This window comes from Harpegnathos saltator, unplaced genomic scaffold (assembly GCF_003227715.2).
Source record: "Harpegnathos saltator strain DR-91 unplaced genomic scaffold, Hsal_v8.6 scaffold84, whole genome shotgun sequence".
NCBI lineage: Eukaryota > Metazoa > Arthropoda > Insecta > Hymenoptera > Formicidae > Harpegnathos > Harpegnathos saltator.
In genome coordinates, this window is record NW_020230693.1 from 195,943 (window position 1) to 321,877 (window position 125,935).

Here is a 125,935-nt window from a genome sequence, read left to right on the forward strand (position 1 = left end):
TCGATGAGACTAAAACAGCCCGGGGATCTGTACGAGAGAGGGAGAGAGAAAGAGAGAGAGAGAGAGAGAAAGAGAGAGCGCGGCCAGAGAGCGATACCTCGTCGCGCGCACGTCGCACGCGGATCTGTACTGTATTTTACGATATTACACGACTATATGTATATGTACCTACGTGGATAACAAGCAGAAAAAGGCAAGAAAAAACATAGACGTCTAATGAGGTATATGAATGACCGCGATGAAAAAAGAAGAAGAAGAAGAAGAAGAAGAAGAAGAAGAAGAAGAAGAAGAAGAAGAAGAAGGGTCATCGGTGACGCACGCGACCGCTCGTATATAATTCGATGATAAAATAGGTGGTGTGTATAGATAACGTAGACTCTAGTCAACATAATATTTGTAAGATGACGCGCACACACACACACACTCTGACACTCTCGTACACACGTAAACACGCGCGTACGCACACGGAACACACGTGCACACGCATGCTAGTTTCATTCGTTCACACACGAACACATACATGTACACACATACACACTCGCGCGCACGCACACACACACACACACACACACACACACGTGTACACACACATATACACATTGCGTTAGTCGCATCTCTAGCATTCTCCCGGTTCTCCTTTTATTTCTACCTTTTTCTACTTTTCTCTCGTCGTAAAAAAGGAATGGAAGAAAGATGTTGATGTGTGACTGCATTTTTTCCGTCGTTCGTCCACCAAATGGCTGTACAAACAGCTGAGTGTTGCTGAAGGGCGGGAGGGGGGCGATTTTTCATTCCTCTTTTCTCACTTCCCATTAATCGTATTTCGGGGCGAGTCCCGGCGAGAGGGAGGGAGGAAGGGAGGGAGGGAGGGAGGGAGGGAGAAAGAGGGGGAGGGGACGAACGGGGCTCGCCGATATTAAATCGCGAATAATGCCGAACCGTCGCTCGATAAGATAAACGGGAGCGAGGAATAATCAGGCTCCCGTCGTCCCTCGGATTTCCTCATTCATTTTTCTTCTTTCCTCTCCTTCCTTTTACCTTCTGCGCTCTCGGCATAACGAAAACTGCGATTGTAACCGGCATTCGCGTGGAAAACGCGCGCACGGGGAAAAGCGGACGGTCATTCCGAGTTGGTTTTTTATGTGATAATATATACGTACGTATGCGCATATGTGTATTTTATTAAGCGAACGTAAACGAGAGAACGAATCGCGCGACGAACGCCGATCGTTGGCGCAGCCGCCGATCCATCGAAGTCTATTACTTCGATCCGGCAAGAAGATCCGGCGACATACACACAATAAGCGCATGTGTTGTAAGAAGGAAGAAAGGTAAAGGAGAAAGACAAAAGTTGTATACGTCGAATCGAAAGTTCTCAATAGAGACGGAAGTAGCCGGACGAAAAACGAAAAAAAAAAAGAAAGGGCAGGGGGGAAAGAATTATACTCAAGCACACGTTCGATTGTCTCGTATCACACAAGACGCCGCCGCGGTTCACTTCACGACTTTGTCGCCGCACGCGAGCATAAAAGGGAGAGACCTCCATTCGAGCGTACACGCACTTACGGCCTATGGTTAACTGTAAAAAAGAAACAAAAAAAAAATGCGAAAGAAACGAAGGGAGGAGGAAGCTATCTTATACATGTATACTCACACATACACACCCACGCCCACACGCAAGATGTTTCACGTGTATTGACTAACGATCCACGATCGACAGACACACCGCTGGTCGCCGTCGGAGGCCAGCCGGGGCGAGACGAGAGAGCGACTCGCAGCGATTCGCAGGGGCGAGGGGGAGGGAGCGGGGGATGTTGGTAGAAAAATTTACGACCCCGGGCTGGCTAGGGGAGGGGAGGGGAGGGGGGAGAGGAGTCCTGCGAGACGACGGGTATCACACACGAATCCGCGCCATACCCTTTACCCTAATCGACGAACACGGTGAGAGGAATTACGCAATTACATACGTAAAACAGTCGAGACTGCCAGACAAGTACCTACGAGAATATTCCTTCCTTTCTCTGATCTTTTTCCTCGTTAACTCTTTCGCTACGGCTACGCGCGCGAGCGAGGCGGGGGCTGGTTATCGGGCTGGTGCGCGCTCGATGTTTTCATAACTTTCCTCTCATTGTTCCCCCCCCTACTCCTCCCCTCCCCCTTTTTGTTGTCTTTCTCCTTCCTCACACATCTCCTGCAGGTCGTTTCCGATACGTCTCGGGGTCTGAAAGCGAAAGGATGTCTCAAAGTCGTCGGCGTTCAGAAAGGGTCTGGATTCTTACGGAGCATCCGAGTTCGATCCGTGCATGCACAATGCGAAACGATGCGGTCGGAAACGAAGCTAACGAGATCGAGAGCATATGTCATACGACGAGGTGGATCCGAGTATTCGCGAAATTCGATTCGAGTCTCTTCGCGCGAGCGTGTCCGAGAGGGAAACTTTGAAAGTGTAGGTGTAGCGTTAACGGCGAGACACGAAGACAACAACACGCGGACACGTCGGTCGTCTTGGACAGCCGGCCGGACGTTATCGATAAGAGCCCGGCGATCACATCAGTAGCGAAAGAGTTAATCTTCGAGCGTATAGCAACCGCACTGCCTTCGATAGAGTTTTTAACAGATCAATTTTAACCATCGATCGCGAGGATGAGAAGGAAAAAAGAAAAGAAAAAGAGCTGGCGACTCGCGTCGAAAGGACGAGCCGCGTGATGCACCGAAGCGAGGCACTGATGATTAAAAAGAACGAAGAGAAGGAGGGAGGGGGAGGGGGGGGGGAATGTGGGGGCAGGAGGAATGGGAAAGAAGGCAAATCAAAAGAAATCCGATTATCTGTTCCTATCGCGCCACGCGGCTCGTCCTCCGCACGTCTCGGCGCGACTCGTTATTAATTATTGTAAGAAATCATTAAGCGGTTAACAAACACGACACGCGTGTCATCGGCGAGTCGTGGACTCGCGGTGCGCCGGTCTAAAATGCGCGGTTCTCGTCGATTTCCACTGCTCGAAATACAGTACGCGTCTCAACGAAAGCACAGAGAGATTTTAGAGAGATTTAAAAAAAAGTGCAGAGAGATATATAATGATTGCGGTACCAGTCATTATGTGCGATAGTATTACACTCGTTTTTTTAACTGTACGCTTTATTCGAGAAACTCTGTCCGTGCTTAAGAACATATACGTCTAATAAATAGTTTGCGAGAAATTTGCAACTGGTCGAAATCAGTCGAGTTTTACTCACCCGCAGGCTTCCACAGGGAGAGCGTCTACCATCCGCTTGTTGCGTGCACGCCGAGAGAAAGAGAGAGAGAGAGAGAGAGAGAGAGAGAGTGTGCAACGACGACTCGATGACCAATTAATGTTAAGCCGGCGCATACGCGTGCTCGATCTCTACTGCACGGTACTCGTCAAGCGTCCCATTGTCTCACCGTCTCACCGCCGCGAGCTTCTCGATAATTATCCGAGTCCGTAGTTATCGCTTTTCTTTTCCGTTAAGGTCCGCAGTGAATGAGCGGATATCGAGGGTCGCTGGAGTCTCTTTACGCGAAAGACTTCGCTCTGGTACACTCGCTCGTACACGATGATCCATCGCGCGCGCGCTCGCACATCAAAGTACTCACGTTCGAAAGTATTTTTCACGCCTCTGCACAAGGAAACGATTCTCCGACCCCTTTGATGATACGATTAGTAGCGACCCAGCTGTACCGCACCACGAAGCAATCTTTTTCTACGTACGCGCCAAGAGACTGTTGTCACGACGAGAAGTGTGTCTTTTTTTATTGTCAACGTAGGCGTGTCACGTAGCTAGAGGTAGTTGGTCCCCCCTCTCCCGAAGCAATGATCGGTTGCGCGACGATGACCATGACTATATGCAGTAATACACTTCTTACTTGAAGCTGCGTGCGGTTCTTTCTTTTCGTTTCGCTATATTTCATCGAGTTATTATCAAGATCCGGTCTCAACTCCAACGCCATCACGCGGGTTGAAGGCAAATGAAACTAACTGCCTGAAACGTGCTCGTCGTTAATGCGAAGGTAAGTGAACGTGTCATGCATTATCACGGATCGTTCGCGAGAGAATCGATGGAACGGAATCGTGGGAACGGACGAGGGTGCGGCGGCTATTCGTTTTCATTCATTCGTTCTCATTTGTTTCTTTCCTTCTTTCTTTCCATTTTTTTCTCTTTTCTTTTTTTTTTACAAAAATAAGTCTTTATTTGTAAACGAACTCTTTGACAGTAGTCGCTTCGACAGATAGACAAACACCCGATGGGATCTTATCCGCAGAGCGACGTTGGCGATCGCGAGAATCTCTCGATGGCGAAAAATCGTAACTTACTCGACCTAATAACACTCATGCTTTGGCTTGTTTTGCTTACTGGAATCTCGTTTTCCCTTCATATTTTTTTGTCCTTTTTTGCTTTTTTTCTTTTTCGATTTCGCTTTCTTGTTTCTTCTTTTCTGTTTTCTGTTTCGATATTTGATTAACACTTAGACGGTGATAGTGAAGTCTTTGGGCGATTTGGAGAGCGAGTTGTTCGAGTGGAGGCCGGCCCGCTTCTTCTGCAGCTTGAGCTTCATGTCGATGTCGCACTCGGCCTCACTGGTCTCGTGGACGTCTGTGAAGCCGCTCGGTGGCTTCAATTCCAACGTAGACAGTTCGCTGCCCCAATCGTCGTCCCTCCTCATCATCCTGAATGTGCCCGCCGGCTCCTCTAGGAGGCACAGCGACTCGACGGACTTCCTGCTGCTCGCCGGCTCCTTCTCCAGCCTGTCGTAGGACCCAGGACGCACCGGGTGATTCGGCGAGGCTCCTCGCGAGTACGAATGCATCCCGGACTCCGATAGCTTGAGCACCGGTCGCAGTATGCCGGGAATGCGACCGTCGATCGCGGCGTCTGTTATCGCGCTGCGACTCCTGCCGAGATCGAGTCGCTGGTGAATCAAGAGGAAAGCTCATTTCGCGAGGACGGCGGAGCTCGCTCGGACGAATTGATTAACCCTTTACGCTCGCGTGCGCGCGCGTGTGTGTGTATGTGTGTGTATTTCGAGATGTTCCCAATAAAATATTTCTACCGTTTCAGAAAGTCTTGCAATGTCACTGGTCGGTTAAAAGTCTCGCTCGAATAAAAATCGGCGCACCAATAATCACAGTTAATCAATGTACGTAATTACGAATAGTGTAGTCACAATCGATGAAATTAATTATTAACCAATTCTTAGTCAACCAGATCCAAGTTATCGGAATTGAAACAGCCGTTACATCGTCAATCGTCATTCATTCGGTGTTAATTTCGATCATTTCAATGAACCAAAATTTCAATCGATCAATACTCGACACCGATTTTGAAGAAATTCCAGCACGATGCTTTTTCTCCGAGGTAAAATTGAAACTTATATCTGATAATGTTATCTTCTCTCTACGTCTCGAAACGTCGCAAAGAATCTGATACAGCGTTGCAATCGCGTGTATTCGCGTTCGTTGATGATTGCATGGGATGGCTAATTTTAAATGTCCTCCCGCGCGTCTGTATGTCTCGAAACAAATATTTTATTATTCAGAAAAATACCTCAGGCAAAAATGCTAACGAGGTCAGACTTTCCAAGAGAGAGGTCTCGCTGTTTTATTATCCCCTAAAATTATCAAACAACTTTATCGGAAACATTCCCGCGAATGATGCATCTCTCGCGAGATATTTTCTCGGCGGGTATTTAAAGTGAGTCATCAGCCAGCTTCCCCGTAAGAAGACAACGAACGAGGAGCTTCGCACCCGCCCTGGGTCGTAATGCAACCTGGTCTCACCTTTGCTTTTCGAGCCTCGGGAAGGTCTTCCTCTCAGAAATTGGTGACGGCTCGGTTGATGTACTTGATTCGTGCGTGTGGTACAGCACATCTGGAAAGTGTGAACGCGCGGATGTTTTGACGTGGGAAGTAGTTAGTGGCACTTGGTTACGGTAGAGGCCTGGACACATAAAACCGAATACTAACTTACTATGATGAACCGGTCGCTGCACCAAGGCGAGCCGCTGCTCCCTCTGATTGACGGAGTTCGGTCCTGGCGAGCGAGCCATTATCGACGTCGGCCCGGAGTCGTCCAGATGATTCGACGACTCGGTGCGGCTGCTGGTGCCGACCTCCGTGTCGCTGTCCGAGCCCAGCGTGTCGTACTCCTCCGATTCCGATTTGAACGACTTCGATTTGCGTCGCGCCCGACCTCGCACCTTCGTGTACTGGTCCATGTCGCACTGCAATCGATTTGACGCTTGGCATTTTTGGCTGGCCGGAGACACATTTGGGCTACTTTGGGACGCGCGGCTCTCGCAAACGTTTTGCTGAATGAGCTTTTTTAAGACGCGAAAGTACGGCTCAAGCATCTTGATCGGGTAATCAATAAAGAAATGTTTCCAAAACAAAACTGTCGCTGTCTGAGTATTGTTTCTCAAATATTCTCTGGTAGTATCGGGTTTTCCTTTTGAAATGAGAGTGATTTTCGGAAGCATTTTTAGCAAGGAACGTAGGAAAAATAGTAAAAAAATTCTCTGATCAATATTTGTCATTGTTAATAAGGATATTAGATGTACACCATATTTTAATGTATATTGTGTCAAAAAATTACGTTCTGCTTACGAAAGTAAAATAAAATAATCTACATCTGCCAAGAATGCATTTTTACCGATTTCTAAAAAGAAGATTTTTAATATTTCCATTTGCGACTTTTAACACATATTGCTTTGCGTAGGGGCCCTGTTAATCTATTCAGTATCGATTACTTTTAGTATATTGTAGATTCATGTATCTAGTAAGATGAATATTTTAAAGGTATACTCGTAATATTTGTTTACGGGGGCTGAAATATTCTTTTCCCTTTTTTCGTTTATAGTTGTTACTTACTTTGATATCTGTTATTCGCAGAATTTTTTTACTATTTTTTCATGTCTCTCGTGAAAAATTTCTCGGTAAATCATTTTCATTTCGAGGGGCCAAAGTTATCGTAACCATGCCGTTTTTCCTAATTTCGATGATCTTTTCTCGCGGCTAATCTAGCAGCAGGAAATCCGGTGTTATCCGATGTCATTTATTACACAAGTCAAGAATTTGGAAAACACATGTCGCGGATTTCATCGCGTTATACTCGTAGCATGCCCGATTTTAACCAGATAATCGATATAATCCGACGATTCTCTAATTCGGAATACACAAATATGTACAGTACAAATAATTTATGGATTCTTCGCGAGAAATGCGTAAATATTAACGCACACGAAAAGCGGAGGGGAGAGATAAAGCTAGAGAGAGAGAGAGAGAGAGAGAGAGAGAGAGAGAGAGAGAGGGAGAGAGAGAGAGAGGGAGAGAAAAAGAGGGAGAGAGAGAGAGAGAGGGAGAGGGAGAGGGAGAGGGAGAGGGAGAGGGAGAGAGAGAGAGAGAGAGAGAGAGAGAGAGAGAGAGAGATTCCCGTCGCGTCGCGTCGCAACTTTGTTAATGAGATTATTCGGTCATCCGTCGTCTCCATTTCCGCAACAGAGCTGTACCAAAGACAACGTATCTCGACAGAGAATTTCTGCCGGCTCGTACGTCGCGCGACGTTTGCGAGAGCGCGGACGTCAAAAGGACGTCGCAAGACGGATCGCACGGCCGCGTAAGCCGCGAACCGTGCGCGAGAAATAAACATACTTGAGCACCCTGCAGCATCGTCTCGCTGCGTTCGTAGAAGAACGCCTGTCTCATGGGGTTCGCCGAAAGATTTTCCTGCTCGGGCAGATTGAAGGTGGCATACGGATAAATATCTTCCGAATACTCGGGTATTCGTTCCAGGGCGCTCACCTCGCGGCAAGGTGACTGCTGTCCCGGTTTCCTCACGGTGGCGTAGTACTGCTCCCTCTGTTCCATATTGTGTTTGTTGTCTAAGGCCGCCTGTGTTTGCGAGCTCGGATCGTTCGTGCCTCTGGATCCCTCCGGATCTGGAAACATCGCGTGCGTGCGTCGATAGACGCTCGGGATGAGTATAACGATCGCCGAGCTGCCGATGAATCCTCGCGTCTAACGCAATATAATCGCGCGCTGTTGTACACAAAACTAATTTACGTCATTATATACAGCGCGCACCGTGTACTTCCGTTCGACGCTCGAACGCGAGAACTTCAAGGGTGAGAGCCGCCGGAGCAAACGGAGGAGCGCAAGTTTCTATCCGCACGTTACATGTCCGCGCGAGCTCGCAACTTGTGCTCCGTTCGTTTAAATGTTGTACAGCTGCGGAAAGTCGACGGCAAAAAAGACCGGGACGCGATTTATTGATCTCAGCATGTCCTACATGCGCGACCGTCTCGATTTTATGATTTTATGATTTTATGACTTGTTTACTCTCCCTACGAAAAATGTCGAAATCGCGACATTTAATGAAGTATTACGTCGATACGTCATCGTTAATGTAAAGTGAAATTTGGTTCGCACGCGCAGAAATGTGTAAATGACACGCCAAAATAACGTGTGCTCAAGCTTGTCCTCTGATATTCAGAGGACATCAGCCGTTTTCTGGCGAAAAATTCAAGAAAGTTAAGGAGCGTATGTCTGGCGAAAATATCTCCCCGTCGCTTCTAGATGTCTATATCTTCGCAGCTAAAAAGGGGCAGATTTCTACGCTGGTAAAAAAAAATAGAAATAACACGCACGAGGAGACAAGGGATGTAAGTCGCTGAGCGATTCTTATGCACTGCGAGTGCCTCGCGAAAAATTATGCGCTGCGAGAAATCCCCGTTTCATCGGCGGTTATCTGAAAGTAACGGGCCGGCTCTACGTGATTCATTTACCAAGTTTTTAATTAAACCAAACGCTCGCGGCGAATATCGCGAATATACCGTGCTGTTGACATTGTACCTGATATCGAGAGTAGTTGACGAAAAATAAAACATCGAGAGACTGTCCCATCCCCGTCGTTCCAATCCGCCGCGAAATCGTTACAGTGTGTACCAAGTGAAATACGCGAAAATAAACGGCACTCGACAGACTTTTTTTTGTCAGTCTGGAAAACCGAGCTACACGCCGCGCCGGCGTGTCCGTCGAGCGAGCGCGCCCGACGATAAAAATGATAGAGCGAGACTCCCCCTTGTCCGGCTGCTGGACTTACGCGTCTTGAGGCAGAAGCACACGCCGGCGACCGCCAGGATGACAGCCAGCACGGAGATGACGCTGGGCGCCAACACATGCGCGTCGAGATAGAGAGGTGTGGTCTCGCTCTCCTGCGGATGATCCTCGTGCAAGCGGTTGTTTCCATTCGTCGACAGCGTGTTGAACAGGTACTCAGCCTGGGTGGAACCGGCGTTGTTGTAAGCCGTCACACGGAGCTCATAGCTAGTACCGCTCTCTAGATCCACAATAGGGAATTTCGACTGCGGCGGCACATTATTGGACACTGAAACATACGTTGGTCAAACCTATGTAAATATTAATTCCGCAATGTGGCACGACAAACACATAAAGGAAGAGAAAGCGGGGGGAGAGAGAGAGAGAGAAAGAGAGAGAGAGAGAGAGAGGCAGACTGGGAGGAAGGGAAGGAAGGAGAGAAGGGACGAGGGTCAACAAACGATCGCGTGCGTCGCTCTAATATTTCACACCGTCGCGCTTAATAATTACGCGCGACTGCGACAGGAATGATCGCCAAGAGAAAGCAAGTACTCGGGCTTAACATGGAAGACTAAAGCGGCCGGCGATCGATGACAATCGCGTTACGAGACACTTTCGAGTGTCCGTCTGTAAATTCGATGGCGATCAACGTCGCATCGGACGCGATTGATGATCATCGAGGTCCGTGTGCAATGGGCCGACCGACGCAATGTTTCGCAAAACGCTCTCGGCCGCGCGTGAAGAGAGAGAGAGAGAGAGAGAGAGAGAGAGAGAGAAAGAGAGAGGAAGCGGGCTGATTATATTTGCAAATTACTCGGAGCCGATCAACGTCATACTTGCCGCGGAGATGATTTTATCGATCGTTATTATTCCTTCGCGCAACTTTCGACTTGCCGAAGAGTTGTAGCTTCTTACCTAGCAGCCAGTCCCCGGGCAGCCTCCTATATTCGACGACGAAGTAGGTCAGCGAGCAGCCACCGTCCTGCCAGGCTGCCAACTCCAGGATAACGAACGTCTGGTTCGCCCGGACGAAGTGATGCTTCGGCGGCGGCACCGGCTTCGAGCCGTTGGTCTTCGCCGTCTGTATGTCGCTCGCGCTGCCGCTGCCGATCCGATTGAACGCCGCCAGGGTGAACTGATACCGCGTGCCGCATTGCAAACCTTCCAAGAGATGCGTGCTCGCCCGGCGATCCAGCATGACTTCCTCCCATTCGGCGAATTCCCGACGATAAGCCAGGAGGAATCCTTTAATAGGCGCGCCACCGTTGTCGCCCTGCTTCCATTGTAGCTGTATGGCGTCGGTCGTCGTGCCGGTTGCCAGCAGAGTCGGCGACGTCGGCGGTACTATGCGTAAAGTTTACCAATTAGAACTTGGCACCCTCTCTCTCTCTCTCTCTCTCTTCCTCCCTCTCACTCACTCTCCCCCATGTGCTCGACGCTGTGAAACAGCGCCCGACCGCGCTCGCTCTCAACGATACGTTGTTTCCCGCTCTCGCGGGAGGAGAGACGGCTAAGAATTCATGGGATAACGAGCGAGTTATCTCGCAAGACTCGCCGTCGTCCTCACATGATGCGAGTCTCGAGCGACTCGGCGGGGAGGAGGAAACGCCGATATTTTTCGACGGGACGACGTCCCCGACGAATCGACGTGTTAAATTATGGAGTCACGGAGATTAGCGCTCGGGACGATCGTGAGAGTCGAGTCGTGTGTTCCATGAGGCAAATATCTCGACTCTATTCTCGCGAGCGATAGATGGATTGAATTATCGGAATTAGGTCGTCGAGTTATATCGAAATAATCATCGAAATAATCTCGCGTGGCATTAAGAAAGCTGACACGCGCGCGCGCGCGTTCGCGTTAACGAAAATGCGACTCAGCCCCGAGCCATTAGCCGTCATCGGCGAGAGCCTGCGCTTCGCGCGAGGCACCTACCCTGGATGTGCAGGGTGTACGTGATCTCGTCGGTGCCGAGCGAGTTCTTCGCGTGGCACGAGTAGTTGTCCTCGTGACTGCGCTGCACGTTCCTCAGGGTCAGCGTGTTGTCCGGGCCCACGTCGGATCTGCAAAACTCACCCCCGTGAAATCGCTACCTGCTCCAGCTGTTTGCGCCGCGCCAGCTCGCTCGTTCACTTACTTCTGCTGCAACTTCATGTCGGCGCGTCGCCACTCGACGTTCGGTCTGGGATCGCCGACCACCAGGCAAGCCATATTAACGTCCACCCGCCACGGCACCACGATGGACACGCCGAACGATATTATAGCGGCTGGAACTAATTAAAAGGCCACCGTTTACGAGTTTTTCCGAGTAGCGCCGGCGTAGCGCGTTCGCTCGCACGTACGTTTGCGCGCTTACGGCTTCTCGCTCGCCAGCGTTATCGAAAAGTCATAAATACATCCCTGCCCCGCTTCCTCTCCCCCCTCCCCCCCCCCGCGCTTCTGCTGCGCGCGGAGATCGCGGAATATTTCATCTCTCGGGCTTTGCGTTCGCTCGACAACGGCAAAAACTTTCTCCGGCCGCTCACTCGCCCGGAAAACGTAAACCCCGCGCATCCCGAGATGCTCTCTCGACGCTTAATATCGAACTCGTCGCTCGTGTAATTCTCTCCCCCTCTCTCCCTCGTCTTCTCTCTAACACAACTTGGCGCGTGCACGCGAGAGACGGGGAGAGGAGAGAGGGCGAGAGCGAGCTCTCGCCAAAAAGTTTGATCGAAACATTCGCGCGAGACGCGCCCGGCACGATGAAGTTTCATCGCGGCAAGACCGGGAGAATTTTCCGCGCCTCCTAACGGCCAGCCAGCCCCGTGGCGACTCACCGTTGGTGCTGGGCTGGAGTTTGATGACCGGCGTGCTGGAACCCTGGCCGACCTTGGTCGAGGCGGTGACCCACGCCTCGTAGGACTCGTGCGGCTTCAAGCCGGTCGCCTCGTGGTGCAGGCTCTGCGCCGGCAAGGTGCTCTTGCTGATCTTCACCTCCTGGCCTTGGTCCAACACGCGGATGTAGACGGTGTACTTGGTGAGGAGGCCGTTCGGCCGGCGCGGCGGCAGCCAGGATATCACGACGGCGTTCTCGCCGCTGACCACCGCCTTCACGCGCTCCGGCGCATCGGGGACTGCAACGGTGCAAACGGCGATTTGCTCTTACGGTATGTACGCTCCTCGTCGTTTACGCAATTACAGGCGCGAAGGATACAGTCTCGAGGAGGTAACGAAATCGTTTCAGGGCTCATGAATGTTTCAGGGCTCCGTGTGTCTGGGCGGAAAAGTGGCCGAGCGAGGTGGACGCTGAAAATTACGTAGGCAGTCTGAAAAGTTCTCGGCCTAACAATGAAAGAAATTTTCTTTTGCCGTGAAATACGTTTTATTTTTCGATATAATCTCCTGAAACTTCGATACATTCATTCCAACGTTTTTCCAATAATTCAATACCATTATTAAAGTGTGATTCCGGAAGGTCTGCAAAATATCCATCCACGGCTGCAATAGCTTCGTCATTTGATGTAAAACGCTTCCCAGCCAGGAATTTTCTCAGGTTTGGAAACAGATAATAGCCAGAGGGAGCCAAATCTGGTGAATACGCTGGATGTTCAAGCAATTCGTACTTTAATTCGTTGAATTTTGCCATTGTCAAAACAGGTTGTGTGAACACGTGCATTGTCTTGATGGAAAACGATTCTTTTCTTCTTTAAAGCAGGTCTTTTCTCACGAATTTTTGCATCCAATAGATCCAAAAGGTTACAATAATATTCAGAGTTAATTGTTTTATCTTTCTGAAGATAATCGATCAACGAAACACCTTTGTAATCCCAAAAAACTGTTGCCATAACCTTTCCCGCTGATGGAACCGTCTTTGCCTTCTTTGGTGCACGGCCACCGGCTTCGATCCATTGTTTCGACTGTTGTTTTCGCTCTGGTGTATAGTGGTGGATCCAAGTTTCATCAACGACGTTATGAAACGACGCTTGAAATCCATTTTATTTTGTTTAAAACGATCCAAACACGCTTGAGAAATACGCATTCGAATGCGTTTTTGATCAATTGTTAGCAAATGCGGCACCCATCTTGCACAAAGCTTTTTCATATGTAATTCTTCATGCAAAATATTTCCGATTCCTTCCTTTGAGATGCCTCAGCTATTTCACTCAGCAATTTCACTCGCCGATCATCTAACACCATATCATGGACTTGTTGAATGTTTTGTGGCGTTGTAGCAGTTTTTGGACAACCTTCGCGTGGATCATCTTCGAGGTTTGTACGATCAGATTTAAAAAGAGCAGCCCATTTTTTCACAGTGGAAAGTGAAGGTGATGCATCCTTACGCACTTTTAACAATTTCGGATGAATTTCTGTTGGTGTTAAACCATCCAAAACAAAGAATTTAATCACTGCACGATATTCAATTTTTTCCATTTTAAAAAAGACAATGACACGTCAATATTAAATTGGTGCTACTACTCGAGTGACTTGACAGATCGAAATAAAATTTTACATGGGTTTATATCAGGGATGCCACTTTCCAATACAATTATACTTTGACAGTTTCTAATGCCATCTATGTGTCAGGCCGAGAACTTTTCAGACTGCCCTCGTAGATACGTTCAAAGCGGAGACCTCGCGAGTTAACTACGATCGCGTGTCTAACGTGAAGCTCGTGAATGGTGTATTTCATTCGCTCTCTTTGCGGCTCTTTGAGCCGCTGAGATCGGTCCGGGTAGCGTCTTTTGTTACATTCCTGAATACATCGGAAATAGATCGCCGGCTAATTCGATTATTATATTCTTGAAAATTCTTGAAGGGGTGAAATCTCACTCGGAACGAGCGGACATTCCCTCACAGGCAATAGCGGCGAGTAAGAATCATAAAGATGAATGCTTCATTCAAACTCAGAGCGGACCCATGTAAACCAATGCATCCACGGAACAATTTGTAGAAATTAATTAGGCGCTCTAGGTGCGCAATCAGCAAAGATTACGACGAAAGTAAGAGCTAAGAGTCATTGTACAAACGAGCTTCCTAATATAAGTAACAAATACAATCAACTCAGAAATTTCATCAGTTCAGAGTCTCGATCCAACTTCAGACCCTCTTCGGTGAACATTACACAATATAAAATAACAATTAAAATTCAACTGATCATAGAGGGTGCTAAATTTCAAACGTAACAGCTGGAAATTTCAAAATCATGAAACACGTGTTTTAGCTTTCTTTAATATCTTTCATAGTTCTCGAGACTTTTTATCTGTCGTCACGAGTTTGAAATTTAGCACCCTGTATATATATATTTCCGAGTTGTGCAACGACGTTGGCTCTTACTTCCCTCTAATCGTCGTTTCTGCCGGCAAAACAGATGTATTTCCGTTTGGCGGCAAAACGCACGAAACTCTTCGGCGACTCCGAGAATGGAGGATTCGCTCTACATGCCGGGATCGTTCGAATTCGCGAGCGTCTCGAGTGGCTTCTCCGCTTTTCTGCGCCGAGAAACTCAGCTCCGAGAGATGTACCGAGAATAGAAACAGCGAGAATAGAATCCAGCGCGGCGTTCTTACCGGTCTCCTCGGTGGTGCAGGACACGGCGCTGCTGCTGACACCCTCGCCCGCCTTGGTGTAAGCCAACACCTGCACCGTGTAGTTGGTGTACGGGCTGAGCGCGTGCAGCACCGTGCTGAGTGCATGACTGATTTTCGTCTCCCTGCCGCTCTGCGAGTCCGAGGCGGCGCCGCTCGCTGCCTCGTACAGCAGCTTGTACCCCAGCACGACCCCGTGAACTTTGTCGGAAGGCGGCGGTTTCCAGGTCACCTGGATGTTCTGACCAGTCAGTGCGGCGCAGGCTACATTCTGCGGTGGCGCACTTGGAACTATGTCAAATCGTACCGTAAATCGTTGTAACGCCGCTCTGCACCCCTCGCGCTCGCGTCGAGATACTCGCGCTCTTCGCGGATTTATACGTCTCTGATAACACACGGCCCGCCGCCGGAGGGCTCTCTTCGCGAATTTATACGTCAGACACGTGCCTGGCGCCGTTGCCCGCGCGAATCTCGGGGCGGAAAACGCACGGGAACGGGAAGAGCGCGACCGGTCGTCTCCCCGTGCGGAGCCGCCATGCCGCGCCGCGCCGCGCCGAGCCGAGCCCGGCAAATTTGCCACTCGCGAGCCGTACTACGAGGCGGAAAACCCACACCGGGATGTTGTTAAGCCCGCCGAAATAGTCGTCGCACAAACGGCCGGCGGTAATGCAAGACGCGCGAGAGCGCGCTACGTCGACCCCGCAAACCGATACCGTTACGCAAATTATAATATTGCCGTTGTATCGGCGTGTGCATTATAGATATCCCGGCGCCGCGCCGCGCCGGTCAGGCCAGGCGTTTGTGCGAGCGATACGCTTCATGACAATAAACTTTAAATTATCACATTAATTTGTAATTTGGAACTTGATCTCCCTCATCATTTGCGATTCTCGATTGCATTCGGCCGGTGATCAAAATGCAAAGAGGCCGGCTCAAAGCGCCGGTGCGCGCGCGCGCGCGATTGCTTTATTTAACGCGATAAACATTTTCATTAACTCGAAATCCCGCGGAGCCGACGCGCGCGCACGCGCCGGAGCACGCAGGCGGGAGGAACTTTTCACTCACCGTCCTCGAGCGTGTGCGCCATCACGGGGTCGGATCCCGGGCCGTCTCCTTTGCTATTGAACGCTTTCACTACTACGCTATATTGAGTATATTTTCGCAGACCGGTTAGCCTGTAATCGTGCGAGCCGTCCCTGTTTCCTGTGATTCCTACCCGCGTCGTGTTCGTCGATTGATCATCTCCTCTGAAATAAAGCCGCGCATCGCGCGGTTCGTTGAAGCGAGGAGATAACGCGAGACGCGAGGAGACATTCGACCACCGCGTTGAAACCTACGTCACGTATCAAGCCCCGGGAACGGGACGAAGGAGACGTGTCGGGGAGGAGGAAGATTATTTTCAAGCGATTTTTCTCCCGTAACGACGACGTCGTCATTGTCGACATTGTCGAAAGATAGCGCCGCTGAATTTCGAAATGGCATTATCGTGAGAGGGGGACACTCTTGTTTCCCTCAGCGACGTGATGGGAGAGAAGAAAGAAAGAAAACGTCAAGTGGGCAGCACGTATTAAAATGTACAACAGACATTAAAATGTTCCCCCTCCCCTCCTGCTCCTGCTCCTCCTCCTTCTCTTCTTCGTTATATATCCTATTTCGCTGAAAAGTTGCTGCTGCCACGAAGGGACGGGAAATCCTCGGCGCGAGAAAGTCGCGTCGTGAAAGTTTACCGGAAATCGTCTTTACCGTTCGCATTTATTACGTTCCGCCGTCCGACTCCGGCATAATGAAGGAGGTAACAGCCTCGAAATTCAATGGAATATAACTGCGGAGCTCCGACAAGAGAGACGTTTGAAGAATTCATGATACTCGTATACCAAATTTGTTCGCCGAAACACGGTTAAGAGGCGGATCAATTATTCCGGCTCGAAATAAAAGAATCTCACTGTATCTCGAAGTTGCAGAACTGTAGCAGCCATTCCATCTCCTGCACGTAATTAATAAATATCACCGTCTTATATCTTTGTCGTGACTTTTGCATTAGCCGATCGATAAACCGATTTATCGATTTACGCAAGTCGTATCCCTCGTGTCACCGCCTATAAATTCTGCTGATCTTTCATCAACGGAACAGAGACTCCTGACTGATCAATAGTCAGATTAGATTAGATTAGATTAATTAGTCAAAACGAAACGTTCCTTCGTTCCCTGGCACGTTCCCGCTATGGCGATGATTTTAAGAAATTCAATTTCGAGAAGACAAAATAGTCTTTGATTAAATTTGACATGTCTCGCTGCGGAACAAGGTATATCGACCTTGTCGCGGAGCGAGAAGCGTTCGACGTTTGACGAATCAATACCCCGGGCGGACGTGAGGAAGAAATACATTATCCAACTGGCTTTAACCCTTTTCAGATTGCATCAGGGCAAATCGAATTATCCGTGTTATTATCGAATTATCCCAGTCGCAAGAAAATCCCGTCGCCGTGTTTCGTGACAAGGCCGACGAGGCAGCGACTGCGAGCTCGGATTGTATGTACTTTACACAACCGTTACTTCCCTCGTCGGCCCGCATCACTCGTCCGAAATCGACATTAATTCGTCACGCGCCTCTCGAGCAGCCGCGCTCGCGCGCTATTTAGCGCGAGCCGATCGCGCGATCATCATCGTGCGGCAAGTTCGGCTCCGATGATGGACGCTAAATGCTGCAAACTGCACGGCTCATGAGCGGATAAGCAGATAACGATACCCGAGATTGGTGTAGCCGATGGTGTATCCGAGTAGTTCGCCGTTCCACAGGGATCGATCCGGCGGTTGCCACGTGATCTTGAGCTGCTGCGGGCCCAGGGGTTCCACGGAGACGTGCCTAGGCGGCCCTCCGGGCACTTCCCCGTCCGTTTGCACCTGTTTCGAAAATTCCGAGACGCCCCGGTACACGTGAAAGGAGAACAATCTGCCTGGCGATTGTTACGCTCGAATGGCTCGTGTGATCGAATGAAAGTCTGTTTCTTTTCTCTCTCTTTTTCAATCTCATGCTCTGTGTGCGTGTGCGTGTGCGTGTGCGTGTGCGTGCTTACACGTGTACGGCTATGTGTACGTGCGCGTGTACGTGTGCGTGTCGGTGTGGATGCGAGTGTGTACATTTTTCTGTCGTTGATTTTTCGACAATGTTTGATACTGACATGAAGGATGTCGCTTGGCGCTGATGTTCCAAGATGATTTTCCGCAAGCACTCGAAAGTGGTAGGTAGTCGCGGGTTTTAGGGGCGATACCAGAGCGACCGTGTTGTCTCCGGCTACCAGCTTCTGCGTGTTGTGCTCATGCCACACGTCTTTCCAGCAAAAGGCAACAACGCTTAGAAGGATGCAGTACGGTTCTCTTACAAGCGAGTTATTCGCGAGTCTCGCGAGTCTGCACCCCGGCCTCGGCCCCGGCCCCAGCCAGCCGGTCGTCCATCGCGAGTTCCCGCGAGTAACGCGCGCGCGCGTTTCAACACGCTCGCGCGCGGACCCCGCAATATCGGATCGGACACGCTTGGCTATAAACGTATCTCGCTCCCGGCCGTCGCTTGTCCGCGCGCTGTGTGCGTGTGTATGCACGGTGCGGTGTGATAATACGTAGTCGGCGGCAAACACAACGTCCTCGGATTCATCAAGGAACGCCGGCGACCCGGGGATCGATGCGTTCCCTCCTTCTCGTACGTGACGAGCGAGCGAATCGATCAACGTGAACGGACACACTTTAACGGGGAATGATACCCACACGGCCCTTTTCGCGACAGAGTCAAATCCTCTCTTCTCCCCTCCGACGCGCGCGCGCGCGCGCGCGCGCGCGCGTTAGGCACTAAATGGCATTAAATATCAAACGTAGACGGTAGAATATTGCCGCGCGCGTCAACCGCTCGCAGTCGGAAAATTAAATCGAAACACTATCGGTTGCGACGCGAACGCGGTCTCACGCGCGAATTACCTCTCTGCTTTTAACCTTTAGAGGAGCGGGCTGGCTGGCTCCTGTGGGAGCCACGTATAAATCGGCATTCAGTGTTTTCTTGAAGGTTATGTTATAGTTATTTGTGGATTTATGTCGATGTTTATGTGCTCTAAAAATATATTTGCGCATGTGTTCGTGTGATTTTTACCTTACTTGTAAATAAACATTCATTAACAAGTACACATTTTAACCGCATAGTAATTTGCATCTCACGTACGTTTTTATTTATAATAGAGCCACTTTCTCTCAGAATTATATAAAATCAGCACACAGCACTATTAGAGTTTCGATCGCGCACAGTGCGTGATAACAATCACTCTAAAAGTAACAAATAAGTATAAAAAATACAGAAAAATTGTTTTGGAAATTAAATAATTTTCATTACTTTTTGAAAGCAAAATTTACAAAAATTATAAAAAAATAAAGAAATTAAAAAACTTTAAAATAACAAAAAATAAAAAGAAACAAAGGAGCTACATAACTTTCTACGTCCACGTCGTTAGCTCTGGATTATGCTAAAGGAAAGTTTTATTACCGTGAGAGATGAGATTACTTATAGTAATATAGACTTATTTTAGATGAACAATTGCCTCTCTTTGTAAAATTTCGATAATCTGATATCAAAATGATGATCAGCGATATAAAAAAATGCCCCTAAAAATGCCAAGATCCGAATTTTGAAAATTTTTTATTTTGGCCGTTCCATTCCAGACAGGGATGGTTCCTACAGGAGCCACTAACAAACTCGAAAACTCTACGCGACATAACGGCTACATATATATCTATAAATTCTCCGCGAAAAAAATTGCAAATTTTAAAGGAAAAATGCCGGTCCTCTAAAGGTTAATCCGCCTTTCGTGCAGAACGCACAGGAAGAGAGGGGGAGGAGGGAGAAGAAGGACGGAAAGGAAGGAGAGAATGCTGAGAACTTTGAGAAGGGCTGACACGAGAGTTTATAGACACGAAAATCATTCGCGCTCGCGGAGGGCGGGGGCGCGCGATACTCTCGCGCGGCCGGAGATGACGCGCACTCGTTGACTAATTGCACGGATAAGCGCGATTAACGAGAGAACGCGCGATGATGCTACCCCCACTGCCAACCCCCGGCTACTACCCACGAGGATCTCGATCCTCGCGAGACTCGATTTCGGTTAAGAGCGATAATAATTCTCGACGGTGCTTGCTTCAAGAACATGTTTTATGCGCGTTAACACCACGACGCTTCCATGCCTCTTCGTGCGTTAAGTTCGATAATTTAACACCGGTGGGGAGACTCGAGTCGATTAGGCGTAAATGAGGACATCCAAAGTTAACGAGCGGCCAGGCCAAGGGGCGGTTTCAAAGAGAAGTTTGTGGCATGAAAATAGAGTGAACGGGGATGGTCGCGCGGTAGTCGGGGGTGTAACACAAAGACGAAATAGCGAGAGAGTGAGGCGGGGCGGGAGGAGGGTAGGACAGGGGGAAGGAGCTTAGAAGATTCGTAAACGACTTTACCGAAAACTTGGAGTTGGCTGTCGTAATGAAAACCGCCAGCCCGCCAAGACGCCGCGTATATATATCGACGCTTTCGGGTTAATAGAGTTTCCCTTGCGACGTCGAGCGACGAGGCGTAGTCTCGACGCGATGGTTTTAGCCACAGACCGGCAATTATAATTTACGTGAGCGCGTTTGACGGGGGGGGGGGGGCGTGTCGACCGGACGCGAGCGCGGCGGAGAGCGCGGAAGAAGGAAGAAAACACGCACGTATCGGACGCGGCATTACGGCGAAACGCCGAGTATAAATCCGCAAAATACCGGCGAGAGGGGAACGTGGGCGCGGGGGGAGGGGAGGCGGGAGGTGGGGGGAGAACACGCGTATAAACGCAATCAAAACATTAAGGGGATCTTTACGCGGCGCGTAAAAATATTATCACGTGGCGCGTAAGATTTCCGCCGTGGAAAATCGAGCGCGTGTCCGCGCTCGGCGCAAAAGTGACGTCCCCGGCTTCTTCTCCCCTTCCCCTCCCCCCCCCCTGAACAAGATTAATCAACGAGAAACGTAAATCGCCGGTTCGCCTCAGTCCCCGCCGTCCGCCGCTCCCCCCGGCGCGTGAGCAGGCATGTGGAAGAACATCAAAGAGCGAAATTGCTCCTGCGGCGGCGCGCCCGCGTTCTGCGCGAGTACGAATCGCGAATAAATTCGCGACATTGTTATGTACGAAATCAACTCTGCGCGCGCGAGCGGCTAGGAGAGTTTACGACGGACGCGGCGATGTAATTACCGTTGCTCTTGACAGCCGCGCGGCTCATGCGACAGACTGCGCGCCGCGCGAGTTACGCCGCACACGCGCGCATCTTCGCGCGACGTTGCGGAACGGCGCATTACGAAGGAAAATATTCAGCCTGCATTTGCCACAGTTATTCGTCTTTCTCTCTTTCTCTCTCTCTCTCTCTCTCGTCTCTCCTCGCCCCCGCTCGCCCGCCCGCCCCTCCTGTCTCTCTATTTCACTCTCTGTCCGCGAACGATGAAACATTTTAGTAAAATGCGAAACATTTTTCATCCACCGAACGATACCGCGCATGTAACGCGCGCGCTCGGCGCGTCTTCTGACGTGTAACGGTTGTATAAATTAATCCGATTTATTCTCCCCGGCAAATTATCCCCTTGTTGCCGCGCCGCGCCGGCCCGTGTTTTTAGTTTGCCTTTGCGCGTGTATTATATATCGGAATTTGATACGTTGCACGTTACACGCATCGATTTACCGGAATCTCTCGGTTAATTAGTTCCTGGAGAACACACACACACACACACACACACGCGCACACATGGGCGGACGACGACGTGTATCGGCAATTTATCGATATCCGCGGACCGCGCGCCATCGACTCTTGCAGTTTTTCCGCAGCGCGAAAGCGCGAGAGCGCGCAAGCTCTTGCTTCTCCTTCTACCCTCTTTTCTTTCTTTTCTCTCCGCACACGTTCTCCTCTCGGAGGCGCGGCTCTTTCCGAAATTGTCGTCCACTTGTCCAGACCGCGCGGGGCCGGCCGAGATATCGAATATCCTGTCAAACGGGGACCGTCAATCGTAGTGAGACGCGCACGCGGACGTGTTCTACGATAAAATGATTACCCGTTAATGGGATACATTATATATTATGTTATTTGCGCTAATTGGATTTGGAGCGTTTCGACATTCGTTCGTTTGAACGCCGGCTGACGCCAGGTGAGCTCGCCCGATGGGAAGGCGAAACGACGAGGCGCGGTAGAGATGCCACGCGAAATAAATCCAAAACAAACTCTAAACGAACAGCGGGACAGCCGGGTGGTCGGGAGCCGGGGGTGGGAGGGCGGCAGGAGGGCAACGTCGAAGGATAAATGATTAATGATCCCCCGATAAAAGCCGCGGCGGCGGCCGCGGCGGCGGCGAGCGCGTTATACCCGGATGATACTCGCGGGGGAAGACATCGTAGTGTTAACTCCAACGTACGATATGATATCGCGCAGATGATAGAAAATGCCACAAAGCGCGCTATGAATTCCGCATACGTATACGCATAATGACGATGGATCGCAAATGCAGAAATGGAGGCGCAGTATGCAACCGTACAGACTGTAACCACTACGTCTACTTTTTGTCTTTTTCTCTTCCTCTCCCCCTCTCTCTCTCTCTCTCTCTCTCTCTCTCTCTCTCTCTCTCTCTTTCTCTCACTCTCGATTATCGCTCGAGCAGGCACGAAGAAAAGAAGAAGAGAGAAACCAGAGAGCGAAAGAAAAAAATAAAAATCACCCGGCATTACTTCACCGCCGATACGCGGGGCGCAGGGCGGGCAAGTGGAAAGAGCAGGTGGAGTTATGACGCGATATTTACATCGGCCGTTGGGATTTACGCGTGCGTCAACGATAAATAGAATATTATCGCACACGCGCGTTTTTCTTTATAATTCCTCTCGTATTTACGTCTATCCTCTCATTTCGAGCGTCGATCGAAATAACTCGAAACACGGGGAAACACGGGGAAATTTTGAATTTGGAAAGAGCCGAAAGAGAGATCAAACGTCTCTCTCCCTCTCTCTCTCTCTCTCTCTCTCTCTCTCCCCCTCTCTCTCTCTCTCTCTCTTTCTTTGCGGGGATTATAACGCATTCACTGTCACATCATCCGTACGAGGATGGATCTTCCGCGTTTCCTCGAAAATATGGAACTCGCGCGGCGGTGATTTCATATTTTCTATTTATCTCTCTCTCTCATACATGTGCGTGTGCATATATATACACACATATATATACATACATATATGTGTGTATATATGTATATACGTATATATATACATATATATATATATACACACGCACACGTACATCAGCTGCACCAATGCGGACAACGAAAATTAAAGTAAGTTAGTTTTTACGATTTCCGGCGTGACTCCCGGGGAAATGCAGATATCGTGTCTCTCGGCCGCGGAAGAATATCGTCACAGTCGCTACGTCAGCGATTCGAGAGAATCGATAACTGGAATTTCAGGCGCTCTTAAAAATGCAGAACTTGGAGCTATCTCCGCTATTTTTGTTCCGATTATTCATGCTTTAGCGTCGTCGCGTTGATCCCGCCGCGCGGCGCGGCGCGGCGCGGCCAGTAGCGCGGCCAGCAGCAGAACGGGAATATTTCAGCGCGGACGTTACGCGGAAATGAATTTTACTCCGAGATGACGACTCGCGCAGGGTACACGGGCGACGTGACAGTGAGCGCGTGTGTCGGCACGTTTACCTACATGTAACACACGCCCGAAAACGGCCTCGGACAAACGCGAACGCGGGATTCTCCATTTTTTTCTTTCTCTTTCTCTCTCTTTCTCTCTCTCTCTTCCTCCCTTCCTCGAGAGTTCGAACATTTCCGGATGGACGAGCCACTTCCTCCCGCTCCCACGTAGCGCACCACCGAAGCAGGAAGCGGGAAGGAGGGAGGAGAAGTGTGTACCTTGCGCCTCCTTGTACTGGACGATGTAGTTGGTGATGGGCGAGCTGGCGTGGCTCGCATCCCGATCGCTCGCCGGCGACGTCCAGGCCAGCAGGATCGAGCGGCTGCCCTGCTCGGCTACGTGCAGATTGCGAGGGAAATCGGGCGGCTCCTGTACGAGCAAGTGGATCGTCGCCTTGGCATGACCATAGGCATTCGCGGCGACGCACACGTAGTCGCCGCGGTCCATGTGGCTCGCCTGCACGACCCGCAGCTCGGTGGTGACGCGTCCCGATGTGTCCACCGTATTGTCCACCACGTACCTGGACAAAGCCAGCCAGGAGAGCGGTCAGTGCTGATCGATAGTCGGGATTCGAAAGCGCCGGTGAACTTTGCGTAAAATACGACAGATAATATCTAAACTGCAACGGATATCATTAGTGCTCACGGCGGAGGTGTGCGAATCGGGAATACATTACGTCTGCTGCTGTTTGAACACGAGCAGACGCGTGTGATTAAGTGGATCGAGCGCACGGGAAGGTGCACCGGGCAAATATCCCGAACTAAAATCTTGCCGATAAACAACAAGAGATTAGAGCCGTGAATTTCGACCCACATTGCATGCGAAATCGTTTAGGAGCAGAATTACGTAAATATCCGCGCGCGAGCTAAGTCCGCTAAGTCAGGAATTTATAAAATCCACTCGCGAGAGACACGTAATAGCATTATATATATATATATATATATGTGTGTGTGTGTGTGTGTGTGTGTGTGTGTGTGTGTGTGAAGCACACCAGACACATAATTTATAATGGCCACTTTAAATACGAAATCACGTCTCTAATGGGCCGAGTTAACAATTCGTAAGGTCATTAAATACGATTTCGCAGTTAAAGCGGATCTCGCTCGAGCGGCTCAGGCGGAAGTCCCTGATTCGTTCTCGTTACGAATTCTTCGCGGATTAACGCAGTCGCGGAAATAACGTCGCCGTCGGAACGGCGCGCCCACCTCGTACGTCCACCCGCATGCCGTGCTTGCGAGCATGTGCTTGTCGTTCGAGCCGATGTGCGTCTTCCCGAGCGCGAGACACGCATAATTAATTTCAATACGAACCTAACGTCGTAATTAGGATCGATCTTGCTGTCACGAGCACGCCAGCTAAGATCAAGCGGCGCGTCTCCCTCGGCCTCGCAGCGCAATATCACGCTCTCCCCTCTTCGCACTGATTCCTGTCTTGTCCGTACTGTCACCTGGGGGCCTGCTGTAGTGAGAATTTTTCATCAAAACGTTACTACGACAATTTTGCCATGCGCCACGAGCGCGAAATAAGGAAACGAAACGAATTCTCGCCCCGACGGGGATCCTCTTCGTCGGCGACGGCGACGACGACGACAATGACGACGACGACGACGACGACGACGACGACGACGACGACAGCGAACGAAAGAACGATTTAACTTTCTTCGCGCGAAATTGTCCGCTCCCTCCGCGCGGCTATTCTTAAAGCGGGATTACGCGCTTTGTTGGACGCGTCGGGTTGATTTTCTCGGCCGAAAAAAGAAATCAATTAGTGGCATATGATGATATCTGGAATAATCGCGCACGCGCGTATGTGTGAGTGTGTGCAGATCACGCGTACAATCACACATCGTAAAGAGAACGGAAGAGAGAAAAGGGGCGGGAGGAAGAGAAAAAGAGAGAGAGAGAGAGAGAGAGAGCCTTTTATCCAGTGATGCGGAGCAATTATTCAGTGACGAATATTGTAGTAATGCTATTGAATTTCTGGCGGACATTCCGCGCAAATTCAAATTAACAAATTTATTAAATTCATGACTGTCGCATTACCGTTTCGCCGGCAGTATCTATATACCGTGCAATAACGATAATAAATTCCTGCCGTGCGCACGCGAACGCGCGCGTTCTCTCTCACTCGCTCGCCTTCCTGTTAATGCACCAAAGATAATGGCCCGGATATCGTCGGCCAAAGGCGCGTCCGAGCCGCGTCGCGGAACGTTTCTCCCCCTCCCCTCCCTCCCCCTCCCTCCCCCTTACGTCTGCCGACGTTTTCGTTTTTCACGTCCGCGACGCGACGTCAGAGAGGCTTTCTTCGATCAGCCGGGTATAAATTCCGATCCGCCGGCGCAACCCCCAAATCCCGGATACCACCAGGATAGCGGCTCAGATCCAGACGCCGGTAACTCGAGGTTACGTGAATATTTTACCATGAACCGTTAGCCGAATGAGCTTGCTGAGGCCGGGCCCGATGCCGTTGCTCGCCTGGCATAGATAGAATCCGGCATGATCTCGCGATACCCGCGGGATCACCAAGGATCCGTTCCTGGCCACCCCGGCGCCCTCCGTGCCGCCGTAGCCGAGCTCTCTATAGTCGCCCGGAGTCTCACCTAAACGCACAGGGATACATCTTTATGTCTTTATATAATGGCCACGTCCTGGAACATTATTGTCTACGCTTTACGAGCGGTCTGGCGAGGATTCGCGCGCTCAAAATTCAAATTTCTAGCGGCGCACACGACGCCGCTCTCTCTCTCTCTCTCTCTCTCTCTCTCTCTCTCTCTCTCTCTCTCTCTCTCTCTCGCAGTGTGCGTGTGCGTCTCTCACGTCACGGAAAGAAGGTTTGCCATAATCGAAACGTCGCGTGTCGGGACGTACGGATAGATTAAAAAGGCGCGGACGTTCGCGTTCACACCACCTTCGTAGCGAGCGCTGCGAAGGAATAACGGAGTTACGACGGGACCTTATTCTTCGACTAATGTCAGAGCTGCGCCTCTCCTTGTAACGTCGTAAGTCTACCGGGGTATCCTAGTTTGGGAACTTTAAAGAGAGACCGCGGAGGAGAAGCACGGAAAAATGTCGTCTTGCTCTGGCGGCGAGACGCGCGAACGCCTATTACCGGAACCGGGAACTCATGTAGGCAAACTTAAATTGCGCGAGGAGGCGCGCGGAAACGAAAATTTCGTAAATGCGAGAATGCCTGAATGTCGCGACGGCCGATTCTGCGACGTAACGCGCTGAAAGCTAAATACGAGCACACGACGAGCGGCGCGCATATTTGCGAGCGTCTTTTCCCGCGCGTGGACTTTATTCGCTTATTCTATCTTTTCATAAATAAACGGCGGAAAAGATGGAAAATGCAGCACAAAGTACATAACATCCATGTACCTGCAAACGGCAAAGATTTACTTCGCGAGAGCCAGCCCCTTCCCCGCCTTCCCCGCCGCCGCCCTCCTCTCTAGCATCTTCACCTCATCCTCCGTCGCGCTCACAGCGCAAGGTAAACCGAACACTTTGAAAGCGTTGCTTTTGAGTAATCAGTCTTTTCGCGCAACTCCCGCGAGAAATTATATTTTGTCAAAACTTACGGTAGCTGCGATGCTTAAGAACATTCCCGGCCGAGCGAAAATTGCATTTATTCAATCCAACGGGCCGAATGAAAACGTTACAGCGAGTTTAATGCAGACGCGTTACATCTCGTTCTGCACTTGTTCGTCCTTGTGACACACAAAGTCATGGCGTAGGACATCCTCCCGCGACGCTACGTGTCCTGCGCACACTTCTTTTTTCGCGCTCGGCGTTGCTATCTGCAGCATGCGCACCGTTCGACAGCGGATCGATGCCCCCGACGTTCTTTCCGATACGGTGAAAGATGAAAAACATAAATATCCGCGCGCGCGCGCGAAATCTGCTGTTTTCCGCGGTAACTTCGGCATACGTTTGAGCAATGGGCGGAAGTTCAAGGATTAAAAGCTGAACGAGATAAAGCAACCCCCGAAAGGGAGGACGCGTCAAAGAGAGAGAGAGAGAGAGAGAGAGAGAGAGAGAGAGAGAAATATGCGGGAACACTCTTCCTTGGATACTCTTTGTTCTCCGTCTGTAAAAATGCGCTCTTCGCGCATTTTTACAGACGAAACGCGAGATTTGTCGTAAACAGCCCGCGAGGACACGTGTCATCGATAACCGGAATCGAAAGCGACGTTCATCGATATTATAACGCGCATTGTGTGGGAACGTCCCTCGCATCATACAGATCGCGCGCGTAAGCAAGCAACTCGTGCACGAGAATAGCATTTTGCGGATAAGCGCAGTTGCCTGTTTGCTGCAGCAGTTAATTAAAATCAACAAAAGTATTCCGGAACATGATAACAATCTCATCACTTTGATGTAACTGCATCGCGCCGAGACATACGAGGCCGCTGTTTTGTAATCCGACGCAGCCGCGAGCGGGGGGATGATTGGCGGCGAAAATAAAATCGGGATAAACGGCGAAAAATGCAGTTCGCGATAAAACGAAGTCGGAATTGCAAGGGAAATGGCGAGAGGAGGAGCGAGGGAGAGAGCGAGCAAAGGGTGAGAGGGTGAGTGGCAGGGAGAGGGAGAGGGAGGGAGAGAGAGAGAGAGAGAGAGAGAGAGAGAAGAAAGAATAAAACTCCCCTCGCCAAGTGCGCTGTGTCGGGTACGCGATCAGCGAATTGATGAAACTAATTATACGTCTCTATCCGGCGAAGGTAAGAGCTTATTTCTGACTACGCGCGATCCATGGAGATTGGCGATTCAGCGAAATTCGTGATTGATTACCGTTCCCTAGCGCGTCCTTCATTCTGCCGTCCGTCGATGTGCTCCGGTCGCGCGTCGTAACTTAATGAAAATTACGCAGCGCCCGCGAACAAAGTTCTCGCACAATCAGCGTAAAAGCGCGCGAGGAGACGCGTCGTTATTAGGTAACGTAACAACAGATTCGCGTCCGGAAACTGATGACGCTGAATTCGCCGGCTCAGGACGAGGTGAAGTGCAGTTACGCGGCGAGTTCTCGCGACACTTTTAACCGTTGACAGTTGTACTCCGCCATTCTCCCGGCACGAAACACAACCACACACACGGTCGCGGATGACAATCGCCGGGAAAACGAATACGCACACGTTCACCGGTTTATCTGCTATTTCCGCGACACGCTGGAAGGAGCAAAGAGAGAATTAGCTACTTTGATATGTTATTTGGAGAGATCAGGTGCGATTGAACGTTCCCGTTTCTCGTATATCGGGGAATGTAATACATCCATGGCAATGCCGATGGAAAGAGAGAGAGAGAGAGAGAGAGGGAGGGAGAGGGAGAGATAGAGAGAGAGAGAGAGAGAGAGAGAGAGAGAGAGAGAGAGAGAGAGAGAGAGAGAGGGAGGAGAGTCTTCTCGCACGCCAAGATCCCACCCTTAAGGAGTCGTGACTTACCGATAGATTGCTTCCAAGTCACAGTCGGAATGGGGAATCCTTCGGCCTGACAGGCGATGGAGACGCCGTGACCTACAACCGCGTTCTGGTCGATAGGTTCCACGGTCCACCTCGGGGGTACTAAAAATACGAACCGATTGGCTTAAAATCTTCCAGTCGCGCGAATTCGTATCCGCCAGAATCTTACTCGACGCCTCCTCGTTTCCGTCGCCGCTCGTCCCGTTTCTCGCCCGTTTCGGCGATGGCGGCTTTGAAATTGCACTACGGCACTACGGCGCGCGGCCGCATCGGTAGTGCATCGAAGATGCACCGCCGTTAAATCAACATCGGCCATCGACGGCGCATTTGCGTGCGCGCGAATATCGCGCGAGAACTCGGAATTTAACGAGGCTATATACAATAATGAACTTGAAGGATTGTCAGCTCGCGCGCGTAACGCGCGAGTGCACGTTAACCTTCGCGTTAATACGAATTTATCGGCGGCTCTCTTTTAGTTTTATTCGAAACATCGCGGACAATGCGCCCAATTCGCTCGCACAACACCCCGCAATTTTGCCTTATTTTCCGCGGACGATTATTCCGTGAAAAGCCGTCCAACGATATCGATTTTCATTTCACGGTACAACCGTGATTTTATCTTTTATATCTATCTGCTCTAAAAATGTATGATATGACAGGTTATTTACTTGAACATTCATACGCTACACGTACGTTGACCAGAAATTCGATCAATAGTTTAGTACTACGGTTCGAACGGCGACTGACACCAGCGGCGACGACTAAATCAACGCTTCTCTCTAGCGTATCGATAATTGTACGTAACGCATGCACATTTTTTTTTCTCTCAGCTATACGGATGATGGCTTGTATATGTGTATACTTACGCGATTCGCTGAAAAATTGCAATATACAACGTTATACGCTCTACGACTCATGAACGGCTACGGCTAAATTACTTGAATTGACGATGTCATGTATATGTATGAATATATGGAAAACAAACGAGAGAGAGAGAGAGAGAGTATACGGATCTTACCGTATACTTAACTACACTGTCAATTTCACCAATACTCCAGGCATTGTTAAACGACAAGGAAATACAATAATTCGATCAGGATGTCGGAAACAGAACGATATAACGTGCACACACTTGTTTTCTCCTTTTTTTTTTTCTTTTTTCTCGTGACAGTGAGAAATTATTCGGATCACCGTAAAGAAACGCACGTAAATATTGAATAAAACACACGAGAAGAAAAAGAAGAAAAACGCTCGTAAAAGGAGAAGAGGGACGTGTCTCCAACTGAAGAAATTACAAAGAAATCATTCGTTTAATACGTGTGAGTATAGTTGGTACCAATCAAACTGTCAAATATGACAAAAAAGAGCATAATACACATAACAGTACGAATATGGAACGTAATGTCATGCAAAAATGCAAGATCGTCATTATCATAAGGAACGTAACAACGCAAGCAACATTCCAAGTAAATAGAGAACCGTGTAAAATCGATGTAATAGAGAATGCTTTCCAGACAACGGACAACGACGCAAACGATACCGTGACATTGTATCGTAATACAAAAAATAGAGAAAGAGAAAGAAAGAAAGAGAGAGAGAGAGAGAGAGAGAGACAGAGAGAGAGAGAGAGAGAGAGAATTAGAGAGAGAGAGACAGAGAGAGAGAGAAAGAGAGAAAGAGACACGTAGTATATAATATAAGGAGAGGTGTCACTTTTACATTCTTCCATCGTCATTCCAAGTCGCTCTCGTAAAAAGGGGATCGTAACCAGAGAAACGTTAACTACGCGAATGCATGCTTCACACCCGTCAATACGCAATCGTTGCATTTGCATTAGCACAACGTCTCGAATATATATCAACAGTACCTACGATACTCTACCTAGTAACATTCGCGAAATATCCTCTCAAAAATCCGAACACGTGAGATACTTCTACGCTCAACTGGAATCGCAATTTCGAGGTTTACGTCAATTTCAGCAGCAGCTCGACGCTGCTCGACGGCGGGCGAACGTGTACGAGATGAGCACGACAAGAGTCAATGCATCTTTATGGGCCTTACCGGCACGCCGAGTCAACGGACTCTGGCTAATATGTGTGTGTGTGTGTGTGTGTGTGTGTGTGTGTGTGTGTGTGTGTATGTTCGCTGAATAACTTTGCCGTATCGATAACTGGCCTCGTTAGAATTCGCAAAAAACAGAATCGTCCTGACCAGCGGCGAAACGATCGAGCGATTTTCCAGAGAGGGAACACAAAAAACAAACACAAAGGAAACAGAAACAGAAAGACTGGAAACTGACGAGCATGCATAGAAGTAAAGTCGGCGATACATCTCTCGTGTGCGACACGATTCCGTGTCATCTCTCGCAGCATCTTACGCTCGCGTCTCTGCGTGCCACGCACTTCCCTCGATTTACAGCGGCAAATGAAAGTTCTCTGTCGTCGTGAGTCATCCTCCGGGGATGAACGAGATAAATCGGGATATGGCGGCACCGTGCCAGGTTATTGCACACGATACATAGCGCGACACGGCAATTTTGAAATCGAAACTTACCGATCTGTACCTGTACTTTTCGCCCCTCTCTGACCTGACGCGTTTCACGTGCTAAAAAGATTACAGCGGATTAATGAGGACAGAGTTAATGGGTGCCTTCGCCGAACTGCTTCCTCTGAATTTCATGTTTCACACGCGGCCGGCAAAGTGTAAGTAGCGCGGCCAGATATTAGCGGTACGCTCTCGAGCGCGCGAGTAGTACCGGACGAACGTGGGTACGGCCGTGGGCAACGCGTCGGTCGACCACGTGGTTCAGCGGCCAGCTGATGCAGCGTGGGAGTGGGGGCAAGGCCGGGTCCCAGCGTAACGCGCTTGAAACGTGGCCAGCAAATGTCATTCATTCCGCTTCGGTAGCGTTGAAGCTGATTGAGCATGTGACTCGATATAAAAATGTCGAGATCTTTTCGCAAGCGACCAACGGGTCTCGTAAGGACTGAAAATAAAGTGGGAATCCAAGACTTCTTATGGACTTTTTGTTTGGACACACAGTCGTCATTTCTCCGAAATGAGAATTCTAGTCGGATTATCACGATGATAAATTATTATTAAACACTGAATCACCGCACAGCAACGAAAACTGATTATTCTCAGGTCGAAGGAAAAATATGCCTGTAATGGAAAAATTGGAAATCCACGGCTAAACTTAGCAATACTTATGACGTGCGTCGAAAACTTGATTAGAACAAGAAAGACGTGTTAATAAAAATTTCGATATTTGTGGCTACTGAATCAATCTGTCTGACGAAATTACACAGGAAGAAAATGGGACTCGGGAGTTATCTCCGCGAGAGGACTGTTGACGCTCTACACTCCCCAGAAAAATCGATCGCTCCACAGTACACGTAATCGTATAAAAAAACGTTACTTCACAAAATAAGAAACCGAGTGTTTCGGAACGATTTGTCTGGTAATCTACAGTTCAAATGATTTTGTTTTCCCTTTGCTTCTGCAAAGCTTCCCAACCGTTGAAGTCTAATGGTTCCAAAATACTTCCGTCTAAATAACACCGGGATAGATGGAAATACCGATGCTTGGTCGGGGTGCAGACTCTGCCAAAATACAAATAATTCCGAAATACCCTCCGGTATAAATCGCATCTCCGATTGCTGATACCGCGAAATATCGATGCCAGGTGCAAGAAGTACAACTAGATATAAGTAGTACTTACGAGCGTAAACGGTATATAATATCGCCACATAGTGGCGACTAAGAGTAGCATAAACGCGAAAAATATCGGTATAATAGTGCATTGAAATGCAGAATAGCCGCGTACTGATCGTAAGCTGTGGAGGGAAAAGAGAGTGCAGTGCTCTACACTCGGTGCTTCCACTCCGTGATGAATACAAAGCGAAATCGAAAGCGCATTACCTTCCATTTGGCAGACGAGGCCAAACACGTCATGGGATTTTTCCTTTTCACGAAGACCAGGTAATATAACCGCGCGGTATTTTCGAAGAGCGATATATATATATATATATATACACGCGTAATGACTGGAGAAATTTAATTGCCCTCCGTGTAAATTATTATAGAAGGATATACTCGCGCGCGTTCCGAATCACAAAGAGTCGCGCGGCGTTTGAAGGTTTTGCTTCCGTGTCGTTCGTTATTCCATCTCGAGTTTATGAAAAGGAGCGCAGCAGTGTCGTAGCGTCAGATTAAACCATTAAATTCCAACGTTGTGAATTTCGCTGTCCCGCTTAGCGAAGCGGGTAACGCAATATTCAATAGCCGATCTTATTACTCGTCCCTTTGATGTTTATTCTTGAAAAATTATGCTTCATACATTCGTGTCCTTCAATTCCTTACGCGTATACAGTACCTCCTTCGGCCACCTTGCGGAAGATTAAAGGATCGGGTCCCGCTTTGAGAAAAGTCCCTTGCGGCGCGCACGCAAGCGCGCGCGCGCGCGCGCGCGTTCGTGACAGTCGCGCTGGAAAATCTTTAATGGCTTTCAGTTGTCGAAAGCCTAGCGATCATGTCGTATTTTATACGCATTAGAAGCAGTCACCATTAACGAGCGAGTATGCCCGAGTCGAAATTTTGGTCGTACATTAATCTCGCAAATACCATCGAACTTGAAGGATCAATGGAGATTAGCGAGAGATGCCACTATACGGAACGCCCCCCTCTACCTTGACGCTATAAATACCACTGTTTTCTTCATGTTGAGTTCCATGAAATTTGTAGGAATACTTATCCAGGAATTATTTTTGATATTCGATTATCTCCATATCTTCAGCAGTCTGATCTTTATTTGTAATTTCAATAAGCAATATATCAACGTTTTCGAAATATCTCGGGACTATATTAGGTAATCGAATTATAACTGTTAATTTATCAATGTGATAAAAATGTAACATTCGACGAATATTGTTGGTCAATGTAGACGCTAAAAAAAAAACAATTCTTTTCTCTGACTTGTTTTGAATTTGTAAGCCCTGTCAAAATGTCCAACGCCAAAAGAAAATAATAATAAAGAGGTTATGAGAAAAAACGATTTTCGATATCTTATTTATTTATTCGTCTGCCATCTCTATTAGCTTGCTCAACATTTGTATATCAAAATACTTTTTCTGCAGTGGAACAAGTGACGTGATTAATATCTTGCTTATTGGAATTAATAATTAAAAAAGTTAAACCATTTTTAAGTAAACAGTTCTTTACAATATTATACCCCGACATTCTTCACTGATGTTTTAAGCTCGACAGAATTTGTGGGATTGATATAAAATCAAAACTTCAAGACGGAATATAAATTCGTACGAGGATAGCGCGAATGTTTCGACGTTTTCTTCTCTGTCGTTCTGAGAACTTGACCAAAAATAGGCCGTTAAATAAATAAATGAAACGTACATTTCATTAGGAGCATAATTCGGCGAGACCCATTAACAATTAATCCTCAGTATATATATCACGCTATATCCGACGTTTCGACTGGTTGATTATTATCCTGACCTTCTAAATTAACTAAACGACTTGAGATTCGGTAGATCTAATTATAACTGTGAGGTGTGTCGCCCATTTCTCATGTTCATTCCGCTCTGAAACGGATATCGGCGAAAATCTCGAGATGTTCGACAATACCCTGCCTGATACACAATTGTAATTGGTACCGTAAGACACAATAATGAGAGTACGTGCTTGAAATATATATGTAAGTAAAATTTAGTGGCGTTTCAATAGAATATAAATCAAAAGATTCTCTCAAAATAAACCACGCTCCTCCTTACGCTCCTCGTAAAAGAGGAGAAGCAGGAGGAGGGGAGGTAGGGAGAAATTTATGTGCGTATAATTTCGTGGAACTCGGCATTTTCACAAGTGTCTTACGTGCGGTTTAAGCTTCCAGCAAAAAGTAAAGGGGAGCCGGATAAGAGTTTTTAAGATTTATCAAGCTGACGCTATCAAATGAAGAGACTTTTTTTTTCCCTGGGATGAGGAGCTGTGTCTCAAATTGGTGAAATCAGACACTAACGTATAAGATTACGATCGGCGAATAGGGAGTCGTATCGCACCGTCCCTCCTCGAGGGATATCATCAACGGCTCGGGAAAAAGTCGACCGGGCGACCCGGAAGACAGAGAAAAAGAGTGAGAGCAAGAGAGAGAGCAAGAGAGAGAGAGAGAGAGAGAGAGAGAGAAAAGTAAGAGAAAGAGGATAAAGAAACCGAGGGGGAGAGAAAGAGAGAAACGGGAGTGGATTAAATAAAAAAGGTACCGTACAAACCCTGCACGACATCACCTCAAATTCCGCGTCATAATACAAAGATTGTAAGAGTACGCGTGTATGTGTGTACACGTAATACGTGTATACACATCTACGCGACAAAAGTAGGGTAAAATTGCAAGGGAGAGAGAGAGAGAGAGAGAGAGAGAGAGAGAGAGAGAGAGAGAGGGAGGGAGAGAAAAAATAGAGATATAAAGATATAGAAAAAGAAAATGAGAGACCAAAGAGATCGAGAGAGGGAGGAGGAAGAGAGATAGAGAGATAGAGATAGAGAGAGAGAAAGAAAGAGAGAGAGAGAGAGAGAGAGAGACAAGAGGAAGGTGGTTATTGCGGACGCATTATGTACACAGTTCTTACGACTACCATGTCAGTTTTCTCAGGACACCAACCAGCGACTGAGAGGCTGGTCGAGTGCTCGGCCAGGCCAGCGACGTTGCTGATCTGGCACGTGTAGTTGCCGCTGTGGCTAGCGCTGACGCTATTTATCGTGAGGATGCTGGAAAACGGCGGATAGTCGCTTATCTGTATGCCGTTGCTGGTCTCGACGGCGGCGGCGGTGAACCCGGCACCGGTCTGGACCGACGACACCGATGTACCGTCACTCGGTCTGACCTGAATCGGTTTCTCGTCCATCAACCACGTGATGTTGAACGGCTGGTCGCCCTGGCTCGCCGTACACATAAGCTGTGTCCGCATCCCCTCCGTCACACCGTGTCCGAAATAAAACGGCGAGATCAGCGGCGGAACTATAAACGTTACGTGTGATGATAATGGTGTATGTTACAGCTCTCTTCTAATGCGCCGGCATCGCCGCACCTAAGCACCCTAGTAAGTGGCTCTCTTTCTCGCTAGTATCGACCGAGCTTGCGCGCCTTTCGGACTCGGGGATCGCTCTGGCCGCGATTTGCGAGACGCGCGTGAGAGGACCTGGTGCGTGTGCGTGTGCGTGTGTCCGCGCGTGTACGCGGGTGTTTACGCGCGCGCGCGCATGCTGCCGTACGTACGAGAGACGTCGTCTCTCGCAGCAGCCGCGAGAGACACTCGAGACACCTGCTCTCTCATGTCTGTTCTCGTTCTCCTGTCGTCGTCGCTGCAACGCCGTGGTGAAGCGCCGGGACGCGACCGAGACGCGGTCTTTACCTGTCCTTCGCGACGGGATCGTCTCGATTAGAACGTTGGATCTCGCCCGCCGGCGCGGCGCGGCGCGGCGCGGCGCGGGGAGAGAGCGCAGTTCTCACGTTCTCTCGCCGCGGTCTATTTTCCCGCTCGTCGTTTGACAGCAACGACAGCAGAGCGGAGAGGCAGCACGCGCACGAGAGAAATCTGCGGCGGAATCGCGGAAAGCCGATAACCGCCCTCCGTTTGTTTCGATCCATTCCGCCGCGTGATTTCCCCCGCAGCGTCCCTCTGGATGCGCAGCGAAGAACAGGTGCGAGGCGCTCGCGCGTCCTACAGCCGCGCGGAAAATTGCGACTCGGCCATAAATATCGGACGCTGGTGTACGCGCGCGTACGATGCAGCTCCGGGAAATGAACATTTACGAGCGAGCATAACTGTTAATGTCGGCCAATGTGTCTTTATGAGAAGACTAGCCGCTGAAGTTAGAAATAAGCTCGTCTCCCGCCGCGCGTCCCCCCCCCCCGCCGGCCTGGCCGCCCCAGCGGGGAAGAAGACGCGTTAATAAACTGTGTTTTCCGCGGTGAATGTCGCGGCGAGAACTTTCGCGCGCGAGAGACCGCCGCTCTCGCGGCGCGGCCTCCGCACCGCCGCGCCTGTGCGACCTCCTCCGTCGCCGGGGACGAATGGATCTGCTCGTCGCGCGACACGCGTACCGCCGCGCCACGACGCGGCGCGACGCGGCGGAGTCGTCGGAACGCGATCCTGGCCGAGATGCGCCATAACGACCGACGCTCAACCATCTGAGACATCTGCATTCTCTCCTCTCGAGGGAGAGAGAGAGAGAGAGAAACACACGTAAATATTGCGCGCGTGTATTCTTTTTTGCTGTTTTTTTCCCGACTTTCCTTTTTCTCTTGCTTTTTTTCCACTTGCGTATCGCAGACTTACTTACCGAGCCCTAGCGAGATTTCAAGTGTGTGAATCTCCAAAGAACTATGCGCCGCGGGAGATCTCCGTTCAGGCCGCGTCGCGATCTGCTCGCGTGGCTCGACTTACGTCGCGTCGCGCTTCGCGCCGAGCTTTCTCCCTTGGAAGAACTTCTCTCTCCCCTCTGACGATCACGCGTGTCCTGCGATTATCCCCCTGCGACCCCTCCCCTCACAATCTCGCGCTTTGATGCGTTGTGAAAAGAGGCTCGCGCATGCAACGTGTCGGAAGACGAAACGCCGGCGGAATGGTCGGAGATCTCTCGCGCTGGGGATGCCCGTCGTGTACAAATATCACTACAGTCTCCATAATAATCGTAACAATATAGTGATGATGAAAACGACGTTACACAAATCATATACGATATACCTCGAGCTTAAACACATCATCATAAAAAACCTTGGCTACATTAATAAAATGACGACTTCGTCCATTACCGCTCAAAACGTGATACCATACAACACAATAATGAGTAACAGATTAAATGAGTCATTCGTAAAATACAAAACGTATATACGAGTCTCCTACGGGATCGTAGAAATGTCGTTCACAGCGATTTCCATGTGTGTACGTGTGTGCGTGCGTATGTGTGTGCGCGTGTTTGTGTATGTGTATATGTATGTACGTGGGTGTGTGTGTGTGTGTGTGTGTGTGTGTATGTGTGTGTGTGTGTGTGTGTGTGCGCAAACATGTGCATGTACGTGTGTAAAGTACTGGGTAGTAAATATAGTGAAATGTAATACTCAGTCCAAAACATTACGTGTCTCTTGGATATCAATGCTGAACGATGCATACACCTGTGCGAATAGTAAAACCAGTACGAACTTTACGATAGCTTTACGATCTCGCTGCGACACCGAGATTCGAGTCTTATCGAACGGGAAGGTCCGCCCGGCGCGCTCCTTCTCGACCTGAGAGATCCTCCTCTGCCCCGCGCCGCTCTCGCACATCCTCGCATCTCGATGTCACAGATAAGTACGTCGTGCCTAAGTAGCACATACCGTCACAAGTACGTACGTGTGAGCGGTTAAGCGCCATAAATGGCCAACCCGCAATCTCTGATAATCTCTGTGTGTGTGTGTGTATGTATGCCATCTCGCCGAAACATTTGCATACTTTAGTATTTTTATCAGCATTCCCATATAGAGACGCCTCCTCTGCTCTCGCGAGAGTCGCTCCAGATATGTTAACTCTCACAAACAGACATATGTTCCCCGGTTTATGCCCGGAGAGTCAGGAAGACGTGAGTTGGACAAGTACAGCTCTGATCCGCTCGCGTTACGCTAATACGCAGAGTCAAAGACATTGCCAAGAGTGTATGGTATAATACACAACAGGTACCGAGTACAGTGGTTGCAGGAAAACTCGACCAAAGCGTGCAAATGGCGTGCAAAGAGAACGGCGTGCAGGACGAGAAAGATGCGTGTAGGTAAGAAAGTCGAGAAAGAGTGAGAAAGAGTGAGAGGGAGAGGGGGGATAGAGAGAGAGAGAGAGAGAGAGAGAGAGGGAGGGAGGGGGGTTGGCGGCAAAGAGAAAAAGAGAGAAAGAACAATACAAAGATCGAACGTAATTCGAAAGAAAGCTGACAACACGCGGAGTCGGTGACGCAGTTGGGTCTTCGAGACCTCCGGCTGACCTCCGGCTGGCCCGACGCGACGGATCGGCAGGTACGAGCACCGACGCGGCGTGTTGGCATGCGTGCACCTTGGACTAGCGTGTATAGCAGAAACGGCCGCGTCGGATGATCTTGGATCGTCGCGTGACACGACGCGACGGTTTGATCGAAGATCATCGTCGGCTAATGAGCCGAGACACGGTCGATCCTCTCGAGCGACGTGCCAACGACGACGGTATGTACGACGCGCTCACTACCCTCCGTCGCGGAGCGCGAAATCACGATGACGAACACAAGCTGGTGGTGGCCGTCTGTTTCGCGCGGACGACGACGTTTCACGCTGTTGTCAACGCCGACGCGCCGCGCCGCGCGCGATTCCACCGCGTGACCGGCGGTCTTTCTCCTCCGCTTCGGGCTAAAATAAAATTGATTACGGTATGCATCGCGAGAAGTCGGCGCCGCTGATTGATCGATCGTGAGAGGAGGCGTCGCGTCGGAGCAAACGTGACCACCGGTGTATCCCTATGTGCCGATCAATCAGTTACTTTCCATCGGTCCGTACCGGCCAACGAACTGGAAAATTGCCAGTCCGGCCCTATTACTACCCACGCCTCGACTCCCGCGAATCTCAATGACAATCCTCACTCCGCCGACGCGATCTTATTCCGCGAGACGTGGCGCGAATCCACCCGTCGTCGATGCGCCCCCCGCCTTCGCCCTCGCCGCTGTCGCCGTCGTCGTCGTCGTCGTCGTCGTCGTCGTCGTCGTCGTCGTCGTTGGCATCCCGATGAGCACCGACCAGTACCGTGTTCCGAAATGCGATGCTGTAGTAAGCGCTCAACGCCGGTACGTTGATGCGCTCCTTTTTCTCTTGCTTCACTCCCCCTTCCCCTCTCCCATCCCTCTCTCCCTCTCTCTCTCTCTCTCTCTCTCTCTCTTTCTTTCTCCCGCGATCGTGGTACGCGACGGAAATAAAAAGGGAGAGAGAGAGAGAGAGAGAGAGAGAGAGAGAGAGAGAGTGAGGAGGCAGGCGAGCAAGAGGAGAACAAGAGAAGAAAAGGAAGACGAAAGAAACGACGGAGCACCGAGATTCCGGAACACGGAACGGGGGTATAATTACACCAACGGTGTGCGTTTACCGTTGACGTGAAGGAGTGCAGAATGAGCGACGGTTGCAGCGCCATTGGTCACGCGACAGGTGTACGTGCCATTGTGCGCGGGTGCGATCGTGCTAATGCTCAGGGCGCTGGTAAAAGCGTCATATTGCCGGATGGTAATGCTCTTTCTCTGGGACGCTTCGTCATGCCCGGCGCCGGCGGCGGTCATGGTGGGGCCCCGCTTGGGGGGCCCCTTGATCGCGTCCCCAGGACTGGCCGGCGACCGACCGCGGCTGCTCGACGGCGCATCCTGCGGCGTCCTGACCGTCTCTATCGGGACGTTATCTTTGAGCCACGTGAACGTCAGTGGTAAGTCGCCGGTCACGACTACGCACTGTACGCTAGTACGGTCCCCTACGTTTAAATCGCGAGCAAAACTGAAAGGCGTGATTTTAGGTGGCACTGAAAGAACAATACAGACAAGGTGGCATTCCATCAAAGCAGTTCAGAGATCACTAGAGAATCGCGACGTTCGTCGGGATCGTGTGCACGTGTGTGCGTGTGTATGTATGTGCGTGAGTGTGTGTGCGTGTGTGTGTGTGTGTGTGTGCGTGTGTGTGTGTGTGTGTGTGCGTGTGTGCGTGCGTGTGTGTGTGTGTGCGCGCGCGCGCGCATCTGTATGTAATGTGTGCAGAAAAAGAGAGAGAGAGAGAGAGAGAGAGAGAGAGAGAGAGAGAGAGAGAGAGAGAGAGAGAGAGAGAGAGAGAGAGAGAGAGAGAGAGAGAGAGAGATAGTGACAGAAAGAGCGAAGGAAGGTAAAGGGTGGAAGAGGAAGATTCGATGGGAGCGGGCGAACGTTCGTGATCATCGCTCCGCGCTGTCGGATGCGCCTCGAGTGAGAGAAGCAATTTTTCAGCGATCCAGCAACGCGGCGGATAAGGGAAAGGCAACTCTGTCCGCCGATACGGCATACGTCAGAAATCGAGCGCGATTCGACGATAACGGCGAGATTAATCGATCGCCCTCCTTCGCCTTCGTCTGCGGTCCTGACGTTCGAGTCAGGACTTGGCGGCGCATCAGTCGACGGGGACGGGGGGGGGGACGTGACCCTCTTTCTGATCGAGGAAATATCGTCTGACTAAAATCTAAAATTGCGTCTGTCAATATCGCCATTCGTCCGCTTCGCGCGCGCGCGCGCGCGCGAGCGAGCGAATGATGGAAAATCGGGGCTCTCTGTACTCTTTCTCTTTTAATTAAAAATCTGTCAGCACAGGACAGCAGCGCCTCTCCAGGAGCAGCAAAAGTTCGTGCCGTGCTCGTAATCGACTAAGGTCAACTTGAACTCGTCGCAAGCGGTACCGCGTGAGACGTGATATGCTCCCGGGAGAGACGCTCGGTTGTGTCTACAGATCGTACGCGTTGTTACTCGCGGAGGTAACGTGTGCAACTTTTAAACGAAAGGGCGCCGCGAACGCTCAGCTGCGCGGCGCGGCGCGGCGCGGCGCGGCCCGGCCACGGGGATATTCAGCTTACCGACGTAACCCGTGTAACAATCCGTGTATTTAGAATGAAATTGCGAGTACACACGTTAAACAAACGTATTTAATTGGATATTTTCGAGATCGGCCAGGCCAGGCGCGAAGAAAATACTCGATATCCTTGTTTACACGCGCGTTATGAATGTTTGCCGCGCGTTTTCATCGCCCGGATAGCCGACAAATCCGATCCGAATCCCGTCGCCGTCACTTCGCGGAATTTCCGCGGAAAGAAAGAGAGGAAAGAGCAGCGTCGTTCGCGGCGGCCCTCCGCATGAGGTCTCTCTGTCTGTCCTTTCAGAGCTCGCTCGTGTAACTCAACTCTCCCAGCAGACGATTTGGCGCGCGCGCGCGCGTATTATACGGGATATTACGTATTCAATGCGCACTCATTACGCGCCGCGTACCGTTTCTAACGCGTAACGTGGGCGCTAAGCGGAAGAAATTACGTAATCGTCAAGTACGTACACGTTCAGAGACCCGGGGCGAGGGGCACAAGGGACCGAGGTGGGAGGAACATCGAAGGATCGAAGGGCGTTTCGAAGGGGTAATACCCCGTGCAACACATTTGTACGCACGTCGCGTACGTGCGTCGCTCTCATATATGTACATGGTTATACGTACGTACGTACGTAGCAGCTGGATTTTTATGTACATGAGTACGCGGGTACATAAAAATACATCAGGTATAGAACAGAGCAGTTAGGCGAGCGCGTGCAAGGAGAGATGCTTGAGCGATGCAGTGAGGTGCTGTGCTCTGTGCATGGGTCGCATTTCCGGGCGTCTTCAGCACGCGCGCCTATACAGAATGTCCCAGAAATTGCGTATTTCTGCCGCGCGGTCGGCCCCAAATCAAAATCCTCGGATCGAACCAGGGGTTACGAGATAAAAGAGAGAGAGAGAGAGAGAGAGAGAGAGAGAGAGAGAGAGAGAGAGAGAGAAAGAGAACGGCGACATTCTCTCTATTCTCTCATGTGTGATCTCAAACTTACTTGCCGGCGCGACGACACGGTGACGGTAATGCGATGAAACTCGCGTCCCTCGTGTGTGACCCGTTGGCACACGTGCGCCTCTCTTTTTTCGACTTGTCAGCTGTGACCGGCTGAGCGCGCTTACGCTTACTCGTAGGAGAGAGCTTATATTCGTCGTTCAATATTTAACGTTGAAGATTAAACGAACGGCCACGCGCGAGGAAACGCGATGAATCTCGAACGCGCGAAGCAATTCGGCGTTCTTGGCTCGAGGGTATGCAGCGCGACTTCTGGAGCACAATGTATATTATATGTACGTATATGCGCACATGTTACATCACAATGTGAAACTTATAGAACAGTCCGTCTCGAGAAAGGTTCCACTCGATTTCGGAGGAGCTTTTCGTTAGAATCCAGGTCGAGCGGGAGGCGGAGCTGAAAACGCAGCAGTGGCTGGTATTCCGGCAGAGAACCTAAACAACACACATTCTTTCTCTCTCTCTCTCTCTCTCTCTCTCTCTCTCTCTCTCTCTCTCTCTCCTTCTCTTTCTTTTTCTTGTCTTTTTCTCTTTTTTCCTTCTTCTTCTTTTTCTTCTTCCGCTTCTTCTTCTTCTTCTTCTTCTTCTTCTTCCACTTCCCTTTCCTCTTCTTTTCAGCGTGACGCAATTTTTACGTCGCTGACGTCGTCGGCTGACGTGGAAACAAATGATCGGCGAGTGACGGGAAAATTGACCGTCACCATTCGCAATCGCGAGTGCCTCGCGAGGCAGAAATTTCAACGCGGGACGCGTTTCCCCTGACGCCAGGAGAGAAGGAGGGGGAGCTGACAAAACGCTCCATTCTAATTTTCGTCGCGTTCGCGAGAAAGCTCGCGATCGACGGATCGATATGCATCGCGCCAAAGGGCGCGATATTTCGAGGGACGGCGTGCAATGCGATAAACCGAAGACTCGAGCCCGATGTTGTCCCGCACTAATTAATCCTGCTCAACGTCAAACAGCGCGACTGTAGAAGCAGAGGGAGAGAGCGAGAGCGAGAGAGAGAGAGAGAGGGGGAGAGAGAGAGAGAGAGAGAGAGAGAGAGAGAGAGAGAGAGAGAGAGAGAGAGAGAGAGAGAGAGTTTGCTTGATAAACTCTATAGAAACATTATGTAAAGATAAATTCGGTGGGTGCGCGACACACGCCCATCGGTCCGTTACGAATAAACAGGCTCCGATTAATGCGGTTGGGCGGGGAACGGGAAATGGGTAGTTAATACGTTCGCGACAAAGGGAGAATACATATTAGCGTATAGCCCATGATATCCATAATCGCGCTTGGCGGTACCGCGCGCCAAAGTAAATTGCGAAAAGCGATCGCTGCGCTATTCGAGTTTCGATGATCGACGAATTTTTTCTCCCCCTCCTCTTTTTTTCTGCTTTCATCGTTGCGTTATTTTCCCTCGGAATCGCGCCCAAAGGGATTACGTCGCAAATCTCACGCCGCAGTTGACTTGATTTTCACGCAAACGCGTGTTCCCGCGGAAAAATAAGCGATACACTTCACGTGCGCCGCTGCGTTCGTTCGCTCGTGTGCGTATGTTGCGTATGCGCGTGTGCGTGCGTGTACATGTCGAACACGAACCTCGTGGTTGTGCAGAGAGAGTCACAGCGATTAAACGTTAACGCAGCACGACGTAAGACCCCGCGCACATAGGTATGTCGCAGCAAATGAAATTAAACGGTCGTACAAAACCATCATCCCCTCTCCCCCTCCCAGCCCCCTACAAGCCAGCCCCCGTCACTCGATCACGTCCATTGTGACTGAATATTTTCCTCGGTTCGGTGAGAGACGGAGACGACGCGAGGTCGCTTTTCATCTCGCGTGCGTGGCGCGCGCGATCTCTTCACTTCTCTCGCTCCGACTAATCTCGCGAATACTTCGAATTCCGTCGCTTAATATCTCGAAAATTACGCCCGCGCGCGTTCGCGCACGCGTGGCCGTAGCATTGGGCAGTTTACTTACCTAGCACACGCACTTCGACCGTGCGATGCGACGTAAAGTTATGTTTGTTTCTGGCAGTGCATGTGTACGTGCCCTGGTCGGCGCTGCGCTGCACGGTATCGACGAACAGCGTGCCGTTGGCCACTCTTTGCCTCATGTCGGTTGGCAGTTTTACATCCCCTGATAACACAGGCGTAAACATCGTTACGGATAAACTGGGAGAGAGGGCCCCCTCCGTTCGCATGCGGCCGGGAATGCGCGAGGTATTCCGTAATAACAACAACATACGCGCCCGCCGGGCACACGCGCTTTTCCGAGGCGCGCGCAAAGCATCTCTCGTCGTCTCCGCGGTCCTTCTCCCCGGCCAATTAATCCCCCCCCCCTCGATCGGTCGCGAATTAATTCCCGAAATTAATTCCCGAACGCAAACAGATAAGACGAGTCCGCTTGCGCGCCGCATAATTTGCCCGATTATGAGTGCAAACATGGATTACCGATGAATGCGACGCGCGCGAGCGGGAGGGAAGGGGAGAGGAGAGGTAGATCTGTTTCTCTTTCTTTCTCGACGCGGAATTTTAATTGCACTTTCCTTTTTCCCGGCCGCAATGGAAACAACGCGCGCGCTCGCGCGCGCGTTATTCAGCCGGAGGATTAACCGAAATGACACACGATGCTTACCTTTCTCCCACACTATCGATTCAATGGGATAACCGGCTACAGGGCACTTGATATATAGTTGTTTCCCCGCGACCGCTGAAACGGCCGACATAGGTCTGACGTATGGCAGTCCTGAGATTAGAAAGCAGCAAAGGTCGTTACACACTGCAGCCGCGCCAAGTAGCGTGCGAGTTATAAATTTTCCGCGGGAAAATACAGCGTCACTCGACAGCGGCTTTGCGAGGCCATCGCGAATGGAAAACTGTCGTTTACGCAACCGAGATACGAGATATTTCCGCGAGCATTCCCGCGCGAGGGTCCCGCCACGTCGACGAGCGACGAGTTCTCGTCGTCCTCTCTCGCCCTTTCGTCCTTTCCTTAACGGCGATTGTTGGGACCACGGCCGTGGCGGCGCCCCCCGACGCCGACCCCGACATCGACCCCGTCGATAACGTCTCTTCGAGCCGGTCTTTCTAATTTCGGCGAACCTGTCCGTCGCCGCGCGACGACTTGACTCTCGCACGCTGACTCACCGTAAATATTGAGCCTCGCCGAGTGCCTGGTTTCGCCAGCGCGGCTGCTCGCGATGCACTCGTACTCGCCGCCGTCTTCGGGCTTCACCGTCGTGATATTAACGTGCGATATTACATCCCCGTACACGGTCACGTATTGGCCAATCAGGAGCCTGTCGTTTTGCGGGAGCGGAAATCCATCTAGCAGCCAGGAAATTTGCGGCGTGGGATTACCTGCGGCGCTGCATTTCAGAGAAACCGATGGACCGGGCTGCATTGTCTGTTCGATAAATCTGTAGACCAGCTGCGGCGCGATTTCTGTTAACAGACGTTACGCTGGAGATTACGCAGCACCCGAAGTTTCCAAATATCACCCCCCCCCCCCCTTTCATCCCCTTCACCGTTTGTATCGCCTCTGTGCGGCCCGCTCGACATATCTATTTCCGCGCTTCTTCCCCGCTCTCTTTCGTTAACGAAACGTACGAATCGATTGTCGGGCAATCATGCGAACCGCGCGAATTTAAGTTTGTCCGATGAGGAGCACGAGCCGTGCCGGCGGCTCGCGACGGAGAGAGAAAAGCTGAAAAATAATCCGAATGAAGAACTATGTCAAGCGTCCGGCGGTATCTCGTCAGCCTGTGAGATTGTTTGAGAGTGGTCTTGATGAAAAAGGTACAGAATAAAGTTAAATAAAATAAAAGTCACACTATAGACGCGCGCGCACACGTATACGCGCATGCGCGCGAGAGCGTGCCGGTCTCAATTGACAATTACTCGTTGAACCGCGAAGCGCTGTTTAAAAGTACCGTCGATGAAAAAGGACAATAGCGGCGAGCGATTAATTCGCGGGAGCGGGCGACGGCGCAACAATCATAGCGCGGTAAATTATAAAAATGATCGCGACGTTACTGAAATAAAAAGAAAGGAAAAAGGAAAGGAAGGGGAGAAAATACGTAAAATATTCGTCGGAAATGAAGCCGAGCGCTTCACGCTAACGAGCCCGCGCGATGATAAATTCATAAACTTCATAACGTGCACGAATATATTCGTTCATCTGAGGATAACGCCAACCTCACCGAAAGTTTTCGTATTCATCCACGGGAAGAATCCCTTTATCGCCGTCGGCGTTATTGACATCGATATTGATGAATATTTACGATAACGACAATATTTCATTGGGTTTCCTCGCGGCGACATCGATCGACGAGAAACGTATAACTCGCGGCACGCGGCGCTCCATTTCTTTCTCTTTCTTCCCTTTTCGTTTTCCCCCTCTCCTTCCCTCTCTCTCTCTCTCTCTCTCTCTCTCTCTCTCTCTCTCTCTCTCTATCTCTTCCTACTTATCCTAATTACAATTTTTATCGAGAAGCGCGGGTGCGGAGGCGGTAGCAAAAAGTGGCGCGATTTATTTAGCGCGAATTAACTCCATAGTTAAAAGTTGAAAACTCGCCGGCGTAAACATCGCGCTCGCGAGCGCGCCCGTGTATAATTAAAAGACTACGCGGAGTCCCATTAGTAAATTAACAATTAGGCCGACTAATTGTTCCATCTCCGCCGTTCCCTAGCGCGCCGCGAGCGCGAACGAGCGGGGAGAAATCTTACGTCGCGCGTCTCTTAACGTCGTAAATTAATATTTAAGATCGCGGCGCTTAAAGGCGACACGCGCGAGTGCCGTGATATATGTTATCGCAGCGAAAATCCCGTCGCGCAAAATAAGAACCGAGAGGAAACACCCAGCGGCGTGAAAAAAAAAAGAGACCGTGAGAGGGAGAGAGAGAGAGAGAGAGAGAGAGAGAGAGAGAGAGAGAGAGAGAGAGAAAGGGGGAAAGGATAAATTTATTTACCCGAATGTGCAGAGGTACAACAGTGCGGCGAAAAAAATATATAGATTGTACGCGCACCGTCTCGACGATCGATCGAATAATACGTCGAAATGCAATATCGACGATTCGCCAAATACCGTGGAAAATTTAACGATTGACGCGTATCTACGCTGGGCAGGAGCGTGAGGGCCCTTATAATGCAGCAACGCGTCCGAAAATAATTTGCAGCGGCGTGCAAAAAAAACACATTTCTACCGGAGTCGCACGCCGGTAAGTCGTATGGAGATTAATATTATTTGTGCGCCGCCGCTCTAACTAATATTAATTGGCTGCTGCTGCTACGCGCGGCGCTTGTTTCCTCAAATTCCAGGAAATAACTGCCGCGACCCACGGCGCCACGGAGCAATCACGGATTGCTTATTTATACGAGATTTTCGCCGAAGCACGACGAGAGAGAGAGAGGGGGAGAGAGGGAGAGAGAGAGAGAGAGAGAGAAAGAGAAATCACATTTCGGAGACCGTTAAAGCCCGTTAAATTGGACGCCAAAGAGCATTTCGGAGGAATGACATGATGAAACGTAATTTGCATGAATGCATACCGCTATTCTTTCGACGCTGCCGCACGCGACGCGAGTTTTCCCGTCTGCCGGGGCGCGGCGATCTCTCCCAACCCCCTCCGTCGCCGTCGCCGGCCACCACCCCCTTTACCCCCTTTACCGTCCGCGCGTCCCGAGCTATACAGGAATTACATTAAAATTGTAACGCAAGATATCGCGTTCGTAATTCCATCCGGAGGAGCCCGGCAAATTCGCAAATTCACCGAGATGCTCTCTCGACCAGCTTTCATCCCCCTGACGCGGACGTATCTATGACGCATAATAAATAGACGTAGCGTCGCGCAGCTCAACGCCGCGCTGCGCGCGTCGGTCGGAGCGAAATCGCGCGAGGCTAGCATGCAAAGCATCGGCAAAACCGCAGGAATCTCGTTAGCGTATGCAAATCCGGGGTAGTAGTGGTAGGTACTAACTATCCTATCGTGCTGCGGGCGATCCACCCCACCTAATGTACACTCTATGCCCTACAGCTTAGAAATCATGGAGACGGGAAGAATCCTAATGACAAGGTAATAGGTACCCGGCAACAAAGTTGGACGACGCGTAAATTACTAATTTTCTATCCACCCGCGTCGTAACCTGGGCGGCGGCGGCGGCGACGGTGGCGACGGCGATGGTGATGGTGGCGGCGGTGGCGGTGGCGGTGGTGGCGGCGGCGATGAGGCGGTGGCGCGGTCTCATTGCCCGGTATGAATAGCGATTATGCAACATTGTTGATGTAACGTAGACGTCAGTGTGTTCGCTTGGCAACGTTATTACGCGTCCATCAGATTTTTCTTCAGTGTTGAGGAACTCTCTCTCTCTCTCTCTCTCTCTCTCTCTTTCTCTCGCCGATTACATAACTCATGATAATGAATCGTAATACGCCGTCAGCTAATTGTTATTAAAAGTTTATAATACCTGGTCTGCATAAAGTGCTTTATACACTTAATTTACGGGTTCATTCGTTATATCGCGTTAACGTAACATCGGCGGCAATTTCATTTTGATCGAGTAAACCGCGCGTAATTGTTCGGCGTTTCCGTCTCATGGAGAGAAATTAGAACGTTGAATTGTTTTCGAATTTACGGGGGAAGCCGAAGCAAGGAAAAGAGGAAGCAAGGAAGGAAGGAAGCGAATTCGTTTGCTAAGCTCGCGATACTCGAACTCGCATCGCGGCTGAGAGAAAGAAACAAAGCATACACCGGATCGCCGCGGTCCGGATCGCTGCTACTGTTTCCGACACTCGACTGCAGCGACGGCCGAGTAGAGAGAGGAGGGGCTATAAGCGATTTCGAAAGAAAATTTAAAGTTTCAAAGGTCATAAAAGTTACCAAATGCCGGCCGTATAAAGGTTAATGGCCGCGAAAGCCCGCACCAACTTCTGGAAATGTACAAATCGCTCGTAAGAACGGCACCAACTCGGCACGCTCTCTCGGCCGCCATGCCGGCGGCAATATCCTCGAGGAGGTAGGAAGTGGTATAAAATAAAAACTCGCGAGTTATAAAGACTGGCGTACAAATTACACATCCGGAAGTTTAATTGAAAGTAACTCTCGTGTGTCGTCTCGCGGCACTAAGAGCGCGCGTATCGTTTTCGCGCACACGTGTGATTAATAACAACGGCCGACTCGCGGGGCTTATGAGCTGGACAACTCTAACGAACAATAACAACGATAACGAGGCATAAAAGAAAAAGTGTTGGACGATAATAATACAAATGACGGATGCATGTGTGCGCGCGCGCGCGCGTGTGTGTGTGTGTGTGTGCGAAGAGGTAATAACAATAACCGTAAGTGCACGCAGCGATGTCTCAATCATAAAAGACATCTTTTCTATTTTCCGCGAAAAAGCTCGCGCGCGCGCGCGCGCGAGAGAGAGAGAGAGAGACAAAGCTAATATTTTTTTAGATGAAACGGTCCTCTCTCTAAGTTACTCGAACGTGTTCCGCACGTCATACGTTACGTACAGCGCGGATCCGGTCCGCCCGGCCGCGACGTTATCGGTGAAACGTATCGTAAATCGGTTTTATTATATTCCGGGACAAATTCGCGAGTCGTGCGGTTGCCCATCGGACATTGATACGCGACGGTAGGTCTCATGCCGGTTTTCGAACGGGCGAGCAAACGAGGCCATTTTCCTACAAAAATGGCACGTATCCCACGGGCGAAATGACTGGCCGATGGAAAATACGTTAGGGGGGAATGCTGCGCAAACAGCGGACCCTTCGCCGCGCGTGTGCCGAGTTTCGCGGCGTTAACCAACATTTTCGAACCGCGAGCAAACCAAGTTTCTGATCAAGTTCGACAAACACTCGATCGCCCACCGCCCGACTCTTTATGCCGTAACAAACGCGTCCGGAGTCTGCGGGAATTGTTAAAACGCGCGTCTCGCGCTGGTCTCGGGCGAACCGAGCGCCGCGCCGCGCCGCGCCGCGACAGGCGAGAAACGACGACGTTCGTCCATCTTCGCCGCGAAAATTCTCTCGTCTCGAGCGCGCGCCAACATGGTTTTCCGCGCGACTCAGGCGCGACTTTCCGGGCGGACATATTAGCGAAAACATCGATCGAGCCGGAATTGCTTGGGGGCGATCGCCCGGCTAACGGCGGCAACGCGCGGCAGACACACAACCGTCGCGCGGTTAACGAAATTCCACGAGAATTAATCGAAATCGAGACTGCGATTATCGTCCCGCAAATGGCGCCACGCTCCGCAAAGCACAATCGGAAGAGCGATGAGGGCACTTTTCCGCAAAAATGGCACGTAGCCCGCAGAGAAGTCGTAGCCGCCTCGTGATGGAAAATGCGTTACGATGGAATGGCACGCGAGCTGGGAATGGATCGTTCCACTGCATTAACCAAGGCCGAGCGATCAGCGCGAAACCGTTCGCTCGACAAACAAGCGGTTCTCTTTTATTCGGAGCGATAGGTAATGTCGCAATGTACACGTGCGCTCGCGCGCGCGCGCGTCATTAACATAAATGCAATACGTCTTGTAATTGAACGATAACTACATGTGGAATCTATTATTTCGATAATAATTATAACAATAATAATGGCGATTCGCAGCGCGAGGATGACTGTCAAGTGATTAAAAGTTGTTTCAATCGTCCTGACGTGCTCGACGTGCCGTATAAATGTACGTTGTGTGTGTGTGTGTATTTATGATGCGCACAAACTCAAGTTACAATTTATAGTTTTATGGGAGGCACGAATGCTTTTATTAATTGCGTGTCTACGTCCACGTCGAAGTGGAAATTACTACTTCTCCGCGATAATTCTCAAGAGTACTCGGCTCTTCCCACTGACGTACGCGATGATAATACGGCTTACCTCCCGAAATGTTAAGGCGCGCATCACAATATGTATGTATACATATGTGTGTGTGTGTGTGTGTCGTGTCTTGAACATGAGGCAAAATACTCACCCCCCAAGCGCAATTCCGCAATCCCTTGAGCTATTTCGTACTCGTTCCGTACGAAGCACTGGTACATGCCGCGGTCCTCTCTCGCGACCGACGTCACGGAAATACGCTCGCTCGAAACCGTCCTTACGCGGGCGCCCGTTCTCAATGGCTGACCGTCCTTCAGCCAATAGAGCACCGCTTGCGGAAATCCACTTGCCGTGCACGTCTGCAAAGGAGTTTAGACGGAAGGAACTGATGAGAATGAAGAAAGGACGGGAAAGAGAGGGGGAGAGAGAGCAGAGAACGTCGCGCGAGCAAACGCGCACGGAAGCGCAGGAGAATATCCTCGGCGCTCGCGCGCGAGCACAGCGGGGCGTATTCTCCCCCGTAAGCGCGCAGGAGCTGCCGCTTCTTCGTCTTCAGACGAGGGAGAAGTCGCAGCAGAGATTTCTATACTCCCGCAAAATATATATATTCGCACGCCACACTCGCGAGCCGCGCGGCCGCCATTCATTTCCGGCACGTAGAAATTCATTTCCCGCGTCGTCGGCGGCGCTCTGCAATATTTACAGATAGGTGGAAACGTCGCGTTAAATATTCATAACGGTAATCGAGGCGTTGTAATATATATTATTACAAACGACCGTCGGCGATTCTTAAAGCCGCGACGCGCGAGTGCGACGTCCGCGGTGCTGTTTGCTCAGTCTCTCGCGCTATTGTTTGCCCCGATAACTGAGGCGGATTTCTCGGAATTACAATTCCTTCGGGTGCGATGTATACGAGCTCTCGTTATAAAGGAGAGAAAGTGAAAGAGATAGGGAGGGGGGGAGAGAGAGAGAGAGAGAGAGAGAGAGAGAGAGAGAGAGAGAGAGAGAGGAGAGACAAAGAGAGATCGCGAGATGTATAGCCCCGGGATGAATCAATCAGACGATCGATAACAGACTCGACTCTTGGAGCCAACGGCAACGACGATAACAATTAATTACCAAGTACGCGGATTTCCCCAGATCGACGGTCTGTATCGCCGGTTGCACGTGAACGCTTAGCGACGCAGACACCGTTAATCGAATCTCCAAAGTTTCGCTGCCTTCGGAATTGCTGGCGGTGCACATGTAGGAGCCGCCGTCGTTTTCTTCGACGTTCTGTATGATCAGGGAGCCGTCTCGCACCACGTAATGGCCCGATGACTCCTCGATCGGCTCCTCCCGTTGATTCCTGTTGTAGTACCACCTGCGGAACAGAAACGATCCGACGATGTGAATGAGTCGCCGCGATTCTCAACACGCCGCGCGCGCGCATTGTTCGCGTCTCGCGCGCGCGCGCGCGTCCAGACAACGCGCGTGCAAATTACCATTTCCCGCGCTCGTCAAAGAGCGACGATATTATCATTATAGTTGCCTAACCGGCGAGATCTGTCGGAAAGCGCGTAGTTAGGCGTAGGTAGATAGATAGATACGCACGTACCTACGTACGTACTTCTGGCCGAAAGCGTATCTCCCCATTGCACACGTTTACCGCAAAATAACTATTGTTTCATCGGGAGGGCCGGAATGTGTTTCCCGGCTATTGTACCGCTGCGCTACATACGCCTGTACCACCCTCATTTCTGATTGTTCGCCTATGTGTACACATGGCCGCGGCGAGATACGCTGGCACGTTTTCAAAATGTTCGCTTTTAAACGTCCCTACAGGGTTATCGCGTGAGCGCGCGCGCGATTGTCATTAAAAATACACGTGTTGACGAATCAGCGATCCAGACGCAACGCGATCGTCGTTCCTCCCGTCTCTCGTTGTTTTTGTCGTTCAATCAGATACGACGATCCGCATCGTCGCGCGGAACGAGCGCCGCCGCCGCCGCCGCGTGTCATCGTCTAACTAAGCCAGTTCGCGATTTCGCCGAATCCGTCTTTCGCGCGTGCGAATTGCACGCAAACGAGATCGCGCGCAGCCTCCGGTGAGCGCTTCCACCTTGTTTGCGTCCACCTTAATTGAAAATTCAAAACGTCCGGTTGTCTCGATTTAAACCAGCTCGCAGTCCGACAGGATAATCCAATCGATCTTCCGCGAGCACGCGCGACCTTTGACCTTATGCGGAGGTCGCAACGACGCGAAATGCGCGCCGACGTCGATGCAAGAACACACGCCAATCCCGATGCAAAATCATTTATTTCGCGTCGATCGGCGGCAGGGGATGTTTCAATTAATGTTTCACGCCGATGAGGCCGAGCGACGCGGATTTCGCGTCAACCTCGTTATTATCAACATATTATGCTTTACATTATTGATCTCGCGAAATATTAACTTTGACGTGGACGTCCCATATCATCTTATCAATCCCGTCGCTACGCTCATACATTGCAATGGCTCGATGAAAATTTCAAACTTCCACCGTTCCTGCGACGACGTGAGTCGCGCTGCTCTCGTATGTGTCGTTCGCAGCTCCGGCTTCGTATTTTAACGAACTCGCATATGTATACTTGTGCGGTACCGGATTAATATGAGTTTTTTAAATAACGCGAATATATGTATATATATTTCAAATAAAGCCTCGCGACGCGTTGGTCAAACAATATTAGTCGAGATAGACATGGCCCTCCTCTCCTTCTCTCTCGTTGCCGAAATAAAGCAAACTTATTTCTCAATAATTTCTGTAGACCACAACCACAACCGCACGCAATGTCGCTTCCGTTTCGCGTATTTTTTTAGGAATTCACGCAACCTCAGTTTGAAATAAGTTTCGTATCTATTTTCGATTCCTCGTGAATCGCGACAATCGCCATTAGACAATCAATTGTACTTGTGAGCGTTAATCGCTGATTTTATCCCGAGGATCATATTCTCGCTAATTACATCTCGCATTCTCAAGAATTATATATTAATCACCGCCGGAGAAAGATTCGCGCAGGAAGGAGTGGCAATATCGGAGTTAAGTCCTGCCGGCGTCTGAGTCGGTTTTAAGCTCCTTAATACTTTGCAACTGAGTATTTTAGTCAATAGATAAATAACTTGCACTCCGGTTGTATATAAACAACGGTTGAAAACAGAATCGATCAAAATTACCGAGTTAAAATTATGGCTGCAATTAACAGGCAACGTTTCGAACAATTTTATTCTTAGCCGCGGTCATATGACGCTAACTAATTGCTATTCGAGATCTCGGCGTTGAATGAGCCGCTCGCACAAATTAGCTGCACAATCATTCGACAAAATCAAGTGAGATGTATAAAACCTAACGAGCGGCGGCGCTTCGGTATAGCGCAGGATGAACTTACTTTTCAGTCCCTCCTCGATATCCAAGTCGATACGAATCTCTGAAATCCCTTATCGCCCTACGGGAAGTTTATCGAGGCCGAATAGAGCTAGTTCATCTTTCCGCGATTGCTCGTAACGCACCATTAGCCCCGGCATCGTCCCTTGCCTCCCCCGCGCGCATGGGGAGTAACCCCTGCCCTCATCTCGTCGGGTTCTCTCTTACGCGTGGCAATCGGCCCCACGTGGTTTAGAGATCCGCTAAAGCACGGTCCGGGGTCTTGCTTACTCCGCTCCGGGGGAGTCGCGAAAGGACGACAACGATGAGGAGGCCGGAGAAAGCCGGGAGCGGAGATGGCGGCGGCGGCGGCGGCGGCGGCGACGGCGACGGCGGCGACGGCGACGGCGGCGGCAGAAGTGGAGCCACGGGGATGAGGAGTATACCTATAGATAATCGAATTTACGGAGGGAAATTGGCGAGGGAAGGAGATGGGATAGGGGATGCTCGAGTGCGAGGGAACCTGGAGGAGATGGAAGCCTCTGCCGTGGCGGCGAACCCTCAAACTCTCTCCCCGCTACGCGTCTTCTCTATCTTCGTCCTCTTCTCCTCTTCGTTCATCTGTTCAGCTCACTCACTCTTTCCCTCTCTCTCTCTCTCTCTCCCCCCTTCAGTTCCCTTATCCCTATCTCCACCTTCTCTAGCCTCCCCCGTGCTCTCTTCCGTCAGCTAAATCAACCCGCGCAAGAGACGGCTCGGTGAGGAGGAGGAAGAGGAGGAAGTGGTGGAGGAGGAGGCAGGAGGCGGTGCGGAAGAAGAGGGCCGGAGGAAGGGAGGAAGAGGGAACGAGCGGTTGATGAACACAAGCATGGAATACTCAGTGACGTCGACGTATACGTAAATGCGGAATATTTGATGGGCTGTCAGAAGCAGTCTCTGTAATCAGCGGTCGGTTTGTTTGCGCTACCCATACAGCTCTCCCGACGTCTATATATCTTCCGACTATCTTCGTTCATCCCCCGCGACTGCGGCGTCGCACGGTGCGCGCATAGAGCCGCCAATCTACGCGCGCGCATGTACGCGCGGAATCGAACCGCGCTCTATCCGCATCGATTCTACAATTTTACGTGTGTGCGATCGAAGTTCGACCGCTGTGTGTATGTAGGTAGGTGCACGTATATATGTGTACCCCCTGTGCGTATGCGTGTGTGTTTGTGTACACGTCCTGCCGGTGACGTTGAAATTTTCATTTTGCATTATGGCGCGAGATAGGAAAAGATCTCAATATCAAACGGACGACGAGAGCAGACGACGAAAAGTAGGAAAACATCGCGGCGATTCCCGATCGCTCGATATCGCCCGTTCGTCTGTTCAACCGTGACGTCGTTGGTGCATCCGACGTGCAACGGTATACCGTGTGTTTCCATTCGACGCAAGTTTGATTATCCCCACGATCCTCTGTACGCCGCTCGCGGCATCAGTGATGGAACCAAACTAGTTGCTAATCGCGTAATCCACTGTAATAACACGGTCTCTCTCCTACGCAACAAGTTTCGTAGAGCTACTCGTTCGCCTTCCCCCCTTTTCCCTCCCCCTCCCTCTCTCTCTCTCTCTCTCTCTCTCTCTCTCTCTCTCTCTCTCCTCTCTTTGTCTGTCTCTCATTTCCTCTCTGTTACTCATTGCAACAAAAGTCGCTATCTCGACGACGCTGCCGCCGTCGTCGTCGTCGTCGTCGTCGTCGTCGTCGTCGCCGTCTTTATCCTCTCTCATCTGTTTCTCCTTTTTTTCTCGTACACTCCTCGTGGATAAATAGATCGTGACCGGGGAAAGGATAATACTTGAAGAGTCGGTCTCACGTTAACGCAATATTTAATACTTGAAGCGAAGGAAGAAGCTTCTGGCGTTATATCCCGCAGCACTGTTTTCTCGTTCGGTTTACCTTCCCTCTCGTCATCTAACATAAGTCCGCGTGTCGATGAACCCTGAACGCTCTCGCGTTTCTGCGCGAGAAACTCACATCGCGCGAAATATTCCGGCCGTATCTATGTTTAAAATTAGCATTAATATAAGGAAAACAGAGACAGCGGTACCCGTCTAGTGGCGAATGAGTATCGTCCACGTGTTCGTCGACTGTTTGCACAAAGATTCCAATTTCCTCGTCACACAGCTGTCGGTCGCAGTTTCGTTCAACGCCGACGCGTTTCCAAGGCAAAACACCGTTAAATTGTACGCGTTTGATTCAACAACATAAACGTGTGCGTATATGGCGAGCATTCGACGAGGGAAAAAGAGAGAGAGAGAGAGAGAGAGAGAGAGAGAGAGAGAGAGAGAGAGAGGGGGGGAAGGAAAGGGAGAAAGAGAGAGGATTAAAAGACAGCATTCATTATATGAACTGCTATTGTGCGTGTGTATGTGTGTGTGTGTGTGTGTGTGTATGCGCGCGGTTAATCGCGTTATTTTTTCATGTTTGAGCGTTGGCAAAAATTACGTCATGGACGTACATGTAAATTGTAGGGACATAAATTAGGAATACAAAGCAAAACTCCGTGCGATCAAAGAGAGTACACAATGATGAGAGACCATGCAGATGCTTTTAAATCGTACACACATATATTTCACATCCGTCGCTCTCCTGTACTTTATATCCCCGGCTAGAAAATCGGGCATGGAATTGGAATCCGATCGGTTTGTTTCGCCGGCTTCAACCTAATATTGGATCGTCAATATTTATCGTGAGCATCGCGGTCGCTCTTCATTATCAACTGCCATTCACACTGTGCCGCGTCGCGTATGCGAAATTCGGCTGTTATTTCGTATTCATCAGGGTGCGTGTTGCGTCCGCGAAATGTCTTGTTGATCTTCCGCATCACCTTTAATTCACGTTCACCGTCCCATACATACGTATATACAAATACATACACACATACCACACACCTTGCATGAAGATTATACTCAACATCATGCGCGGGCGCAGTAGAAAGTAAATGCCTGCTTACTGCTTAATTGCGTAGCCCGAGGTCGCGCACAAGACCCGAGGACGGTGCAAGAAAACTAGAAATTAAGGGGTCGACGGGAAAAATGTATTTAAATCGTAATTATGAATGTTTCGCGGAGTTATAACATTGGAAACATTATACCGCAATAACTCGAATGGAGCTTCAGTACGGACCGGCAAAACAGAAATACAACGAGCTCGCTCGTTCGAATCGTACGAATATATGCGCTTCGTTTTGTGTGATGAGATGAATTTAATTTGATTAATTTGACAATCGAATTTAATTAATTGATCCCCGCGACTTCTGACGAGCGGCTGATTGATTGCTGCAAAAAACTCACCTATTCGACGGCGTAGGGTTGGCGTAAGCAACGCAGGGGATCACGACGGTGTCCTTCAGGCGTGCCGACATGTAGACCAATTTCTCGTTTATTATAGGCGGCATCGAGCCCCGGATTTCTGAAAAACGAGTGGAACGCGCGTGGTGAAACCTGCCCTAAGATCAAAGTTTCAAATCCACAGCGGATTCTGCTTCACGTCTCGAGATCGATTCCCTGTAAGTTTGTTGCGTGATATGTGGAAAATATGTTCATAAATCATTGAGGTCTGCGAGGAAGGGGAGAGGCAGAGAGGAAGAGAGAAAGGGAGAGAGCGGGAGAGCGAGAGAGAGAAAGAGAGAGAGAGAGAGAGAGAGAGAGAAAATAAAGAGAAGAGCGGCGGGACTTTGTGCGGCAGGAGAGCCGAGAACAGGGAGAAGAAGAGAGAAGGAAAAAACAGAACTCTGCGCACGCATCCAGCGCGACGTTTAATGGGGAGTTATGGTCGCAGATAACGCCACGTCTTACGACACGGCGCACTATGAAGCGGAACCATGTTAGATAACGACGATATATCTCCGCGCTTTGGCGAGAATTTGAAATTATGTCACGCGCTATCAAAGCCATGAGAAAAATTATATTCCGCACGAATGGCAACGTCCAGCGACTTCCCACCCGCCGACTCGTACGCGTTCCGCATTTTGTAACATTTCGCGGTACTTTTGGAAAAGGAAAACGGAAAAGAGAAAGAGAGAGAGAGAGAGAGAGAGAGAGAAAGAGACGAGAGAGAGAGAGAGAGAGACGAGAAAGAATTGATCAATGCGTGCATGTATTCTCTGTATAAAATACTAAAAAGATATATACATATATACGTATATTTTTTCAAAAGAAATTTACGACATGCCCCGTGTGTACACCTCCGTCGTCGTGCGAAATCGCATTACGCAAAGAACAAAGACTAAACTGTTTTCGCTAATTAGTTTTCACAGTACGTTCTTTATTAACACGCTGCCAAGTGCATTATTAAAAAAATCGTTTGCGTTGCTAATTTGCGACTTCAGCGTATTTTCGCGCGGTAATCTTCTCCTTCGCGCGGAAAATTCGGAAAGTTCTCATGTAGAATAATTTTATGATTAGCCTTTTCAGAAAGACCGACACGTATGCGCATATTCATCCAGTTTTACATCCAAACATTGATATAACCAAGATGTAAAATCAGTATTATTACGAATAAATATTCACCGCGAAATTAGCCGACGAGAGAAAAAATCTCGTCGTATGACTGGCGCCGTGCACATTTATGTCACTTCGAAATTAAATAATCCGCGCGACTTTAATCGAATCATTCTTAAAGAGGTTAAGCGAATCGAAATTACGCTTCGCGATCGCAGCTGAATTAAGGACACGTTTGTTATTAATGCTGAAACGACGCGTCAGCCGTTCTCACTCGCGCCAGCGCGATCCCGTTTGTCCAATTGCAAATGCAGATATTTTTATTTCGCATTCCGCAGTTAAAATCCAGCCACTCAATCTACCGGCGCATATCTGCGGTAGAAATGCAGCGTGGTTTATTGATTCGTTCGTAGATACTCAAGTGCCCTCTTCGGCACGCGTGTTATTTCGCGATCAAATGATGTGTGGACAGCGACGCATACGTGCTGTTACATTTAACGGGGAATTAATGCGCTGGATTACGGCGGCGAATACTCGGCGCGTTCATACATCCCCCCCCCCCTCCTCGCGTACGTACGTCGCGACGAAAATATTTATCGTTTACGTGAGATACGTTTATACGGTGACCGTGTGTGGTGTATCGTTTGATTTAACGTTATGATTCCAATTAATAACAGAACGTCGACACCATCGTTATTCGTTAATTACGCATCGCGCGCGAGTGCCGCATTAGTTATAGTTCATTAGTATTGTATATTTGTGACGTCGCATAAATATATCTTTTATACAGGCAGCACAGTCTTGATGTACGTGTGTGAAGTGATTCGCCGAGGAAAAATTGTGCCATAAGTTTATAAATTTGCAAGTTCATCATGAGCGTGAAATTTACTTGAAATACATTCAATATTCTAGTAAATTTGATACCTCAATCAACGATATTACATTGAGAAGGGAGCATTCAATTAAAACAAAAATTCGCTTTATTTTCTCCTATATAATATTCTCGAAAAGAGAATCAATTTCCCCGAATACATGAAATTCTTTCCCCGAATACATGAGCTTTTCTCAAATTCGTCGCGAGTATACTCCAAGATTAGATTACTTTTGTGTTCTTGTGAGAACACAAAAACGCCAAATAGAAACACAAGGCACTCTCGAGACTGCCAACCATTGACAAAGACGTATCTCGCAGGCGGAGGTCACCGCGGCGTCTCTCAAGATTTCCAGATTTCAAGCCGACGCGACGTCTTTTTATACGAAGGCGCGCACGCGCGCGCGCGCGCGCGCCTATAAAATTCAAGTGCGGTAGTCCACGATAAATCAAACGGGTGTAACGTAACGCGTCCGCATGCTATAGCGCGCTTATAGCAGCGTCGGGTCCACGGGTGCGCCGCGGCAGAATTATTTTACAGTCATTCGTGATACGCGCGCGCGCGTTGTTATACCTCTTCGCCGCGCGCGAGAAACGTTAAACGTTTCTCGCGCCAGTTCCAAGTTCGAGAGGCCGAGCCTCTCTCCTACGGGGGATTCATACCGGCCGGGTCGGATAATGCCGAAAAGTTTCCTCGTTACTCTGGAAAACTACTGTACATCGAGATTTTGGTTAATTTAGTATACGCCGGTCGCCCGGGTGGGCGCGTGCGTTAGCCCGGCGAGCAAGCCGAAATATGCAAACGATCAAATTTCTCCCGAACTTCATTATTAAGTTATTAACTACGTAAGTGCTCTTAGCATAAATTTCTATCTTACAGCGGAAACATCCAGCGCGAGTACAGCTCGGCCGCCGGGTCTCGCATACCAGCTTTATTACGAGTGCGCGCGCGGAAGGGCGGCCGGAAGGGCGGGCGAGCGAGCAAACGCGTACGCTTCTGGAAAATTGAAAACGGTGAATTTTTTAACGCCCGCCGAGATATTCTTGCCCGGGCACGTCGGATCGGTTTCTCTTGCCTGATTATGCGGTAGCACACACAAACGACAATTCCCCTCGCCGACGGCCGACGCCTTGGGAGTGACACCGCGAACACTCGCGCGTATTATTGAACCACCGCGGTCAATTCCTTTCCGTCATCTGCGGCGCTTTTATGCGCGGCCGGCCATGTGCGTTATTAGCGGCCGGTTCTCGTCGGATCATCATCATGTCGGATTGTTTGTTTCCGTTAATGACGCCACGGTGTGCTTGAGTGATTCTATTTATCCCGAAGTCCCCCCCCCCCTCTCCCCCCCGGCAAGCTCCGCGTACGTAGCGAAATAGCGCGGCTGACGCGACACTTTTCCGATCTATCATTCTCGGGCTCTCTCGCTGCGGCGTGAACGCGCCGGTGAATGTACGCGCGCGTTGTTCGCGACTAACGCTTTAAACAAATATTTATCCCGACCTCCTTAATTAGTTGCATAGAAGCAACAAACCAGCCGCCGCCGCCGCCGCCGTTTGTGTACCACGACTAGCGGGCTTTCAGCGAATATATCGTTTATTCGGCAGCCCGTCAAATGATACACGGTGGTAATTAACCCACGAGCGAATAGCGGCGATAATTAATTGATGTTCGTCGGAAATATTTGCGTGATTAGAAATACACTGAAGCGGCAGCGGGCCGGTTATGGATTTCAAACATCGTCGTGCCCGCTCGAATCACAGCCGCGTTGCCGGGCTAATTTTGAACCGGCGTGTACCCTTTCAATTACGCGGCCATGTTTAACATCGATATAGTCACAATGGCTCAGTCAGTATTTAACAAAATAATGATATCCAATAATTAGTATTGTTTCGCGCGCATCCGGCGAGATGGAGCCTGAATACGAGGAAACTTTGCCCGCGAGCGAAGAATATAGAAATATAGAAAGAATGTAGAAGATGTGTGGAAAGTGAGCGACACACGCGAAATCACAAGTCTCTTTTCCTCTCCTCCCTCCTCTCTCTCTCTCTCTCTCTCTCTCTCGCTGTATGCTTGCACGAACCTACGAGAAACTTTAAACAAGTCGCGCGTCTCCCCGAAATTTGTGATATCGCGAGAGATTCTCCTAGTTTTAAAAAGTTTCCGCACTCTCTCGGACTTTCGAAATCTGGCGTAACCTCTGGATGGAAAGGTCTATCCATTATCCACGGACAGCGTCCTGGAAGGACACGATCGCCATTCCTACATTCACACTTCGCCAACGTCTCTTCCGTATTCACGCTTCGCGTTCTACAGCAGAAAGCAATTTGAAGCGCGCTCACGCTTGTTGCTGTTGTTAAACAACAATAGATGCTGCGTGTCTAGCGATTCCTAAGGACCGGGTGTTGTTAGGTCGATCTCTATCTTGCTGTGAGGTGAGGAAACACGAGGATTTGGTTTTCCGTTCACGTTCGTACGGATGTGATTAAAGCGTCGCACGTTGCGCGCACGATATGACATCTTAGGGAACAGATACGTCTCCAGTCAGACCGCAGCGCCTGCAAGACGTAACTGTTTACATCCTTACCTTGCTCTCTTCGCGCGCTTTGCTCCTCTAATAATTTACATATAACTCTCTCTTTTCCTCTCTCTTCCATATATATCTTTTCTCTCATAGGATATTATACACACACATATATATATATATATGTTTGCTGTGTCATATTCTCCCAGTCATTACATGATTAAGTATCGATTACCGTTGAAGAAGTTGCTACAACTATTTCGCATCGACAATCAAAAGAAGCCGCTTTCATCTCTCCTTCATCTTCACAACTTTCGCTATCGCGAGAAGAGATCCAAATTAATGTTACACGACGCGATAAGAGAATTGTATTAAGAGAACAAATTGTGTTAAACCGAGAGTGATGTGTCTCCTAAAGTATTCCGTCCGTCTCTCTCGGACGCTTTGACTTTCAGCGATTTTCCTCTTCCTAGGACGTTAATTATACCGTGCAAAGGCACGGTAGTGCTTGATTTTTCTGTTATTTGTCGAATATTTGTATCACGATACGTACTAAAATAAATATTGCGTGATGTATTAAGCGAACGCGGCATATAATACACGTGCGCGTGCATTAAAAATTTCGACGAATTTTCCTTTCTCATCGTTCTTCTTTGGCCACTTCTACTCTGAATAGAAAAAAAAAGAAAAAAATAGAAAGTATAATTGCCGCGGTATCGATCGAATCGAGTGCGGGTAAAGTAAACATTTAATTAAACTCCGCCATACGTCCGATATACGTTCAGCTCGAGGCGGAACCGGAATTTACCGTTCAACAAGCACAACGGATATCCTGTGTCCGAGCTCTCTTCTATTTACGTTTTGAAAAATTTAATAATTGTTGGAACAAGCCTGTCTTTGTTCAAAACGCGATGAAAACGGCGATAGAATCGAATCCATTTCCGCGCGTCAGACCATTCTAAAACCAAGATGACTATTAATGACGGCACTGACGACACGTCGCGGTCAGGTAAAAATGTCAAGGACGCTGAAATTAAAGTGTGCGCTGTTTTCTCACAAAAGTAATCACCCATTTCGCAACGCAGAATCGAATTTTCTCTCTAATGTAAACATCGAGGTCCCGGCTATTTTCGAGTAATTAACGATTAAAAATGTAAAACCCGCGAAAAGCGTGACGCATCGATAGAGATCTTTCAAAGTGGGAAATTATTAAAAGATCGTATTTTGCAGTTAATTGCAAACGAATCTCGCTTCATACGGTATGTTAATTCTTAATTCGTTACCTCGTTCATATGGATGTATCATGTTAAACGTTTGCGAAGTATTTGTGTGCGCGCATATGTGTGCGTGTATGCGTGTGTGTGTGTGTGTGTGTGTGTATGTGTGTGGCAATGAATGATTTTCTCTGCCTCGATATTTCGAGCGCGGAGCGAAAGATTGACCGCGATTCGGTCGAAGAGAACCACCCTTGAAAAAAAAACACGCCGGGGGGAATGGGGTGGTAACGGGACATCCTGTATACGAGGAGGAGAAAAATCTATGGCACACTCACCGGTCAGTTGCAGGCGTCCCACATTGCTGCTGACGACGGTTTCCTGAGTTAGCCGATGATGCGTCCTGCACCGATAAGTCATCTGTGCATCGCTTCGCGTAATATTGATTATCATCAATTCGCCGGTCGGCAGCATATGATATTTGCCGTCTACAACAACAAACACACACCGGGCTCGAATTACGTGGCCATCACATCGTAGTATTCTAAATCGATCGGAAGGAAATTACATGTTTATATGTGTGCGCGCGGGCGCAAATGACGCGAGGTAACATAACTCCCGTTTTCCAACAGCGTAATAACACAATTAATTATTACGTTGCAATGCCTGCGATATAACCGCGAGTACAAAAGGTTTTGTAGTTTCAAAACGGTACGATGCGTTGTTGTTCTATTGTCGGAGGAAGCTCCCCGACCCACTCCGCCTCACTCCGCGCGCAACATACGCACGCACGCACGCACGCACACATACACATACGCATACACATGCACGAGCGTAATACATACTCGTTCGTATTTTACTTCGAAATCTGGCTCTGCCGTTCTTGTAACGCAACGCCACCGCCCATAACACTTACCGCCCATCGTGGAGGGATAGATATTGAAAGCCGGTTCTTGAAGCCACGATGTGACCGTGACGTGATCGCGAACAAAACTGGGCACGTTGCAGCGCACAAGTACGTTGTTGCCGAGGAAGCCGCTGGGACTTTGTACTTCCGGGTCGTAACGCTGGTTCACCACTGTAACACGTAACGACAGGCTTCACCTCCTCTGTGTGTGCCCGCGGCACAAAGCGCGCTTTCGTAGGAACCGTAAGAACGTTAACGACGTCGTGCAGACCGCGTTCATGGCCGTCGCCGGGCGCGTCGTTACGATTCGCTCTAATAAACGTCCAGACCGATAAGAAGGCTTACACCGCCGGGAACCCGCGTCCTGTCGCGGCGTTCGCGCGGCGAAGGTCAGTCGGCGACGAGACTGCCGCGGAACGAAACGAAACGAACGAAAGCACAATGTTACGCGCGGTGACACGTGTGTAATTTTATACCTCTGACTCTATATACTCGATGATGTGTTCAATGCATATTTGCGGGTAAACACGCGCGTTACATTCGCTGCGCACATTCGATATGTCGAATTTATACGACCAGTTAATAAAATGAATTACAAATAACCGTCATTAATTTAGTGCGAATTTAATGATGATCGCAAAGCGGAATACAAGGAGCGCACAATGGCGGTGCATTTAACGCTGCACGGAAGTGTGGAAAGACCGCACACCACGTGCGCGCGCGTTAATTAACGCGACTACGGCGCGGCGCGGCGCGGCGCGGCGCGGTGCGGCGCGGCGGCAGCCATCGCGCGCCGTTCAGCGCCGTCTTTCCTCGCAAGTAAATAATGGAAATCGCGCGCGATCTGCGCTCGTTACACAAGAATGTTCCGACGAGTGAATTTCTCATGTTACACAAATGCACCCCGCCCCGGCGTCTTTTCGACGAGACGAGACGAGACGAGACGAGAGGAGAGGAGAGGAGAGGAGAGACTTCCTGGAGGAATTATTCGCATCAACGATGTGGCAGAGCGAGTCTCCGTCGAAATGATTTATAAGAAGCAGCAGCTTCAATTCGCGGAAAATCTGGCGCAGCGCGAGTCTCTCCCTTTTTTCTGCCTCTCGTGGAAAATCGCATCATCCCCCCGCCGTGCCGTCATCCAACCGCCGTCATTTCTACGTGGCTAACGATACGCGCTAATGAAAAGGCGCACGAGAGCCTGATATAAGCATAGAAACACAACACGGTCAGAGCAGAAAATCCCAAAAGGCGTCGTCTTATCTGAAATCTCATGTCGCTATCCGCCCCTGACCCGGCAGCCCACGTAAGTTGATGGGCTCGGCTGAAAGGTTGGTAAGGGCATGTCTAAGAGGGGGATGGAATAAGGTTGTAAAGAACGTGGAAGGCAAGGCTGGCAGTCAGGCAGGAGTTTGAGAGAGAGAGAGAGAGAGAGAGAGAGAGAGAGAGAGAGAGAGAGAGAGAGAGAGAGAGAGAGTGAGAGAGAGAGAGGGAGGGAGAGAGAGAGAGAGGAGGGGGGAGGAGGAGAGAGCGCGAGACCGAGAGAAGAAGAAAGAGGATAGGGAACCGGGCGGTGGTAGCAGCCAGGGAATCGCTGTGGTGTGGTGGTGCGTGGGGCTCTGCCTCCGCAACCCGTTTCGAGAGTCAGCGGAGCGAGGCACTCAGACTCCAGAATGGGGTAAAAACTCAGTGAGTTTGCCCGTACTCCATCCAAGCCCCTCACGCCCGCCCGTCCACTCGCCCGCTCCCATTCTCTCTCCCTTTCTCGTTGCGTTTCCCTCGTCCGCCCTTCTATGACTCCATGCCTCTCTTTCTCTCTTTCTCTCTTCGTATCGCCCGGCTCTCGGTTACGCGGCAACCAAGCCGAACATAAACTCGGCAGACGTCTCGTGGCAGGTAATATTTACAAACCATGAAACGAGCAGAAAGGAGAGAGTGAAGAAGAGGGCAGAAGAAGAGAATGAGAGACACCGACAGAAAGAGAGAGAGAGAGAGAGAGAGAGAGAGAGAGAGAGGAGGGGAAAGAGAGGAGAGAATCAAAGAGCGAAAGACAGAGAGGAAGACGTCGAGCAAAAGCGGCGCCGACCGACTCTCCATCAGAGCACATCCATCCTCTCTGAGAGTCATCCGCTAGAAACGAGTAGCTCGTCCCGAAAACCGCGACTTTTTCGACAAGTCGGATTTTATGTGAAAGTCTCGAAGAGCCTCTCATGGCGATGTGATTACGCGACGACGAATCCACGACTGACATGGCGGCCGACGTTTTAAGGTCTCGAGTGCGCGGACAATATTATTAGATACGTTTCCGTGTTACACTCAGAAATTGGAGAGCGTAATGGACTCGGGTAGGACAACGAAAATTGCATATTCCGTGCAAACCAAGGGAACCGCCCTTGTCAGAGAAGAAGGAGAGAAGATAGGAAGGAAAGGGAGGAAAGGGAGTATCTAACCTTAACCGGGCGAATGAAATTTGTACGAATAAATATCAAGTGCGTCTCAACTGGGGGGCAAATTATTATATATTTATATTATTATATATTTATATTGTTATATATTATATACGTGTATTTATTATCCGCGATAAATTATCGTTGAAATAAATTATGGTTGCCACGAGCCGAGCAATCGCGTTGAGATAGTTTACTAACGCGTCAACGTGTTAATTCGCTTAATGCATGAGATTTGTTTGAACGCCGAACGCCGGCGTTTCTGTGTGCCGGCTTTTTCTCAACACAGCAATGATCCTGCGATCGCGTATAATTACCGCGTTATTCGATCGGACGCGACGCGCAGCGAAAACATCACACAGTCGGCAGTTACAATATATAATGTGTATTTCGCGGAGCAGCAATTTTATTATTAGAACCCCACACGCGTAATCGCCCTCGCGTGTAAAATTCGCGCGCGGAATTTGCAAAAGAGAGTCATAACGCGGACGCGCATTCTAGTTATCTTCAAACGATGAGCTGCTAAGTCGCACGAGTCACGAGAGCTGGGAACGTGACTGTCTTGGTACCATAAAGGCAAGCGACGCACGGTTCCTGTAGTTTTTATAAAAGAGCCCCGTGTGGTCGTTAAACTTCCTCATTTTCTCGGTATAAGGTGGCGGCCTGTATATACGCGGGGTAATGTCGTCGCAACGTTTGCTTTTCGAGGTCGCTTCGTACGGTGCGCAGCAAACAAAGAACAGCGACTGCAAAGCTACGGATCGTCGTGTTCGCGTTACGTCCGACTCGCACGCGTATTGTTCGCTCGTTTCGTCGAAATAAATAACGAGCGAGGACCAGTGGACCGAGCACAAAAATGTTCGCCGCCGAGGTAACGTGAGCCAATGTCGAGCGAGCGAACGCGAACTTCCCGGGCAAATTGCTCGCCCCTTGCTGTTCGTCCAATCCGTTCGCAGTACCAGTTCTCGTATCTCTCGCGTATGTCGCGGACATATTATAAGACGACGTGTCGGGTATCGAATACGACGAGAGATACAGCCGGGACATTTTTGCAAATGATGGCTACTTTTACGCTCGTGTCCGCTCGTGTTATTTGTGCCTTGTCTGGAGCGACCGACGATGCGACATGCTAAGGAATGACGAAAATAATAGCTTACTCCTCTCATAATTCTGCGGAGATACAGCGGAAGGTTATTCCCGCGTGGCATGTATTTCGATCGAATCGAACATGTACCACTAACAAGCGAAACGTACCGTCTCTCGTCGGAATCAAGCTCAATATCCGCAAAATAATTAATAGACTGCCGGTTTCGACTGGAAATCGTAAACGAAGTTTACGAGACCTGCTCCCTTGGACATGAAGTGCTAAAAGCTTTCTTCACCGCGATGCGGAGCCGAGGCAACAAAGGCAACAAAACTCTCGCATGATGTTTCTCTTTCCCTCTCTCTCTCTCTCTCTCTCTCTCTCTCTCTCTCTCTCTCTCTCTCTCTCTCTCTCTCTCTCTCTCTCTCTCTCTCTCTCTCTCTCTCTCTCTCTCTATCTATCTATCTATCTATCTTCCACGACAACACATCGCGATTACGTACGGGGTTCGAGAGAGCAAGAAAACGAGAAAACGAGACGTTTCCGGTACTCGAGCAATCGCACACGCAATCATATCAGTTTTGTTTCCAAGACACGGCAGGCGTACGCGCGATCGGGAGAGATTTTTCTCAAAGAAGACGAAGTGCGGCAAAGTCGTGCGGGTAGCATAGCGAGGAGACGACTCGAAGGCCGTGGAGGGATGAAACCGTGGAAGATGAGCAAAAAGAAAATGGCTGAGGCGGAGACTAGGAGCTGACGCGGCAGAGGTACCAGGCATGAATCTGAAAAGGTATGGGCTGCGTTCACGCGACGATGATTTACGGGCGTATTAGGTCGATAAGATATCTTCCGGTTCGTTGACCCGGCGGAAGCTCTATTTTTGAAGGCGCCTCGCGGTCTCCTTTTACTCCATTTATCCGTCCCTGCCGCTTTCTCTCTCGTCGTCTTCTACTTCGATACTCTCGTAGACGCGAGTTTTGGAAGCTATCGCGCTGATCGAGCAAAAAGAATCCCTACCGTAGACGGATCACGGCTGCCGTTAACATGATTCCAGTGACGAAACGCCGTGTGAGCGCCGGAGATGCAATTCCAACAATTGCGCTCCCCCCAGAATCACATGCCTGCGAGAGAGAGAGAGAGAGAGAGAGAGAGAGAGAGAGAGAGGGAGAGAGAGAGAGAGAGGGAGACCGCGTTTTTCTCTCGTGTGAAGTGAAGAAACATTGAAAATTCTCATGCGGGAAGTCTGTTACGTTCAATAGAGCGCGTCGAAAATTAATAGGATGTTGGAGATTCAGGTCTGACAACGTACAGATCTTATCTGCTGAAATTGGGACTCCGGATCTGACCGCGAACAGAAAGTCTCATTATTTAAATCGTCGACGACTATCTCGGGCGCTACGTGATTTATTTAACCGTCTAGCACGCGCGGTATATGCAAGCCAGAATCATAGTTGCCAGAAGCCACGGTTCCCTCAAATGAGACAAAAAATGACGATTTTGGCTCTTCGCCACTCAATTATTACTCCGAATCTCGCCACAGAGAAAGAGAGAAAGAGAGGGAGGAAGGGAGAGAAGCTCGTTATTTAAATTCGTCGACCACGCTCTAATAATTGATGTAGCCTTCAACCCGCGACATCTAACATTGAAGCGGTCCGTTGTTTATGCTCGCCAAAGCCAAACGGTTTTTCCACCCAAAATAAAACACGGAGAGTCTCCCCCGCTGAACAGGCGTTTAGCCATTCGATCGCGCCTCGATTACTCCAGATGCCGGCGGCGGCGCGACGATGGCGGGAAAGAGAACGCCTCGTTACTTAATGTCGTCAGCCGCACGGTGTGACACGAGATACGTAAACGTGAGAAGGAAATTTCATCTCATCTGTCGCTAGACCAACAGCAGCGATCGAATCCGCGAACGTGAATACGCGAATAGACGCGCGCGCACGCGCTCATCTACGACACGCTGCGGTCCTGACTGGCGGTGTTCGACCTACGTGCGGAGGATACGACTATGACGACCACGACTACCGACCGCTGACGACGACGACGACGACGACGACGACGACGACGACGGCGGCGGCGGCGACGACGACGATGATGGCGAGACCGACAGCAAGCGACGACGAAAAGGACAGAGGACGCGAGAGGAGAGACCGTACGATGCAGATAACGAGCGAGAAGTTTCACGTTGACATACCTGCTCTGACAGTGACGTCTCTGCTAACGACGGCGCCGACGCTGTTGACGGCTGAGCATTTATAAATGGCCCAGTGGACGTCCTGCCGGAAGGCCTCGGCCTCGAAACCGGGAAAGTGAATCGTCCCGTTGCCAAGGACATGCCTGATGCCGGGTATGTTGCTTATGCTACCGCCGTCCGCCGCCAGCCAGTCGACAGTCGGCAGCGGATTCCCTCGCACGGTGCAGTCCACCCTACCGCCGTTCACGTTTGTGAACTCCACCCTGGACGGCGGCTCCGTCACGAAGCTCGGCCCCTGCGTCTCGTAAGAGGCGTTGGAACCTGCGGAACAAAGCGAAAAACGCCGGATGTAGCAGCGGTTTGGCGGTTTGGCTGCACGCAACATGTAACATGCGCGTACATACACACGCACACACATATGCACGAGCCTCTTAGCCGCATTCAATTAAGATTACCGTGCGAATACATATCTAGCGGATTCCCTGCTACCCGCGTTTCATTATTCGTTCCGCGTCGCGGCGTCGTGCAACTTTAAATACGCTCCGAAATTTCCATCGCCCGAGCCGGCCGCGTTTCGCGATTCCGCTTCCGCCGGAACATTCCGCGAGTCGTTCTACTGTACGCCGATCTTTCATACGTAGACATATAGCTTCGCACGTCGCAGCCGCGGCGGTTTTATTTCGTAATTCTAATGCGCCATAAATTCTCTAGCATTACGAATAACAATCAGAAACGCATTAATCACAGTGTCAGCGAATGGACACTCGGCGGTGGATTTTTCGTCCCCGCCGGCCAAATGCGAAGTAATTTTCTGCGAAGGGGTTGAGGGGAGGAGGGAGTCGCAGAGCGAGGGTAGTGTGTGTGTGTGTGTGTGCAGTGGGACGCGCACTGTATCGTCGACGGACATGAACGAAGATAATACGCTCGGCCATAAATCATACATTTAACGCTGAAATTCGGCCGTAATAGCTTCCATAAATGGAGCGCATTGCGTCCCCCTTCCCCCTCCGAAGCCTGTTAACCATTCATCACCCGAGTTATGTTGATTTAAGTAGGAATGCCGGCCCGTTGCGATGTATTCCGCATTCCGTCCAGCATTGCTCATCTGGAAGCCAGCCCAACCAAGTACAGAATATCCCACAGAACGTGCAACGAATGACGCGCGCGCGCGCGTTCGCGGCGTACTTCTCCGTGTGTATGCGCGTGCATTCGGCACGTTCGACGAAATCACGATCGATATAAAAGCCACGTGTTTCAGCCGTTTCGGTCGCTGCGGTCGCGCTAACGAGCCTCGAGAGAGTTCCGGGAATCTCCTATACTTTCTGTGTACGGTGACAAATAGCAATTGTGGGAATGAATTGTAATGAGGTAATTATGCGACAGATGTGTGTGTGTGTGTGTGTGTGTTTGTGGGCACTCTTACATGTCAATTATCAACTCTATGCGCGCAAGAGCAAACACGGAACGCTTAATAATGGCTACGAGGTCTTCCTTTTATCCGACGCGGCGCGAACACGAGAGATCGAAGCACCGCCTTTAGTAGCAGCCGAATGTACCGAAGGAGGCGACACGTTGAGAGTTATTTGATCGATTTTCCAATGAGCGCTTACTCTAGCAATTCTCTCTCCCTCTTACGCGCCTGGCGAGCTTAAATCTTGATTACTTATCTTCTATAAGCTAAAGCAACGCTCTTAGGAAGGGGCCGGGATTCCCCTCCCTCGTGACATCGTCTTCTCGGACGCGCACGTTCGAATCCGGAAAGTTATCGTTTTCTCGAAAAAGAAAATCGTGGACTCTCCCATAAAAGCTGTAGTACCCGGCAAAGATTTACTTCCTACCTTATCCTTCCCTCCTTCCATCTCTTTCTCTTTCTCCCATCCTCCCCCTCTCGGTTCCCTTTTCTATCCTCCATTCCCTACAGCTAGCGAGCTGCTTTCGAATCTTAAGCGCCGCGCGTACTCCACCATCGCCAGAATAGCCAGTACGCTGCAGACCTGCGATTGGATATATCTTGCGACCTACATTCCCCAAGCTCCGTAATCATTTCCCCGCGGAAGGAAGGAAGGAAGGCGGCCTCACGTAAAAAGTTAACTCTTCATCTTCCGAGAGTTCTCGGAGCTCGCGTTATAATTCCGCCGTCATATAACCGTCTGACGTACGACGTCGGTCGCCTTGCGATTTGATCGTTACCGGTGCATCCAGATTAGTGTGTATATATATATATATATGTGTGTATATATATATATATATATGTATATATATGTATATATAATATATATATATATATCAGAAATATGATCTTGGACCCAATCCCACCTCGGACGAGATGGGATTACAAACGCGACTGCTAGAGAGCTCTATCGGGGGAGATTAATCGCGCAAAATTTTATCCCTCGTCGTCCGGCGACACCGAGACGACTCGCAACGAGCCCTTAACTCGGCTCGGTGTGAAATGGAATCTGGCTCGTCGTTAACGCGTCTCTCGTTGACGAACTCTCTCGAGGAATTATTATTGTATAATTAACGAGGAAAATAAATTCTCGCTGGGAGAGAAAAGGGAGAAAGAAAGCGCGAATATACGTTTACGACGCAAGCGTGAAATATGCGGAGGTTCCTACTGCTGTCGCCGCTGTAAAACGAGAATGAATTACGTAAAAAGACACGCCGCAGGAACTACGAACTAAGAGTTAATTGGGCGCGAGCCAAATGCGTTCAGGATACACTGGCTCATCGACATGGCTAAACAATGGACGGCGAGTGGAGGGATGAGCGAGCGCGCGGCTAAGGGTTGCATGCAACCTGGCACGTACTCGACTGCACACCCTCTTCGGACGCGCTCGGTGGGGCCGCGAGTCGGAAAGGGAGGGCACGCGCGATCGCCAGGCACGCTAGCTGTCGTAGACGATATGGGAGACGAGTACGCTACTGCCGTAACATCCCGTCAACCCTCGACGTCATCGCGTCAGCGTGCACCCGAAGACGCGCACTTGTGCCGCTTCTTCTTCAGCAGCCGTTGAAGAGAGCCGAACGAGACGAGGGAGCGGCGAACGACCGTATAATGTTTTGTGTCAACATCCTTTGGGAATTTGCCCCCTTTTTTTAAACCATCCCGAGTGCCCGCTTTTATCCGCGTTATAGACCACCCCTGTCCTCCTGCAGCGCAACGCTCATTGAAACGTTCGACGAACCACCGAACGACAATTGTGTTTCTTTTTTCTTTAGTTTTTTTTTTTTTTCGTTCCCTCCAAACGTGTCGGGGCGTATTGGGAGGATTGTATAACGATAATGATCTCTACATTATTTATCTCTACATATGGGTGCGGTGCTAGTGCTTGTGTAACAATAAAGATAATTCTTGGCGAACAGTGAAACTCACGAATAGAGGCGATGGAAATATTTACGTGTGGTAAATAGTTGAAAATGTATAACTTTACCTGAACATTTCACTCGCGGTTCCCAACGGCGATTCTAATGGCCCGGCATTGTCGTTCAAATGATACGATTTTATGTCGAGTACCTGTGATTAAAATTCCACCGCTCATGTTTACTCTTTCGAATTTCCGTCGCGCACGTAACACGTGGCGCATAAACCAGCCTCGGAGAATTTTTACTTCTATCCGGACACTGGTAGTTTCGAAAAGTCATCACGAGTAATGACGGCGTTGACGAAGCATCCGACATCGCTGACTAATTACCGATGAAAAGTAGGTAGATAGGTAGATAGATAGGTAGAGGTAGGTGTAGATAGCTAGATAGGTAGATAGGTAGGTAGGTAGGTAAAGCCCTTGACGAAGCCGGTGCTCACACAAAGAACGGAAGGACCGTCGAACGGAGCAGTCTCCGTTCCGGAATCAACCGCTCATTCAGCGTTGCACAATTCTTTCTACCGACCGGGCGATGAGAGAAAGACGAGAAAGTTAAGTCCAAAGTCTACGCGCACTGAAACAGACGGAATGCAGCAATGTTGGGGTACAAAGGGAAGCGAGCACGTTGAGAGGGAAGAGGAGGGAGGGAGGGAGGGAGGGAGGGAGGGAGGGAGGAGAGGAGAGAGAGAGAGAGAGAGAGAGAGAGAGAGAGAGAGAGAGAGAGAGAGAGAGAGAGAGAGAGAGAGAGGAGGGGAGAAAGGGAGATAGAAAGAGAAGGAGGGAGGACGGATGGATGCTGGATACGCGGATAGAGATGGACCAGCAGGAGGAGGAAAACAGGGGAATGCGAAGGGAGAAGGGGAAATGAGGAGCCCTGTCTGTGGTTTGTCCGACAATGCAAACCGGCTTTCTCATATCACTGTATTGTTTCCATTGTTCTAGCGACTCGCGGGGGGTTGTTAGTCATTACAGGGGCGGAGGAGCCGGAGGTTTGGAAAGAGGGATAGGTTTATCCGCCTTCTGACGCCGATCACCATCGTACAACCAACCCGTCCCCGTCGCGGACTCTTGTCCCGCGACTCTCGCGGGCATAACGAGTAATTTCCGTCGGCGGAACGTGGCGTCGCGACGTTAAAAGCGACGTACGCTCGAGAAATCCATGGATTCCTACATTTGATGGATCTCTTGCTGCGGCGCTGCTTCTCGTGAGGAACGACAAAAGAGCGAGGATTTTAGAAAGACTGAGGAAAAAGAAAGAAAAAGAGAGAGAGAGAGACCTTTCTTAATTTATATTCGCGAAAATTTATCTCATCACGAAAGCTAAGCAAATAACGCGTTTTCATGTAATGAAGACTAATAATAGTTTGTTACTAAAATACTAATCTGTTTTCACGAACAAACGTTCGTATAAAGTGAAAAGTTTTCATGTGAAAGTAAACTAAAAGTAAACACGCAGTTTTCTATGACAACGCAATCACATAAATTACACGGTTCGCATGGAACTATAGACACAGGTTAACGAATAATCACAGATTCATGAAACTGCAATTGTTAATGCATAACTTGTCAAATAATGGCAGATAATATTAACGCCGGTCTAAATTTCAGCTCGAGTATCTGCTTATTTTTTAGTAAATTCGTTGATTATCAGTTAAAAATGGAAACCTGCGGTTTATAAATAAATGATTTTACACATCTAGAAGTACATGATGCATCACTATTTGCGCTTTCCTTCTTCGTCCTTGTAGCCTCCAGATCCAGCATGCAGACTGCTGGCTGTTCCATGATACTGACATTGACGTTTGCGTAAATACGACAATTTGATCAAAGTGAGAGAGAGAGAGAGAGAGAGAGAGACACGTATTAATTTAACGCCAACGAGAATCCAATCAAATATTTCAAGAGCCGGTGAAATATTTTAATCACTCGACAACAGCGATAAATAACGCACCGGCGTACACGTACGCTGCCAGTGCATGGAATGTTCGCCGGCTCGAAAAGTGATGGGAATGTTCGAGAAAGTGCGTGATAAAAAGCACGAAAGTACAGGGGCAAGTTTCGCCATTTTGAGGATTTGAAATGTTTCGGAGATGTTGATTGTTTTAATCGTTCGGCCATTTAGCAACGATTGACAGGATAGTTTTTCTATGAGCGAGTCATCACCGTTGGAATCAGAAAGAAAAAAAGAAGAGTCATTAGCGCTTCAAGCGGCACACGTGCCGCGACGCAAAGTACCGGTGCTACGAGTATTGATACTTGATGGTTGATGATGATTGATGGTTATTATTAATTTCCGTCGACTCCTAAAATAATGGATCGAACTCTCGCCGAAATCACGCTGACTAACGCGCATTCCTTCGATCGAATAATCACATTTACGCAAGTGTCAATGCCAGTGCCAATGTCAGTGTCACGTGACAGCATCCGGACAGCATCTACGATGGAGCAACGGGGAGCAGAATGCTAAATCGAGCAGTCAGGACGAAGGACACCGGACGGCGAGACACAGACAGAGACACGTCATATATCTTCAGGTGCATGAAATCATTTATTATACAAGGGAATTTCCGCGATTTCAACGGGTGTTTAAGGTAAACTTAGCGAGAAATGTCCAAACAGCCGAATTCCATGGAATATCCAAATCTATCATTAAAGATTCTCAATCAAAGATTACAAATAAGTTACAATTATGAATGCCGATCTTAGAATCGAACGTAAATCTTGCAACTGATACTGATTTGTACGTTTATTAATAATAATGTTTCCTGAGTCACAAGTTCTATCTACCAGCCAATAGCTTGTTTCCACTTCTCGTTAGTCCTGTTATTATATTGAGTCTGGATCTTACATTGAATTTATAATGAAGCAAATTTAAATCTCAACTGATACAAAAAGAAACGTTATTGGACGCATGCAACTGTCGCGTCTTTGTCCTTATATTCTCCCTCTCTTTCTCTTTTCATCTCTTCTCCCTCCTGATACTATTGGCATTTCCAACCAAGCCAATAAAAAATAACAATGGCAGTATCACGAACAATAGAATTATGGACATAAACCTGTGTAATGTTATATCTCGAGATTCTCCATTCTTTGCAAAATCAGCAGAATTTGGAGGATCAAAATTTCAACTCGAATAGATCGACAACGTCGATGTGAAATGTTACTCTAAAGAAATTTCAATCGTCAATGGAATCATTACAATATCTGCGGAACAGGCAAAATGTATAAAATAAATGATGTTGAATAAATTACCGAGTACCCATTCGTATAACATGCACATCACGATTAGATTTCACCATACCGGCAAAATATCTAAAAATAAGCCTGAAATAACACGTAGATGTCTTTCCGGTGATAATCATGAGTGGCAACCGCTGTTAATGTTTAGTCAATCTAATTTTAAGCAGGTTACTCAATGTTAATCCCGAAATGAATAATCGTATGACCACGAATTTTGATTTGTATACTCGACATATACGAGATTTAATCCAGGTAACATCTCCAAATCTAATCTGCGGGTTCACACACAAGCTGCGGTGGATTATTAATAGAAACTTCGATATTTCATCAGATCGATCTTCGTGAGGTTTTTGAACTGGCGATATCCCTGTTTTATGATTTATTTCTAACTATATTCTTACTTCGACATGAATGGCTAACTTCAGTGAACATCACGCAATACCTCCTTTTTTCGTTGATTTTTAAATTATTTTTTACTTAGTTGAAGCATGAAAAACAATTTCATAATCTTTCGAGAGCTTGAAGTTTGTGACCTGCGGAAATACAATTGCTCCCAATTATTTCCGTATTCCGAAAAAACTAAAAACACCGTTGTCTACTATTTTGTTTCCTGCAAATTGAACAAAGTAACCTTATAGGTGAAAAAAAAAATGCATGACGGTCCCGCAGCAATACACGTGTGTAACTTTATTTCCAATAACGATTCCCGCCCGCGATAACCGTCGACAGGGTCGTGCAAAATTATCTTCGTTACACAGTAAGGCGTATATTCGGTCTGCGTTAATTCGGTCTGCGTCAGCAACGGTTCTCCATTTATTGAGCCCGAGTATCTGCGATCGACCGTTAATTATTTCGTACTGCGAAATAGCTAATCTACGATTAGCCTACTATTATCTTGTTCCTGCAATCTGATTTCTAGTTGAGCAGCTTATCACGACGTTTTCACGCCATCGTGTGTATACAACACAGCTGTTTGCCGTATCAATCGACGAGGACGAGAAGGATTAACGTATCAATTTTCGTTAAAATACAGATAAATACACCCTTCCTCTCCCCTTTTCTCTTCCGCTTTTACACTTCCAACATGGATCCTCCGCTGGATAACCGCTGGAAGGCCGTGCGGTAACCTCGAAACACCCTGTATACATTAACTACTGAACTTCACGATAAAGCTTTGCCATTAAATTTCGCCGCGTTCCATGTTATCGTCCGGAAATTTATCCGCGTTTACCACATCAGAGACCCTAACCTAGCGCGATAGTACGGACAGGCACCATAGGTTAAATAATATTAACACGACACGGTCGAATCGTTCATGATATTCGCGAAAATTCGGCCGGTGGAAATGTTTGGCGCGTACGAAAATTACCGGTCGGAAAACCGTCCGCGCTACGGAATAATTCCGTTACGCCAAATATATCCACAAAGATACACGAGCGAAAAATAACGTATTAATTTTCCAGAACCCACCGTTCTGATCCTCCTTTGTATTCCTCCTGCGGCTTCACGATTTTGATGTAAATCCTTTTTTCGGCGAACCGCGAGAGGCGGCCTTTTTACTTTCAGAACAATGCGCGAGCTGTATATTTTTCGGCCGGAAATTCGCTAATTCCACGAGACATGAGGTTTTTGTTCCTCTACGTGCCCTACCTCGCGTCCTGCGGCTTATAATGAGTATGAGAGTTGCCTTAAAACGCACATAAGTAGCGTCATTATTCGCTCACGCTGAGCCGCATTATAGCGTTTAACGAGCTTGCATATTTGGTGCGTGAGGAAAATAATTATATCGCGATACGTTAACGCGGTTAAATACACGCTCTGCGGCATGATCTCTCCGCGTTACAAGATTCCGACGGGCTCTTCCGCAAATTTTAAAATTGGATCGCGCAACGTATAAATAGCCCGATGTGTAAGCACTTTTAACCGGATAAAAGCGCGCGCCAACGAGCGCGCGATATCTGCCGACGTGAACCGTGAACGAGTATTTTTGAAACGCAATCGCCGTGTTAACGAAACTGCATTCATTTCACGGTGAAATATTTTGTCATTTACTATCCACCTTTAGCTGTACCTTACGTACTTTACGTAAATAAACAGCTTTACGCGCCCCGATTGATCGTGAAACGGTTTCAACTATTTGCGACGGATTCCGAGTAAAATTTTTCAGCGGTGCGAATCAACCGAAAGTATAATGAAACGAAAGTGCGCTCAGCCGATTTAATTGTCGCCCGTGGTCGATCGCGCTTTACGCGCGAAAGCAGTACTTCCTCTTTCGCGCACTGTCAAAGGTCAATACATAAAATTGCTTCGCTTTCGAGTTCAATGCTTTTCATTCGTCATGCCTGCTTGTTTTATCCCCTCGGTACAATTTTCTACCCGCCACGTACATTCATGCCGACAGAGTTAAACGACGTTTTGGGCGGTCAACCGTAAAAAAAAAAAAGATAGAGAGACAAGAGCGCATATTAACGGTGCTCCGGAGCAAAGAGGAGGAAAAGAAAGGGGAAAAAAAGAACAGATGAAAGGATATCCAAGAGCGACAATACTGATTTCCAGGTACTTTGCAATGGTATCTCCCCCCCCTCTCTCTCTCTTTCTCTCTCTCTCTGCCTTCAACTTCACCGCAGACCACGCCTGATTTCGTGCATGAAATTCGCGACGATTCACGTTAAAATTGCAACGAGACCGAGAGTTCCTAAGTCGTATTTCATTGTACGTGCCGGATACGCACCATCAACTCGACCGCGCTCGAGAATTGGCAGAATAGTTGATTTCTTTGGCGTAGGCGGCTCGGTAACCCGACCATAAATTGACGATACTTTACGACGGAGCGACTTACTAAACTGCCCCGGAAAGAAACTGCTCGGGACAGCCGGGGATCGTAAAGAGTCGGCCGTTTTAAGGGAGATTTAATCTAAGGTTCTAAGGAGGGAGGGAGAGAATGGAGATTTCGTCTAAAGCTACTGTATGTATGCCGATGTAAGAATCGCTTTTACCCCGTATAACACGCGTACTACGTCGCGTCGTCTTCCGAGAGCGAAGGGGAGATATATATATATATTCCTATAATTTCTATGTAAATCAAGTTTTCGCACGAGACGTAAGTTTTGACATTCGGGAAGTTCTCGTTTCTTTGAGTTCGAAGAGATTCTTCCCTCTCTCTCTCTCTCTCTCTCTCTCTCTCTCTCTCTCTCTCTCTCTCCCTCCCCCTTTCCCTCCCGCTATCTCTCTGCGAGGAATAACTCGCAAGGAACGCAAACTCTCGGGGCAGGCGCGCGCGCGCGCATCAAGATTTGGTCGTGGTCTGTATCGCTATCCAAGAGCTTTCATTATTATTCCGAAGCCGAGCTCCCCGAGAATCGCGACGGAGGGAGGGAGAGAGAGAGAGAGAGAGAGAGAGAGAGAGAGAGAGAGAACACGCGCGAAATAGATCCGCACAGAGACGAGGTCTTTGAACAATGAATTAATCCGAGGTCTACGAGAATAGACTTACACACACAGCGAGTTCAGAGGTAGAATCGCGGCAAGAAGCCATGTTAATTTCGACTCGCTCTCTCGCCGAACAAGCCGCCCTCGAGCTTTCGTCCGCAACCTCCGACGTGTTTTCGAGTATAGCTGCGAATTTTCGAAATCTCCGCCGGCGCCGCCGCCGTCGCCGCCGCCGTCGTACGATTCGCACGAAATCTCGTGGAGAATCACACCGGTCGCGATCTCAGTCGTCGGTCTGTGTTTTGATACCCGGTCGAACGGACCGAATCTCTCCGCGTTTTCCCGATACGCACGCATCTCCCGATATTCCGTCCGCGCGCCAAAAACAGTGAATTTTATCGAGCACGCATTTCATTTAACATCCGTCGCAGCCGTCGGGGTATAAAACGCCGGGTGTTTTACGAGCGCTCTTACGGAGGGATGTTAGCCGATTTGTCGGGAGCTTCTCCGGTGAGTATAGCATCGGATGACGGGACCGGATGGTGGCATCGCGGACGTTTCGATACCTCAGCTCCGATATCGCGGGAGCCCCACGGTCTGTCTCTCTCCCTCTCCCTCTCTCTCTCTCTCTCTCTCTCTCTCTCTCTCTCTCTCTCTCTCTCTCTCTCTCTTTCTTTCTCGCTTTCTCTAGCTTTCGACGATGATTTAATCCGAGGCTTATAAGTACTGTCTTGGGGGATAGTTGGAGGCTCGGTCGGGAACCGCAGTGCGGTTAACGCCGTGCAAGTAGATCCGGATGGGTATATGCGTACACATAAAGCGGAAGAGCGAGCTAGCCAGCCAGCCAGCCAGCCTGCCTGCCTGCCAGCGAGCCAACCAACGGCGGAACTACGAGCCGCTCGCGGGCAGGAACGAGCGAGAAGCGCGAGTGGCGAAAGAGCCGGGCGAGAACGGGACGGAAAGAGCGACGGTGCACTAACAGGACACACCGGTACAAAGACCGAAATGCAAATACGTATTCTGTGTACTTAGGAAGCGGTAGCCCCAGTGAGCCTCATGCATAGAGATTGTACGTTGTCCGTGTAAAATCGACCCACGACCACGCCGGCTTTCTCCACCTGCCGCCCTCTCGCTCTCCTCTTCCCCTCCCCTCTCTCGCGATCCTTCTATCTCTTTCCCCCTCCCTCCCTCTCTCTCTCTCTCTCTCTCTCTTCTCCTCTTTATCCTTTATCTCGCTTTGCTCTCTGCTCTGTTAACGTACGCTCGCCCGAGTGCCGGTGGATTCGCCAAATTACTACCCTTTCTTATCCGATCTTTGAACCGGCGAGCGTATTTCTCGCTCTCGCTTCTCCAGCAGCGCGCAGAGTTAATTCGTATCGAAAAGTGCTGTCGTTAATTTTTCATTCCGCACCGCAGGACGAAGGGCGGTGAAGCGACGATGGCAGCGGCGACGACGCTGGCAATCGGGACGAATCCTGGGAAATCGGGTGTTATCGAGCTCGCGAGCACAAATCAAAATGAACTCGGTATATCGAGTATTTGTGTTTGTGGCGCGGCGCGAGAGCGGCATGAGCGACGGCGCAAACAAAACAAGCCGACTGTGCGCGATAGGTATCAAACGGATTAATTCATCGCGAACGATAAAGTCCGGCGTTTAAAATTTAAATTTAATTGCCCGTTACCACTTTCATCGCGCGCGGGGCGATGCATAGTGCGCGTCCGCGCGCTCTCACACCCTCAAGCCCACCACCGCCCCCACTCCCTCCCCCTACTCCCCCCCCCGCCCCTCCCGCTCGGGGCGCGCGATTAAGTACCACTCGTATTTCTCATGAATAATTCAGAAATCGCATTACCGGCGGCAGCGTATCGAAGACGACTGAGCCACCGGCGCGACGGCCGATACCGTTGCGATGCGACGCGTATTTGGCTACTTAATGAAGGAATTTACTTACAAATCCTGCCACAGGGCGAATTGAGTTGACTCACGTGCGGCGACCGACTGACTGTCTCGGCGGTCGAATTAGACGCGGCGGTTGACACGTGACATATACATACGCGGTTTGAGCCAACGGCTGTTTACTACGCCCTATGCGGGACGTGTGTCCCGCCGATCATTGCAGAAGCTGCATTAATAAACGGAGCGGCCGGATTATCTAGTAAACGCCGGGCACTTTATCGCGACGCACCAAGTTCTCTCCAGCGGCTTCATCGCAGGAGCGCGGGAAGCACGAATCGTTAAATTGCGCATCGGTGTATCCGCATCGGTGTATCCGCTCTCTCCCGCTCTTCTCGATGCCGCTTCGGAGTAACGAGAAAAAAAATCAGGTACGAAGGACGTACGCTCGCACGGCTACGGCTAAAAATTATCCCTCCGACCATCCGCTCGGACATCGCATCGGTGCGGCTAGATTCCTCGCGCGTTACGTTAAGCGGCCGCGTATCATTCGCGCGCGAATGCCGTATCCGCTCGTTAAATAAGGAGCGGAGTTTACAAAACGACAAATAGTAACTCACGGGCTTACGGGCGACGCGAACGCTGCGCCACGAGGAACGTTGCGCGTCGCCGTTGCGTTGCGTTGCGGGGCTCGCCCGGGGAGAAATATTATACGGAATAATTTGAAATACGGAGTCTGTTGACGTTCAATTACCTCTTAAAGTTTGCGAAAGAATATAGGGAAAGCGGACTGTATAGGAAGATAAAAGCCGCGCGCGTACGCGAGTGAGCGGGAACACCCGCCGCCCTCGCCCCTGCCGCCGCCCCCGCTGCCGCCGCCGCCGCCGCTGGGAGACGGCGGTGTCGTATCCGGCGCGCCGCCCTGCGCGCGCCTTTTGCATGCTTTTATCTCGTTTACGCATCTGCTACCGGGGCTGGCTTGAGCCGAAGCTCTGCCATAACGACGGCATTCTTGTCTATCACGACGCTCGCCTTTCACGATCTAAATGTCCATTTGCCGTTGGCGCGAACGTATCCTCTGCGGGAACGTATTCCCCGTATTTTCCCATACACGTCCGCCGCGCGACCTGAGAGAGAACGCTCCCTCTGCCTCTAATCCCACCATCCACCATAAATGACCGATCATTGTTCTTAACTGGCAAGTCGTAGCAGTCGAGTGTGTGTTCGAGCGATTTCATCTTCTAATTAGATTTTTCAGCCCTAACAGCTCGGATGCCTAACCTGCTAACGTATCCGCATACACGAGCGGAAGTAGAAACGGGCTTCCTTGTGCGAACGTTCGCGCAGGAGTTTGCGACAGGGACGAGCCCGACTGGCGGGCGAGCGAGCGAGAGAGCGTTTATTCTGCGAGTGCGAGAGTGGGACGGGGATGTTTGGAAATGTTTTCAACGAAAATCTCGTGTTTACTCGTGAAAAACAAATTAGAGCTATAATGAGTTTTAAAACTATGTTGTAATAATTAAATTGCATTGAATAGTGCATATCGTACCATTTCGCACACCTAAGACGTTAAAAGCTATTTTCGCGAAATGCACTCGAGCGTGCATGTGCGCCGACTAATAAATTAATGGAAAATTCGGGATGTTGACTCTTTCTAGCGACATGCGTATATTCCTAAGTGATTACCGTTTGCACATGGTTGCGCGCTCTCATTGGCCTGTGTGTGTAAACGTCAAAAGTTTGGCCAATGTATATTTTGCGAGTGTGCTGGTGCAGCACTCCGCTGCAGAGCCCAGAATGCTGTAGGGCCGTCCCTGTTCAAAGGTACTGCGGAAGCGCGTCGAGTATTACGAAGCTTGTACACAAGGAAGAAAATTACGTTCCATGCTCACGGTACTATTAGAGCAAACATATTCTACGAGCCCGTCTCTTTCAGACACGTTCGATTACTGTAAACAGTTTTCGCGAGCGGAGAAAACGCGACGAAAACTCGTTGGGAAAGCTAACACACAAATTATTACGACTATGTCGACGAGCGTGAAAACGTCTGAAATGCGAACACCTTCGAGCATGTACATACACACACACACATACACACGGAGACTTCTTTTTTTCGGTCTGCGCTAAGAAATTATTCTCTTTTCCGTGTGTCGCGCCGTAAACTTCGAATAAACGCAAAATAAATATTTTATTACAAGACACCGGTTCTCTCGCACAAAGTGTGCGAAATACACAGACGACAAAAATAGCAGCAGTTGAAGACGATAACTTTGTGATTGCATAACCAGTGCCAGTCGCAAAGCGCATATATTGAGAAGCGATAATTAATAAGAAGGCAAGAAGAAGAGTGCTCTCTTAAGAGGAGAAACGCCTCTATTTGCGATTTTAACTTTCCGCGGAAATTAGTGATTCCAGAAATTATCGAAAATAGAGCTTGCCGAAATTAACGGTAATTTCGTGCAAGATAACAGAATCTCTCTCGTGTTATCGCCGTGTCATAATCCGGCTCTTGTTCCGCTGTAGAAGAGAACGTGATAAGCGTGACAACGTCGACCGTTATTAACATTTCGGCGATACTTTTCTGGGATTCTGGGATGCTTGACCGGCTGCCAGGGTACGTTTCGCATGACAGTGATTTGCTTTGTGGTTCACGTCGAATGAATTTGTGGTCCGCACACGCCCGTCCCCGCAGGCGTGTGCGGTTTCATATAATTACGCACATTAATTGCTTATATTGCGAGGACCCGCTGATGACGGAACCATCATCTCTAACCGCGTGCGTATTAGTCGAGTTGCCATTTGCAAATCGATGCTAACAGACGCCTTCGTGAGCGTCGCGCGAGTGTGCGTTGGACAAATCGCCAAGACAACAATAAGCTATCATTTCGCGCACGGAATTGAGAATTTGTCGCCCGTCATCGACGGATTTTCCAGCGAAATTCAAACGCGAGCGCGATTTAATCGTGTCGGCGTACCTCCGGCGACAGTGAAACTGAAAAACTCTCCCGTATTTACGGACCTTTATATTTCCCGAATTTCGCGTGCGTGCGTGCGTGCGTGCGTATCGCGAATGCGCTTGTATAAGGAACGCCAATAAATCGCCGGGAACGGTTATCGCCAGGCGCAATTACGATCTACATGATTATAATCACTGCCATTGTCCTCCACGCCGCCACGCAACGCTGATTATTCGCGAATGATGCGTGGCATATATTTCAGACGGACCATTATCGCTCGCGCTCTACACTACTCCCACCGCGTATACTACCGGCCCAAACATACCACCGGCCACGTAACGTTTACGAAAACATCGCCAAATACTGCCCCCTCGCTCCTGCCCCTCCTGCTGTTGTTTCGCTGTCGCTGGAGACACCGATTGACGTAAGGAGTTACGACCGGAGAGAGAAAAGGAAAGAAGAGAAAATAGGACGAGGAGGAGAAGGAAAAAACATGGGAAAAATAAGGAAAAATCCAAGAGTGAGACGTAAAAACGTAAAGGGCGATGAGGGGGGAGGTGGCGGGGAAGCGGCCAAGAGTTCGTTCGGCAGGACGCAATTTCGATTCCCTGAAAGCTCCCTCGGAGCTTTCTCCGCGTCCCGTGGATAGTGGGTAGTGACTAAAGTTTCTCGAGGAGTCTTACGTGGCAGCCGACAGGTGGATAGAAGCTTCTTTCCTGGCATACCAATTACGAGGGTGGAACAAGTAATTGTTTGTCCGTACCTTACACCGGCGTGAAGGGTAGACCAATACCCGGGCGGACGCGGTCTCGGCGGTGGTAGTGGTGACGTTGCCGATGGTGTGGTCGTAGCGAAGAGGTAGTTAGGTCGGGAATAGTGGTGCAGCAGTAAGGTTGATTGTGAGAGGGCGAAAGAGAGAGAGAGAGAGGAGACGGAGCGAGGGGCCGGCGGACAAGAGCGCAGGGAGAGAGCGGTGGAGGCGCGCGCGCAGCTGAACGGGACGGAATCGTGAGGGTGGAACAGAGACGGACTATCCGTTCCTTCACCCCCTCGACTAATGAGACCGCGCGGTTACATCAGAGGCCGGGGACAAATTGAAACGTACGAGCCTAGAGGGGCCACGGAACAGAGAGCGACCTCCTAATGCGTGACTATGGAACCTCACACCACCGACATCCGCAGCCCGTTAACACCGTTTCTACCGCCGCCGCCGCCAGCCCCGCCGGAACCGGCAATTCTTGAATTTTACTTCATTACCCGACGACTCGCTCGGCGCGCCCGTGAGATACAGACCCGGATGACGTCGTGATGACGTAAGGAATCTCGGCGGAAATTGCGCGATATCGAAAATTGACCGACTCGCTTGACTCGAAGCGCTCTGGCGGTGAGACAATAATGGTGGATATTACGTCGGAGAAGTTATGGTACTTGGGAACAATGGCGAAAAAGTGCGAGCTCTTAATTAATTTCACGTCTTCTCCGGGTCTGCCGTTCATTTTTCCCCCTGCCCGCCCCGCTTTTATTACCGCGCAACGGAGAATCCGCAACGTTCCCGCAACGAACTTTCTCCACGAACCAACTACTTACAACGGCGTAATTTACTGATTGAAGTAGCCCGTTTTACGATCATCGTTTCTACCTGCGAGATGCACCATGTCCGTAGAAGGCGGCGCCGCCTCTAGGAGGACCGGAGCGCACCAGAACGGTCGTAAACACGATACTCTTAACGCGTCCCTCGCGTTCTCCGCGCGCGCGCGCGCGCGCGCGCACGCGGACACCGCCGCGGCTCCTTTAACGGCCGTGTAATTATTCTTCGTACGTGCGGCTCGGTGTTAACTATCCACGCGTCAAACGTACAACCATCTCCCGGTTTCACGAGCGAATGGTTGGAGGACGTCGAGGAAGGAAAGTTCAGTTATCGACTAGAGGGGGCGACGTGAGACGCCCGCAATAGCTTCGCCTAGCGCGACATCGTACTTTGGCGAGGAGTCGGAAGCCGCCAACACAGGCAATAAAGCCAAGCCAGACTCTAGCTTGAGCAGGTAGTAGTAGATTACGGCGACGGTGCGACGGTGGCGGAGCTGCAGCCGGAGCTGATGCCGGAGCACGCGTTTGGAAACGCGCGCGCGAGAGGCGAGCCGAATAGGCGCTGTCGGGGGAAACGAGAATGGATGCGGCAGCAGTCTAGCATGCAAAATGCTGCGTCGACGTTATCACACCGCCAGAGATTAAGGGGCTGACGCGGTGGATATCGGGCGGCAACGGCGGCGGCGGCGACGGCGACGGCGGCAGCGGCAGCAGCAGCAGCAGCAGCAGCGACGGCGGCGGTGGCAGTGGCAGCCTGGGTGTGCGCTGGGCGGTCTTCGGTGTTCTCTATTCTTCGTACTCTGCTGAGTTTTACTTGGCAGACATCCCGCGCACACCACCGACCTTATTGTTCTCCGTCCTTTCGTTACGCCCGGCTGTGCTACGTCCGTGCTATCCGTTTCTCGTCCCTCACTACGCCGCCTTTCGCCTTTTTCCCGCCGTCTTTCCACGCGTCAATGTCGTCGCCGTCGTCGGCTTGTTTTAAATTGTTAACGGCCGCGAATAATCAATCTTACGCTCGACGACACCCGTCGCGCACGTGCATAATTTTCCGGCGTCCCTCCCCCCCTTCCCGTCCTGTATTTCGCGGTACACCGCATCTACCTTCGATTGACGTGTGTGCTTTGTATCATCCGACTGTACCTTTTTCCCGTCTTTTTCTCTCTCTCTCTCTCTCTCTCGCTTCCTTCCTTCCTTCCTCTCTCTTCCTTTCTCCCTTATCTCCTTATTTCTTACCCTGAACCATTGCACGTAGCGCCGAGTGCCCTTCAATTTTTGCCTCTTTCCGTTCGATTACCTCGAGGAATGCCGAACCGAGAGAAGTCGTGGCTCAGGCGGAGATCTCGTACTTACGTACGTAAAGCCATCGGCCTTAATACCGACGATTCGCGTTATACCCTTCGATCTGCCCCGTTCGCTTCCCCCATCCTATATTTCGTTTAGCTCGCGAAATTTCAGTTGGCAGATATCCAGCGCTACCTGCAGCGTCGTTATTGTTCGCCATCTTTCCGTCACGTTTTATTACTGCCGGTGTTACTACCGTCGCTGCCGCTACCCACCCGGGGTCTTTCTTATTTCCTCCTCGTCATTCCGTTCCCTCGTTCAGGGTATTCCCTCGGGCGCAACGTCTTTTAACAAAGCTGCAGACGTACCGCGCCGCGATACACGTTAAGCCGTTCAAACTGGAATTTATTTACGCAACGTTCGCAATGCGCGCGCACACTCGAGCGCGCACGTTGCGCGCTCTCTCTCTCTCTCTTTCTCTCTCTCTCCTTCTGTGCTTTTCTGTAACCTTCGCCGCTCGGTGGACATACAATTCTCAATTAATAGAGTTTCGAGTTTGTTTTATCAATCCCTGAATGGCCCGCAAAAGAACTTTGTATATTTTCTGCTTTACGCTGTTACGTCACAGAGGTGCTTTATTGTGTAGATTTTCATTTAACCATCAAAACACACGCAAGTATGTGATGAGATATTGGAGAAATTAATCTTTTTGCATTATTTAAAAAATTACTACTTATCAAATGAGTATTTTTAATGAGGAGCCGCGCATCTGTAATCGACCATAAAAACATACATCGCTCGTCGATGAAAGAGATTCGAATTATTTCTCTCGATAAACTCTCATTTGTAGCGATCGATTGCAGCGTCGTTATATCACAAGCACTCTGCATACGTTGAATTTGATTGTCATATTACTGCGGATTAACGGGGACTGCGACTATTTCACGGGGAACTGTTATGCAAAGTTTCGTCGAGGATGTATGATCTGACTACATCATCGACTCAAACTACTGGAAGGACACGCGTCAGAAGTGCGCGATATGCACAGCAGTCACGTAGGGAATTGAATGCTCCGAGACGACGCCGCTCATACCGGAGAACGATTCAGCAGGAATGTCCGAAAATTCTGCTTGCTTGCAGAAAATGCAGAACCAAACACAGCACAGATAAACGAAACACGTTTCGAACGCAGCCTCTTTAATCATCTGCTCGGAAAATAAAAAAGAGAAACAGAGAGAGAGAGAGAGAGAGAGAGAGAGAGAGAGAGAGAGGGAGATTAGTATCGCGAGGTGCGTCGAGACGCAGAGTTATCGATTTCGCCGCAAATCAACTATCTACGATCCTTTATAAATTTTATCCGTTCAAACCAAAAGTTAATGCCGGAGGCGAATAACGACGGTGAACTCTAAATCCTTAAAGAATCATTCTGAGAATCGACATTCCGCGGAAACGAAGCGTTTAATCTCGACCGAGTCGCCAAACGACTCGACGATCCTAGTCGAGGAAACGCGAACGGGATAAAACCATCTACGAAGACGTCCGCGCCGCAAGACGCCGTCTAGCCCAGGAAAAACTCGACGAACCGCGCTCGCGCTTACAACAAAAAAGACTTCTCTTTTCCTTCTCTCTCTCTCTCTCTTGCTTTCTCTCTCTCTCTCTCTCTCTCTCTCTCTCTCTCTCTCTTGCTTTGACGTGTGCTTCTCATTTATTCCCATGATGCGGAGAGACGGCGAGTGGAAATGACGGAGAAGAGAGCAGGGAGGCAGCAGAGAGGATCAGCCGGCGGGAAGAAGGACGCCGGAGACGAGAAATAAAGGCGCGCGGAGAAATGAAGGGACGGGAGGAAAGAGAGAGACACACACACACACAGAGAGAGAGAGAGAGAGAGAGAGAGAGAGAGAGAGAGCGAGTGAGCGAGAGTGAGAACGAGTCGCGAAGGAAAGAAAGGAGCATAACGCCTTGGATGGGGTACACTCGTTATAGGCCGCGGCGCACCGGCGAAAAGACGGAGAAACGAGAGGTTCTGGTGGAAACGAGCGCTGAAACGAGCAGCGGCGAAGTCGCGATGGTGCGGCAGGGTGGCGTGCGGACGCGAGAGAGCTGCACGAGAAAGAGAATGGCAGGGTTAGACGCGGTGGCGGCGACGGGGCGGGGGAGGGACGGTGGATGCGGAAGAATGAAACGGCGAGGCTGAGGCAGGGTGGTTTCAGCCGCGGCTGATAGGGTTGTATTGTGGTGGTATGACGGCAGTGACCCGAAGTTGACGAGCGTTTGCAAGCTCCTCCAAGTTCGCCGCTCCTTCTTCTTCTCTCTTCGCTTACACCGTCTCTCCCCTCCCCTCTCCCCCCCTCCTCTCCTCCCACTCCTTGCCACCCGTCGCTCACCTTCCTTTATCTACTCTCTATCTACTGCGTCTTTATTCCGGGCTCCGCGGGTCCCCGCAGGCTGCGCTATCCCTAAACTAGATACTGCCGATGACAGTTCTACCGGCAGCATCAGCGAGAAAAAGAAATGATGGAACGGTATCTATATCATGGGAACTATGACTCCGTGTCTACGCTCCCCTTTCTCTTTTCCTTTTCTTCTCTTTGCCTTCATTTTCCATGCTCTCATTTCTTCCTCCGTTTTCATCTTCGTGCAATTTTTCAAGAGAAACGCGAAACTGAGCGTAAGGAGGTTGAGAGAGAGAGAGAGAGAGAGAGAGAGAGAGAGAGAGAGAGAGAGAGAGGAAAAGAGAGAAAGGGAGAGAGAGGGAGAAGGGACAATTTGCAATTTATCGACTGCGAGATACAACATGCATTCTCCCAACGAGATGTTTGATAATTACCTAAACAGAGTTGATATGCTTCTACCTAATTATCTTGTACTGTTGCGACATCGCGTATGAGAATATAGAGACCGGCGCTTGAAGCGATCGCCGAATAAATTTGTTAATGTACGTAGATGCGTATGTTTTCCATGGAAATGCGAGGATACAAAATCAAATGGAAAAGAAAGCGCGACGACATACGGCGCGATTGAAGCTAAAAAGTTTACTGAACCTAAAATTTAATTAAACCAGCCGCCATAGTGAAGAAGATACTCATCGCCGCCGGCGCGTTCTATTTTGTCGAATCGAGTTTAGTTTAAATTGTGATATCGAAGCCACCGCGGAGAAATGACGTCGGCTATAACAGCCACAATGACTACGGTGACCGGTTACGACGTAGCCCGGCTTAACCTCAACGGCTCATAATTGCTTTCCGATTAGATACCGTCGTTCCAATAGCGTTATTTTCAATTCCGCGGCACGCAGCGCGTATCGACAGTTATACCGAGGCAAATTCAACAGGCGGCCATGTGCACGAGTCTTTGTACACTTTTCCGATTAATAGCGAGAGAAATGGAACGGCCGACCACGCGCAGTGACTATCCACTACCGTCCAATCCGGCGTGATACGCGACGTTTCGCGTTCTTTAAATCGTCCGACTTGCGCGATCGATCGAAATCATCCGTCAAGATGATTATTCGCCGCTTTTGTCCCTCCCTCTCTCTCTCTCTCTCTCTCTCTCTCTCTCTCTCTCTCTCTCTCTCTCCTGCGAGCTATAGCTCTCTCCAGATCGGGTTATCGAGATTCTTTCTGCTTTTTGTCAGCTAAGATAAAACAATGGTGAAGCCCAAATTGCCAGTTACACAGCGTACACAAATATTAATTTTCGATGTCCAGCGACAGCGAGGTTACGGATTTTGTGATGTTGCTTGCGTTTGTATAATGCACGCGCCACTGATAATTATCGGAATCAATCACCTACGATTTTTGCTACGCTATATCGGGAATCCATCGCATCGTCTTCCCCTTGGCCAACTATTTGGTGATGTGATTGATGACACAATAATTAAGCAAGGCGCGATAACCGACGATAGGACGGTGCGCTTCATACCCGTAGGTTAATCAAATTCCGCTCATGCCCGGCAAACATTGACGACGACAAAATTCTCCTCCTCTCTCTCTCTCTCTCTCTCTCTCTCTCTCTCTCTCTCCCTGTCTCCCTCTCCCTGTCTTTTGGTGTTTCACCCCGACCCTTCACCACGAAACACGGCGCACAGATTTAAAATCATCGCGCCCATTTATGTGGGCGTTTACGGCACCCACGACTCGGAAGACGCGCCTTGTCCTTGTGGGTGGCGATAAATTGACCCGTGTAAGCGACGGTTTGGCGCATTCCGTGTCGTAGATCCATTGTAGTCCGAAGGATTACTCAGCGGTTGAATGGACGAACGGACGTTCGGACTACGCTCCGGTACGTACACCATTAATTACGCGGCGTAATTAAACATTGTGTCGAATTATCGTTCTCGTCCACGACAAGGGTACAAAGAAGACTGGATGCGGTTGAATGGGGAGTGAGGTAGGGTGGGACCAGGGAGAACGCGCCGCCTTTCGTCGATATAGCTCATAATCTTATCCGCGCGGAAGCTAATTTAATGTACGTTACGTAAAAGTTTCGTCAAGAAACTAAACGCGGCTCTCGAGCTTATTCACGGCATCGGCGGATTAAACTTCGCCGGGAATCCTCTTCAAAAAGAGCTTTTGTGGTATATCACTTTGATATAGTTCGCGCTGAAGCCACCTATCCGCCCGTAACGAGGCGGCCATTTTCGAGGAGATTTCCCAAACATCGAAATCCTATTATTCGCTCCCGAGGCAACGTCGGATAATTTCGGATAAACTGGCCATCCCCGGGCTTGACTTTAAAAAGATAAACAACTACCATCTGAGCCGCGCCGAGTCCAGATATCCCGCGAAAAGACGGCAAAACGGAAAGGGTGCGCTCCTCCGTGATATTTCTCGAGCACGGCACGAACAGGCACCCTGGTCGCAAATTATTAGCGTCGCGCTTACGCTACAGTAAGCCCCTCCCACTTCGCACGCTCGCCGTCTGACTCTACGTGGCTACTGAATAAACACTTTGATTTATGCAACACTGTGCACCCGATAAGGATAAACCCGGGGAACAGAACGGAGGCGAATCAGAAAAGGCCGGCCTGTTTGGATGGGACGTAATCCGGGCTGTGAGATTCTTTTGTATTCCTCGCCACTTCCCCCATCCCGCGTCCCATCAACCTTTTCCATCGGGTGCCGTATCTTTATCTCTGTTCTGTCGTTATCGTAAATAACGCGTTATGAATTTTCATCGTAATGATATCTCTCAGGATCTCTCGCTCGATCAGAGGAGACTGCGTTTTCATTAACAAACGCACACGTAATTTGTAAACTGTTTGGTAGAAACTGATCGCTGAACAAAAGATTTCTAAAAAAAAACGGTATAACTCGGTGTATAACTCGAGCGGATAAAACGAGTGTAATTCAAAAAGGAGCGTATGTACGCGCACATATGATACAATATATGCATTACGATATAAACGTATATAATACAGCACACATAAATTTTCTCATGTAGTGCGCTGCGCTGTGCAAAATATGATATGCTTTGCGTTCGATAGTTCCTCTTTTCCACCAAAATGTAATAAAATTTCCCCCCTCCTTCTTCTCTCTCTCTCTCTCTCTCTCTCTCTCTCTCTCTCTCTCTCTCTCTCTCTCTATGTTTGTTTGAAAAATTGTCATTGACAAAACATTAGACAACCAACAGCCGACAACGAGGTCGACATCGGTAATATTTTCTCGCGATAACGATGATACGCTCGTAATCGATCGGACGCTCACGATATCCGCGCTAACACAACTAATTATTCGGCCCCCAGCCAATTATTACTCTATGACTAAAAGCACTTGACCGATTAGCGGCGTTAGACACTCCTGATGGGCTGACGCATTTCAGGAGTGCTCTTTACTCTGGCTCCGCACCGGCTAACTTGCTTCCTAATCGGATCGATGGTAAATTACTCTTACGCCACAGTGAAGACAAGCCAATCGGCGTCATTGGAAAACGCGGTTAATTCGTCAGCTACGTCGTTTCGCGTATAATACTTATTAGCAATAAGGAGCGCGAAATTAACGATGCGACGAAGTGACGAGACGTTTTTATCTATCAAGTCGATGTGCAAACACACAAAAATAGATCCGCCGTACACGCGCCTCGCAGCGTTTCCTCGCGCGTTGACATTGTTACGAGCGAATTTCGCGATCAATGAAGCGTGTAATAAGACACTCGATATTCTGGCTTTGCAATCTCGGCAACATTGAGTTTCAATGGCGACAGGAAATGGCGGAAATAGTTTTCGCCGCGGTGCTTCGCGCCCAATCTGCAGATGACCCGCAGATATCCGTGATTCTCGCGTTACGCTGCGCATCGCACGATTATCCTCGCGCGAACAATTGTCCTTTCCACTTTGTTAAACGGCTCGGCCGCGGCTCGGTTTACGCGATCGTATACGTTAAATGTACGTACCGGCCGGCGGCTATCTTCCGCTCCGTAAGATCAATATCTACCTTCGTACAACAAGATATTTCCGCAAAATTTAATTTCGCGAGTGCATCGCGTTGCGGTGCATCGATCTCTGTATGTTTTGTGAAACTCTATCCGACGGTAAGTTAACACGTATCAAAGTTTCCATGGAGGAGGAGGGGACAGGGAGAGGGGGAGAGAGAGAGAGGGAGAGAGAGAGAGAGAGAGAGAGAGAGAGAGGAAAAAAACGCGCAAATGGGTGATTGTTGCCGCGTTACGAAGTACGGTAACACAGTAGCAACAAAGTAGAAATATGAATTTTGTTTTAAATGAAACGGCTCTGTTTCCGGTGTGTGACTTTTCGCGTGCGCTTCGCAAAACCGAAACGTTACAAAGCTAGATATTGCTCGAGGCAACTCGAAAATGCATGATATTGCTGCGCCAAGTGTCTTATTAAAAGCGCAACTGAAAGCGTACATCGCAAAATTTACTGAATATTCGCGCATCTCGATAATTCGATACACCGTTATACGATACACCGTTTTGCTAAACATCAAAACGATGCTTCTGCTCCATGTGTGACACCGTAATGAACTGTACGCATAATGAATATATGAAACTTTATGTATATTCCATTAGTTCATTAACGCAGTAATAAAACACCGTAACGCTGCAAAATATTTTTGAAACGCAATAAATCAACGATCTGTATACATAGCTTGCAAAGGCAACACGATTGGTCTCGTCCTGCTCTTTCCCTAAATCTCCAAAAAAAGTCGAGGTGAACCCGTTATTTCGTAGAAGTAGACCAGTAAAAAAAACCATACATCCTTCCCTAGCTCTTAGCGAGAAAGAGAGAGAGAGAGAGAGAGAGAGAGAGAGAGAGAGAGAGAGAGAGAGAGGAAGCGAAGGAACAGCCAATCTCCCTGCCAGAGTCAGACGCAAAACATCTCTCGTCGCTTTACGAGCGAACGGTACCGCAGCGTCGCGGTTAATATTATCGGCAAAAGAGCGATGTTCGACGGTGAATCCGCAACTCGGTAATACACAGCGGTGCAGCGATTAGGGTTAATTAAATGAGACTTACCGCAGACGAGGACGAGGACGAGGACGAGGACGAGTGTGAACGGTGCCAGCGACGAGAACACGAGACCACGATCCACGTGGGCCGACTGGTTCGCGTATGGCCGATCGCTGGCGAACTCTCTCTTCCGCGACTTTGCGTTCATCCTCGGCGGTGCCGTCGTCGTCGGGTTCCTCGGGGAAGAATACGTGAGAGCGAGCAGGAGGGTAGAGGTATACGGCGAGGATGAGAAGGATCTACCACTCCCGCTTCATCGCGAGGGTGAGTTGATTCACCTGTCCGGCTTCCGGCTGTGTATCAATATAAACATAGGTGAGTGCAAAGTCGGACTAGTCGGACGTGGCAGAAGTATGTGCGCGTGTGCAGGTATGTGTGCAGGTACATATGCAGGTGTGTGTGTGTGTGGGTGGGTGGGCGGGGAAGACGGGGGATGGAGCGAGACGACGTACAACCACGCACGCAACCCTGCCTCGAGCGCAACCCCTCAGCACCCACCGCGTCGAGCGCTTGCAGATAGACTAAACCGGGTCCTTCGAGCTGCGCGTTAAGTTCCCGCGGTAGACCTCCGACACTCGCGACTCGACCGTCCTCGGACGCGCTCGACGATATTCGGTGCCGACCGGCCACCCTCGGCGCGCACCGGCATCCCCTTCGCTACGCCCGCGAGTACTCGTCCGAGTACGATACGACGACGCATACTGACGAAGACACGGATACGGGAGAAATTGTACGTACCCTAATGCCCGTATCACACTGCAATTTCGCCGGTTATTCGATAGAAATGAAATATGAAGTCGGAGATCGTCGTCGCAGAGGTATCGACGGGGAGGCGGCTGGGGCGTAGGGGCGAGTTTCGAGGCGAGACATTGCGCGCGTGCGTCTGTCTAGCCGCGATAAATTACACGCGAATCCTTTCCTCCGTCGCTCCGTGCGCGTTTTGTTCCCTCGATATATAAGTTTCAACTGAGAAAGATTTATTTGCTTCATGTGACTTTTGCGCTAGACTTTATGAGAAATCTGTTGCTCCGAGAGGACTCTACGGCGTGCGCCTGCTGCTGGCTGACCGAGCGACCTTGTGTTTACCCACAAATCACGCGTCTCTTGCAAATGTTACGATATTTTAATACAAGGTAATAACAAAACCCACAGGGAGGAACAAGTTTTTCCTTCAAGTAACCGAATAACTAGAATAACATGATACACCGGAAGGAAGGAAACTCGTTTTTCGATTTACCATATTATATTAAAAAATCAAATCCTTGTTCCCTAAAAGAAAAGGTATAAATAACAAACTTATAATCACCCGATATTTAACCGAGTAACGTCAATGTCTATAACAAATTCCACTCTTCATTGTATCGACAGGATTTAAGCGTTCAGTGAGAGCGTAGCTAGGCGTTTTCGCTCAGTATTTTAAAATCGTCTTTACTGCGACTTTATTTCTCACGTCACATTAAAAAATTGAGCATAAAGGCCTCGGTGAAACGCGAATGTCTCCAAAATAACCGTTCCTTCTTAAAATAATAATCGTGGCCTCTCGTCCAGAGAAAAAATTATCTCCTGCATAACTCATCGTACTTCACCGCGAGAGAGAAAAAGATGGAGAAAGAGAGAGAGAGAGAGAGAGAGAGAGAGAGAGAGAGAGAGAGAGGGAGAGAGAGAGAGAGAGAGAGAGAGAGAGAGAGAGGGAGAAAGACAGGGAGATTACTTACTACTCCCGGAAAGAAAAATTACGAATAAGATTAGGTCTCGCGAGTGCCCGAGCGGCATTACCGAGTAACGTCACGTGAACATGCGCGAAGCACGCACGAAAGACGTGTATCTCCGGCTGAAAGAATAGCCAAAGAGAGACGCGATGTAATGTAGAGCCGGCGCGTTCGGTTTAAGCCGTCCCGCACGCGAGACTACCATCACCGCGGAACATGGACCTTACCTTACTGTCCCTTTCCACTGATCTCACCCTCCGTACTTCCTCCATGCTCCCCCCTCTCAGCTCCGCCAACCCCCTCGCCCCACGCTATATACCGCCCGGTTCGGGGGCTACGTTCCACGGTAGCCTTCAGTGCGTAACACCAGCCCACATCACCAGCCGGCGCGGAGCGAGGCAACCAACCGCCATCAACCACCGACCTCAAAGAGCGAGAGACCCGCGTAACCTTACGCCACCACCCCTCCCCCTAGCCGTTGCCTCAACCACCGCCGCCCCGCTGCCCCCGCCGCGCCGCGCAGCCACCGCCGCCGGCACAAATTAAATAGCCGTGCAGCGCACGTAGCCGTTTACCCTTACTATACCCCTTCGCGCCGTGCTGGTCGCGCTGTTCTGTTTTTTATGCGTCGTTGGGCCGAATTTCTTTTGAAGACTCCGACGGTTACTAATTTAAATCGTTCGCTCCGAGCCTCGCGGTTTGCGCTCGTTTTTTTGCCGTCGTGTCACACGATCGACGACTGTGTTATCAGCTCCGCCGGCCTCCGAGAGGGAACGAGTCGCGTATCGAGACTGGTCCGAATAAGGAGAATGCAATTGTCTTTTGCCAGGGCGGTCGCGCAAGAAATCTGCACGCGCGCGAACGAACGAATGAGCACTCGTGACTCGAAGCCGGCGCAATTGAAATCGGCGTAATTGCGAGGAGTTCGATTCTCGATGCCGCGTGTCGACGGGGATGTGAATATTGCGGCTATCAGCGCGTTTTTATGATCGCGAATGAACGTATGAATTATCGTCGCGTACAGCACCGAGATATCAAAATTTACGGACATTGTAACAGTATCAAAGAAAAAAAAAACGAGTAGTATCGATCGAGAGGACTAAATCGAAAATAAGCAACGCTCCGAAGTGATCGTTTTCAATTGTTGTTACGAAAGTTCCAAATAGGATCAGACGTATAAATATTCTCGTGTCTGCATTCTATATTCGTTCAACCACATTAAACCGAACTCAATCGTGTTAATAAAATCAATGGAGAAGTATGTTGTTTGCATTGCAGACAACGGGCATATTTGTGACTTCCGAGAGGAGAAATGTAAGAGGAACGTTGAAAAGTACGATTATTATTCCGATCTAACTTACGATTAAGATGGCGACTAGGGAAGGAACTCATAACCAAATGGAAAAGCGCGCTTGAAACTCCATTAGTTTTATCTCTTATCTCGCAGATTTTTATCTCATAGAACATTCTGAGACAGAGAGAGGTACTTACATACACACACATACACAGTTCCATTAACTGTCCTAACAAATTTAAGTGTCCAAGTGGTCTTTGAAATTACACAATTTCTCTCGAATGTGGCCTCTCTCTCTCTCTCTCTCTCTCTCTCTCTCTCTCTCTCTCTCTTTTTCTCTTTCTCTCCCTATCTTTCTCTCTCTTTCTCTTCCTCCGAACACCACCTCGATCCAACGTAAAGTGCTACATTGTACGAGTAATATATTTAAATTGATACATAAATATGTAGTGAAAGTAGTTTACTTGATTGTCTTGCGTTTCCGAAGCATAATTTATCGTTCTTCCTCTCGCTGGATGCTAATTGATCTTCACTAACTGCAACATGTAAAAGCCCTTGCCGCCATTACAGCCCATTTGGCGCGTAAGGAAAGACGGGGTACAAGGGTGCTGCTAACGGTCAATTTTATAACTGTATACCGGACCTGACGGTAATACAGAGCACTATCATAACCGACAAAACCGCTTACCTATGTACTCTCTTCGTTACCGTCCACACCCCTTCCCGGTTCCTGTCTTTTGTCGCGCATATTTTTTCAGAGGGCGTCAGTGCACGGTGATTTTATTTAAATTGCCCAAATTTTCGTAAGATCGCCGACCTTGATGGTATCTCGTATCGGTATCTTCCGAAGACTGATTAATTTTCACTTATCTTCCAAATTGACATCCATTCGAGGAACTCTCACGATAACGCGCTCAATTCACTGATAACGATACGTAAAAATAATCCACGGTCTTATATTCTTTCCGCAATACCGTTCAAAATTACACACAGCCATATCGCTAAATAAATTCCTCAAATCTCCAAAATTTTTTGATAATTTTAGAAAAAATTTGATAAAAACAAACGCATGATAAGTAGCACTCGGCTCTCGGAGTGACTTTTATCAAGAAATGTTATCGGCACATATTTATACTGAGAGTTGAGATTTCAAGTTCTCGATACAAGATTCTCGTCACGCAAGACATACTCCTCTCTCTCTCTCTCTCTTTCTCTCTCTCTCTCTCTTCTCTCTGAGCGTGCCGCGAGAGAATGAGTCACGACATCTTATCACGCTCGTAGTGCTGGCACTGTAATTCTAGATCTCGCATAATTCTCAAACCTTGTCGCCAGCTACTTTTTAATCGTCGAGGAAATCCCGCGCTCCTCATTCAATTTCGTCGAAGCGAGGCACCGCGGTCCGTATACGCACGAACGCATATCGATCGACGACGCGTGAAAGTTTCGCCGGGGATTCAAACACACCACGGCAAATACCTCAAGGTCGGCTGTCTTACTCGCGCAGATCGCGAGCGTGATTCAAAGTATATCGCCTAAGACGGGACGACAGATGATCGCAGTCGGTCCGTAGATGCCATAAGCGCACAACACGCGCATTCTTCGTGTTCGACCCGCTAAATCCGTTTGTCGGAATCGTCCGCCACAATATGGGCGCGAGTAATTGCAAGGGCATGTTACCTACCGGCTCCAGGAGGAACGTCAACATTATTCAAGTCGAATCCGCCGCAACAGGTGCGTATCCCGTGGGACGGGGACGAATCGTGGATGGAGCTGGGGAAACTGTCGCGACAATCGGTGAAACTCTGTTCTCTCCGATCTTCTACTTAGAGGAGATGGACAAATTTGTATCGCAAACGTTGTAGCGAAAAGTTTCGTCCGCTTTTGGTTAGTGAGCGCTATTAATTGTAACGACACGTGTGTGCGCTTCGAAAGTGCACACGTTTCTGTGAAAGAAAAACACCGCGGCTTTTGTCTCAACGAACTTCAGGTCGTATCCGGTATCCAACAGAGAGATGCGTCCCTTGGGAATTACTGAAAAAAAGCAATCTTTTGTACAGCAGGATGCGTCGCGAAACTCGGTGAGAAACGACGTATTGCGATTTTTGCTTCCTCAACTATAGCAACGACGTACTGCTCCTCCGAAAATATCTGTTAAAATTCATGCACGTCACCAATTTGACGTTTTCTTTTCCCGTTGACATTAAATTTCCCGTATCCTTGAAAAACTGGTCAGACAGCATAATTTATACGCTCAAACGTCATTTGATTGGCGATAGAAAAACGCAGGATCTAACAACGATAGTCCGTGAGAAATAAGTCCGTCGAGGCATTCAGCTCGAGGACACGCGACGGCATCGATTGGCGATGATAACTTTGAGCTGCCTTGTCTCGCGACAGTCGATGCTGCGTGTCAGGACACTTCGCAGGAGCTGGGTCACCTTGATGGACACTCCGTTGTCTTGCGTTTTCCATGGTAGGCCTTTGCAACATTTACGAGCGTGTGTGAGAAAAGTGAGAAGCACACAGGACGCACGCTTTCTACAATCGGGACGAATAATCATTAGGAAAGTGTCGTAACGTTGTTTTGAGCATTCGCTGGTGCTTGTCAGTGTCTGAAATAGAGGAAGGTTATAGTAAATTCCGTGGGAAGGCTTAAACAAAAACTTACGCATCAATTGTGTGTTACAACCCTAGGGATGCAATTTTTTTTTTGGTTAATCTACAGATATCCTGAAATATGAAATACAGATACTTCGTATTGACAATAAATGCTAAATATAGATTGTGCCTTTGCTCTTTCATCGTTTATTCATAAGATCTACTTTTTTATTTATATAACCCACTTTTATTCGTTTATTGTCGATATTGAACATGTATACCAAAAATCACGACACACGTGTCACCAACCATCACATGGAAACGATCTAAACACAAAGAAATGCAAAAGAGACATTTAATTATTTGGTCATTGTTTCTGGTACATTGTTGCACGTGCCATCCTCGTGGAGACCATTTTGAGGATACCTCAAAATGAGTGAGGAATTCTCTGTGCAGGATACAATGTGTACTGTGTTGTGGTATGTGTGTGGATATTGATGTCCCATCATGAAGTTCCACGTGCGCACGAGTTGCGCAGATGTGTCATACAACTTCAGCAGCAAATTGCGTAAAGCGTTGCTTATGAGACAGATAATATATACGGAATATCTTGAGGAAGTTTACGGCGAAATGATCGGGAAATCGTTCATCCATTAAATTGCTGATAACTCCGAAAAATGCAACAAGTTTCAGTTTGCAAATAAGATATATGACAACTCGGAATTTCCATTTCTCCGCGAACTTCCTTGTATGAAATATATTTTATAATATGTTACGTTATATAATTAATGCGGGTCGTGCGCTGTATACATTGTTCACGAGAATTTTAGCTTTAATATGGAGATATTCTGTGACACGCTTAATCAAAGGTAATATTTTTCTCACGCTCGCCGCATACTTGTTTCTTCTCATTGTTTGCAAGTTGCTGCAAAGAACAGAAAATAATTTGATATTAGATATTAAGTCATTTTATAGAAAGTAACAAAGTTTCATACATATTTGTGTATTTTTATGTTTCGTATACTTAAGAATATACTTAAGAATATATATATATATATACTATCATATATATAAATTGTAATTGAAAATTACAGAATTTAATGTTTAACAATTGGTAAAAAAGATTTTTTCAGTCATGTCAAGTAAAGTCAGTAAAGTAGAAGAGTATCTTTCAAAAATATAATAAATTACCATGTTGTTGCACTTGTATGTCACTTACTGCAGCATCTGTAATATGATGTATGTATAAACTAATATGATGTATTATTAACTTTTTCTTATTTATATTAGGTGCCTCTGAGAAACATGATTATGTGGAAGGTGTGGTGTGCAAGCAGGAGGATATCAACGAAAATGAAATGAAATTACTACCGCTTGGAGATGAAGGTGGAAAGATTTTGTTGGTAAAACAAAAAGGAGAATTACATGCCATTGGTACCAAATGTACACATTATGGAGCGTTATTAAATACTGGTGCATTAGGGAATGGACGAATAAGATGTCCATGGCATGGTGCGTGTTTCAATATCAAAACAGGTGATATCGAAGACTATCCAGGATTGGACTCCTTACCATGCTACAAGGTATCTGAATTCAATTTATAAATTGTGATTCTCTTTCCTCACTATCTTATTTCATTATCAATTCCTTCAGTTTATTTTTATCTCATTATTCTTATGCATTTCAACAGGTTTGTGTAGATGAAGCTGGTCAGGTCCGTGTGAGAGCCAAACGTACAGATTTAGAAATTAACAAACGTATGAAAGAAATGGTCGCACGCGATCCTCAAAATAAGAAAACAGCCGTGATAGTCGGCGGAGGACCGGCAGGTGCAGTCTGTGCAGAGACTCTACGACAGGAAGGTTTTACGGGACGAATCATTATGGTGTGCAAAGAGAAAGTCGTACCATATGATCGAATTAAAGTATCGAAAGTATTCGATTTCGATGTCCAAAAAGCAGCATTACGGCCATCTGCATTCTACAACGACCAGAGAATCGAGACAAAACTTGGCGTAGAAGCTATAGGTAAAAAAGATGACACAGATTATTTAGATTACATTAATCCTCTCTCTAAATTTATTGTCGTTGTAATTATGTTAATCATTATATTATCATTATTATTGTTTTTATGTTATTGCAGGCCTAGATACATCCCAAAATCTTATTAAACTAAGTAACAATGAGGACTTGAAGTATGATTACTTATTTACCTGTACAGGCGGTAAGCCGAGAATGACAGATCAGTCTGGCAGCGACTTGAAAAATATTTTTGTCATGCGAGATTACACTGATTCGCACGCCATACATTTGTTACTTTCCGCGGATAAACATGTAATTATATTAGGGATGGGTTTCATTGGAATGGAAGCAGCAGCTTCTTGTGTCGGGAAATGCGCATCCGTCACAGTGATAGGGTCCAGTACCGCGCCTCTGAGAACAATATTTGGTGCGGACATTGGTAATAGAATCAAAAAGGAGCACGAAGCAAAAGGTATTAACGGTTACAAAATGTATTTCATATGACATTATGAAAATTGATTTGGTAATAATAATGAATTTTTTTAGGCGTGAAATTTATCAAAAATACAATTAAGCAGTTTATTCCGAAGGAGGGAGGAGATGTTTTGGCTAAGGTAGAATTGACAGATGGTCAGATTTTACCAGCAGACATAGCTATCATTGGAATAGGAACCACCTTTTACACAGACTGGTTGAAGGAATCATGTATTCAGATGAATGACGATGGCACTGTATTGGTAAACAAGGTATAACTTCTGTTTCCCCTTTTTTTGTATTTTTTAACTGCAAACTTCTTAAATTCTTTTTTATTTTGTATTGTTTAAATTGGACATTTATTTAATGTAGTATCTGAGAACGAACATAGAAAACGTATATGCTGGAGGTGATATAGCTTATGCACCAATATATGGATGTGACAACATATTAGCTGCAATAGGTCATTATTCTTTGGCCCATTATCATGGTAAAATCGCAGCTCTCAATATATGTGGCAAAGAAACTCCACTAAAAAGTATACCATATTTCTGGACAAATTTGTTAGGCAAAAATTATCGATACACAGGTAAAACTTTCATGTTTCTTTATATATGTCTTATAAAAGAAATATTTCCAGATGCATTATAATCGTGAATTGCATAAAACATCAACAGCTTAATTTTACTTGCTTTATTTTTAGGCTATGGGAAGCCAACTACCATAAAGATTCATGGCTCATTAGATAATTTAGAATTCTTTGCTTATCATCTTAAAGATTGTAAAGTGATAGCAATGAGCAGTGTTAATGCTGATCCTGTCGTGTCAGATTTTGCAAATTTGCTTTACGAAGGGAAGCTATTAACAGAAGAAGAAATTAATGCAGATCCATTTGGCTGGATGAGAAATAAACCAAAGGATGCATTAACACGATTCAAGGATAGCATTTTAGTAGAGCCCTGAATTGCTTTACAAAAATAACAATTTGCATTTTTGAGCAATATTGCACCAGTATTAAACCTATTTTTAATTTGTACATATACAATATGCATCTCTTTGGATAAACTTACATAATCTATTCCTTGTCGATATATTATTTTTTTGTCTTTTAGGATCAAATACAACAAGTTATAATTAGAAAAAAAATGTTTATAAGATGGTAAAAAGCTTTTTTCACCATTTGAAGTCTTTAATGTTTGTAGTTAAGAAAAATAACTTTTTAATTTTTGTGCGTGATGTATATAATAAAATATATAATAAATCACTTTTTATTTATAACACAAAAATTATGATGCATTAATACTTTATTCTCATATACTTATATTCATAAAAATTTGTATTATTTTTTATGTTCGACCTCAATTTTAGAGTATTAATGCTGCAAAAAAACAAGATTCCTGTATCTTTATTTTCTATGAAGATTCAAGATACTTATATAATATATTTAATGGTTCTTTTATATCAACTTATATGGTATTTTGTCACAAAAAATAGACATTTTTTAATTGAATATCAATTTAATTCAGATATTAATTTAAAGACAGCTAAAATCATACATGAGATAGATTTTTATTTACATATTTAAAAAACATTTGTATTAATCCCATTTTTCTCCATATCCTAAATGGGAAAGACGCTCAGTATAAGTAATCTGCTTAGAAAATTTCTGTTTTTTTAATTCCCATATGTTATCCCAAAATGATGATGTATTACATACTGCAGATCTGTGATTATACGACTGTTCAATTGTAAGGTAGGGATGTCGCAGAATCAACATGTTTAACTCTTCTCTTTCAAAATCTTGTTTCATCTTAAGCAAATCATGCATAGTTGGTTTTTTGACAATACGGTATTTCCTGTGAATGTGTATAATGCAAAAATTTATATATACATACATAATATAGTTTACATAATGCAAGGAAAAATATAATATATAATAATGATGAAAGTAACTCATGAAAATGATTTCTGTTGAATGATATATATAAGAGTATTCGTTTGTTAAATAAAATTAGGTACTCACCCTCTGAATCTATAAGGAATTTTATTATGGTACAAAGCGGCTAATAGAGCTGATCCAAGACGCATTATGTATCAAATGCTGTATTGTTTATATGTGAATAATTAACTACTAAATATATACTGCTTTTTGTATTATCGTATAATTATATAGATTGCACTATTTCCAAATGACACAATTTTTAGGTTAACGTTATTATATGAGTATAAGAAAACCGCTCAGTGAGCGATTAGTGACTATTGGTCTTTACTGTTAGATCCTTACATTCAGACCAATAACGTTGACGAATTATTCAACAGTTGCTCAACCTTTGAGTGTCGTGATGCACCCAATGGTAAAAAAGTGGACAAGGTAAACACGCATGCGCGACGATTCCAATATTAAGATAGCATCAGAGAAAAACTTGAGAACGGCTATTCGGCTGGATTCCAGGGGATATATTTTTCGACGCGACCCCTGAAAAAGTATATCCGTCCTGATAGACGGCAAAAGGCGCACGTTTCTCGTTCATTTTGTTTTTACACAAAGATAGCAAACAAGAAAAGGATGAATGACTAATCGCCCTGTCTTTGTCTTATTAACTATTCTTTTCTGAAGAATTTTTTAACTACTGCATATTATTGCAATAAATTAGAATGAGAGAAAATATACCTATTTCATGCCAACTTATTGCATTAGTTCAGAAGTTCTTCGAAAAAGAACAGATCAAAGATAAAAAGCAGATGAGGTACTACGAATAGCAAATCATGCGGAAACTAAAAAATTTATAGTCGGTAAATTGCCCTTTTAACTTAAATATTAAGTATATAATAAATGGTTGTGTTCAGAAAACAAAGCGCTCACTGAGCGCTTAGTAACTATTGGTCCTTACTGTTAGATCCTTACATTCAGACCAATAATGTTGACGAATTACTCAACCGTTGTGTTTTCTGAACGCAGCCAATTTTACATACATTCACTCGATCTCTCTTCCACACTTCCATAATAAAGAATATAAATATTAAATAGAAATTGTGTGTGTGTGTGTGTTTAACACTCACATACTTAGCTATTTATTCCCTCTATATAATTATATTGCATATTTACATAAGATTTTTATATATTTATTAGAAACTAGAAATATAGTGAACAATACAGTACAAAATGATGAAATTTCGGAGGAGGCAATATATACAACAGAAAAATATCAAATGATAAAATGACACACCATAAATATATAATAAAACTGACAGTACAATGAGAACATTATAATACATCCAATATATCTTATACATTTTATAGTAAGCAAAAGAAAATTTATCTTCTGTTGGTTTTGCCAAGTTTTCTTTTGCCTGAAAATAGATGTTTCGGCATCTTCGTGCCGATGAATCGGTCGCCTTCACCCTTAAGACCTTTTTTAGCGATCTTCTTCTTCTGTGCTTTTTGCCCAATCTTTGTTAATTTCGATTTCATCTGCAAGGAACGTCAATAAAAATATCGTTACGTTGCCAATTATTTCTTAAAAAATATGGGAATGCTTCAAAGGATCCAGTATAGCATTTGTTCAACTTAATTTAGCTTATTTATATAAACAATTTTTTTTTAATTTGAATATTAATTTCCTCTCGATCTCAGACACCTATGTTTTATATTCCTAATACACTGAGTTTTTAAAATATACATTCTGCAACTTACCGCCTGATCTTTAACACCCATCTCATCTCGTGCTGGTTTCGAGCTACTACGGGCGCGCGATTGTGATGCTGATTCGAAACGCATGCGTTTCCTAGCAGTTGTCGAGACCGACCTAGACCGTACTCTCGTTCGTTTGAAATGTGCCTAGCAACAATTAATACAATTAGTACAATTAAGATGATATTTAGTACAATATCGGTGATAAATACCATATAAAGACGATGTATGCAAATGAAATTTAAATAAAATAATATATTTCATTTTTAACATATCATAATCAAGAGAATCATGAAATACAGTATTATTAAAAGCTCTTTTCTTAATAGTACTCTTTCTTGATTTTATATCTTTACTTTAAAAAAGGTACCTGACTTGTTTATACTTACGTTTTCAGTGTCTTCTATGTCCACGCCCAACTCCTCCATCTGATCTTTGAGCTTGGAAACTGACCGGTCGCGAACCTTGGATGCGGCTGTACGTGGCATCACAGGCTTCGTGGAGGCTTTCAATATGCGTGCCTCATCTTTCATAATTGCCTTTTTCTCCCGAATTTGTCTCGCAAGCTGTTGGATCTCGCGCATTGTCTCCGTCAGTTCAGGTATCTTATAATCATACATCCCGGCCTCTTCTCTCAACTGCTCTTCTTTTTCTAGTTGATTCAATTTCTGAAAACGATAGCATAGCAATAGGAAAACATATTGTACAGTATTGTACATAATACAGTATCATGCAATTCCAAAAGATAGAATGGATATTAACCTCGAAAATTTCTGGATCAATGTAATCCGCGATATTATGACCTTCCCATATTTCTGGAATAATGTCATACTTTTGATCGCCTTCGATGTCATAATTTTTCTTTAGGTCCAGAATATAATCATCTCCCATCTCTTCTTCAATTTCTCTTTCCAGCTTGCGTTTTCTTTGGGCTTTTTCTGCAATAGCTCGCCTCTTCTCCAGTACACTTTCTGGTATACATGGAGCGCGAACTTTGTCGTCTCTCTTCATTGGTTGAGCGACATGTAATCTATTTAAGAGTCCATCTACCTGTGATCATTATATGTCACATGTAACAAATACATATCAATATCTTATCTTTATTTAGGTTATTGAGGTTATTTTATATGAATTAAAACAAGTGATCTTTGGATAAACTACCTTTTTAGTCTTGATCTTTTGATCGACTCTATAGGCTAAAAGCTGTTCACAAGCCTCTGTCTTTACTTCCATCACACCAAAATCTGTGATGGTGCTCATTTCCAATACTGGAATATTCTTGTCATTTTCAAGTGGTTTCAAAATATTCCTCTTTTCTAGAGATAATTCTTCCAAACGTATGATATCCATTTTATTCATGACAATTATTAGAGGTTTATTTGTGAACAAAGGCTTTATGGACTCAAATAACTTGACCTATATAATCAAAAAAATTAGTAGAATACTATGTACATGTAACTTGCATGTTGTAACATATTGCACCATTACCTGTTCTTCTAGAGAATAACCACATTGTTCTGACAAATCATAGAAATACAACACAGCAGCTCGTAAGTGAGCAAGAGCTGTTACCGCTTGCATTTCTATAACATTTCTCTCTTCTAATGGATGGTCTAATATTCCAGGTGTATCTATCACCTGCCACCTCAAATATTTGTAATCAGTATGCCCTACATACAAAGATTTTGTTGTGAAGGCATACGGTTGTACTTCCACATCAGCCCGAGTAATCTAAAATATCATATAAATATAATATAAAATACCATTTATATAAATATGATCATAGCTATTGTATATACATATAATATTTACTTTATTAATAAAACTGCTTTTGCCAACATTTGGGAATCCGCATATAATTATTGTACGTGTATAGGGGTCTATACTTGGCAATCTAGATAAATGCTGACGAACTTGTTCCAAGTATGTCAAGTTGGCTGCTTGTCTCTTCATAATAGTGGCCATACGACCCAATGCAGCTTTTTTTAATTGTTTGCATCGATATAGAGAGTCTCCATACTTCAGCAGTCGAACATAATCTTTAGCTACACTATAATTAGAAAATAAATATTGTAGAACAAAATTATATATTATATGTTAGTTATAAACTATAATTTTCTTACTTATCAATTAAATGTCTGGCAGTATTTATTTGTCCAAGAGCCAACTTATAATGATCTTTATCATACAATACATTCATCAAGTCAGCATAAAATGGATGAACATCATCCAACTTGGGAAATTCTTGTATTATATGAGACAATTTATCATGAAAGTTTTGTTGAGTAAACTTTACTTTCCGTGTGTAAAATGCACGTATTCTTGTGATCTTATAATGTCTGTGAATAACTGTTGGTGTTTTACGTTGTGTCTTTGATAAGATTATATCAATAAAATCCTGCAAGAATAAAACACTATTAAGATTCAGGCTTGTAAAGAAAGGGATTAAGTTGTTTCCTAATCCTGTATAAAGTTGTCATATAAAAAATTAGTTTAAAATTTTAATCAGGAAGAAGAATAAACATTAATGTATATAAAATTATTTGCTGATTATATTCCGAAAAAATTTCAAAAAATTATCCATTATACTCTTGTAACCATGTGGTAGACGATGCTCAAGGCCGATCACTACTCATTTCTTGTATTAATATATTTTGGACTTATTAATAATAGATTATTTCTATCTTGCGCACCAATTTCAATAACGGCTCCTATTAATCCTTTCTTTACACTTATAATTAGTCCTTCTTTCTGATTAAATTCTAAGTAGAAGTATTGCAACTAACCTTTGCGGTTGGAACAACCGTAATTTTCTTAAAATTATATAGTGCCATTGTGAATCATTCAGAGTTTTTATAGCTTGTCGATGCGAAATTACTATAACATATAATTATTATTCCATATGTAATATTTATATGTAAATTAAATTATTACTTACCACACTCTGAAAATATAAATTTCAGAACACGTGCTCTAAACGCAAAGAATAAAGCAGAGAGTTAGCGACTGCCTGCGAAGGTGAACTCACTATGTTGGAATCAGAGAGAAACCTGAGAACGGCCAACACGGCATCATTTTCTGCGACACCGACTTTCCGCACTGGGAAAAGACGCCATCTGCATCAATTTTGAGAGGGGAACTACGATGCTACATCTACTTTCAGGTCTCGGTGATAAAATTTGCATGTAGTGGAAGTCCATGCTACATCCACTTTCAGCCACAGGCGGTTTATATCCGTGCTACAACCACAGTTGCCAGACTTTGCCATTAGGTTTAAAAACAGCGGGGCGTGGGGGAGGAAGCAGGAAAAATAAAAGTACGTATTAAATATTAAATCTTCGAATACATTAACATATTAAGTTCAAATTAAACATCGTGCGGTACTAATAATCATTATAAAATTAAACATTATTTATATTTTAACGAACGTATGCATACACCAGTATTACATAGATATAAAAAATGTTAAGAAAAAATACGCAACCACCCAATAAAATATTTTAATTATTAACATAATATTACATTTAAATTAAATGTACAGGGTGCCCCGTAATTAGCTGCCAAGCCGAAGTGTGAAGGTAGATTGATTTAAAACAAACATAAAAGTCCCAGCCCATTTTGCAAGTTACGCAATAATTATCGAGTTATTAATAACAGAAATCTGATGAACGAGCGCGCGCTCAGATGGATGATTGAAGAAGCGTCGCAGCCTCTCGGGTTACAACGCGTTCCAGTCGAAAAGGTTTAGATACTTAACATGGTAATACATTTCACTTTTATAATCGACATCGTCGCTGTCGTCGGCCGCGAGGGCCGCGTCCTCGTAGCCGTCGCTTTGTCACTTCGCCCCGTCGACTTGGCCCAGCGGGCTCATGCACCAGCCTCGTCACCAGTATAATTCAAAAATTAATTTAAAAAAGAATCAGTAAATGAATGTAAAACATAGAAACAAGACTAGAAATATAATTTATCAAATTTTTTTTAAATTTACATACACATATCTGGAATTATACAAAATATGCTTATTTTACTATATTTTTAATAAAAAAAATATATATATATATATATACATGAGAAGAGGGGGAAGGTTGTATACATGGAATAATATTGAGGTATTGAATACAAAGTACTTGTACGCAATATCTTGTTTAATATACAAAAATACATATATTATTATGAGAAAAGGAAGGACTTTTGATTAAAATATTAATTTATTTTGTTAACCAGATATTTTGCCCTTGTATCTGATAGTATTGATCAGATTATTAAAAATGAATTACGACGTATACAAAATAAATATAAAATCACTGAAACATTCTTCATATAATAAGTTATGACAGTTTGTCATAATATGCGTACAAAAAGTCATGACAATCTTTTTACATACTTCTATATCTACCATATTATACATTATATATTTTAACAGTCTCAATTAAGAAAAAAATATCAACAGTGTTCTTCATCGGTTAAAATCCCATGAATTTCTGTCAGAAGAATCCATGTACTGCTAATCGGAATATCCATTTAATGCTTTCTGTGCTATGCCAATATCACATAACTTTCCATTTAAGCTGGCAATTATCATATATACGTCCTATATAATATATAAAATTGTAAAATTTGTTAAAGAATATTAAATATTCTGTACGCTAATTACACTTTCCAAAATTATACATGCAAGTTTTCACTGTATTTTAACCGAGCATTAAACATAATTAATTAATATCTGTTATTAACTAATATTAGGAAATTTCATATTTTTTTATAGTCAAAATATTAAGCGGTTTTAGCGAAAAATCTCGCGTAAATCAAATAGCATGAAATATATTAATAAATTTTAACTTACACTTCTACCAACTTTAAGGCGAAGCTTTCGGTTTTAACTCATCATAACATGGTCTTAGGAAAATAGAATTCTTCTTCGTGGGGTTGTAATATTCGTGACCCTAAATGTTTACAAATCTCATTAACAACTGATTTGTATCTATATAAATTATTGTATATTAATTTTTATTTTAAACGATATTGATACCTTAGACCAATCATAAGAAACAGCGTAAGCAAATATCTGTCCATTATGATTGAAGCAACAACGTGTGATAGGTTGTTCCATTGTTTCTGATGACTTCAACTTAGTACGTGCATCTTTGTCCCAGAAACCGAAAGTACCATCGCTTCCTACGGTAGCCACAGTTCCATGTACTGGGTGAAATGCTATGTCGTTGACCTGTTGATAAAATCAATATATTATGAAGTCATAACAGTTAGAATAGAAACCTAATAGTCACATAGTTTTAGTGCATGGAGTATCGACGCAGTTCGCACAGCCGCCACTGCCGCCCCTCAAAGAGGGTACTCCCCAAGTGTTTTAGCCAGTGCGAGTCCGGCATAACCCACAGGTTCCCCCCCGGGCCTCTGGGTACCCATAAGGGGTTTCACCTGGGTTATCAAAAAAAAAGTCACATATTTTATTTACAGCATAGATATCTTGATATCCATTAGGTGTGCCATTTGTTCGATGACATTTAAAGGTGAAATTTTCCTTTGAACTAAGATTCAAATGGTGGATTGCAACACGTCCTTCTGTGCTACCGATCGCAAAACCAGTTGGAGCTTTCTTTTTATCCCTGAAAATTGCTACACAACGGTACTGATATTTTAAACTTAGTTCAACAGTTTTGTATTCTCGCGGACTGCCTTCCAATTGGTAGACAGTCAATCCACGCCCAGCTGTTCCCACAACAGCCATTGGATAATCCTATAAAAGTTTGTCATCAATTTACTGGTTTCAGAATATATCTTAGTGCATGAATACATGTGTACATACGACATCAGCGCAGTAGCATCTTTCAGGCAAGTTAATAACCATTGCTGGTTTAGCACTACGTAAATCCCAAAACTGAAAATTTATATTATTAGAGATAAGTGCTGAATTTTAGAGTGATGAATTAATCACAGGAATAAACAATTAAAGTAATAAATGAAACTATTACTATATACATATGTTAATTCTTGTCATTTTTTTGTTATTTAATTTATACCTCAAAAAGCTTTACAATTATTTGTTTAATAGTAAAATTATTTAATAAATAAGCCAACTTTTAATGTTTTGTCCCAGGAACCAGTCATCAAACAGGAATAATTGCTGGCTTTTATCCAGTGACATGTTTTAATCGGCGCATCATGTGCTGCTACTTGTAGACTTTGATTTGTAGCCAGATCCCAACACTTTGCTGTTTTGTCACATGATACCATGAATACCTTTGTGCCATCCTGATAATTTATCACAAGTTGACATCATAGTATTAATAAAATAAATATATATCTTTCCATGAATATCTATATTCATATTAGTTATCATTGGTTATATACATGATTATATAACGAACAGTAATTAAAATAATACTCAAAAATAGAATTAAATAAATACTCACATCACTCCAGCATACATCTAAAACTGGGGCTGCCATACTTTGCATTGATTTTGGTACGGTCTTGCCAGACTGCTCGACTTCCCAACAACGGACATTGCAGTCCCAAGAACCAGCTACCAAAAAATTCTGCTGAATCGATGGGGGACTAAAGGCCAAACTTGAAATTGAATCATCAGGGGGCGATACAACTTCAAAATCTTGCATAGGATTTGATGTGGATGATGTTCCTGTCCGTAACGTGCTGCTTTGATTAAACATGATTACTAGGTTTGATTCGGCTACTAAGTTGGACTTTATTTACTTCCTCGTGTATTCACAATCTGTAACAAATTAAAGTCGTTAATAAAGAAATGTTTTTTGCAAGATTTTTTTTTATAAAGCACACATTATTGTTTATTTATCTTTTCTCACCTCGTTACGCTTACAGAACGCGGTAAAGCTTGCCAGAAAATAAACGCAGTAAAACTCTAAGATACTAGAAAACTGTGTATCAATCATAGACTTCTATAGTATAATTAGACTGCTAACTCACTTGTATACTGTGTCACAAAATTGATCCCAAAAAGTATATATTACCAGAGAGCGGCCAACACGGCATTTTCTGCGACACCGACTTTCCGCACTGGAAAAGGACGCCATCTGCATCCATTTTGAGAGGGGAACTACGATGCTATATCTACTTTCAGGTCACGGTAGTAAAACTGCATGTGATGGAGTTCGTGCTACATCCACTTTAAAGGCCATTGCACAAAAAAAAGTTTTAAGCTAAGACTCCATGCATGCGGTGAGCTCCGGCAAACGGCTGCGATGACCAATCAGGAGGGAGGCGCAAGTCCAGTTGCGGCAAGCTCCGGCATGCGTCTGTCTCCTGATTGGTCACCGCAGCCGTTTGCCGGAGCTCACCGCATGCATGGAGTCTTAGCTTTAGTCGTAACCGTAAGTCCGTAAGCAAATTGACCAATCACAATTCGTATATTTCGAGATGCTGGATTGTGATTGGTCAATTTGCTTACGGTCTTACGGTTACGACTAAAATTTTTTTACGTGCAATGGACTTAAGGCTCGTCTACAATAGCTGTAAGAGTAAAGCTGTAAGGCTGCAACGTAAGCTGTCAGTGAATGAAAATATTTCATTTCGTGTCTTGCAACCTTACAGCCTTACTCTTACAGCTAATGTAGACGAGCCTTTAAAAGCCATCACACGTAGAAAAATTTTAACCGTAACCGTAAGGTTGTAAGAAAACTGACCAATCACAGTCGATCCTTTCTCTTATGACATTATAATAATCGACTGTGATTGGTCAGTTTTCTTACAACCTTACGGTTACGGTTAAAATTTTTCTACGTGTGATGGCCTTCAAGGCTCGTCTACAATAGCTGTAAGAGTAAGGCTGTAAGGCTGTAACGTAAGCTGTCAGCGAATGAAAATATTTCATTTCGTGCCTTGCAACCTTACAGCCTTACTCTTACAGCTAATGTAGACGAGCCTTCAGACGGTTTATGTTCGTGCTGCAATCACAGTTCTGGGCTATTTCTCTGTCAGAGTATGTCTGAAGGTCTAAAAAGAACGGGGGGGAGGGGGGAGGAGCAGGAAAAATAAAAGTACGTTTAATAACGTATAATAACGATTAAATATTAAATCTTCGAATACATGTTGCCGTATCAAAGTCTCCTGTATAATAAGCGATTTGACACGTCTGGAGACGCATGATGTATCGTTGCCCGTGTCCTGTTCCCTTCGTCCTGTTTCTCAATTCATTATCCCGTCCGCTTCGGATATTCGCTCGTGGCACTAACAGTGGCCGTCGGTGAGCATTCGATCCGCTCGGAGGAACACTGTTAATTAACGCGACGAGACTCCGATTATAAATATCCCGCGAGTCGACGAAATATTTGAACTTTTAAAAGAAGCATCAAAGAAAATCACGTTGATGTTGTCATGGGTGAAATCTCACCCTGGTATATATATATATTTTTATTTCCGAAATAAAAAAAAAAGCCAAACGAATATAATTAAATGTTATTTATCATCATTGAATATTAGATGAAAAATAGAAGAGTTATTGTCCGCAGCGGAAAATCTTCCTGTATAAAATGTCGAACTGAAACATATTAAAAAGTATTGACATTTTGAATATTGACATCTGAATTCTGCTTTCTGATCCGAAGAAAGGGACTAAAAAGTATTCTCATTAAATTTCACCGCGCTAAATGCGAGATGGCAGTGGTGAATGCTTCGCATTAAAAAGGATTCAATTCATTTCACATATGCTTTGTATTCAATCGCAATCGTTTCATTTTCAAATGTGGACTTTCGTACGAGTTTCGTACGTATTGAAAAGTATTCACTTCTCCTAATTGTTTTTGGATTCAGAGGCATACAAGATTTTCACGTTTTATTCCCCGTCGCATTGAAAAGTATTGGCCCGCGATCTAATCTGAGATTCCCGCAAAGCAGAATTCACGACCAAATCTCATGAATGCGAAACAATACTTTTAAATACGATATTTTACACAGGACTAACATTTAATAAGAGCGTGACTAAATTCGCATAGGATGAAATTCCATTCTTTAACGCTATTATGACCTTTAATTATTCTCTGAAAACGGCGTCACAACAACTTACACTCTGTACAATTAGTTGCTAACACATTTTCTAATCGTATACATTCCTCTTTAATTAACATAAAGCTAACAAATGTCCGATGCTTCGACAGAGTAATATTCTTTATTTTCAGTAATCAATAAATAGAGTGCATCAATGTCGCATACAGTTGAAAGGCCTCCTCGAATTCCCCTCGTCGTTCCGAAACCTTCGAGAAAACAAGAGACGCTCAAAGGCAAGTCTCTCTTGCTTCAACCGCCGCCGAGGCCCGCAATGTTTGCATCCCGCCGATTGTGTTGATCGGCTAGCGAGCGACGACACTTTTTGCCCTTCGTATTACAATACTCGCGCACCTCATGTATTCGACCTCATTCCAACAGCAGCAGCCGTGAGAGCGCGACGCTCTCGTCACTTCCGTCTCGTGTAATTAAAAGAAATATATCTCGTCGGTCCTCGAGATACTCAATCGGCATCGCGTCGGCATCTCATTCATTAACTGCACGGTCGAATCGCGAGTGTCAGCATTAGAAGCGTGAGCGAGTGAAATCCGGAGGACTTCAGCAGTCGAGAAGCAGAACGCCGACAGCGATACGTCACGTTTCCAGGTATGTGGAATCATTTATTACGCGGGAGGTCTCCAATAACGAGAGCGTACGTTTGACGAATTTCCCGGGAATAAGAAGTCGGAATTCCGCGCTCGGCATTCACAATCCGTCATCATCCGACTAGTAATCATCACTTTATGAATTTGCAATTACTCTCGTCAATCTCTGTCTGTCCATCTATTTATTGCGTTGTTGTATACAAAAGACATTGATCCAGGCAGAGACGAATAACGGTCCATGGACGTGGATCACGAATTCTCGCGCTCTTGCCACAATGTGGTCCTATACCAACCATAATCTAACCATAAATTTCCACTCTCAATTCCAAGTAGAAGCGGAGATATCAAAGGTACAAGATGGAAAACTTTAACCTTCGATATCTCCTAAACGGCTAGAGACACAGGCCTGTTTCCTGCACAAAAATATAGTCCTCTCAAAACCCTACATGTTCCCGTAAATGACGATTCTCAACACCCAGTAGAAGAGGAGATATCAACGGTGAAAAGTTGGAAAATTTTAACTTTCCATTTCTCCTAAACGGCTAGAGATACAGGCCTGTATCTTGCATCAAAATATAGTCCTGTCAAAACGCTACATTTTCCCGTAAATTACGACTCTCAACTCGCAGCAGAAGCGGAGATATCAACGGAGAAAGATTGAAAAATTTTACCCTTCGATATCTCCTAAACGGCTAGAGATACAGGCCTGTTTCTTGCACCAAAATATAGTCCTCTCAAAACCCTACATTTTCCCGTAAATTACGACTCTCAACTCCCAGAAGAAGCGGAGATATCAACGGAGAAAGGTTGAAAAACTTTAACCTTCAATATCTCTTACACGGTTAGAGATACAGGCCTGTTTCTGGCACCAAGATAAAGTCCTCTCAAAACCCTACATTTTCCTGTAAATGGCGACTCTCTACTCCCAGTAGAAGCGGAGATATCAACGGAGAAAGGTTGGAAAACTTTAATCTTCGATATCTCCTAAACAGTTAGAGATACAGGCCTGGCTCTGGTACCAAATTAAAGTCCTTTCAAAACCCTACATTTTGGACTACATGGACGACTCTATACTCCCAGTAGAAGCGGAGATATCGACGGAGGAAGGCTGGATATCGACGGAGAAATGCTGGAAAACTTTAAACTTCGATATCTCCTAAACGGTTAGAGATACAGGCCTGGTTCTGGAACCAAATTAAAGTCCTCTCAAAACCCTACATTTTGGCGTAAGTGACGACTCTCTACTCCCAGTAGAAGCGGAGATATCGACGGAGAAAGCTTGGAAAACTTTAACCTTCGATATCTCCTAAACGGTTAGAGATACAGGCCTGGTTCTGGCACCAAATTAAAGTCCTCTCAAAACCCTACATTTTGCCGTAAGTGACGACTCTCTACTCCAAGTAGAAGCGGAGATATCGACGGAGAAAGCTTGGAAAACTTTAACTTCGATATCTCCTAAACGGTTAGAGATACAGGCCTGGTTCTGGCACCAAATTAAAGTCCTTTCAAAACCCTACATTTTGCCGTAAGTGACGACTCTCTACTCCCAGTAGAAGCGGAGATATCGACGGAGAAAGCTTGGAAAACTTTAAACTTCGATATCTCCTAAACGGTTAGAGATACAGGCTTCGGACAGGTACCAAATTAAAGCCCTTTCAAAACCCTACATTTTGGACTACAATGACGACCCTCTACTCCCAATAGAAGCGGAGATATCGACGAATGAAGGCTGGATATCGACGGAGAAAGGTTAGAAAACTTTAACCTTCGATATCTCCTAAACGGTTAGAGATACAGGCTTCGGACAGGTACCAAATTAAAGCCCTTTCAAAACCCTACATTTTGGACTACAATGACGACCCTCTACTCCCAATAGAAGCGGAGATATCGACGGATGAAGGCTGGATATCGACGGAGAAAGGTTAGAAAACTTTAACCTTCGATATCTCCTAAACGGTTAGAGATACAGGCTTCGGACAGGTACCAAATTAAAGCCCTTTCAAAACCCTACATTTTGGACTACATGACGACTCTCTACTCCCAGTAGAAGCGGAGATATCGACGGAGAAAGGTTGGAAAACTTTAACCTTCGATATCTCCTAAACGGTTAGAGATACAGGCTTCGGACAGGTACCAAATTAAAGCCCTTTCAAAACCCTACATTTTGGACTACATGGACGACTCTCTACTCCCAGTAGAAGCGGAGATATCGACGGATGAAGGCTGGATATCGACGGAGAAAGGTTGGAAAACTTTAACCTTCGATATCTCCTAAACGGTTAGAGATACAGGCTTCGGACAGGTACCAAATTAAAGCCCTTTCAAAACCCTACATTTTGGACTACATGGACGACTCTCTACTCCCAGTAGAAGCGGAGATATCGACGGATGAAGGCTGGATATCGACGGAGAAAGGTTGGAAAACTTTAACCTTCGATATCTCCTAAACGGTTAGAGATACAGGCTTCGGACAGGTACCAAATTAAAGCCCTTTCAAAACCCTACATTTTGGACTACATGGACGACTCTCTACTCCCAGTAGAAGCGGAGATATCGACGGATGAAGGGATATGACGGAGAAAGGTTGGAAAACTTTAACCTTCGATATCTCCTAAACGGTTAGAGATACAGGCTTCGGACAGGTACCAAATTAAAGCCCTTTCAAAACCCTACATTTTGGACTACATGGACGACTCTCTACTCCCAGTAGAAGCGGAGATATCGTACGGAGAAAGGTTGGAAAACTTTAACCTTCGATATCTCCTAAACGGTTAGAGATACAGGCTTCGGACAGGTACCAAATTAAAGCCCTTTCAAAACCCTACATTTTGGACTACATGGACGACTCTCTACTCCCAGTAGAAGCGGAGATATCGACGGATGAAGGCTGGATATCGACGGAGAAAGGTTGGAAAACTTTAACCTTCGATATCTCCTAAACGGTTAGAGATACAGGCTTCGGACAGGTACCAAATTAAAGCCCTTTCAAAACCCTACATTTTGGACTACATGGACGACTCTCTACTCCCAGTAGAAGCGGAGATATCGACGGATGAAGCTGGATATCGACGGAGAAAGGTTGGAAAACTTTAACCTTCGATATCTCCTAAACGGTTAGAGATACAGGCTTCGGACAGGTACCAAATTAAAGCCCTTTCAAAACCCTACATTTTGGACTACATGGACGACTCTCTACTCCCAGTAGAAGCGGAGATATCGACGGATGAAGGCTGGATATCGACGGAGAAAGGTTGGAAAACTTTAACCTTCGATATCTCCTAAACGGTTAGAGATACAGGCTTCGGACAGGTACCAAATTAAAGCCCTTTCAAAACCCTACATTTTGGACTACATGGACGACTCTCTACTCCCAGTAGAAGCGGAGATATCGACGGAGAAAGGTTGGAAAACTTTAACCTTCGATATCTCCTAAACGGTTAGAGATACAGGCTTCGGACAGGTACCAAATTAAAGCCCTTTCAAAACCCTACATTTTGGACTACATGGACGACTCTCTACTCCCAGTAGAAGCGGAGATATCGACGGATGAAGGTGGATATCGACGGAGAAAGGTTGGAAAACTTTAACCTTCGATATCTCCTAAACGGTTAGAGATACAGGCTTCGGACAGGTACCAAATTAAAGCCCTTTCAAAACCCTACATTTTGGACTACATGGACGACTCTCTACTCCCAGTAGAAGCGGAGATATCGACGGATGAAGCTGGATATCGAGGAGAAAGGTTGGAAAACTTTAACCTTCGATATCTCCTAAACGGTTAGAGATACAGGCTTCGGACAGGTACCAAATTAAAGCCCTTTCAAAACCCTACATTTTGGACTACATGGACGACTCTCTACTCCCAGTAGAAGCGGAGATATCGACGGAGAAAAGGTTGGAAAACTTTAACCTTCGATATCTCCTAAACGGTTAGAGATACAGGCTTCGGACAGGTACCAAATTAAAGCCCTTTCAAAACCCTACATTTTGGACTACATGGACGACTCTCTACTCCCAGTAGAAGCGGAGATATCGACGGATGAAGGCTGGATATCGACGGAGAAAGGTTGGAAAACTTTAACCTTCGATATCTCCTAAACGGTTAGAGATACAGGCTTCGGACAGGTACCAAATTAAAGCCCTTTCAAAACCCTACATTTTGGACTACATGGACGACTCTCTACTCCCAGTAGAAGCGGAGATATCGGAGGGGATATCGACGGAGAAAGGTTGGAAAACTTTAACCTTCGATATCTCCTAAACGGTTAGAGATACAGGCTTCGGACAGGTACCAAATTAAAGCCCTTTCAAAACCCTACATTTTGGACTACATGGACGACTCTCTACTCCCAGTAGAAGCGGAGATATCGACGGATGAAGGCTGGATATCGACGGAGAAAGGTTGGAAAACTTTAACCTTCGATATCTCCTAAACGGTTAGAGATACAGGCTTCGGACAGGTACCAAATTAAAGCCCTTTCAAAACCCTACATTTTGGACTACATGGACGACTCTCTACTCCCAGTAGAAGCGGAGATATCGACGGAGAAAGGTTGGAAAACTTTAACCTTCGATATCTCCTAAACGGTTAGAGATACAGGCTTCGGACAGGTACCAAATTAAAGCCCTTTCAAAACCCTACATTTTGGACTACATGGACGACCTCTACTCCCAGTAGAAGCGGAGATATCGACGGATGAAGGCTGGATATCGACGGAGAAAGGTTGGAAAACTTTAACCTTCGATATCTCCTAAACGGTTAGAGATACAGGCTTCGGACAGGTACCAAATTAAAGCCCTTTCAAAACCCTACATTTTGGACTACATGGACGACTCTCTACTCCCAGTAGAAGCGGAGATATCGACGGATGAAGCTGGATATCGACGGAGAAAGGTTGGAAAACTTTAACCTTCGATATCTCCTAAACGGTTAGAGATACAGGCTTCGGACAGGTACCAAATTAAAGCCCTTTCAAAACCCTACATTTTGGACTACATGGACGACCTCTACTCCCAGTAGAAGCGGAGATATCGACGGATGGATATCGACGGAGAAAGGTTGGAAAACTTTAACCTTCGATATCTCCTAAACGGTTAGAGATACAGGCTTCGGACAGGTACCAAATTAAAGCCCTTTCAAAACCCTACATTTTGGACTACATGGACGACTCTCTACTCCCAGTAGAAGCGGAGATATCGACGGATGAAGGCTGGATATCGACGGAGAAAGGTTGGAAAACTTTAACCTTCGATATCTCCTAAACGGTTAGAGATACAGGCTTCGGACAGGTACCAAATTAAAGCCCTTTCAAAACCCTACATTTTGGACTACATGGACGACTCTCTACTCCCAGTAGAAGCGGAGATATCGACGGAGAAAGGTTGGAAAACTTTAACCTTCGATATCTCCTAAACGGTTAGAGATACAGGCTTCGGACAGGTACCAAATTAAAGCCCTTTCAAAACCCTACATTTTGGACTACATGGACGACTCTCTACTCCCAGTAGAAGCGGAGATATCGACGGATGAAGGCTGGATATCGACGGAGAAAGGTTGGAAAACTTTAACCTTCGATATCTCCTAAACGGTTAGAGATACAGGCTTCGGACAGGTACCAAATTAAAGCCCTTTCAAAACCCTACATTTTGGACTACATGGACGACTCTCTACTCCCAGTAGAAGCGGAGATATCGACGGGGGAAAGGTTGGAAAACTTTAAACCTTCGATATCTCCTAAACGGTTAGAGATACAGGCTTCGGACAGGTACCAAATTAAAGCCCTTTCAAAACCCTACATTTTGGACTACATGGACGACTCTCTACTCCCAGTAGAAGCGGAGATATCGACGGATGAAGGCTGGATATCGACGGAGAAAGGTTGGAAAACTTTAACCTTCGATATCTCCTAAACGGTTAGAGATACAGGCTTCGGACAGGTACCAAATTAAAGCCCTTTCAAAACCCTACATTTTGGACTACATGGACGACTCTCTACTCCCAGTAGAAGCGGAGATATCGACGGAGAAAGGTTGGAAAACTTTAACCTTCGATATCTCCTAAACGGTTAGAGATACAGGCTTCGGACAGGTACCAAATTAAAGCCCTTTCAAAACCCTACATTTTGGACTACATGGACGACTCTCTACTCCCAGTAGAAGCGGAGATATCGACGGAGAAGGATATCGACGGAGAAAGGTTGGAAACTTTAACCTTCGATATCTCCTAAACGGTTAGAGATACAGGCTTCGGACAGGTACCAAATTAAAGCCCTTTCAAAACCCTACATTTTGGACTACATGGACGACTCTCTACTCCCAGTAGAAGCGGAGATATCGACGGATGAAGGCTGGATATCGACGGAGAAAGGTTGGAAAACTTTAACCTTCGATATCTCCTAAACGGTTAGAGATACAGGCTTCGGACAGGTACCAAATTAAAGCCCTTTCAAAACCCTACATTTTGGACTACATGGACGACTCTCTACTCCCAGTAGAAGCGGAGATATCGACGGAGAAAGGTTGGAAAACTTTAACCTTCGATATCTCCTAAACGGTTAGAGATACAGGCTTCGGACAGGTACCAAATTAAAGCCCTTTCAAAACCCTACATTTTGGACTACATGGACGACTCTCTACTCCCAGTAGAAGCGGAGATATCGACGGATGAAGACTGGATATCGACGGAGAAAGGTTGGAAAACTTTAACCTTCGATATCTCCTAAACGGTTAGAGATACAGGCTTCGGACAGGTACCAAATTAAAGCCCTTTCAAAACCCTACATTTTGCACTACATGGACGACTCTCTACTCCCAGTAGAAGCGGAGATATCGACGGAGAAAGGTTGGAAAACTTTAACCTTCGATATCTCCTAAACGGTTAGAGATACAGGCTTCGGACAGGTACCAAATTAAAGCCCTTTCAAAACCCTACATTTTGGACTACATGGACGACTCTCTACTCCCAGTAGAAGCGGAGATATCGACGGATGAAGGCTGGATATCGACGGAGAAAGGTTGGAAAACTTTAACCTTCGATATCTCCTAAACGGTTAGAGATACAGGCTTCGGACAGGTACCAAATTAAAGCCCTTTCAAAACCCTACATTTTGGACTACATGGACGACTCTCTACTCCCAGTAGAAGCGGAGATATCGACGGAGAAAGGTTGGAAAACTTTAACCTTCGATATCTCCTAAACGGTTAGAGATACAGGCTTCGGACAGGTACCAAATTAAAGCCCTTTCAAAACCCTACATTTTGGACTACATGGACGACCTCTACTCCCAGTAGAAGCGGAGATATCGACGGATGAAGCTGGATATCGACGGAGAAAGGTTGGAAAACTTTAACCTTCGATATCTCCTAAACGGTTAGAGATACAGGCTTCGGACAGGTACCAAATTAAAGCCCTTTCAAAACCCTACATTTTGGACTACATGGACGACTCTCTACTCCCAGTAGAAGCGGAGATATCGACGGAGAAAGGTTGGAAAACTTTAACCTTCGATATCTCCTAAACGGTTAGAGATACAGGCTTCGGACAGGTACCAAATTAAAGCCCTTTCAAAACCCTACATTTTGGACTACATGGACGACTCTCTACTCCCAGTAGAAGCGGAGATATCGACGGATGAAGACTGGATATCGACGGAGAAAGGTTGGAAAACTTTAACCTTCGATATCTCCTAAACGGTTAGAGATACAGGCTTCGGACAGGTACCAAATTAAAGCCCTTTCAAAACCCTACATTTTGGACTACATGGACGACTCTCTACTCCCAGTAGAAGCGGAGATATCGACGGAGAAAAAGGTTGGAAAACTTTAACCTTCGATATCTCCTAAACGGTTAGAGATACAGGCTTCGGACAGGTACCAAATTAAAGCCCTTTCAAAACCCTACATTTTGGACTACATGGACGACCTCTACTCCAGTAGAAGCGGAGATATCGACGGATGAAGGCTGGATATCGACGGAGAAAGGTTGGAAAACTTTAACCTTCGATATCTCCTAAACGGTTAGAGATACAGGCTTCGGAGGTACCAAATTAAAGCCCTTTCAAAACCCTACATTTTGGACTACATGGACGACTCTCTACTCCCAGTAGAAGCGGAGATATCGACGGAGAAAGGTTGGAAAACTTTAAACTTCGATATCTCCTAAACGGTTAGAGATACAGGCTTCGGACAGGTACCAAATTAAAGCCCTTTCAAAACCCTACATTTTGGACTACTGGACGACTCTCTATCGTAGAAGCGGAGATATCGACGGATGAAGGCTGGATATCGAACGGAGAAAGGTTGGAAAACTTTAACTTCGATATCTCCTAAACGGTTAGAGATAAGGCTTCGGACAGGTACCAAATTAAGCCTTTCAAAACACTACATTTTGGACTACATGACGAACCTCTACTCCAATAGAAGCGGAGATATCGACGATGAAAGCTGGATATCGACCGAGAAAGGTTGGAAAACTTTAACCTTCGATATCTCCTAAACGGTTAGAGATACAGGCTTCGGACAGGTACCAAATTAAAGCCCTTTCAAAACCCTACATTTTGGACTACATGGACGACTCTGTACTCCCATTAGAAGCGGAGATATCGTCGGAGAAAGGTGGAAAACTTTAAACTACGATATCTCCTAAACGGTTAGAGATACAGGCTTCGGACAGGTACCAAATTAAAGCCCTTTCAAAACCCTACATTTTGGACTATGGACGACTCTCTATCCAGTAGAAGCCGGAGATTCGACGGATGAAGGCTGGATATCGAGGAAGAAAAGGTTGGAAACTTTCCTTCGATATTCTAACGGTTAGAGATACAGGCTTCGGACGGTACCAATTAAAGCCTTTAAAACCCTACATTTTGGCTACATGGACGACTCTCTACT

The 125,935-nt window shown here is 47.2% G+C and overlaps 5 protein-coding genes across 15 annotated transcripts; 1 reads left to right on the top strand and 4 right to left on the bottom strand.

Moving 5' to 3' along the window:
* Window positions 1-4,471: 4,471 nt before the first annotated feature.
* LOC105187359 (Down syndrome cell adhesion molecule-like protein Dscam2) lies at window positions 4,472-96,150 on the bottom strand. 8 transcript variants are annotated; one of them, XM_025307232.1, is made up of 30 exons: window positions 96,068-96,149; window positions 95,622-95,908; window positions 70,392-70,712; window positions 64,679-64,840; window positions 64,101-64,250; window positions 58,004-58,121; window positions 52,407-52,650; window positions 51,442-51,646; window positions 45,622-45,918; window positions 45,110-45,220; window positions 44,453-44,611; window positions 39,986-40,405; window positions 28,830-28,949; window positions 25,812-25,991; window positions 24,703-24,850; window positions 23,611-23,912; window positions 17,852-18,000; window positions 17,419-17,573; window positions 15,738-15,919; window positions 14,655-14,963; window positions 11,925-12,221; window positions 11,246-11,381; window positions 11,044-11,171; window positions 10,026-10,454; window positions 9,115-9,399; window positions 7,815-7,951; window positions 7,665-7,739; window positions 5,986-6,238; window positions 5,796-5,886; window positions 4,472-4,910 (listed from the first exon to the last, which is right to left on the bottom strand). In XM_025307232.1, the coding sequence occupies exons 2-30, from the start codon at window positions 95,761-95,763 to the stop codon at window positions 4,484-4,486; spliced, it is 6,132 nt and encodes a 2,043-aa protein (XP_025163017.1). In that variant the 5' UTR covers window positions 95,764-95,908; window positions 96,068-96,149; the 3' UTR covers window positions 4,472-4,483. The 8 variants fall into 8 exon arrangements, 5 of the variants coding, with proteins under 5 accessions (XP_025163017.1, XP_025163015.1, XP_025163018.1 ...); XR_003114271.1 differs by having other exon boundaries at window positions 4,856-4,910; window positions 5,982-6,238; window positions 7,815-8,030; window positions 96,068-96,150; XM_025307230.1 differs by having other exon boundaries at window positions 7,665-7,951.
* A 3,797-nt stretch (window positions 96,151-99,947) lies between these two features.
* On the top strand, window positions 99,948-104,940 carry LOC105187346 (apoptosis-inducing factor 3). 3 transcript variants are annotated; one of them, XM_011148098.3, is made up of 7 exons: window positions 99,948-100,349; window positions 102,507-102,799; window positions 102,907-103,243; window positions 103,359-103,709; window positions 103,784-103,983; window positions 104,084-104,300; window positions 104,415-104,940. In XM_011148098.3, the coding sequence occupies exons 1-7, from the start codon at window positions 100,265-100,267 to the stop codon at window positions 104,672-104,674; spliced, it is 1,743 nt and encodes a 580-aa protein (XP_011146400.1). In that variant the 5' UTR covers window positions 99,948-100,264; the 3' UTR covers window positions 104,675-104,940. The 3 variants fall into 3 exon arrangements, with proteins under 3 accessions (XP_011146400.1, XP_019698837.1, XP_011146399.1); XM_019843278.1 differs by lacking the exon at window positions 99,948-100,349 and adding an exon at window positions 100,895-101,091; XM_011148097.3 differs by lacking the exon at window positions 99,948-100,349 and adding an exon at window positions 101,425-102,085.
* Window positions 104,941-105,218: 278 nt separating this feature from the next.
* LOC105187347 (uncharacterized) lies at window positions 105,219-106,081 on the bottom strand. Of its 2 annotated transcripts, XM_019843258.2 has the most exons (3): window positions 105,735-106,081; window positions 105,429-105,567; window positions 105,219-105,331 (listed from the first exon to the last, which is right to left on the bottom strand). In XM_019843258.2, exons 1-3 carry the CDS (start codon window positions 105,797-105,799, stop codon window positions 105,293-105,295), a joined length of 243 nt encoding a protein of 80 aa, XP_019698817.1. In that variant the 5' UTR covers window positions 105,800-106,081; the 3' UTR covers window positions 105,219-105,292. The 2 variants fall into 2 exon arrangements, with proteins under 2 accessions (XP_019698817.1, XP_011146401.1); XM_011148099.3 differs by having other exon boundaries at window positions 105,219-105,567.
* An 830-nt stretch (window positions 106,082-106,911) lies between these two features.
* Non1 (nucleolar GTP-binding protein 1) lies at window positions 106,912-110,236 on the bottom strand. Its single transcript, XM_025307236.1, has 9 exons — window positions 110,189-110,236; window positions 109,526-109,800; window positions 109,215-109,452; window positions 108,891-109,133; window positions 108,564-108,818; window positions 108,165-108,452; window positions 107,792-108,070; window positions 107,406-107,549; window positions 106,912-107,183 (listed from the first exon to the last, which is right to left on the bottom strand). Exons 1-9 carry the CDS (start codon window positions 110,234-110,236, stop codon window positions 107,028-107,030), a joined length of 1,926 nt encoding a protein of 641 aa, XP_025163021.1. The 3' UTR covers window positions 106,912-107,027.
* Window positions 110,237-111,614: 1,378 nt separating this feature from the next.
* Rae1 (ribonucleic acid export 1) lies at window positions 111,615-114,394 on the bottom strand. Its single transcript, XM_011148101.3, has 8 exons — window positions 114,248-114,394; window positions 113,837-114,156; window positions 113,502-113,675; window positions 113,230-113,301; window positions 112,879-113,160; window positions 112,435-112,629; window positions 112,249-112,348; window positions 111,615-111,996 (listed from the first exon to the last, which is right to left on the bottom strand). The coding sequence occupies exons 2-7, from the start codon at window positions 114,092-114,094 to the stop codon at window positions 112,262-112,264; spliced, it is 1,068 nt and encodes a 355-aa protein (XP_011146403.1). The 5' UTR covers window positions 114,095-114,156; window positions 114,248-114,394; the 3' UTR covers window positions 111,615-111,996; window positions 112,249-112,261.
* Between the last annotated feature and the right edge of the window lie 11,541 nt (window positions 114,395-125,935).

Excerpts from the sequence above, each read along its gene's own strand:
- LOC105187359 (XM_025307230.1), bottom strand. The coding sequence starts at position 95,763 with ATGAACGCAAAGTCGCGGAAGAGAGAGTTCGCCAGCGATCGGCCATAC. Across the intron at positions 45,919-51,441 it reads TGCGGAATTGCGCTTGGGGG|AAATCGCGCCGCAGCTGGTC; the intron begins GTGAGTATTTTG and ends GTCTGTTAACAG. Across the intron at positions 11,172-11,245 it reads GACATGAAGTTGCAGCAGAA|ATCCGACGTGGGCCCGGACA; the intron begins GTAAGTGAACGA and ends TGAGTTTTGCAG.
- LOC105187346 (XM_019843278.1), top strand. The coding sequence starts at position 100,983 with ATGATAACTTTGAGCTGCCTTGTCTCGCGACAGTCGATGCTGCGTGTC. Across the intron at positions 102,800-102,906 it reads ACTCCTTACCATGCTACAAG|GTTTGTGTAGATGAAGCTGG; the intron begins GTATCTGAATTC and ends GCATTTCAACAG. Across the intron at positions 103,710-103,783 it reads AAAGGAGCACGAAGCAAAAG|GCGTGAAATTTATCAAAAAT; the intron begins GTATTAACGGTT and ends GAATTTTTTTAG.
- LOC105187347 (XM_011148099.3), bottom strand. The coding sequence starts at position 105,799 with ATGCGTCTTGGATCAGCTCTATTAGCCGCTTTGTACCATAATAAAATT. Across the intron at positions 105,568-105,734 it reads ATTCCTTATAGATTCAGAGG|GAAATACCGTATTGTCAAAA; the intron begins GTGAGTACCTAA and ends ACACATTCACAG.
- Non1 (XM_025307236.1), bottom strand. The coding sequence starts at position 110,236 with ATGGCACTATATAATTTTAAGAAAATTACGGTTGTTCCAACCGCAAAG. Across the intron at positions 109,453-109,525 it reads GCCAGACATTTAATTGATAA|TGTAGCTAAAGATTATGTTC; the intron begins GTAAGAAAATTA and ends TTCTAATTATAG. Across the intron at positions 107,550-107,791 it reads ACATAGAAGACACTGAAAAC|GCACATTTCAAACGAACGAG; the intron begins GTAAGTATAAAC and ends AATTGTTGCTAG.
- Rae1 (XM_011148101.3), bottom strand. The coding sequence starts at position 114,094 with ATGTTTAATCAAAGCAGCACGTTACGGACAGGAACATCATCCACATCA. Across the intron at positions 113,161-113,229 it reads GATGCTACTGCGCTGATGTC|GATTATCCAATGGCTGTTGT; the intron begins GTATGTACACAT and ends AAACTTTTATAG. Across the intron at positions 112,630-112,878 it reads GATATCAAGATATCTATGCT|GTCAACGACATAGCATTTCA; the intron begins GTAAATAAAATA and ends TTTTATCAACAG.